Source organism: Eptesicus fuscus, chromosome 4 (genome assembly GCF_027574615.1).
Source record: "Eptesicus fuscus isolate TK198812 chromosome 4, DD_ASM_mEF_20220401, whole genome shotgun sequence".
Taxonomy (NCBI): domain Eukaryota; kingdom Metazoa; phylum Chordata; class Mammalia; order Chiroptera; family Vespertilionidae; genus Eptesicus; species Eptesicus fuscus.
The window spans coordinates 96,577,286-96,721,464 of NC_072476.1; the positions used below are offsets into that span (position 1 = coordinate 96,577,286).

Below are 144,179 nucleotides of genomic sequence, written 5' to 3' on the forward strand. Positions count from 1 at the left end.
GGCTGCGGGATGCGCGAAGGCGGCCCCGCGTGAGAAAGTTAAGATGTCCAATGGATGCCGCCCGGAGCCCTGACTCCCTTTTAGATAAGTAACCGGTAGGGGGTCCTCTCCGGCCCCTCCGCAGCTGGGAGTGAAAAGGGGGTCACGCTCCCTGGGTCCCGGGGACCCCGCCCAGCTCGCTCCCACGGCGCGAGGGAGGCTTCCCAGCCCCTCGGCGCCCGCCGCCCCGCCCCTGCGCGAACTTGGCCGCACCCACTTCCCCTGGAGGCGCCCCAGTCGCGGCCGGGCTGACGTCACAAGGCACCCAGCTCGGCGCCCCGCGGTGCGCGCCCCGTGTCGGACCCGCCGCCCTCTCGGCGCCCACACCCAGGCGCGCCCGCGCGTGCCCGTCCCCGCCTGCAAGCGCCGCTGAAGATGGCGAGTCCCGCGCCTCCGGAGCCCGCCGAGGAAGGATGCCCGGCTCGGGCTGCCGGGGAGCAGGAGCCGCCGCCCCGGGCTCCCCGCGGGGAGCGGGGGGAGGAAGCGCAGGAGGAAGGGGCGGCGGCGGCGGCCGCGGGGCGGCAGGTGACGGAGGCCGCGGGCGAGGTGGCCGCCGCGGTGACCTGGCTGCTGGGGGAGCCCGGGCTGTGGCTGGGCTGCTGCGCCAAGGAGCTCCTGAGCTGGGAGAGGCCGCTGCGCACCTTGCTCGGCTTCGCCGGGGCCAACCTGCTGTTCTGGTGAGATCTCGGGGTCAGGGCGGGTGTGGGTGTGGGTGTGGGGTGAGGGGACGTCCAGGAGGGCAGCCGACCTTAGGGCGCTTGGGGTGAGGGTGCTCGCTGGGCATTGCGGAATAAGAAGTGTCAGCCTTGCCCCACTTCCTTGGTCACCTTTCTGAGCAGGTAGACACCCACTGCAGCTCTGCTCCAGATGCACTGCCTGTAAACAGTTGTCATCGTGTGTGTGTGTGTGTGTGTGTGTGTGTGTGTGTGTGTGTGTATCCTGTCTCACAGGCCAGGTGGTTGGCTGACCCGCCTGCACCTGTACCTATAGGTGTACCCACCGTGCTCCGTAACTTGGGCTTCTGCTTTCTAAAACTCGCAGGTTTTGACCTGTTCCCCCAAAGCATGCCCGAGCAATCGTGCTTGAACTTGTATTCGTTCTTGCACCCCCAGCAGGCATCTCTGGACCAGCTGAGGTACATGCTCCAGACTGCCACCTGAGATGGGCACTGAATGATGTGTTTTTCCCTTCCCGGGAGGGTTGGGTATACTGTCTTTACTCCCTGATGAGCAAACAGGAGGCAGCCAGATGGATTATATACACCCCCAGCCCGGAGGTGTACTCAGTGTGGAAAACAGTCATATTTTTTTATGTGAAGTACAGAGAGGATACACAGGAATGGCTATGACAAGCCCCCAAGCAACAGGTGTGTCCCTCCATATAGACCCCATCCCCGGCAGGGACAGGGGCAGCGTCTGGCTCCTTCTTTGAAGGACAGCTCCGTCATCTGATGGAGGGCGGAGAAAAGCCGCCTTTGTTTGCAGCCCTGTCCTCATAACAAGCATGACCCACACCTCGCACATTAAGCCGGGCTTAGGTAACAGCTATCTTGTTAGAGAGCATTGATTTCTTAACCTTAAAGTTAGGAAATAAATGCACAAGACATACATACATAGCCGTCCATTTTCTATCTAGGTGAATCGAGCAACTCAAAGATTTTTTTCTTACAGATTCTGTGCTAGTCCTGGCTTTCCCTAAAAACTTGCTGTATCTTAATTAGGGCCCTTGCATGTGAATTAACTTGACTTTGGGTCTCTTTGCTATCAGCATTTCTAGAGTTTCCCCCCCCAAATTTCTTTATGCTGTTGTGAAGTTATGTGAGCACTCAAATAAGGAGACTATGTCATGTTATGCTAGATGGGTTGTGTCTCATTCATTTTTCCAATGTGGGACATATTTTTAAAATCATGTTTTCTTATTTTTAAATTTTATTTATTAAAAAAAAATAGCTAATAGCCTTATAGTTCAAAAGTTTGGAGGTACAAGAGGATAGACATTTTGAAAATCTCTTTCCCATGCCTGTCTCTAGTTACCCGGTTTCCTCCCAGAGGCAACCAATGTTACCTGTTTCCTTGTATCTTTCCAGAGAATGCATATTTCAGCAGATACACAATATTCGACCCACATTGAAGAATACTGCCTGTGCTATTCCCCTGCTTAGTGTATCTTGGTGATCACTTCCTTATTCTTTTTCAGCTGCACAGAATTCCATTGTAAGGATGTCACTAATTATTTAACCTGTGTGCTACTGATGAACTGAGTTTGTTTCTAAACTTTTGCTATCTCAGTGTTACATGTAATGGCTTTGTACATGCACTCTTTTGCATATATGCAAGTATTTCTGTAGGATAAATTCCCAGAAGTGGAATTGTTGGATCAGAGGGGACATGTACTTGTAATTTTGATGGATCTCACTAAATTATTAGGCTTCCTTGGACTTCTACCAATTTATACCTCAACCAGAAATGCGTATGACTGCTTGTTTCTCTATACCCTTGCCAACAGCATTTTATCAAACTTTTTGATCTTGCAAATCAGATAGGTGAAAAGGATATCCCACTATGGTCTTAATTTTTATTTCTCTGAGGTTGAGTATTTTTCCTATGTTCAAGGGTCATTATAATTTTCTTTTCTTTGAATTATCGGTTTATAAATAACTTTTAACCATATTTTTAGTTGGGCCATTGGGGTTTTTCCTATTGATTTGTAGGAACTCTTTTTATATTAAGGACTTTAGCCTAATTTCTGGAATATGAGTTGCAAACATTTTTTCCTATGATGTATTCTTAATAACCTCTATTGAAAAGAATGACTTCTGCATAAAATAATTGAAGGCATATTTGGCATTATTCTAGTGATATCTTCTATCCATTTGGTTTTATGAGTTCTTTGGAGAGGCAAACAATGACCAGGCCTTCAACCCATTTATATCTTTGATCATCTCTTTCATTTCTTTCCAGTTTGCAGTGTTTACATTGCATGCATGTATTTTCTTTGATAGAAAAATAATAGTATTGCTTTTTACATTCCAAAATATTTGTTAATTGGAATTTCTGACTCATTTATTAATTTCATTAAAATTTTGGACTTTTCCCCTTTGTTGTTTCTGGGGTTAAACACTTTTTGAGGACATCATTTCCTTTAAATAGTGTACTTTTTGTTGTTGTTAATTCTCACTTGAGAATATTTTTTCATTGATTTTTAGAGAGGATGTAAGGGAGGGGAAAGAGAGAAAGAGAGAGAGGGAGAGAGAGAAACATAGATGTGAGAGAGACACATTGATTGGTTGCCTCCCACCCAAGTCCCAACCAGCAGTAGCTTTCAGGATTTTGGGTTCGAGTTCAAAAGCTCTAACATACATTGCCTGCCCATTATCTGCAAGATTTTAGTACTATGAACTACAAAAACCAACATCGAGGTATGGCCTTAACAAACAGCTATAACTCAAGGCTGCGTGAAGCAAGTGTGTTAGAAGAGTCAGAGAAACGCCCAGCTGGTGTGGCTCAGTGGTTGAGCATCAACCTATGAACCAGGAGGTCACGGTTTGATTCCTGGTCAGGACACATGCCCGGGTTATGGGCTTGATCCCTAGTGTGGGGCATTAGGCAGCCAATCAATGATTCTCTCTCATCATTGATGTTTCTATCTCTCTCTCCCTCTCTCTCCTCTCTGAAATCAATACAAATACATATTTTTTTAAAAGAGTCAGAGAAAGGGTAGGTTATCCTGATGCAGTTTCAGGGGAGTGGTGGCATTGTGGACAGAGGAGGTTGTGGGGTCTTCCTGAGGAGATCATGCTTGGACCAGATCTTGATGGACAGGAATGTTTTGGGTAGATCTAGTACATGGTCAGCAGCCTTCCAACCCTTAGGAACTGTACCTGCTATTTCAATCAGTATTGCCAAACTGATGTAATGGCACACGGATTGGTAGAGAAAAGTGGGGAAAATGAGACTGGCTAGGTGTTTTGGAAACACATTTTGGGGCAATGGTTTCCTTGAATGTCATGTTATGTGTATGGACTTGTCTTTTCTTTAGGCAATGGGGATAAAACAAAAGCCACCTCATTAATGTATCGATGAATATTATAATGGGTAAGTACATCGTAGTCCATTTATTCCTGCCATCCCCCAAATACTGAATAACAAAGAAAGTAAGCTAAGCGATAGGCAACAACATGGATGAGTTTTAAAAATGTAATTTTGGGCAGAGAAAGCACACGGTAATATGTGCAGAATGATTCAGGTTTTTTTTTAAAGTTTCAAAATGTGCAAAGCTGAACAGTATTGATTGGGGACATACACATAGGAGATAAGAAAGACATTCTTATTCCTGAAATCAAGAGAGTGGTTGTTCCTGGGAGGAGTGAGAAGGTGTGATCACAGAGGGACATGTGGAAGGTTCTGGGGTACAGGCAGTGTTGTATTTTCTGACTTGGGTTGTGGTTACATAGTGTTCAAGTTATAAGTATTTTATAACTGTGTATGTATGTATTCTTATCTATTATCTATGTATTTTATGGAAAATACTAACGTATTAAATTATGCTAAGAAACAGTATTCACTCAGAGCTCCGAGGAGTTTGATAAAATGCAGACCACATACAGTGTTTGCTTCAAGAACAGCATTTCCACAATGGATGGGGTAGCACTTAATAGTAGTCCGAGGGCTGTGTCTCTCTTATTGTATCAATGAGGGACATGTTTTTAAGTTCTTTCTCTTAAAAAATTTAAATTTTATTTATTTTCAAAATAGCTGATACCGCCTCACAGTTCAAAAGTTTAAAAGTACAAAGGGGCCAACAGTTTGAAGGTCTCTTTCCCACGCCTGCCCCTGGCTACGGTTTCTTCCCAGAGGCAATCAGTGACACCCGATGGTAAACACAACATAAAATGGAATGAACCCAATGAAACGGAAAATGCCCATTTGGTTTTGATTTTAAAGAATTAACTGTTTGCAGTGTACCATCAGTAAAGTGCACCGATTCTTAAGTGTACAGTCCAGTGTCGCTCCTGTGTAACAAAGGCAACCACGATCCAGGCCATTCATTCCATCACCCCAAAAGATTTCCTGTCAGTACCCACCCTGGGGACTGACCTGCTTTCCATCACCATAGATTCTATTTGTCTCCCCTAAAGTTTCACATCAACGATACCATCTATTATGATGTCTTTTGTGTCTGCCTTTGTTTGCTCAGCATACAGTTGTGAGGTTCACCCCGTCGTGCGTATCAGTTATTTTTTAAAAATATATTTTATTGATTTTTACAGGGAGGAAGGGAGAGGGATAGAGAGCTAGAAACGTCTATGAGAGAGAAACATCGACCAGCTGCCTCCTGCACACCCCCCACCGGGGATGTGCCCGCAACCAAGGTACATGCCCTTGACCTGGAATGGAACCTGGGACCTTCCAGTCCGCAGGCCGACGCTCTATCCACTGAACCAAACCGGTTTCGGCCGTATCAGTTATTTTTTTTCCTTTTTGTTGTTGACCAGGATGCCACTTCAGGGGTATGCCACGATTTGTTTATTCACTTGTCAGTTGATGTTCATTGGGGTTGTTTTCAGGGTTGGCTATCATGAATAAAGTTATTGAAAAAAATTCCGACAGAAGTCTTTGTGTGCAACGTCTGGTTTTGGTGAGAGGAGTGGCAAGCTCTGACGCATGTTTTCTGCGGCCACATGACGGTTGCCTTGGACAGGCAAGGGATGGAGCAAAATGCCCCTATTCTCAGTCTCCTGGCGGGTCACAGTGCTGAAATTGGATGCCTTCCAGCGCAGCCTCCCTCGTGGGGCACGCTGTCTCTGCAGCCCAGAAAGTGCCCTGATGTGATTTAGTATTGAACCCACAGTTGGAGGCTTGGCATACAGGAAAGTCTATGCCTTGGGCTTTTTCCCTAGAGCATCTGGCATTGCATGACAACATTACCCTCCATGTGTGTGCATAGTAACACTGCAAGAACGTGATTTGCCTGAGGTGACCGCACCAGGGCAGGAGACCTTGGGTACTCTGCCTTTTGTGACGCCTCAGGCTGGGCACCTGTGTAATCTGGAATGCCCAGGACCCACTGGGAGTCCTTGGGGTGCTGTCCTATGGCGTTGGTTTGGAAGGTCGCAGGATCCAACTCGCCCTTGGTGTCAAGAGACCCTCTATACCATCACGGTTGGTTCCTGCAGCTTGTTAGAGGAAGGCTGAGAGGTCTGAGCTTAGAAGGACGTGGGGACGAGGGGGAAAGGTAGGCGTGCCTGTAGTGGACGTGGCCAGGAGTCATGGGACAGTGGTGACTAATATCTCTCTGAAGGAGGAACGGTCTACTGAGATTGAGAAGGTTGAGCGAGGACGAGGCTGGCTATGTCTTTCATGGGGAAGGATAGCAGGAAACCACAAATAATTGGGGGGAAACGCTGGATGACATTGTTTTCCTGGCTTTATTTATGTCTGGCCATTTCTATTAGTGAATACGTTTTTATCAGGTCCCTGTATTTTCATCTTTGTCCTCATAGACCAATTTTTTTCAAGCTGCATTTTTTTTTTTCATGGAATAGTGCTAAATTTAGTATTGTGGCCACCTCTATGCTGTATTGTATTAGTAGTCAGTATTGCTAAGGAAATTACAGAAGCGAGCTCAAAAGGGTCCGTAGTATCCACATCTCTTTACATACATGCTTTAGAAGCATAAAACTCTTAAGTGTTTTCAGAGACTCTTCAGGAAGATTTTCATTTTCTTTTCTTTTAAATAGAGTTGTATTGATTTCAGAGAGGAAGGGAGAGGGAGAAAGAGATAGAAACATCAATGATGAGAGAGAATCATCGATGGGCCGCCTCCTGCATGCCCCACACTGGGAACTGAGCCTGCAACCCAGGCATGTGCCCTGACCGGAAATTGAATCAGTGACCTCCTGGTTCATGGGCTGAAGCTCAAACACTGAGCCACGCCGGCTGGGCAAGATTTTCATTTTCTACATGCTTTCTTCTCTGCTCATTTCAGTTTATTAGGGAAGGAAATATTTTTCTCTTGGGGATGAAGGCAGCACTACCTAAATGAAAACACACTGGGTGAGGTGTGGCCACTTTCTTGCTCCAGACGGAGTCTTTGAACTGGGAGAAGGAGCTGCAGCCACCCATGGGCCAGCCGGCCTCCCATCTCTGCCCGGACACTGAGCGAACCTTTCATTGGAAAGACAAATAGATGACGCCAGCACTCACTCAAGTTGTGGCCACGCCTGGGTTACTGGATACACCGACTTGGCTGCTGTGTAACAAGCCATTGTTCTTTTGGCAAATTTGGGGGCACACTTTCTGTGGCCTTCCGTGACTTCACTTGGGGATACCTGCAGTGATCATTGGTTTTAACAATGACCATTGATTGGGCTCCTGCTTTGGGGCACTTGGCATAGTTATTATTTATTTCTCACACCACCCAGCAAGGGGTCATTGTCCCATTTTGCAGAGGGGAACGTTGAGGTTCAGGGCATTTAAGCCATATGCCCCCAGGTGACAGTATGTGGCAGAGCTTGGATTCCAACCAGGCGTTTGTACATTTTCCCCCCCTATCAACTAGAGCCTACTGCAAGGGGAGGCTGCAGCATGAAATGAGTGTGATGTTATATGGCTTATCCCATATGTCTTCTACAGGACCGAGTGAATTTACTTCTCAAAACATCGGCTGCCCTCCACTTAGCTGGTTGTCTCTTATCTGCTTTCAGGAAAGAAGCTGATTTATTTTTCCAAGTAAAATTTCATCACTAACCACAGCTCCACTCCATCACCTTTGTTTTCTGTTTTCCAGCGTTAATTGCAAAAACCCAGAGTGCATCTCTCTGAGTTGTCAGGTGGTCCAGCTTCATCTTGTTTGGGTGCCCTTTTCTGTTTGCCCTTTTGACAGGAGGATGGCCCTTTCTCTCCAGGTAAAAGGTCCTGGGGACCCCTGCGTCTTCCCAGGTGGCTGTGCCGCCTGATAGTGTCGAATAGCACCTGAAACATGTGTCCTGTGGGCTGTGAGCCTGGGTGCGTTTAGTGTTGGGGATGGCATCCAGTCTTTAAGGAGCACTTCTGCCATACCCTGGGGGAGGGGAGCTGGGCTGTTGGCCGGGCATTCACGGCGGTGTCTTTATTGACAGAGCAGGGGAGGATGTTCGGGGACTCAGATCCCCTGCTCCTCTGGCCCATCTGCAAAGCCTCCCTGCTCTGTCTGCAGCTCTTACTGGCCCCGAGCCTGCTCCTTTCGCCTCTGAGGCTCTGCCTGTGTTCACCGTGTCACCCACAGCCCCTTCATGGGCGTCAGTCCGTGGTCACCTCAGTGGGTCATCCCTGCCACCTTCTCTGGGTCTTGCCTGTTAATTTCGGTATTTAGATCTGCTTATATTTTTCATGGTACCTGGAACAATTTGAAGGTATTTTATTTTTCTGTGGGTTTGTTTTCTAGTTTTTAGAAACTTAGTAAAACTCTTTTGACAACCAATTACATAAAAAAGAAAAAATTAAAGCTACATTTACAGAAAATGTAGTAAATTATGTGGAAAGTACTGCATATGAAAGTCAATCACTTTCTCTTTACACATATATGCATGCTTTCTCTTTTTTGCTGCCTTTCAGATCGATTAATTCCAACTTGACTTTTAATAAAAGCAAGACATTCTCTTGTCCCGTCTCTTTCCACTTCCTGGTTGTTTCTCAGAGCAAATATTGTTAATGATTTGCTTTTAGCTCTCTTTAGGCTTTTCTAAATAATATCCTTAAAATGCCATTTTTTAATATTTATAATTTATTTTTAAAAATTGTTAGGCATAATTGACATATAACATTATTATATTAGGTATACAGTATAATAATTTCATATTTATATATATTGTGCAAAGGTCACCACAATAAGTCTAGTCAGTAGATTACTTTTTTTTAAAGATTTAAAAAAAATACATTTTTAATGATTTCAGAGAGGGAGAGGGAAAGAGAGAAATATCAATGATGAGAGAGAATCATTGATCAGCTGCCTCCTGCATGCCCTCTACTGGGGATTGAGCCTGCAACCTGGGCATGTGCCCTGACTGGGAATCGAACCTTGACCCCCTGATTCATAGGTTGACATTCAACCACTGAATTCAACCACTGGTGACATTCACACCAGCTGGGCTGTTAAAAATTTTTTTAATGCCATTTCTTGATTGAGCAGTCGGAGACATTATTTTGTTCCCTCCTACCCTAATTCACACACACACCCCCTTCCCTTCTTCCATCTACTGTAATGATATCACAATTTTCGGTTTGATCACTTATCATTGTGACTGTGTAAGCATTGTTTATACACGAACTAAGGAGAATGCCATGTTTACAGTACCGTGCTTATACAACTTCTTTTTGCTGTTACTCTTAGCAGTTTCTTCTACTTGATCTTTTTAATTTTCCAGCATTTCTGGAAAACTCCTTTTGATAATGGGTCAAGTGTATCAGGCTGCCAGTTTGAGTTCCTCTCTTTTTTCCCTTTCCCTTGAAGCCACCCCTCTCAGAGTCCTCTCCCTGCTATACTGGTCTAGTGTGATTGTCCCCAGGGCCTGCTGTCCTCTTAGGACATCCACATCCGTCACCCCGTTCCTTCTCTCCTCTGCAAGAGCCTCCATCGCTGGGCCCATGCTGCAGACGGGGTCAGGAGAAGTCGCAGCCTCGAGGGGGAGGCCCCTTTCCTTCCCCTTAAGAATGCTCACGATGGTTTAAGGTTTTCTTGTTTGTTCAGAGTCTCTCATTTCTGTTTGGTTTTCCCCTGTTACTGGACTCTTTCTTGGTGAACTCCTTCTGTACTGAGAGAGCACATTCTCCAGCTCTGAGGAAGTACAAAGGAAATGCATGTTGTGTGAATGCGTGTGCAGGAAATATCTCTGTCTCACCCTTCCAGCTGGTTGCTAGTCTGGTTTGCTTTAGAGTTCTGGGTTGGAAATAATTTGCTCTTAGATTTCTGAAGCATTGCCCTTCCGGTCTCCTCTCTTGCTTCCAGTGTTGCGTTTGAGCAGTCGGACGCCTTTCCAAGGCCTTTCCAAGCTCTTGTAGATGATCGGTAGCAGTCCAGCTATTGATTTCTGATGGCTGGTATTTAGGTAAACAGGGAATTGGCCAGACTGCTGTATTATCACTAGTGCTTTAGCGCTTAAGGGCAAGCTTAAAGCATTTCTTTTTGGCTTTCATACTTCCAAGACTCAACGTTGGCCATATAAAAGCTGCGTATGACTTTGTGGTCCATTGTAGTCCTGTGGACTTGAACACAGGGCTTCTGTGTGCCTCCAAGGGGTACTCACACAGAGCACAGCTTGCGTGGCACCCCCTGCAGTTGTGCAGGGAAGTTGCCCTGGCTGGGTGCTGTGGGCTTTGCTGAGTCTTGCCCTGGGAGGTGGGTGGCAGGCCTGGCTTTGCAGGAACACATACAGTCCTAGAATAGGCTTCATCTAATGAACCAAAAGGTGGATAGAATTCATGCTTTGACTTTGCATGTGCTCAAAACAGACATCCTAACTTGTCATAGGCCAGGATGTGCTGAGTTGGAAGAGTGTCCCTGCAATTTACATTTTAGGTTTGGTTGGGAGCTTCAGGCCACATAGGTGCCACTTTCTGCTGGTCAGCTCCCAAAAAAGCACCCTGGCACTTTTGCTCGTGTTTTGCGGGTCCAGGGTAGCAGAGTTCAGCCAAAGAACCATAAAATGAATCTATTAAAATCCTCTAGGACCCCGAGCTCCCCAGTACTTTGAAGGCACTGACCTGTTTTTTCCGTATTTCAAACAGCTGATGGAAGATTCTTATTTCTATGATCAAGTTACACCAGCTCTGACCTAGTAAACCAGGTTGTTTTGTTAGCAGCTAAACTCTTTCAAAAGAGGGCATCTGTATGAGGAAACAGAAGGTAGGGACTCCGCTCGGCTCCGTCATCACCTCATTGTAAAGATGAAGAAACCGAGGCCCAAGTCCCCACCGTGAGCTGGTGACAACGGGCCCCGCCTCGGGGCCTCCTGACCCCTTTTTAGAACTGCTGAGCGTTGAAACAAGCAATGATGAAACCTAGGACAGCAAAATAATAATTTCCCTGGTGCCAGGATCACTGCTCCGAGTTTTCAGGTCACTGTGGACAACTTACTCCATCGATCCAGCCACGTCTCGGGGGTTCTTGAGGGTCTGGGGCAGGAGTGTGGACAGCTCTCCCCCGGTTTGTCAGGATCCTCAGAAGCTTCTAGCTGTGAGCTTCAGACCACATCCTCCCTCCTTACCCCCGTCCACAGAGCCGAAGTTTGTTAAAAGTCAATTTTGACAAAAGGAGACAATTGAAGACTGTCTCGCTCTCAGTTGTAATGGCACAACTTGAGCACATCTACCTGAAACAAGGTGTTTCACATCCAGCGAGTGGCAATACCACCTTTTCTCACCCCATGAGGATAACTGCCTCCCGGAAACCTGTCGTAGGGAGGCATTCTTGTCACTTGAACATTCATTTACTATTCGAAGGAAACATTTTTCTGTATTCCTGAACTACAAACTGATACTTGTGTTTTCTAAAACACCCCCAGGACCCGTTAAAACAGGCATGGCCACTTCAATAGTTATATTGGTTACCAACTACAATTTAAGGGTTTTTTGTTGTTCTTAATAAAACCTCTTAAAATAGCTGTTGACTTCTTCTCATCAAGCTCTCCTGTAGCTAGCACATATAATAGAGGGTGTTCACAAACAAAAGCCAGGCACGCATTCAGTGTTTTAAAAAATTCAAGCTTTCATGGGAAGTAAAATGTAAAAGTCAGGACGAGAGAGTCCATCAGAAGAGTACAGTTTAGGGACCACGGTGCAGGAGACTGCACATCACCGGATCCCGGAGAGGGGTCTTCCACCCCGAGTCAGAAGGTGGCTTCGTGGCCTCTCGCCTGGGGCTCAGCATGAGTTGCATACAGTCCCGATCCATCTTTGTATGTGGAAGAAAGGGCGTAGGAGCTGGAGGAGGGACGTTAGATGAGCCTTCTCCTGCAGTGCTATCCCTGCACCCTCCCTGGGTATCTGCTGGGGTACTGACTGTAGTATGAAAACGTTCTTTCTATTAATTTTAGGAATGATTATATATTTTCTTATATATTTAAAAGTTCACCTTTTAAATTTAACTTCCCAAAACTTTCTGGGAAAATTCAAAACAGCAACTTGCACTGTTGTGTATAATATCAGAAAGTTTTAGTGAGAGACTTTAACCAGTTTATCATAGTTTATGCAGAATGGTACATGAAACTCTTAACCTTTTTAAAGTAAATGATATTTAAATATTTAAAAACACTTTACAATACAATTTCACTTTTGGCTCATGTTCTAAATTTATTAGAATCCATTTTTAAATATAATCCAGTGTAAATGGAAAATATGATTTAAAAATTGCTTTTCTGTGTGTGTGTGTGTTTAATTCACTAGTATTAGTGAACACCAGCTTTCATTCATCAAACTGGAAATTGGTTATTTCCATTAAAATTTTCACTTTTTAAAAATATATTTTATTGATTTTTTTACAGAGAGGAAGGGAGAGGGATAGAGAGTTAGAAACATCGATGGGAGAGAAACATAGATCAGCTGCCTCCTGCACACCTCCCTACTGGGGATGTGCCCACAACCAAGGTACATGCCCTTGACCAGAATTGAACCTGGGACCCTTCAGTCGGCAGGCCGACGCTCTATCCACTGAGCCAAACCAGTTAGGACTAAAATTTTCACTTTTAATAATGTCACTAAATACTAGATAGCTGAAAATTCAGCCTGTTTGTATATTAGTGCCTTGTATGTCTAAGACATTGAATCTGTGTCTATGCTTTTAGCTCTAATGTTGCCCATGAAATCTCTGATGTGCATGGAGTTTGCTTGGTGCAAACAGGTGCATGTTTTAAGGCTTAGGAGCCCATGATTGCCACATGTCTATGGCATTGAAGAGCATGGCTGAGGGTCGTCCCAATATGCCAAGGTTGTGGGTTTGATCCCCAGTTAGGGCACATACAAGAATCAACCAATGAATGCATAAATAAGTGGAACAACAAATCGATGTTTCTCTCTCTCTCTCAAATAAATAAATAAAATAAAAATAAAGAGCATGGCTGTTAGAAGAACTCCCAAACATATATTGTATATTGGTGTAGCTTTCCCTGTAAGCATGGCTTCTTAGACTTGAAGGGAGGTGCATCTGCTGCGCCTCCAGAGACGAGGATGCATGAGATAGCGAGGCACCATCCCTTTGATCTGACTGACCACATCCTTGCAACAGAGCTTTGGCCCGGTGGCAGTTAGGAGAGACAGACTGACTTCCAATAGCTAGTGAGAAGCCCGGTCTTCCCTTAAAGAGAAACATTAATCTAAGCCAAGGTCCAAGGGCCAGCCATGTTCTCAGTTGCTTCATGGAAGGTCATCAAAAAATTGTATGGAAGTTTTTATGCTCCTCCATCCATTTTTATTTTTTCATTTTGACAAACTGTTACTGTTATAATAGTGTGCTTTAGGGATTTAATGTTTGATGATTATGTCAGTTACATGCATGATTATTTGCATAAATTGATGCACAGTCATTTAACATATGTTGAATGAACAACAATACAAAATGTATTTATTGAGCACCTGCTATTGGCCAGTTAGTGACCTATTGCTGGGGTGACATCAGCCAACAGAGGAGATTAGACCCTTCCCTCATGAACTTTGCAGAGTGGTGTCAGGAAATGGTAAACAACGGACAGACAAATGGACAAGTAGGAATCAAGATGAGTACTAAGAAGGAAAAAGCATTACTCTGGGAAAGCAGTGGAGGGCTCTAATTTGATTGCCGTCTGCCAGGGAGACTGGTTTTCAGCATGTGTGGCTACCGAGTGTGACAGTTGTCCACGGGATGGTATCTTGACTCACTTTGGTGCCTTTGCCAGGCTTTTGAATTTTACCTCTCGTTCTCTTCTCATCTGATAGCAGTGCAGGCCTGTGATGGAAATGTGGATCCTGTTCTATTCCAGCCTCAGAGTCCTTGCTGACTGCATTTGTGGTTGAACTGAGGCGTTTTCTTTTATTGTCTGTGCTTAAGGGCAAATGTTATAAGCACAGACGCTAAGGCACTCATGTGGAGAACTTAATGGGAAACGGTCATCTTTCCTTATTACGTATTCTTTTCTTCTTCCCCGCCTTGTTTTTCACGGGCGTTGTCTGTCTTGTTTGGAGAGTTAATATGGGCCTGGAAATCTCAGGTGGAATGATCAGCAGAGACGTGTTTTCCGTTGGAGCTTGGTTAGGGCTGTGCTGAGGGACGGCTTTGTCTCCCTTGTTTAATTAGAGAAAGTTGTTAGGGTTGTTTCTACCCCTGGCACTGCCCCAGGTGGGCACACAGAGGGAGCGGGGACGGACAGACCTGCTGGGTAAAGGCAGCGCCTCTAACACACCCACGTGAGTTTGAACTCAGTGTGAGGAGGTGGCTTTGTTCCCTGCTGGAACACTTCCAATCAACACTCCTCTTTCTTCCTAGTTTACAGCTCCTCCTTGGCAAACAATGAAAAGACTGGAAAGCAAACATCCCCACAGCGTCACTTCTAACAAGTCAGGGTGGTGTTCGGTCCTTATTGTGGTTCCGGGCTCTCAGAGGGAGTCTGGGTGGCTGTCTGTGCACTGGCTGCTGTCCTTAGTCCTTTGCTGTGTTCCATATTAAGAAGATATGGAAATGATCTCTGTGTTAGTTTGTCTTCTCTTCTTGGGGTAAAAAAGGGGATTCTCATGATGAAGCATTAAGTCTTGGCCTGAAGAGGTCTTCTCGGATCCCAGTTTGTGGCTTTCTTCTTGCAGCTCAACTCATGGCTTGAATTCTTGTGGGCTAACCTCAGAATTGAGTAATCTTTTTTGTTTATTTTCCCGTTGCCAATTTTCTTATCTATTTGTACTTATTCTGTGGGATTGTAGATATTTTGGCTCTCTCCACTGCTTTTTGGACTAAAACATAGTGGAAATAAACACTCATGGAGATGGGCAAGTATATGCATGTGTGTGTGCATAGGTGCCTCTGTATGTGTGTGTGTCTTTGTGTGCGTGCCTCTGTGTGTGTGTGTGTGTGTGTGTGTGTGTATGTGTCTGTGGCTGGGGAATAGGGTTTCTGAAATGAGGTGTGAACTAGCTTCTAGCAAGGTGAACCCAGTTAAGTGACTCAGTCTGTCTGAGCTTCAGTTTCCTCATTTGTAAAAGGTGGGGACCTCACAGAATAACAGTGAGGATCAGGGAGACGGCAGCCTCGAGGGACGGGAAGCCACTCAGGCCAGTGCCTGGCCCCGTGCGGCCTTTCCAGAATCCCAGTTTCCCACTGAAAAATGTTCTGTTACATTTTGTGCTATTTACTGAAACTTATTTTAAAAATCACTAAATGTAAAAGAAGACATTGAAGTATTATTTTAAATAAAAATAACTTTACAGTGGAAAGGAGCCTGAGAGCAGTGTGCACACTCCCTCCATTGGTGTGTGTGTGTGTGTGTGTGTGTGTGTGGGGGTGGGGTGGGCAGAATAAGCTGCAGGAAACGGGTCTTTGCTTGCCCAGCTTCCTGAACCTGCTGAGGGATCCAGGAGGTCCCAGGATCAGGGGCTGAAGTTGGGGGACCCTGAAGAATTGACAGCCATCAGAAGAGATTCATTCGAATCCCAGGTTCACTCTCAGTTTGGAATGTTCTAGAAATAGAGTATAGGGTGTTGTAAGGACTGAGGCTGTGAGGCAGCCAGACCACTTTTGCTTGCAAACTCATCCACAGGCATTCCCTGTCTCTGGATCTCTGTATCTCTGCCTCTATCTCTGTCTCTGTCTCTATCTCTGTCTCTATCTCTGTCTCTATCTCTATCTCTCTATCTCTATCTCTGTCTCTATCTCTATCTCTATCTCTATCTCATTCTATCTTTCTGTTTGTTTCTGTCTCTGTGCTCCTTTTTAATTGGGCCCTTAGGAAAGAATGAGAAAGGGCTTTTCTGCTTGGGATGACATAGACTCTGGCCTTGAGGTTGTCCTGTCATCGAAATGCATCTGGACAGTGTCCATTGGCATGTGGGTCCACAGTGGACATTCTTGATACATATATTGGTGCTCAAATATTTGCAGCCACTTTTTCCCGTGCCTCAGGTTTGGCCACAGAGCAGCAAGGACTCGTAGCTCCCCAAGCACTGGGAATAACGGGTCACGATTCTCCCCTTCTTTGCCAGCAACTAGAAAGCCCGCCACTGGACACACCACAAACTCCCCCTTTTAAAAACAAACAAACATAGGTTTTGAAAACATTTCCCACCCTTGTTAGTCAGGGCAGTTGCACCAAGTAGGGTTATGATCCCTGGCTTTGGATCCCCTGTCCCAGTGTTGCCTCTCATAGGGACTGACCGAGAGTGTCGTCACTGTTCTGCCACTTAAATGCATCTTTGGAAACTACAGTGACGAGTCCACACCCAGCTCTGGGTAGTGTGTGATTTTTTTTTTCAACATTTCATCATTGAATAAGAAATACAAGTGAATGGTGTGTCCCTGGGACGACTTCAGGATATGGTGTCCCTGAAAGGGGCATGCCGTGTGGGGAGCTGTTGACCTGTGTTCCTAGACAGACTCACTTCAAGGTACTTGGCTAGCTCAATCTGTATTAGTCTCTCTGATGAGGAAGTAAGTCTCTAGAAGGCAGTGCTCATATGTTCTGTAGCTCTCTACAATCTCTACAATGCCTTGCAGTTAGCAGTACATGATGCATTTGTTAAGTTAATTTTCTATGAATTATGATTACATGAATGTTCATATCGTTACTAGCTTGGCCAATTAACTAGTGTGAAATGGGCTTCAACCTCCATAGGGAGCCTCAGAGCTCCTTGTGACTTTGCCATTCCATTCCTTGGTAAGTCCAATTTTTTAAAAAAATTGCTATAGGGTCTGTATGCTGTTCAAGATAAAGGATTCTTTGTTTTTCTCTGGAGAGGAGGTGGGCAAATGGACAAAAGGGTAGTGATTTTAAGGAGAAGTGGTTATTAGCAAATTGAATTCTTAATAACTGCTATTTTTGAGATTGGTGGGGGGGGGTATAGTGGTTAAAGAAATGAATATGGCATAAAAGTAAAACATAAAACGGAGGACAGGGCTTCTACTGTGGCTTCTCTGTTTGTATTAAGAGCCCTGTGGCTCTGCCGTTCCAGCCTATCATAATTCTCTTTCAGTCAATTCCATTCTCTATCTGTTAGCAGAGCGAAATTTGGGCCGCACCCAAGAGAGCAGAGTCTCTGCCCACATTAGAGGGCAGAGTAGAAAGCCTAGCACAAAAGCACACGTGGATCAAGCGCTTTTATTTTGCTGACATCGATGCCTATTAAATGACTTGGATGTGCTCACATTGGGGTGATATGAAAAGTGAAATTGTTGAGTGTGTGTCAGAAACTGAACCTAATTTTTTTAAAAAACATAAAAGATAAAAATCCTCAAACGGAAATGATTTGTCTGTTTTTGCTCTGATAGGTTCCTTGCATTGACTCCATGGAGAGTGTATCACCTGATTGCCGTCTCGATACTTGGGCGAGTTATTATGCAAATAATAAAGGATATGGTTTTGTCTAGAAAGAGAGGTAAGAAAGCTCAGAATTCACTATTGATGGGGTTTAGTTTTCTAGAGCCTGAATGTCTGATTTTTGTGCAGGCATCTGAACCAAGAAGTCCTTTGAAAAGGAGCAGGAAGCCAGGTGATACAGGCATTGACTTTGCTACTTTTAATGTTGATTAAATACTTATTTATTAAACATTTATTTACTATTTGTTTTTTATTTAACTGATGTTGTCCCTAGTCATAGCTACTGCTCTGGGCAAAAGGTTTATATTTGTTGGTTTCTCTTTTAGCTCTAAGCACTATTATTTAAGTACCATTTTTATATTTAAGGATATCAGTGATGATAACCGTTAAATATTTATCACATACTACATGATGAAAATGGGCCATTCAAAAATGGACTGGTTTATGTAAATTTTTTTCTACCTCAAAATGAACAAAAACTAATGCAGGGCTTAAAAAACAAGTAAGTAATGGTTAACATTTTTTTTTAAATTAGTTGGTGATGGAAAATGAATTTTAAACATTAAGTTTAAAAGTGAGAACGTACATTATTTTTTACTTTTTCTGAAGGTGTTTTCTGACTAGTTTATCATAAATCTGAGCCACACTTTTTCATACTCAGAGGAGGGTCCTCTTCTACCAGGGTTTGAGCTTGTTTTGTAAATGGGCAAAAATCCCTCCTTGGAAAAATTGAGCCCCGTGAATGTGGTTAGATTGAATTGATCAAAGATAGCTAAGAGAACGTTACATTTAAGTATTTGACTTCACTACACGTAATCCCAAATGGACAGACAATTTTGGTTGGCGCTCACGTGATGAACGTGCATAAGACCTGCCCAGAGTTCTAGCCCCGACAGGGACACTGAGGCCTCTTTGTGGGGTACACCCCTCTCCTGATGCCAACTCTGAGACCAGGGATATCAGGTATTACGCATTTACTATCATGGTGTGGACTGCAATCCAGTTTATATTTTAAGTCTTTATAGTTCTTAAACTACAATTTCTTCATTCCTGTGTTCTGGGAAGGGGAACAAACCTGCTTTTGTCCAGTTATTGCTTTTCATGAATCTGTAGATTTAGAGGAGGGGTGGGGAACCTTTTTTCTGCCAAGGGCAATTTGGATATTTATAACATCATACAAAATTATCAACTTAAAAATTAGCCTGCTATATTTAGTCAAACGTTTAGTTACCTCACCCCTAATGCCTTGGCAGGGCCAGATCAAATGATTTTGTGGGTCTTACAGGACCCGTAGGCCGGATGTGCCCCACCCCTGATTTAGATTATATTCTTGCATGTGTTCTTCCTTCTCACCCTCTCTTCTCCTCTCTCCTTCCCTAACCCCCTCTTCTGTGTCAGAGAACAGACTCCTAACTTTTAACCCTAACAGGCACCTGCCCTGATGCTCTCTGTTTTCCCAGATGTGTGAAGGCCGCCCCGAGGTGGAGCATCTCGGTACTATGGGATCTTGTACCAGGGTCGGCGGGATCAGTGCATGGTGGTCCCCATGTCTCTGCCTTGATTCATAACTGGTAGAGGAGAGCCTGTTTTTCTCAAATATACTTTGTCACATTTTCACCCTCCAGAACCTTCCTCTTGGAAATCTTAGTAGAAATAGCCACTGACAAATTTTATCCCTAGTCATTTTAGCTCAGTTGCAGAAGTGGACTCACAGAGCAAGCTGAGCGTCTCCATATTTTCAGTGGTGCATCAGATTGGGTCCCAGCACAAGTTACGAGGAACAGACAAATGTGGAAGGCCCAGGGTGAAGCTGAAAGACTTCGTAACTGCCCTTCTCTCACGCTCGGCCCCTTACACAGAGATTGTGTTCAGCAATGACTCATGGCTTGATGTACTTGCAAATATGGAACTTTCATATTCACGAATTACAAGGAACCTCTGCATTGCAAAGATTCGGTCCTTTAAAAAATTAAGGTGGCAGAGTTGGGAGACTTGTAGCCTAAAGGGTCTAGTTCTTGAGCTGATTCACTCCATTTCCTAGCTGTGGAGAGACCCCATCATAGGCTGCATTAGTGCCCAATGGCTGCTATAAGAAATGACCACAAACTTGGTGGCTCGAAACAACAGAAATTTCTTCTCTCATGGTTCTGGAGGTCAGCAGTCCAAAATCAGCATCACTGGGCCAACGTCAAGGTGTCAGCAGGGCTCTGTTCCCTTTGGAGGCTCTAGGGAAGGGTCTGATCTCTTCCTTTTGTACATGGGGTTGCTGGTGTCCTTGGCTTGTAGCCACATCACTCCAGTCTCTGCCTTCATGATCACAGTACTGTCTCCTGTCTGTGTCAAATCTCCCTCTGCCCTTCTCATACAAGAACACTGTGGCTGTATTGGGGGCCCCTCTGGATAATCCAGGATAATCTCCATCTCACTACCCTTAGCTTAATTACATCTGGTAAATCCCTTTGTTCATAAAAGTAACATTTTACAGGTCCCAGGGGTTAAAACCTGATGTCTTTGGGAGCCATGATTCAGCCTACTACACTCTCTGAACCTCTTTACCCTATGAAATTGTAGAAGCTAACCTCTACTCCAGGGCTACGTAAGGGTTGAATAAGAGGGTGAAACAGAAGTGCCTTGGGCACAGTAACAGTCTACTCTGTTCAACTCTGCCACTTAATGGGAGCAACGTGGGGCTGTTCCCTCATCAGTCAGTCTGTGAGGGCCTTTCTGTGCCAGGGCCTGTGTAGGTGCTGGGCTTCTGGTGCGATTCAGACACCCCCCTGGCCTCTCCACCCAAGTGGAGCTCTTATGCTCCATCCAGTGGGGCAGACATCTGTCAGTGGCCAATCTTCCTGTCAGGGTTTTCACCGGGCACATTGCTCTGAATTCAGCATTTCTGTTCAATGAAAAAAACAAACCCGAGAAACTGGATGAATGACTGTGCCTTCCCAGCACTACCCAGTCTATGACGGCAGAAACACTGGTGCCTGCTTCGTCTTCTTCGCCAAGCCTTTTAGGACAAAGACCCATCTGAGGCTGTAAATAGCTGGCAGGAGCCTGGCTTCGCAGGCCGTTCGACCCAGGCCCGGCTGTGATGAATTGGTCTCTGGGAGGCTCAGAATCGGCTTGAAATTAGATCCAGATGCAGTTATAGGAACACCATGGCCTCAAGCAGAACTGCCAGCCGCTCTCACTAGATACTTGGCTGACAGCAATCGCAACGAGGAAAGGAGGACCCAGTCATCAGGGCTCAGGGGGATGCTCCGTCTCCTGCTATCCTTCCACTTCTCCACTTGGCTAAAGATATTACTCGTCAACTGTTAAGAATTTGATTGTATTCATCCACTCCCTCCATTATTAATTTTAATACCGTTTTAGATGCTTACTCTGAAATAGGTGAGCAAAAGCATGGAGATCCTTCTAGTGTCTGTTACGAGTCACCAGCATGGGCAACCTCCATGACCACTTAGACTTCACTTCTCCTTGACCACCACCTCCTCTCTCTCATTGCTAAGAAACCGAATGCCCGTCCAGCTCTCTATAAGATGCTGTGGGCTCAGAAGGGCTTCCCACGGCCACCTGAGCAGCATTTCCACCCACTGTCTCTATTTCCGCCTTGCCTCCTGCAAAATCTGCACTCCTCATTTGAGCCACGTGTTGGTTGCTACAGAACACGGACCTACCAGGAATCCTGGCTATGCACTGTAGTCCTTTGTGCCCCTCCATTCCCTGTCATTCCTGCTTGTACCCTGATGGCTTGTATGACAATCTGGGTTCGGTCACTTATTAGTGGCCTCATCTTTTACCTTAGCCTTGGGAAGTGCAGTGTCTCCAACCCCTGCAGAGGCCGAAGGTCGGTTTTCAGTGGACTCCTTTGTCCAGGCTCCTGCCCCTCATTGCGGTTGGACCAGCTCTTGGTGTGTAGTTCAAGTGTTTTCCTGCTCAGCCTCTTACACTGCACTGTCCCTCAGCCCTGTGCAGCCCCAGCCTGGTCTCTGCTCTGTGATTGCAGTGCCACTGTCCTTACTATTCTCCATGCGAACAGCCATGCTCATTTTTCCAGTTTTTACTGGTAATAACAAAGCAACACCCAGTACTGTTATCTCTTTTCTCCACTCTTGGCTCCAGTGTTGTCAGAGAAATGTCATATGACAAGGGGAGTTGGTACTTCTAGGATTTAGCTTATCCAGCCTTCCAACGTTTGTTGAGACCTCACTAGTGCTCATAATTCCTTGTATTCTTTTGTGTCGTTTATTTTGATATTTCATCTAACTCCAGAATATTTGAGGCAGCCTATAAGGAACATAAGATTGCTGACAAGAGGTCTAGTAGAAGAACAGGAGTCTAATATGGTGACCATAATTGAGCAACAGATTTATGTCTGGGCTTACTGGCAGCCAAGGCAAAAAGGGAAACCAAATCAGACATACAGTTCTAATAATCTGATGAAAGGATGCAAGCAATTTTGAGAAACATTTTCCTGGGGTTAAATTTTAAGTAGAACTTGTCACATAGATCTTTGGTAGGGGACACTGAAGAACAGGAGACATCATCTTTGTCATTTGATGGTAAATGCTGAAACTGTCTTATAGCCATTTCATTGAAGCTGGTAGTTGAAAGTTTAATATTAAAGCATAATCTGATGAAGAAAGTTACTGGGGAATTAAGAAAGGAAATGAGATCTAGGTATATATTTTTTCTGTCAGTTTCATTTGAGCCTAGATATAAGCTCAAAATACCTAAAGAACGAATAAATAAAAAAAACCCTTTCTCAAATAAAATGTCTTAGTTCCCCGTTTGTCAGCACCATTTCAAAGATCACGTTAAATGCCGTCTCTTTTGCCCTGGCTGGTGTGGTTAAGTGGATAGAGCATCGGCCCATGCACCGAAGGGCACATACCTGGGTTGCAGGTTCAATCCGCGACCTGTTGGGGCGCATGCGGAAGGCGACCAATTAATGTGTCTCACATCCATGTTTCTCTCTCTCTTCCTCTCCCTCTCCCTCATTCCCTCCCTTCCACTCTCTCTAAAAATCAATGGTAAAAATATCCTCCGGTGAGGATTAACAACCACCACCAGAAGTACCACCGCTGTTACAGGTGCTCTGTCTTCCCAGGCCTCTCATGGTTTGTGCTGCTGGTGTAGTTTCTTCCTGGGTTCGCATTTACTTGAGGGCAAGTGTTGGCTGCACCGCTAGACGGTCAAGTCCTCAAGGCAGGACCATATGGTATATGGTTTTCCCTCTCCCCTGGTACCTATCCAAGTGTTTCGATTGTAGTAGTATCTCAATAAGTATGTGTGGATTAATTGCCTGAATTAGTTATGATATCAGAGGTGTACAAGGTATGATTGCAAAGTTCTAGAGTTTAAAGATGTAAGCATGGCATTTTAAAATAGGCCAGAGTATTTCTAAGATGAGAAATGCCTCCAGAGGAAAATGCCCTGGTTAAGTTTCACCTTTCCCTTCTCCTTATTGCAGGTGCACAGCTGTGGAGAAGCCTCAGTGAAAGGTAGGAGACTTCCTTTCAGTGTTGTGGCTAGTGGGGGACTGAGGGGAGAGGTGACTGAGCCGCCAAGATAGAGCTCTGAAATAACATTTTAGTGACAGGGACTTAAGTCCTATAGGAATTTACAAGAATGGGAAAAGAAATTTCAAGCAAATCCAGTGGGGACTCATTGAAGAAATAGCTCACATCTTGCTGTTATATTGGGCAACCTGACTATGTGCCAGTGACAATGCCTGAGGACTGGAAGTGAAGAAAGAAGGGTGGACTGGAAGCGAAAGAGGGGCGTTTTCATTGAGGATTTCCTTTCAGACTTTGTTTTGGGGCATGAACGGCACTGCTGGGGAGGACAGGGCGACCCTGGGCCCCGAAACTCTGCCGGAACATTCCTGAAGGGTTAACCATGCTGTCATTCAGAGGACTTTGGGGTGGGAGGAGCAGGTGCAAGGCTCTGACAGGTGATGGTGTAGCACATGTGGACTGACCTCTTGACTCCTTGCCCAGCCGGAGACAAGTCACTTCCCTTTTCATTGGGTGTCACCTCCCAGAAGTAGAAGTACATTTCCAAATGCAGAGAAAAGAGCCGGGCAGTTGACGAGGGGAGCATAATTCACTTGACCAGCTGAGCATATGAGAAGTGGAGAAATGAGGACAGTGGAAGGATTAATATTCGAGTACAATGAATTTTTATGGGCACTTCTGTGTTTTTCTAAATCCTGCCTTAAAGAAACATTCTTGTATTACTTAGAAGGAGGGGTTTGGGGTGCTCGATATATATAAAGTGGACAGCATGAAATGAATGCCCCAAAAGGACCAAACTGCTGTTCAAATCCTATAAAAACAAACAAACAACAATTTCGTATTTTATGTGCCTTGAAAGCTGTGCTCTTGGAAATATTGAGTACTTCAGGTGTAAAGGGTAATTTTATGACCAGTTGACTTCTGCCTGCTTATTCCTTCACTTTGGATCCCAAATTTCCATGGACAGAATGTTTGTGAACTTGATAGGAGACTCCACAGAGGGAGACACTGGATATAAGAAGAAAACTGACCCCCCCATCCCCCTGTGGTTCTCAGGGTGGAGGAAGGATGGGTGGGAGGGATGGCATGGCCCAGGGGGGAACCAGCAAGGTTCTGACAGTCATTTGTCTCGAGATACTTCCCGGGGCCCAGTGTTCCAGTCTGTGTGCACCTAAGGATGGGGAGCCAACCATGGGATTAGAGTGTTGGCATTTTCAGTCCTAACCCCTGACCTCTGGGGAGGGGAGAGGGGCTGGAGATTGAACCAGTCACCAATTGCCAATGATTGAATCCGTCATGCCCATGTAATGCAGCCTCCGTAAAACCCCAAAAGGACAGGGTAGGGAGAGCTTCTGGGTCGGTGGACATGTGGAGAGACCATGGAAGAAGCTCTGTGCCCTTTCCCCTACCTCGTGCTATGCATCGCTTCCATCTGGCTGTCCCCGAGTTAGATCCTCTGTGATAAATTGCTAATCTAGTCAGTAAAATGTTTCTGAGTTCTCGTAGCTGCTCTTGCAGATTAATCCAACTCAAGGAGGGGATCATTGGAGCCGACGACCTATAGCTGATGGGTCAGAAGCACCTGACAGTGGGACTTGTGATGGGTGTCTGAAGATGGGGATTGGAGCGGGGGAAGAGGGGAAGGGATATTTTCCCATATTTTTTTCACTGCAGTTTCCTTTGTATAATTTCACTCCTAATCTATTCATCTCATTGAAGATGTGAAATTAAAATACGTATTCCTCGAATTCTTTTTTTAAAAAAATATTTTTATTGATTTCCGAGAAGAAGGGAGAGGGAGAGAGATAGAAACACCAATGATGAGAGAATCATTGATAGACTGCCTCCTGCACGCCCCCCACTGGGGATCGAGCCTGCAACCCAGGCACATGCCCTGACTAGGAATCGAACCGTGACCTCCTGGTTCATAGGTTGATGCTCCACCACTGAGCCACGCCGGCTGAGCCCTCAGATTCTTTTTTTTTTTTTTAATATATGTTATTGATTTTTTACAGAGAGGAAGGGAGAGGAATAGAGAGCTAGAAACATCGATGAGAGAGAAACATCGACCAGCTGCCTCCTGCACACCCCCCACTAGGGATGTGCCCACAACCAATGCACATGCCCTTGACCGGAATCGAACCTGGGACCCCTCAGTCCGCAGACCGAGGCTCCATCCACTGAGCCAAACCGGTTTCGGCCCTCAGATTCTTTTGATGAAGATTTGTTATGTTGTTTACACTGATTCTTGGCATCTGCTACTGGGTAGTGCTTGTGTTTTTTAACACTGGAAAATGTAAAACCACTTTATTTTAAGGATAAAATACAGTGATGGATAAGAGGATCCTTGGAAGCAGAGAGCGCTTCCTTGTGGACCAGGGGCTTTCCGCTGCCAAGGTCTCAGGTGCTGAGCTCAGAACCTCGCTCTCACTGGGCCGTAGATAGAATCAACACCCACACCACGGCTGCACAGCTGATTCCCAGATTAGCAACCTAGGGTGAGTTTTAACTAGCACTGGGCAAGTAGTTTGTTCCACTTCAGAATGAGCCAGACCTTCTCTTCCTGGGGCTCTCGTTGGCTCGTTTAAGGACCATTAAATGCATTGTTAAAAGGTGAACCAAATAATGGAGCGCTCTCCCTTCCTAAAGCCATTGTCAAGTTTTTATATTAAAAAGGAGCTCCTCAAAAAGGGAACCCTGTGCACTGTCGGTAAGAATGCAAACTGGTGCCACCGCTATGGGAAACAGTATGAAGGTTCCTCAAAAAATTAAAAATAGAGCCACTGTATGATCTAGCAATTCCGTTTCTGGGTACATAGCCAAAGAAAATGAAAACAGGTTGAAGAGAGAGCTGCACCCTCATGTTCATTACAGCCTTATTCACAATAGCCAAGATGTGGAATCACCCTAAGAGTCGGCAGATAAATGGATAAAGAAAATTTATATGCACAGTGCACTAAAAAAGGAAGGAAATTCTAGTAAACGAATTTAAAAAAAAAGGAAATTCTGCCATTGTTGACAGATGGATGGACCTTGAGGGCCTTACATTAAGTGAAATAAGTCAGACAAAGACAAAATACAGTATGATCTCACTTGTGGAATCGGAAAAAAGCTGAACTCATAAAAACAGGGTAGATGGGTAATTGCCAGGGGCTGGGTGGGGGGGCGGGGGAATGGGGAGATGTTGGTCAAAGGGCACAAACTTTTAGTTAGAAGGGGATCTAATGTACAGCATGACTATAGTTAACAATGCAGTATTATATACTTGAAACTTGCTAATTGAGTAGATTTTAAATGTTCTTGCCAAAACAACAAAATGGTAACGGTGTGAGGTGAAGGGTTTGGTAAACATTTTGCAATATATAAGTGTACACATCATCATATTGTTCACCTAAACTTATACAATGTTTTATGTAAATTACACCTCAATTAAGTTGCGTTGGGGCGGGGGGTGGCTGGGAAGGAATGCCTCACGTGTTACATCTAGTGGCTTGTTATTTCACAGACTGTTGTTTACCCTTTGGGAACATTTGCTCTTGTCAGCTAAGCTCAGCTTAAAGAATTTCCTTCAAAATTGAGCAGGAGGATGGTAGTATACATGCACACCTATGCCTGTGTAGTTTTTCTGGACATTCTAAAGGTGTTTACAAAGTTGACTACGTAACAGTAAAGCCAGCACCTCATTTCCTGTATTGTCATCAGCAATCAAATTTGAATAATTTTAATCACAGGCCATTCACATTTGGTTTTTGTGCCTGGAAAATTCATTTTTGTACAAATGTGATTCTCGGTGGGTAAATTCCGGGAAGCGCTCAGGCTTGACCTATTTTTTTTTTTTTTTTTTAAATAACCAATAAGCACTAACTCTACAACCTGTGAACAGGATTTATGCGGAGCAGTCTGTCAGCCTAACCAAATTAACATCTTTTATGACTCATTCCTGGTATTGAAATGAAACCTGATTCATAGTGTAATAGCTTTTTATTTCTGCATGTGACTGTGGCCGCTGGCTGAACTAAACCCAATGTTAGCAAAGGAAAAATAGCGCACATCCCTTTTTAATAACCGAGTTGTTTCCAGTTAGGCCACGTGTTTCCAACCCTAGTTCTTTAATAGTGGTGTGCGTTATAACCCAGATGAAGGAGCTCTTCTATTCATAAATCTTGTTTCATTGTTCAGTGCCAATTTACCGAAAATACAGGTTTTTTTTTGTGGCAACTAACAATTTTGAAAATGGTGGCTGAGAGCTTTGGGATTTTCTGACTGACTCCCCCCAGAATCCCCGAGCTCCAGCCGGTCACCTTCATAGGAAGTGGGAGTGTAATGTAAGCCATGTAAGGAGTGCATTGGATCTACTCTGCCCAACCTTGAGCTGACTCTTTGTGGGCACAGTGGAGGGTTAACAGTCTTTCTAGAGCCAGCAGGGGTTAGCACCAGATGTGAGCTTTTTGCCTCTAGCTGAGTCTGATTGCCAGGTGAGGCCTCTCAGCTTGACTCTCTCACCTACTCTCGTTATGTGGCCCCACTTCATGGGATAAATGGGATAAATGCCCTTGGTATTGTCAGGGTTCAGGTAACTGCTAAAGTGTTGTAGCTGGATTCCCCCTCTGTCCTGCCCTGGGAAGAAGAACCAAGAATCTTTGGTTGTAAAACCCAAGTCCTGAGCTTGCCCCACCTTGTATGCCCAGAATGAACTGGAGCATTTAAGTAAGAAATGTCTGATTAAATCTTTGAGCCCAATATTATGTTAAAAGTGAAAAGTCATCTAGTGTTTGCTAAATTGTCTCCTCTGAGGAAGAGAATTTAGTGTGAGAACTGCTTCCTATATTTATGAGTCATCATTCCTCATCAAAATTGTGTAGACAGGGTGAATTATCAAGTAAACAGCATCAAATAGTCACGTGTGTTAAATAACAAAAATGCAACCAAGTACATTTAAAAAATTTTTTTTATTGATTTTTTACAGAGAGGAAGGGAGAAGGATAGAGAGTTAGAAACATCGATCAGCTGCCTCCTGCACACCCCCCACTGGGGATGTGCCCGCAACCAAGGTACATGCCCTTGACCGGAATTGAACCTGGGACCTTGCAGTCCACAGGCCGACACTCTATCCACTGAGCCAAACTGGTTTCGGCAACCAAGTACATTTTAAAGATCTAACTGACTTTGTTGAATAATTCATGAATCGGGCAGCATCCCATCTAGCAAATAGGAGTTACAAGGAGCTGTACAAGATGGAAGGCTTGTAAAGAGAGAAGGGAGAAGGGAGAAGGGATTGGAAAGAACTGACAGCCTCAGCATCCTTCCAGGATGGAAAGGGCCTGTATGGAAGATGAGCTCACCAGAAAATTCCAGACTGACTGGTTAAGATGATATTCCTGGGGAAAGTTGAAATTGCAGTTAGGTTAGGTAGGAAGCCTTGGTTTGGTGATGTGGGCATAGCCCAAGTGACTCCATTTTGGGCTTTCTCCACCACCCTCCCTGCCAACACATGGTAACTTGAAAAGTTTACTCTCTTTGCTGTTAGGTATGGCAGTAATTCTGACTCATGCATTGAAACTACTAGATTTTATAGGTTTAGGATTTTTGAATGTGTCTGATAAGTCACCTTGTAACTTGTATTTTGTAACCTTGTGCTTGTACCTTTCTAATAAGGCATAATATTTGGCAACTGTATTTAGTTTAATTGCAGCCAGAACGATAGACAGGGAGCCACATCTCCATGAGCTTTAAAAGAAAACCTTGCTATGAAGCATGCATTTGATTGGATTAAATGAAAAGAAAAATTTCCTCAAGAAAAGAAATTCACTTAAATTCAGAATATGCTAGATTTTAGCAGAAGCATATCGGTGCTTGGGTAAGCTTTTGGCTGAAGATGTCTGGGCTGGCCTGGTAGCTAAGCAGCACTATTAAAGTCTCTACCCTGCCAAAATAAAAATCCGAATAGGCCTTTTATTCCTTTCTAAAAAAATAATAATTGAGCACAATTCTGTAGTCATGTATTGCACAATGGGGAGTCAAAGCCCCTTTCTTCCTCCTCAGGAAAGAACAGATCCAGTCATTGATGGAGGGAGAGCAGCTCTTTTAGCCAGAGCTGCTGAGGTTGGGCCCGAAAGTTTCCCAAAGGTCTCCGTCCGGATTCCAATCTGTTGTGTTCATTTTTTGAAGTTATACTTTGAAAATTACCCAACTTGAATACAAGTATGGGTCAAAGGACCAAAAGCAGTTTTTAAAGCTGTTTTGGAGGACAGTGATACGGAGAATTCTGCTTAGTTTTTTACCATCAATAGTGAACCCATATAAAAAATTATTTTTGAGTTGGTTTTTAAAAAAATATTTTTTATTGATTTTAGAGATAGAGGAAGGGAGAGAAACATCAATCGGCTGCCTCCTGCATGCCCTGTCCTGGGGATTGAGCCTGCAACCCAGGCATGTGCCCTGATGGGGAATCAGTGAACTCTTAGTGCGTGAGATGATGCTCAACCAACTGAGCCACACCAGCCAGGGCTATTTAAGAGTTTTTAAAATGCCTCATGCTAGACATTAAGGGCCATTCTTTTCTCTCAAGAGTCTATCAAATTAAAATACATGCCTACAATGTGAGTTTGGGGGGAGAAAGCTCTTCATGAAATTGATGTGGATCTTCATAACAGTAGTTGATAAATTTCCCAGGGCATCTATATATATAAAAGCCTAAGCTACTGGAACAACCGGAATGACTGCTGGACCATTCACTATAACGCACACTGACCACCAGGGGGCAGACGCTCAACGCAGGAGCTGCCCCCTGGTGGTCAGTGGGCTCCCAAAGCCAACCTTCCGTGGTCCCTCCCTCCAGCTGGCCACCCCTCTCCCCCATAGGCCTCTATCGCCCTCCAGGCTGAGGGACCCCACCCACGCACAAATTCGTGCACTGGGCCTCTGGTTAAAAATAAAATGAAAGAGGAAGTACAATACATTTCAGAGCCCACTGTTTTCAATTGATAAGGGCAGTAAATTGCCAGACCTGTTCTTCCATGTACATTCCATTCATGAGTAACATATTCTCTATGTTCAAGCAGGTATTTTGAGTCAAAACATGGACAGAAACCTAGGGGTCAGGCTCCATGTGGGTCTCAGAGTAGTAGCCTTTATGTGAGCCTAAATACTTAATACTTAGAACTCCTTAAGTGAAAAGCACTCAATATTATATTTTATCATAATTTTTGTTTTTTGATAGTTTTTAACATTTCTTTAAATTAATGTAATTTCACAATAATCTGATTTAACATTAGTTCTAGCACCATCCCCTCTCCCCCCCCGCCCCCCCCCCCATTATTTTAGATCTGCTACATTTTTGCCTAATTAAGTGTCATTCCCAGTGGCAGCCCTTGGATCTCTATAGCTATTTGATAACAAATGAAAGTTCCTACTCTGATCATTTTCATCCATGTTTCATCCATCTTAACTCCATGCTTACTAGATTTGATTAGGTAGTAGATCTTGAATTATTAAGGATTTGAAAATGTAGTTCATTTATAAATATATAAAACTAGAGGCCCGGTGCACAAAATTTGTGCATGGGGGCATGTATCCCTCAGCCCAGCCTGCACCCTCTCCAATTTGGGACCCCTCGAGGGATGTCCGACTGCCCGTTTAGGCCCGATCCCGGTGCTAGACACAACCCAGGACTGCTGGCTTCCAACTGCTCGCCTGCCTGCCTTCCTGATTGCCCCTAACTGCTTCTGCCTGCCAGCCTGATCACCCCCTAACCACTCCCCTGCCAGACTGATTGATGCCTAACTGCTCCCCTGCCAGCCTGATTGCCCCTAACTGCCATCCCCTGCAGGCCTGGTCACCCCTAACTGCCCTCCCCTGCAGGCCCAGTCACCCCCAGCTGCCCTCCCTTGCAGGCCTAGTCCCTCCCAACTGCCCTCCCCTGCTGGCCTGATCACCCACAACTTCCCTCCCTTGCAGACCTGGTCCCTCCCAACTCCCCTCCCCTGCTGGCCATCTTGTGGCTGCCATCTTGTGTGTTGGAGTGATGGTCAATTTGCATATTATTCTTTTATTAGATAGGATAGAGGCCTGGTGCACGGGTAGGGGCCAGCTGGTTTGCCCTGAAGGGTGTCCTGGATCAGGGTGGGAGTTCCCTTGGGGCGTGGGGTGGCCTGGGCAAGGGGCCTGTGGTGGTTTGCAGGCCAGACACGCCCCTCAGCAACCCAAGTGGAGGCCTTGGTATATGGGATTTATTTATCTTCTATAATTGAAACTTTGTAGCCTTGAGCAGAGGCCTGGGCCAGCCAGGATGTGCAGGAAGCTTGGCTTTCTCCATCGCCAGGGAAATCCAAGCCTCCTGCTCGCTCTATGGCCACAACCATCTTGGTTGGGTTAATTTGCATATTCGCTCCTGATTGGCTGGTGGGCGTGTCTTGTGGGTGTAGTAGAGGTACAGTCAATTTGCATATTACTCTTTTATTAGTATAATTAAACTAGAGTAATTGCTAACTAGTAGCATTCTTTCTCTGCTTCAGTAAATTTAAATTACCAGAGAAAGAAGACTGGTAGCTGAAATTTCTCTTAACTTGCCCTAACCTATGTTACAATTATTTGAATATATAGACTTCACAGGTAGTTAAAAGTTCCTTCCTTCCCTCCTGCCCTTCCTACCTTCCTTCCTTCCACATCCAAACCTGTAGAGAATTTTTATAAGAGTTTATTTGTGTCAAAATTGACAAAAATGCTGAGAAACAAGATCTCAAATGCTTTGAGAATGAGTTTTCAGTTTCTTATGTGCATTTGGAATAAAGGAGGGAACATAAGGAAAATTACATGCAGGTGGGAGAAAAACCAGGCAGGGATTGGATTACAGGATAGTTAATAAGATTATATGTTCTCCTGAGGGTGGTTACTCTTCCCAGGGGTCTGAAAAAGGCATTTTAAAGCATAAGGCAAAGATAAAACTTTACTAGGGAAGTTACAAGCCTGGTAATGACTAACCATGACCTGCCCAGTTAGGAATTTATTTACTTTCACTTAGATTTATTACAGTGCCTGCCTTTGGTCCCCACTTTCTCTCTCTCTCTCTCTCTCTCTCTCTCTCTCTCTCTCTCTCTCCCCCCCCCCCCTCTCTGGCTATCTCTTTCTCTGTCTGTCTCTTTCTGTTGTTCCCAAACATTTTTATTTGTAGTCACATTTCCCTACCAGCATTTAAAATATATTTTTTCTCATTTTAAAAATAATACATGCTAACTTAAAAAACTGAAAATATAGGAAACAGTAAGATGAAAACCCATATCCCTAATAACCCCATCACCTAGAAATTAAACTCACTTTCAGTTTTATTTCCTTCCAGTCTTTTTGTAAAATTACACACACACACACACTAGTGGCCCGGTGCATGAATTCATGCACATTGAAAGGAAATTAATTAGAAGAAATATTTTAATATCGCTATTCGCCCTTTTTCTATAATGGAAGTGTCAACCAAATTCACGATCAACAATGACAGATCGAAACATACATGTGTGATTGATGCCAGCAAGAGCTTTATATGTATTGTGCATGCGTGAGTCAACTTAGCCATATATAAATCAGAAAGCAGGTCTAATTAAGCAATTTTATTTTATATATATATATATATATATATATATATATATATATATAATTTTATAATTTTATATATAAAATAAAATTGCTTAATTAGACCTGCTTTCTGATTTAGCTAAACTTTTTCCAGCCCAGTGAAGCACCCCAACTTCTCTTTCAGGTAATTGTCAGCAACACAGCAGTAAATATCAACACAAAGCAGATTATTATTGTAGATCACCCAGTGAGAACAAAGGGTAAAATATTTAACTACAGCAGTGTTTGACTATATTCTACACAGTGAGAAAACTTGAAGTCATTTTCAGGGTCTACCATTTCTTCTTTTCAGTCGAGTCAAGTTTCTAAGCTTTCTAAATCTCCATTTTCTGACTAATGAAAAGAAAATAGGATTCTACTGAGTCTCCTATCTACCTACTCCAGGACTTTTATGAGGATCAAATGAGATAAGGCATGGGAAAACGCTTCACAGACATTTGGTTAAAATATTTGCACCTGGTTATAAAGCAAGTCGTGTTCCTGGGCTGCAGAAACTGCAAGGAGGGTAGTTGTTGCTAGGGAAAGGAAGCCAGGCGTTGCTACGTGACATCATTACCCGGACTGACACTTAGCATATTAGCCTTTTATATGTATAGATGGCCTGTCGCTAGGAAGAGGAAGCTGGGCATTGCTACATGACATCATTACCCGGTGCCCACAGCAGCCGTTTCTAGGCTGGCCATGGAGTCTCAGCAGCATTGGCTGTGATTTGATGGGCTGTCACTCCGGGGTGGTGGCGGGGCCTGTGTCCACTTGGGGGAAGCCGAGTGTTGCTTTATCAGCCAGGTCCATGGTGCTGTTTCTCTGTGCGCATCACGGCAGCTCCTGCATTGAGCGTCTGCCCCCGGGTGGTCAGAGCACATCATAGTGACTGGTCGGAATGTGGAAAGGACACTTAGCATATTAGCCTTTTATATAGATAGATGTTCATTCGTTTATCCATCCTTTTAACAAATGCTTATCGAATGCCTTATTGCCAGGCATTTGTGGAAGAAAAAAAAACAACAACAGACACACAACCAGGTCCTTGTGGAGTTCACAGTAGAGTGAGTGAGCAGAAAATAAATGTTACTACAATAGATAATGTTAGATGGCATTTAAGAGAAACTAAAGTAGTAGAGGGGATTAGGGAGTGCGAGGGTGGGCAGGGAGGGTCAAGTTGTAATAAAGTGCTCAGGAAAGACCTTCCTTAAAAAGATTTTGAGCACAGACTTGAAGGAGGTGAGGTTGGGAATCATGTCTGGAGGACATGCAAATGTAGATGGACTAGCAAGTGCAAAGGCCCTGAAGCAGAGGCTGTGTTTGAGGGTGGTTTTTCTTTAATACCAGTAAGTTTTTATTTTCTAATGCAGCTATAGTAACTGGAATAAATGGAATATTGTGTAGCTAATTCAGATCATGTTGTACAAGAATATTTAAGGCTGTGAAATCTACCCCTTATTACTCATTGTAGATTTAAAGCAAGTACAGAGAGAGAGATAATGCATCATCCAATATAATTAATTACGAGAGGCTCAATGCACGAAATTCGTCCAAGAGTAGGCCTTCCTTCCCCCAGCTGCCGGCACCGGCTTCCCTCTGGTACCCGGGACCTGGCCTTCCATCCAGCAACTGGGACCCGGTTTTCCCTCTGGCTGCCAGCAGGCACCTGGGACCCGGGCTTCGCTCACAGTCCCGGCTTCGTCTGGAAGGTCGTCTGGTCTAATTAGCATGTTATGCTTTTATTATTATAGATATGTTGGTACATAAATGTGGTCTCTCTGTGTGAAGGGAATATAGGTAGTTTTAATTTTCTTGATTTTGTTTACCCCGTTTATTACTTTTATTCTATAATGGACATGCATAGCCTTTATCATGAGGGGGAGACAAGATATTCAGTGAAGGGGGGTGTCCCGTTGGGCAGGGCGGGGCCTCTGACAGCAGATGTGGGAGGTAGAATGGAACTCCACAGGCAGCACCGCTTTGGGCATTCAGCTCACTTAAGTGCCAAAGAGCTGCGGTCCAGAGACAGGGCTCTGGTTACGAGGAGAGAGCCTGGCTGGGCTCCGTCATTGGAAACAAGGTCAGGGCCCAGGTCCAGAGAAGCCACTGGGCCCAATGGAGGGGATGGAGCCTCAGAAATCAGTCTGAGGACCATGTGTCACTGGACACTAAGTCTCACAGGATAGGGATATAGAAAAATTATTAATGTATTATTAAGTAAGATGTTGAAATCATTAATTTCCAAGGTCAAGTGGTATCTGAAGGATGGGATTACATTTCTGAAATTCTCCCTTTCTGTGGCTTAGTCACAAGCCCCAGACTGAGCCTCCAGGTACATGTGAAGGGGCTGAAGTGCATATTCTCATGATTTAGGTGTCTATCTTACAAGTAAGTTTTACTAACATAAAATGTGGAACTTCTGTGTCATCCAGAGTAAGGTAGATATTTCTAGTATTATGCTCAAACTATAGGCTTTGGGCAATTCAAACAAGAATGAATCTGAGAATCGGGCACGTGTTCTCTTCAGAACAACTCACCCCTGGGTTCTATTGGCCCGTCCACCTGTCTGTCCATCTATCAGATATCAGCTGTCAATCTATCAGTCTATCAATCTACCTACCTATACTTATTTCTTAATTATATTTTAATGATCACATTTGTTATGTTGAAGAACATGTGGGATATACACATAGGTTATAAAACATTATAATGAAATGAATACACACGAGCCTTTCCCCCAACCAGGACTGGCGCTGTTGTGTCTCCCTACCCCCTTCTGCTGCCTCCCCACACCAAAGGCAAGCATGGTCCTGAATTTTGTGCTCCCTGTTTCTTTGCTTTTAAAATTATATACATATTTGTGTATGTATACATATAAATATCTATAAATACACACATATATTTAAATTACATTGTATGTATTTATAAACCAACGTTTTGTTTTTGAAGTCGATGAAAATGGGACCATATTTATGTTGTCTTCTAGAACTAGTGCCTTGGCGTTAAACATTCTTCAAGAAGATGACTTCCATGTTGCTGTGTATAGCTTTAGTTCATTCCTTTTTGTTGCTGTATCATATTCCATCATGTGCCTATACCACAGTTTATTCAGACCTCTGTCTTCACTGGACTTTGGATTTTTTTAAAAACCAGGCTGTCCATTGCTTCTTGAGTTTGAGTATACTATATGGCCATACCAAAGATCACAAAAAGAAAATGCCCAACACATAAGTGAATGGTTTCCTGAGCCGGCATGCTGTTGTCAGCATAAGAAACGTCCAAACCTATAGGAATGTTTATGAGTTTATTTGAGCAAACTGATGACAATTGCCAGGAAGCAAAATCTCAAAGGATTGAGAAAATGCTCTAGAAAATGGCAGTTATACCACTTATTTTACATATCAGAATCAAAGGGGAAGACTTAAGGGGTGCATGAAATTCATTGGTGGTAGACTAGGGAGCCAGGAGAAAGCAAAGTGGGAAAGTCTCTGGGATTGGATAAAGAGTAAAACAAATAGACACATACTTCTTTTACATAGGTGCGTGCAGGATCGTTAACAGTTAGCAGTGAACACAACAACAATAACAATGAGGGACTCCGTGGTCTCCTGCTCTGGTGGGAGTCTGGAGAAAGGAAATTACCTTGACATTCCAAAGGTATGTTATCCTAGATGCAAAAAGATAGTAGACAGGCTCAGTGAAAATGAAGATTGACGTTTGTCGGAAGATACCGGCCTAGGACATGACTACCCACTATGACTTACTTCGTTGAATGTTTTAATGTCAGACCATCCTGTGTGGTTACTTTAGGTCTCTGCGTTTTAAGGCCCACCATGCAGGCTGCCCCTGAGCTTGTCAGATTAGTATGTGGCCCCTTTTCGCCTACACTGTACATTTGACAGCTTGTGCAAAATCTGCACCATATTCTTGGGCTCTGACACCTATTTTACAGATATTTCCTTGTAAGACTGCTCTAGTGTTGGCTGCCACTAGAGGGTGCATAAGAGAAGCTAAGAATAACTTGGCTATGGTGAAACCTAGCAGCTGGCTCCAAAGTGTTATTAGTATTGCATATTTCAACAGTATTGCTCTTAAAATAGTATTGCTCCTAAAGTTACAAGAAGAAAATACAATTAAAGGTTATGTCAATAGCCATAGACATATGCACATGGGTACACATCTATTTTCATGTAGTAGTGGGAGTGAAGAAAAGGAACAGGGAGTAAGATAAGGGATGGAAGGGTGCATCAGTGGAGAATAAGACAGACCGAGTGGGGAGGAAATCCACAAATCAGTGACAGATGACTGTGCTTCTTAAGCAGATGGTTTGGGAGGCCTCCAGGAACTCAATGGTCCTCTGAGTGCACCCCCATTCTATCCACTGTCGTAGGAAATCTTTTGGAGGTTGTTTATTATGTGCTCCAAAGTCTGTCCTTCCCTAACTGGGCCCTGACTTAGTACTTACTTCTTCCTCTCTTGGAAATGAATGGAAACATGGATTTTTCAGAGCTCTAAATATTCTTGAATCTTGAATCCCAGAGCATGGCCTAATTTGCAGTTGTGTGGAGAAAGGGCCTCTGCATGAATTGACCCATGAAATACTGAAGGCAAAGGTCTCTGCTTGTTGAAAAGTGAACAAAAGAAAAGGCTGCAGGATTGCGTAGTGTTTGTGGTAGACTGAACACCCCTCCCACCCCCAGGAAAGGTGTCTACCTCCTAATGCCCAGGCCGATTTCGTGTTCCTCCCATGATATAGGGACTTCGCAGATGTGATTAAGTTAAGTATCTTAAGGTGGGGGATGATCCTGGATGATCCTGATGGCCCGTGTCATCATGAGAGGGAGGCAGGCAGGCAGGGAGAGAAGATGCTCAGCTGCCAGCTTTGATGATGGACCATGTGCCCTTCGCTTGTTATTTTAGTCATGTCTCCTTTCTAATTGTTTTTTGAAAGAGGAAGGAATATGTAGGAAGGGGGGACAATGAGGGGGAAAACGTTATTGAGAGGTATTTGGTCAAAGGAGGAAAAGAGGCATATGATGTTGTACCCTTACTGAGTAGATTACATTACTACTCATGTGCTGTTTGTTAGTTTTGTTTGTTGTTGTTGTTGGTTTTTTTTTTTTTTTGAAGGCTATTCTTACTTGTGCTTGTTTTTAATACCTGAACAACTGGGAGAGAGAACTTATAATCCTGCAGTCATTTGGCTTGTCTTCTTGGGGAGTATTTTTAAACTATAATTTCAGAGCCATCTAATGCCGTTACAGCACCAGCAGTGTTTTCGGCATTCAGTCCTGCTGAACTGCACGCTTTAGATTTAGAGACGTCTCATTGCTTCCCCTGACAACACTTTTTAAAAAGATCTTTTCCTTGATGTTTGCCTTGATTGGGAGTGGGAGGGGGTCAGTTGTTTATTAAAATGAGTGATGATATTTTCAGTCATGACTCAGGAGTCATCTGCCTGGGAAAGAAAACTGTCTAAATTCCAACACTTATCAAGCTAAACATCCTCAAGTCAGAAATGGATATTTATTTTGAATACATTGCACATTTAAATACTTCTTTTCCCCCAGTGACTAAGTTGGAATGAAATCATCTGGCTTTAAAGGGCTTTTGATGGATGCATCATGCTTGGAATAGAACATGAAGACTCAGTAATCAAGAGAAGTACGAAAAGGAAGAGAAACTTGTAATTTTAAGTTGAGCAACAAATCTGAAACTGATTTGGGGTCCAAACAGGACTGTCCAAATCTGGGGCTTCATTAAGGTGGAATGGAAAAGGCTGCCCTCCTTCACAGTCTGGTTCATATGCGAGGTGTTCAGTAAATACCTGGTGACTGAATCCGGCCACTACTACTCGCCTCATGGAGGGGAGAAGGGTTCCTGGTTTGAGGAATTTGTTTTTTTTGTGTGTGGGGGTGGGGGTGGGGGTGGGGGTAGGGAAACACATTGAAATTTAGAGGTCAGCTTATAAGTTTGTCTTTGTTCCTTGTTTCCCAACAGTGAAAGAATACACACCTGGTAATAAATGAATTTTCTCCCGCTGGTTAGAAAATGGGATCAATAATGTAATCAATAGCCAGAAGTAGTTAGCTAAAATTCTAGAAAAAGTTTTCCTCTTGATACTGGTAACTGATTTCTGGAATGGAAAACAAGTGATTCTCTGGTAAGCAGGGGATTTCGAGAAGCAGAGGGAGGCCAGTGAAGGAGTGGATGAGGCTGCTGTGACCGGGTTGACACCCCAATATTGCATCAGTGATGTTGTGCAGTGATGTTGCCCAAGCTCACTGCCTAGACTTTGCCTGACTTCTTGGCCTGGGGTTCTCTTCCTGCCCATACCCCCAATTGGATTTTAATAATGAGTGTAAGTAGAGGAAATTAATTGGTTGACACAAGTCCTAGGAATATAGACTTGAAAGTACAGGTAGGATGAAAGTACAGGTAATCTGAGCCTCTGGAAAAGATTTTAAAGGATAGTCATAAAAATAATCTGTCCAGCACTCTGATTCCCGGAGAAGGGATTGCTTGCTAGTCCCCTTGGTTAAATAGTTCTAGCATCTTAGGACCCGCTTAGACACAAAGAAGAAATGCCCCCTTTCTTATTCGTTTGGATACTCTTTCCTACCTATTACTATTGAGCTCTGGGTGTGGAGTCCTGAATTACAAGAGTTATTTCAAGCTCTTTGTTACTTTGGTGTGGACCATTTTCTTTTTTTAAAAAAAAATATTTTTTTATTGATTTCAGAGAGGAAGGGAGAGGGAGAGATAGAAACATTAATGATGAGAGAATCATTGATAGACTGCTTCCTATATGTCCCTCAATGGGGATTGAGCCCACAACCAGGACATGAGCCCTGACAGGGAACTGAACTGTGACTTCATAGGACAAAGTTCAACCATTGAGCCACACCATCCAGGCAGTGTGGACCATTTTTAATCATATACTACCTTTGCCATTTTATATTCTGATATCTTTGGGAAATAGCCACTAACATGGGTCTGACTTTGTGGTCAGAGCTGGGGGTGTGGGTCATGTGGCAGAATCACCTGACATCAAGACACCATCAAGGGCAGAGCCATTAACCAATGCTGATCACCCTCTCCTCCCCCAGCCCTGGAACCTGCTAGATCCTGGCTCCTCATTCATGTTACAGGATGAGAGAATCCAGACAAAATGCAAAAGTGGCTCTCCATAAATTTTTTTGGTCAAAAAGGCTATAATTGTGTTCTCAAGATTCCTTAAAATATTTAAGCAGCAGTTCATGTGAAAACAAATAGAAACAGGATTGATAACGAATGCATGATGACTCTCTGATTCGCCATTCTTTTCTCTTCATTGCATAAGGACTTATCATGGTCAGGTTTTGCTGCATAACAAGAATAACAATCACAGTGGCAGACAGTCAGGATGTATTTCTCGCTCATGACGCTGTAGGTCAGCTGGGATGCATCAGGTATAGGCTGAATATGGCTCCGAGTTCTGGGTTGCATCCAGGTTGCCCCTCACTCTTTCAGCCCTGTTGGCCCCACGGCCATCTAAGGCATATTGTGATACTGGTTTTTAGTCTCTGTTTAGAACATCTTTGATATATGCATATATATATATTCACTTAAGGGATAAACGCTTATTAAGTCCAGTCTCCCCATTTATTTTTGAAGATGGCTACTTTAACTACCTTTTCCTAATCCGTGGTATTTTGTAGGTGCTTCTTGAATTTTTGGCCATAATTATTAGTTTTATCCAGAATTAATGTTCAGGAATATATTCAATATGGTATTCTTCTCTTTTTCAAAATCAGAAGTTTTACCCAGTAATGATTTCAGGATGTGACATTGTTGGCAAATTTGACGTCGTGACGACATATTTGTGTGTTTTCATTATATTCAGAGCGAAAGGACCTTATAAAACCTGTGGTTACAGGATTGAGCATACTGTGTGCCTTTATATTTATAGAAGGACCTCTATATACACATTGAAAGGAGAACATGGAAGAATCAGATATACAGGGGTGGGCTAAAGTAGGTATACTTGTGAGTACACGTGCAGCAGAGCTAACAAAGCTATTGTAATAATCATATCCTGCGTGTCTTTTTCCATACAAACAACTGTAGAGCTACTTTTGCCCACCCCTGTATGTATTTATCCACCTGCTTCTGTAGCCTAAATGAGTGCTGCTGAAACAAGAGTTAAAGTTTTTGTATTATAGATTAAATTCCCATTGTTGGAAACACTCATGGTGGTTCAGCAAAAGTCAACAGAGAGCCAACTATGAACGAGGCTCTGTGAGAGTCTGTTGCAAAGTGAAAGTAGAGTGTTTTAAAAATGTTATTTTTATTCTGAAGAAACCAAATTTTCTGATTATCTTTACAGGAGTTCATTAGCCATCTATTCTTTCCCTCCATAAAATATCTTTTATGTTGAGCCTGACTCTGAAGTTCTGCACTTGAACCTCTGGCAATGTTTGTAAAGGGATGAAGCACTTCCTAAATGTCAACCTCTTTGTTTGAGACTAGAGAAAGGGAGGTGACCATTTCCCTGGGCCCCCTCTAGGTCTCTAATGGCTGCTATTTTGGGTTCCTGATTAAACTCTGGGGCCATGGCCCCTGTTGGTGTCTTGAGCTTGATCAGTGGCCCCATTCTTCCAACACTTAGTAGACGCCTGCTGTGTATCTGCTGGAGATCTGGCCGAGTACCCATCTCATGCCAGGATCTTGTTGTAGTTCCCTTGATGTCAGAACAAGGGGAGGAGGTTTCAGTGTCAGAGAGGTGGGAGAAATAACAAGAATGGTACATTGTTAGGCAGAGCCTAAGCTGTGTCATTTCACTTTTCAAGTGATTCTAAAGAGATTCCATTGCTGTTTGTTCTACATAAAGTGAGGGAGCCTGTGGCCCAGAATAAAAATAGCTGTAAGTATTACATCATCAGAAAAGGTTTTCATTGGTACGTCATGCCTTAAGGGAAAGAAGTCCATGATTGTACTTAGATTGATTCCGTTTTGCTTATGGAAATGATCATTTTAAGACAAAATAAGAAAAAGAAGGGGAAGAGATACTTGAAGAAGGCCACAAAATTTATTTTGTACACATTGATCAATATTTCAAAATTGTGGTTTAGTGTTAACACTTATGTATATTGAATCAGCACCCTATTTATTCCTGTTTTCCAATCACTTATTAGAATTATGTCTTCTCTTTCAACTATAACAGCCACTTTGGGGTAGCATGTTGCTTCTAACAATGTTGAATGTTTCTTTGTTAAGAATAGGACATTTCAGGATCTGTGCCGTGGAGAAGCAGAGGCACCAAAGGAAATTTTTTATTTTACTGTTGTTTTTTCTTGGGATTGTGGTTATTGAACCTCATAGCTTTACTTTTTATGACCCGTGAAGACTGGACTTGCTTAGATTTTCTCACTGAGGGGTAAAGGGCTTTAACTTGCCACCCCATATGCACAGGACGTATTAGCCAACCATGAAAAATGTCTTCGCGATCACTTCACATCCCCTTTTCTGTGCTCAGAAAGGTCTTTCTGTTTGGCTCCTCACAGCCCAGGCGAGCTGATGGCTGTGGGGTGCCCAGCACCCCCGATTGTCTGGAACAGGCACCTGTTTCCCTCACCTTCCTTTCCCTTGTATGTAATCAGCCATCAGTTCCAAATTACTCATTAACAAGCCAGATTTGATTTTCCTACAGACCGGAGTGAATCATTCACCGGTATGTGTGATGTTCCTGGAGGCTCAGAATCTAAGGGGTTCCTATTCTCAATACTTAAGATCCTTTCAGTAAGCCTTGAATTCATGGTAGAAAGGAATCCATTAGTTAGCCGTGGCTCGTGTCTGCGGAGGACGGCTCCTGTGTGACAGTGACATCAGTCCTGAGCTCCAAGTCAAGCCTCATTAGTTTCCTCCCTCCTTCCCACTTAGCAGGCACACTCTGTGCTCTCAAGTTTTATCAATTATTGACTATTAATGACTCTGCTCGGTAAACAAGCGTAATTAAGGTAATGGACCTGCTCTTAAGAAGTTTACAAGTGCTTAAAATGCATCAATAGGATAGAGGTCACGGCCATAGGAAAACCTATTGTGTTGGTAATTTTTAGTTGGTCTAGGTCCGTGGTTGGCAAACTGCGGCTCGAGAGCCACGTGCGGCTCTCTGGCCCCTTGAGTGTGGCTCTTCCACAAAATACCACGGCCTGGGCGAGTCTATATTGAAGAAGTGGCGTTAGAAGAAGTTTAAGTTTAAAAAATTTGGCTCTCAGAAGAAATTTCAGTTGTTGTACCGTTGATATTTGGCTCTGTTGACTAATGAGTTTGCCGACCACTGGTCTAGGTTGAAAGGGGAAAGCTGTTGGTGTTGGATGCTCAGGTCCCGATCCAGAAGGGGTTCGATTTTGGTAAATCTGTTCATTGAATGTCTATTGTTATCAGCAGGCAAATCCTTTGTCCTAAACAAAAAGCAGTCAAGAATATAACTAAGTCCAGCTGGTGTGGCTCAGTGGATTGAGTGTTGTCCCTTGCACCGGAAGGTCGCTGGTTTGATTCCCAGTCACATGCCCGGGTTTTGGGTTCAATCCCCAGTAGGGGCCTTGTAGGAGGCAGCTGATCGATGTTCCTCTCTCATCGATGTTTCTCTCTCTCTCCCTCCCCCCCCTCTCTCTAAAATCAATAAAAACATACTAAGAATATTAAAAAAAATAATAAAAGAATATAAATAAAATAATCATAAGTTTTACATTTAAAAACATTATTTGCATGTGCATTTCCCTCACGTAGGATTCTGTTCGTTTAAAAGTGCCATTCGCATTTTCTACTCCCAGCAAACATTACTTTAAAAAGAGAAGTTATTTTAAAACATGTCATTCAGCTTAGTCACATTTAATAAGTGGAGAATCTGGCACCAGTAATTATTTGACATCTACATGTCTGGTGAATAAACTACTCCTTCATTTTGACAATTAACTCAAAACATGTTCAAGGCAAGTCAAGGAAGCAGCGCGATCTGCCGTCAGTGACGGTGAGGTGGGGAGGCAGGGTGTCCCCCCTGGGGGCACTGGCTTTCCCGTGGTGGTTGGGAAGGGACTGGGGGCTCAGGGACAGGGCGGCAGCAGGCAGGCTGGGTGCAGCAGGACCAGGGGCTGTGTTGTGACCTTTCCTGTCTGGCTCACTAAGTCCCAGCCCCACATTGCGAAACATGTTCTGGAAATTATATCCAGAGGGCACACGTCCCTTCGGTGACAGGTGACAGCTTATTTCTGGATCCCTGGACTCTGATGACATTCAGAGGTGTGTTTCCCGGCCCCTCATCTGATTAGTCACTGAATTGTAAGGACTCTCCCGCTGGCTCTGGGTCAGAGCACGTGAGGACGGCAGCAAAATAACTTGTTTATTTCCTCCAGGCTCATTGTAACAGACCGTGAAGTCAGGGCCGCCGTCTTCCCTCAGCTGTCCCAACTGTTTGGGAATGAAGTGCTGGGGCTCTTCCTGGGGAAATGGTCTCCAATTCAGAGCTCTTGGAGGCTCCTTGCAGTGACCCGAGAGCTTTATGTCTGCAGAGGTGATTTCAACCCCTCTGAAAAATCCTGGGGTACAGCGTGTGTCTGTGTAGATCAGTGGTTCTCAACCTTTCTAATGCCGCGACCCTTTCATACAGTTCCTCACGTTGTGGTGACCCCCAACCATAAAATTATTTTCGTTGCTACTTCATAACAGTAATTTTGCTACTGTTATGAATCATAATATAAATATCTGTGTTTTCTGATGGTCTTAGGTGACCCTGCTAGCGGTTCTCATCCTGTGGGTCGCTAGCAGTTCTCAACCCTCAGGTTGAGAACCACTGCTGTATAGCCTAAGACCATCGGAAAACACAGATATTTACATTACGATTCATTAACAGTAGCAAAATTATAGTTATGAAGTAGCAACGAAAATAATTTTATGGTTGGGGGTCACCACAACATGAGGAACTGTATTAAAGGGTCGCGGCATTAGAAAGGTTGAGAACCACTGGTGTAGATTCTTACAAGCGATCAAGTCCTTTTGTTCCTCTTTGATTCTAAGGCGAGGTCCATGATGATGTCACTGGCCAGCTGTCTCAGCAGGTCTCGTGGTTGTACTGAGAGGCAGGTCATTGTGGTTAAGACAGACTTGAGTTCAGACCTCTCTCTGTCCTTAGTGTGCTCATCTTTAAAATGGGTGCAATAATAGAAACCCCGTATGGAGCTTCGGCGATGCTTGCACGAGATCACGTAGGTACAGCATCTAATATAGAACGGCGTGCATTCAGTTCATCTTAGCTGTCTGTCATCGTTATTATTTATCTTCATTGTATGTGACAAGAGCCCTTGATTGAAAGCCACTTCCATGCTCAGAACAAGACTCCCAGGGGGACCTAAAGGGCACCCTAATCATCCAGCTGCCCAAGGCTCCTCATCCAAAGCAGTGTCTTCCCCTCCCCCTTGAGGTTGGCGGCTTGGCTTGGTCTTTGCTCCCCCTGAGGTTGGTGGCTTGGTTTTCCGAGTGGAATCTGGGCTCCATCTGCTGTGTGTTTTGGTGACGGGGGGTGGGGTGGGGGCTGTGCTGCGGCTCAGAAATCTTGTTCTGATTGGAGGCCCTCCCCGAACTCACTGTGTGAGCTCACAGACATCAGTCAGCTGATCCCAGGTGCCTTCCCGGGAATATCCCGGAGAGCTGAGTTCCTCTGTATGGGGTAGGGCAAAAGTAGGTTTACAGTTGTGAGTACCCGAAACACAGTTTCTTTTTGTATTATTCTTTATTAATTGTTGTATTATTTTCCCTATGAACACCTATAAACCTACTTTTGCCCCACCCTCTATTCTGTGCACATACCTGAGGCTGAGAATTCCTGCCCGTTATCTGTCCGATATTTGCTCCAAAAGCAGTGGCCCCTGCCTGCAGCCTGAGAGCAGGCCCAGGCTGGGCTGTCACTCTCTCCTTAGTGGATAAAAGGCCCGGCGGATGTGAAGGCACCTGCCACCCCACATCCATGCCTCACACTGTCCTTTGCCTTTTAAAGAACTAAAGCCTTCCTTTGATCTGTGGTTATATCCACACCCATCACCCATCACCCACTCCCATGCCCCATCTTGGAGCTGCTGCAGATGTTGGCAGCTGGCAGCCTTGGAGACCCGGAGGCCCTGGCCTGCAGCTTCAGGCGAATTGTGGAGCCATTTACAGAATGTGCCCACCTCGTTCTCAATAGGTATGTGGCCTGGGCAAGTTTCAAAGCCTCAAAGCCTCATTATTTCATTTTTAATATGTGGAAAACGCTACGTAATTCAGGAGGTCCTGGTGAGGATTAAAGCACACGAAAGCCTGCAAAGTGCCTGGCCCCTTATAAGCGATCTGTGAACAAGTGGATCTTGTTCACAGCTGTTTGGGACCAGGTGGAATGGCCCAGCCCTGGAGCGTACACTCTCACCCTCCGGCACCAGACGGGCAGAGTGGGATTGGCGTGGGCTGGTCAGAGGCGAGTAGGGAAGAGTCTGCAGGGTGAGAGGTTGAAGTGGGACCTTTTGCCATCTTGGGACTCCTGAGGTGTGAGGTGCAGTGAAGAGCCCAGCCCTTCCTTCAGCCACACATACACCCTCCCCCAAAGAGAGCTCAGTGTGGGGGACCTTTCAGCAAACCTGTATCTGAAAGGACATTCTTTTAGTCTGCCAGCATGCTCCTCAAAAAGAAGAGTCTGAGATGACCTTGGAAGCCCATGAGTTTCTAAAACATTTCAACTCTTATTTCAATTTATGAGAAAACACGATCTGGGGCATCCTTTTGCTTTGGTGCCACCAACACTGCGCAGTGATCTCCAGGCTCCTGGCAGGCGGCTGTGCCACGCCACGATGACTCATGGGTTTTCCATCCAGCGTCTCTGGCACATCAGTGGCGTTAGCGTTTCCTGTTGGGTGGGATGAGGGAAAAATGAAATGAGAGACACATGTTTGTCCTGAGACCTATGTGTCTTGATGGTGAAGTTAAAATGTGTTGAAGTGTTGACATATCCAGGTCCCGGGGCTGACCCAGGTTGGCCATTTTATGTTTTGTGAGGTGATCCACTTATGCTGACTCATAAGCTTTGTCACTGTCATTGCCACTGTGAGCCGTCGGATTCTTCCTAGTTGAAGCCTAAGGAGGGAGTTTGGGCTTTAATCAACACTGTCTAGCTTCAGGGCATTGTGTGAGGGGCTCTCCCTGGGAATGAGCGAGAGGGTCCCCATATGTTTCTCATCTCAGCATTTGGGTGGTCCATTTCGGACAAGAGCAGTGAAATGGGTAGGAGGAGAAGACGGGCTCCCAAGGAGATAAAGGGCGTGTAAAACTCTTGCTTCGTATGCTCCCTGTGACTTAGTTGTGGAAGATACACATGGCACTGAGCTCTCTGTCCACCCCAATGTAGCGTGCATCTAAAGACCATAGTGCCCACTGGGCACCTGGCCGTCTCTGCCCTGGGCATCATTGAGATCACTCAAATCGCATAAGGACTGATGCTGCCTGAAAATAGATTTGCCCTGGCCTGTGTGGCTCAGTTAGTTGGGCATCATCCCATGCACCAAAAGGTTGCTGGTTCAATTCCCAGTCAGGGCACATGCCTGGGTTGAGGGCTCGATCCTTAGTAGGGGGCATGCAGGAGGCAGCTGATCGATATTTCACTCTCACATTGATGTTTTTCTCTCTCCCTCTCTTTTCCTCTCTCTCTAAACAAAAAGAAAAAAAAAGAAGAAGGAAATATATTTGTATGTATTTGAGAGTAGGGATGGGAGGAGAGAGGGAGAAAGACAAGAAAACCAATATAGACATTCTGGTTTTAAATTTAGCTCATTAGGGCCCAGCTTCTCATAGCTCTTAACAAAATGCGCCTTTATGTGTTTGTTTATGCTTCACTGGTTTAATATCCAGCTTCTCCACCACCCTGGGAGCTCCATGAAGCAGAGAACGTGCCTCCCATATTCATCCATGTCTCTCTGGGACTTAGCACAGAGCCGGCACTTAATAAGTACTCATTAGAAATGGTTGATGAATGAGTGTGTGATCCTGTGCCCATAGGAGACCATCATTTCCCGAGAAGAAAATGGTAGCAGAAGACACTGCCCTTCGGAAGTGTGGTGGGGATATTTTATCGATGTAGCAACCCTTGGTACAGAGTCTGTTTCTGAGGGGGCTTCTACTCTTAGCAAATCGATGAGATGGAGGTTCCAAGTCTCATGTGAAAAGTGGCCAGTGAAGTCTCAGAAAAGGAAAATGAGAGCTGGCTGGTACTGAAGTGTGAATGTTGATATGAGGACAGAAATACCCGGGCTACCCCTTCTGATTCATTCACACATTATCACATGATGGCCTTGGCCTTGATAAGGTTGGCTGAAACAGGCAGGGTAATCTCTCCTCTCCACACGCTCTATACGTCCTCGCCGCCCAGCGGAGGATGGGTGAGTGTGGAGCGCTCTGCACTCCAGACGATAACCTTGGGAAGCAGCTCTTCACGGCTCCAAACCAGTGGAAAACTCGGTATCTCGGTTCTTAGAGTACATGTAGACGGTGTTGTTCTCACACAGAATTAGAATGGGGACTAGGTGATGTCATAAACATGAGTCTCCCAACCCTAAACACCCTCCGACGCTCAGCTTTTTGGTTGATAAAATGTTCATTATTGTGAATCCGTGGGAGTAAGGAAAAGGGTGTCCTTCTTTCTGGTTGTCTTGGCCATGGGAGGGACTCGCCCATGAAGGGGATTTCCTGCCTCATGGGTCCGCACTTTTCCAGCGTAGAAGCTGGCCTTCACTTTCCCGGACGCGCTCGGAGCAAGGGTGTAGGCATGCGACCCGGGCTCCGCAGCCAGATGCATGGACGTCAGACTTGGAATTAGAAGCCGGTCATGAAAGAAGCAGGCTTCAAGGAACCCATTCTGGTGAGGTTGCGGTCTGCACGCCCATTTTCCAAGGTGGCCAAGATGAAGGCTCCAGAGTGACCAGCACTCTGTGAGCTGCCGGATGTTTCCACTGTGATTTCTGGTGGAGCCATTCTGTGCTGGCATTTGGGCGCGATTTGATCTGTTCAACCAGAGTAAGCCCATCTTGGTTTGCCACCAGGAACCCTGGACACTGTGGGTCATTCTAAGCACCTGTGAGGGTGTGAAATATCCCCATAACCACCATGGGGACACTGTTGGACCTCTGCTGGTTGCCATGGGAAGTCCTCCTTCCTTCCTGAGCATCCGTCAAGAAAGGCTTGGCTCTGGAGACCTCTACGTTGGTCTGCCTTGGACAGAGTGTCCCCCTCCACACACACACACTTGAAATTTGGCATTTGTCTTGGGAAGTGGGGAGGAATGGACTGAGTCCAAAGTATCTATCTTCAGAGTTGACATTGTTTTAAATTTCATCCCAGTCTTTCACATGCATTGTATCGGCTCTAACGGTTTACAAAACAAAGATACTAATAACCATGGAGGGGACCTGGCTTGCTCGCCCAAGGCCGACGTACACCATAGTCACCCCAGCTATAACTTTGTGCAGGGAATGCATGCCGTTAGCTCCATGTTTGCTCATTTGTAAAAGTTTCTTCAGAAATATGTAGGTAATACAGGCATTCGTTGTAAAAAATAAAAATTAAATGGCAGTTAGATAATTGCTTTACTCTTTCTCTTTATTGTTTGCATGAGAAAACTACAGGAGGAAACAAAAAGGAAAAAGCAAAAGCATTTGAACACTAAAACGTAGATTGAGAGGAAACCTGTGATGTTCTAGAAAGTTCTAAACAGCCAAAGATTCAAGTGACAAATAAGCTCCTAACATTCAATGCCTTTGGGTCTCCAGTGGATGTCAGGACACGTTTGATCTCCATGTGTCTGTTTTTTAAGGATGATTTTTCTGAGGCTGAGGAGGACATGGGTCCATTTCCCCCCACCCCAGCAGTCTGAGGTGGGCCAGCCCTGGAAGCTTTGACATGTTCCCCAATGTTCTCCTAATGAATGCCACTTCCTCTGGTGTAAAGGAACCTTACATTTGCCAGAAGGGCGCATACAAGCCTAATTTGGTAATAGAAATCCAGGCTTAGTGGAACCTCATATTCCTCCTAACATTCTTTCTAACCACTCCCCCTTCTCTGTCCTCAGATGGGCCATGATTTGTCTTGCTTACACCCTCTCTCAACGCCAGCCACAGCACATCCTTTACCATCACTGACACATCACCCGGAAACTTTTTCGCCCACCGCAGCCCCCCAAGCCTGTGACTCTCCATATCTGTCCTTTCCCTGTCGTAATTGAGCCCATCACATTGCTTTGTAATTGCCTGTTGACTTATCTGTGTTCTTCACAGACTTAAACTTGGTGATGACAAGGACCCTTTCTAACATTTGCCCCCTTAGTGCCTGGCCTGTGGTTGGCATCAGTAAGCAGTTATTAAACGAATCAGTCATTTAACAAAACTGTTAAGTTAATAAACATCTAGGTTAATAAACATCTAGATGTTTATTCCAAAACTGTGCTCTCTATGAGCAGTGGGTGATTCAAGAGAGGAAAAACGTATCCCTGGCTCAGCCATTTGCAAGCTCCTGTGGCCTTGGGGAAGACACTTTGCCTCTCAGCCTCAGTCTCCTTATCTGTGAAATGGGATAAGAACATCACCTTCTTTAAGACTTTTTAAGGATTCTATGAAACAGTTAACATAAAGCTGTTCACACATGTAAATACTCCTGTGCTGCTGCATTATTACCTGTCACCAAGGGATGAGCTGGCCAGCAGTAATGAGGCACCACAAATGAAAGAATGGGAAATCTAAAAAGTAGGTTTGTTCATTCATTCTTTCCTTATGTTGATATCCTGATGAAAGTCAGAGAAGGGAAAGATCATTGCAATTGGAGAGAACCACATGGAAAATGTGAGATTGAATCTCTTTATTTCTTGAGCATTTTTTAAAGCAAACACTTAAGTAGGAAAGTCCAAATGCCAGCACTGCTCTCAGAATTTTGCCTGTTTACATTCTCATGCAGTTTTATATACTTAATTCAGTCCAGTCCACTTTACATCATTTACAAATGCATTGTCTTCACATCTCTATGAAGTACTGTTGTTAACCCACTTTACAGTTGAGGAAATAAGCACAGAGAGGCTAAGTTACCTGCCTGAGATCACACAGCTAGGAGGTAGTAGAGCCAGCATCAGAATCCAGGCAGGCTAGCTCCAGGGGTTACTTGGCAAAATTGCCTCTCGGATCACATGTGCTGTGCCCAATGCAATGAGGGGCCTGGATGCCGGAGACTCTGTCCTTCAGTGGTTCACTGCTCAGGCCAGGAGTTGCAGTCCCATTGAGAAGTAAACAAAATTTGGCACACAGAGTTGAGGACGAGAGCCAGGCGGGTTTCCTGGAAACAGTATGTAAAGTAGAGATGAGCATAGAGCCCCTTTATTAGGCTCTGCACCTGGGAAGGGAGGAAGAGGAGGAGCGGGGCAGAGGGGAAATGGAGCTGTCCTGCGGCCTGGCCTTCTGGGGCAGGGAGGATGGGATCAAATGATGGAGAGAGTACAGGGCACAGCTCTCTGAATGCAGGTCAAGCTACATTAGGCTTCACTTAGACTTGACACTGACTGAAACAGAGAGGTTGAATATGAACCTGACCATGATGCAAGATAAATGCAAATAGTGTCTTGAGGCTAGTGTCTGTGCACCTGAAGGACACTCAAGGTTAAAGTCACTTTCTACCCTGTTCCATATATCCAGGTGAACTAACAAAATGCACAGCAATACAATTAGAAGCGTGGAAGGAAATGAGCTAAAGTTGCTGAACTACCTGTGCATTACTCATCAAGACATCTGATTTACTCTGAGGTTTACAGCTTGCTGTTGAACAATGCCCCAAAATGACCCTGTGGCTGCCTTCAAGGGGATGGTGAGAATATTCAATCAGATATGTTGGTACATTGAAAGAAGTGTTTCTGGTTTATTCAATTACCACATTAACAGCAAGTGCTGCTGGTTTGATTTGCACCTGATCTGATAAGAAGCTAATTATACGACAGGGTGACCCACGTGGCAGGACGATTTCAGTCATAGCAACACAATATTTATCTGGGCAGCAAACAGTCAAGCTGCTAATTCAAGATGCAACCTTTTCCAGAGGCTCAGCCAATGCAGTAAAAACACATCCTCTCTCCATCCCTCATATAGACAGACACGCTCCAGTTCTAAGGAACACCTCCACAGGTGATTGTCAACTTCCAGGTTAGACTTTATTTCCTGATGAAATATTAAATGATATAGTAAGTATTTATATTAAATAATCTCCATTAAAAAGTATGATCAATTACAGGGCAGCAAAACACAGGATAGCAGACTTTGTTTTTATTTGTCGAAATTTAAAGTTAGAATTCCAGACTTTTATCTTTTTTTTTTTTTTGTAGAGTTTATTTGATTACAAAAGGAATATGTATGTGGGGAAAATTTCAAAAATATTTAAAGCACACAAAAGAAAGGAAGAGTCATAGAGCTAGTCACTATTACTATTGGGGTACATAATTCCTTCCAGATGTTTTTCTCTAATCAATTACAGATGGACACATACTCTATTTTGTGTTGGGTATGTGTATATTATACAGCAGTTGCCCGACTATGGCTCAAACTCATTCGTTTACATTTTGTCTACATTACAACCGTGGAGTTGAGTAGTTCTGACAGATATTGATTTTGTGGCCGTTTACAGAAAAGGTTTCCAGCCTGTTTTAATATGTAAAGCATCCTGTCAAAAATGTGCTTTTAGGAACTTTATGGTATTCAGACGAGTGGACTGAAGTCATACTTGATTTCACCACGTCCCTATTCTATACATTTAGTCCATCAGTGAACCTGCTTGGCTCCATCGCCATAAGGTATCCTAGACCCCACTCTGTCATCACCTTGGACCTGCTTGGGATCTCACTCCCAACTGGCCCTCAGGCCTTCTCTTGACCCAGAAGAGCTAGCTGGCTTCCACACACCAGCCAGAGCTATTCCGAAGACTTCCCGTTCTGCATGGGAGTGCAGTGTGTGCCTGACAAGAGGGGGCCACGAGTGAAGGCAGTGACTCTCCTCTCCAGCACGATCCAGGAAAGGCCCGTGGCCATCTGAGTATACAGCTTCCTGCACGTAATTCAGAGGGTGCGATTTCCTACTCATGCTATTGCAGTCGCTGTCAAAAATCACTATTTGATAATTTAGTTATGTTGATATATATAAAATCTTACTAACATGTTAGTTTAAAAATGCTGCTTTTCCTATTCTCTCTTCATGTCAGTTTTATTGAAACGGGCCACTTTTTGAGCCTAACACATTTTCCAGAACAAGTCATCTTCATTCCTGAGTTGTGTTAGAGAACGTTATAAAAGTAGTCACTGGAAATTGTTTCAATCAATCCTTTTTTCCCCTAGTTTTATGTTTTTTTGTCCAGTTTTGTTAAGGTATAATTGACATAAAAAGTGTATAAGTTTCAGGTTTACAGTATAATGATTTTATATAAGTATATGTTGGGAAATGGTTACCCAACAAGTCTAATTAACATCCATCAATCTCACAGAGTTAAAATTTCAGGGGGGCACATTTTAAAATCTTCTGTCTTAGCAAGTTTCAAATATCACAGTACAGTATTGTTAACTATAGGCACCATGCTCTACATTACATTTCCAGAGCTTATTTATCTTATAACTGGAAGTTTGTACCTTTTGACCACCTTCACCCAAGTCCTCACCTCCCAACCCCCAATCTGTTGCTCAATCTTCATCACATGACCACTCACTATATTACTGTTTGAAGAAATTTTGAAACACTTATTTATAACAACACTTAGCCCCTTCAATTATGAGGTTACCCCCACAAATAATGAAATCAGTGATAAATGTCTGTCTTTAATTATATTATTATTGTTATTAACATTGTTAATATATAATACCATAATAATATGCCACTTCTGCCAGGTAACCTCTGTGACATATAAAAGCTTCCTAAACTAGCACTGATGGATGTCATTTCAGACATTCTTCCTCCCCCAGTGCTTTTCCATTCTAAAGGAAGAAATTAAATGTGCGGCCCTGGTATATCTCAGATTTGGTTACATCACAAACTTGTGGCCACCTCCTCTGCCTGAGGGATAATTTTAAATAAAACAAAGCAAAGCATGTTTTTAGAGACAGGTAGTAAATGGACAATTATTACCCCGTGGACTCTGTGAGGCACCGCTAGGTTTTGGGGTGGAATCCTGACTAGTATAACTAGGGACCCAAGGTCTGCTTTTCCTCCATCCCCTGCTTTGCCTAAAGGGCTCCATGAATATTTGGGGGCCGTGGACACACAGAGCCAAGAAAGGCACCATCTCGTCCGCTGAAGCCTGTTTCTCAGGCTGAAGTCCCAGGAGGAGCCTTACTCTGCCTTTAAGGTTTGTACGTCTATGTTCTTGTGAAGCCCTTAGAAAGAGCCATTTCTCATTGTTGGTGAGACTCCCTGTTTATCTCCTCACCTGAAAACAGTTGCACTTCCATGGCGAGAAGGGGACCCCATCATCCTCGAAGACATATGTAAGCACAGTGCCCCCCCTTGCACGTCCATCCACAGATGGTGTGGAAAACACGTTGTTTCCTGGCCGAGGTCACAGCTCTGACACAGCGTGGCCCTTACTCTTCGCTTATATTTAGGACTGAGGTGACGTTTCCATTTTAAGCTGGATCAAGAGGAGTCTTAAATAGGTCATTGACCCCCACAGATTTTATTGTCTTACTAAAAAATATACAGTCAAGTTTGAGATAAAAACTTCACCTTGGTTGTAAGTGAGCAGACTGAGGGCAGCGCCTGGCGGCGTGAATCCGCGGAGAGAACCCGTGATGAAGTGTGTGTGTGGCATTGCCATGGTTTGATGCTAAAAGTGGGTACAGCTAAAGAAGCCAAGTCTCGTTTCCATTTTTAAACTGCGGACTTCCTCTAATTCTCAAAATAGGAAAGAAACATGAAAGGCAAGGTGACTAGCACACATGGAAAGGAAATCTGAACTTGGTTTCAATCCTGGAAATTTTATCAGAGGGAGGGAAAAGATGGCAAGTTGCCAAGGCTTTCAGACGGACACTGCCGGTAGCTCACGTGTGCCCACAGCTCACCTCCGAGGACCCGGCTCTCAGCATCTGGCGCCCCGCAGAGGAGGGAGCACATGCAGCGAGTGCCCTGTCTCATGTGTGTCCTTAGCGATGAATGCATGTGTGTGGGTTCAGCCTTTTGTTCCTCTGTGTCGGGCCACCTTCCTTCTGGGTTCAGACCTGGTGTCGCCTGGTGGCTGGTGCTGACGTAGGGTGGAAAGGAAGTCAGATAGTCTTAGAGGGGACTGGGTGCATTGTGGTTAACACCGAGCTCAGTGCATAGTTGGGCAGGTCTAGTGGAGTGTTGTCAACAGGGCCAAGAGGTGGCCTCTCCTGGTCTCTTAAGGGGTTAGAGGAGGAGTCATTGGTGAGGGCACGGTGGACAGAAACAAGCTTGTGGCTGGAACAGTTTGAGCAACAATATCAATAACATGAGCCCGTGATGTGATGTGATGTGATGTGATGTGATGTGATGTGATGTGATGTGATGTGATGTGATGTGATGAAAGGGCTCCTTCAGCTCGGAGTCTTCTTCCCCCAAACCCATAACCTCAGTCTACTTGGAAGAAACAAAACAAATTCAAACTGAGGGGCATAGTGCAGAATACCTGATGTCTACAAAATACTCAGAAACTGTCAAGGTCATAAAACCAAGAGAAGACTGAGCAAATCTCAGACCACAGTACGATGTCTGATTGCATCTGGTGCCCTGCAGGGGGTCCTAGAAGAGAAGAAGGAACTTAGTGAAACACAAAGTCCAGAGTTTTGTTCATACGAATGTACCAATGTTGGTTTTTAGTTTCCACAAACATACTGTGGAAGTGAGAGATGCTGACCCAAGGGAAGTTGGATGAGCGGTACATGGGAGTTAGTTCCCTGTGCTTCCTCTGCAACTGTTCTAGAAAGCTAAAATGCTACCCAAACAAAAAGTTCATTAACATCAAGCAAGTTTGTTCTGCTTATAGGAGAGAGGTGCTGGGGGAAACCCCTCATGAGGACTGATTGTGGAGACAGGAAACTGAGGATCAACCCCATCAGAGTCTCACTGGGCCCAGGTTCTCTTCTAAGGCTCTTCAGCGTTCAGGTGTGGGATTTCTTCCTTTTTGCTGTTCATTGAAGGGGTTTTACTCAGACCTGGTGGGAATGAAGTCACTTCAGAGACACCTTCAGGTTGTATCATTTGGAACCCTGAGGTGGCCTGAAGGAGATACACCATGTTTCTGAGAGGCCAGACTTATTGTCAGACAGTCAGACGGAGAGTGGTTGAGGCAACAAGGAGACCTGGCCCAAGAAGTTGTTGGAGGGATCTGCCCTTCTACAAGAAGCAGTTATGAGGTCTCTTTAGTCAAGGCCGTCTTCTTTCCCATTTACCAGGATTTGCAGATGCTCAGCTTTTCTTAAAGCAAAAGCTTCTAAAAGGGCTGCTTCCTCTTCAAAAATGCCTCCAGGCTGTAGGATATTGGCCCGGGAGCACATTTCCTCAAACACCATTGCCCGGAGTAGAGGTTCTTTCAATGTCTGAAGAGATTTCTCATCCCCAGCCAAGGCTGGGTCAGCAGGGGGCGCTCAGCCAGCCAAGACCACAATGGTGTCACATGGTGCAAAGGAAAAGGGAGAGAAGGAGGCTTTCTGGCCACCCAACCCATCACCTCAAAACTAATCTGGGAATAACGATTCCCCGTTGTAGACCTGGTCAGGTGGAAAGTCTCCAATGCAGTTTGGCTTCTCCACAAAGTACTGGGTAAAAGTTAGCCAAGCAGCATCCTATCAGGTGCTATGTAGGAATGAAAAGTAATTTTTAACATTGATCTGCACAACATATGATAAGGAAGATCAACATATAACAAACGTGTTATGTAATTCATAGTTAAACTGAAGGTTATCACTGCCCCTCTATCTTGCATTGTGTTTTTAAGCTCAAGAGGTAAGATTTGTTTTGGGCTGTGTGCCACCCTGGTTCAGTCACTCCAGATTTTTACGGTCCACAAAGACCTCTGTTTCTGGGATTCGTGATCTTAGAAATGTTCCATTTCCTTATGCTTGCTAAAAGCAGCGACGTCTGCCAGACTTCTTTTTCTCCTCTGGTTATTTGTTCTAAATTTCTTGGAACCAAAGACCTTTGCCCCTGAAGTACTAGTATACATAGAGCCTTTGAAGAGAGCTTTACATTAGCAAGCAAAACTATTCAGGCACAGGTGTGTGCTGTGGCGGTAAGCCTGAACCAATGTTATCATTTGGTCCCCTAGGGAATTTGATTTCTACCAGTGTCTGTACTTCTGCTGGAGTTTTATAGAAGATTTTTTTTTGGACCGGGTAGGAGTTGGGGAAGGATGAGAAGAAGAGGAGATAAAGAAATTGGCTTGATACAGACACATATCAACTATGTTCTAAGGATAGAAGGAGTGAGTAAGTAGGTAGGAAGAAAACCAGTCTCAGGTGACGACAGCGCCTCAGAGAGGGGGCATCACAAACGAGTTGGTAGGGACCGTGTTTAGTGCAATGAAATGGGTCTCAGTAACCACAGGATATAATAAAAAGCAAACCAGTGACGTAGGGTGATGACACATGAGGTCTGAGCACCAGCCTCGTTTCATTGGTCCTTCCTTGAGCAGTTGCTGAAGGGCCTCTTTTCCTTCCATGTTTCCCGAGGCTACTCCTGTGCTCACTTCACTGTCACTTCCTGCTCTTCCCCACCCTTCCTGCTGGGAACTGGCTGAATGAGTGGGCAGATGTGTTATTTGTGGAGTTTATATCTCCCCCCCACTTAGATTAAAAAAAAAATTTTAAAGGATCAGATGACCCTGTATGTACATGGTGTCAATGATGCATTTGGTAATGACGGGTAATCACGACGTGCCACACCACTGAGACGCTCCCCTCTCTCTTCTTTTTACTTGGTGGAGTCCTACTGAGACTTGTCCTACATTGGTGGCTTTCAGAGCAGTAAAAGCGTCCCCACCCCAAATGCTGCGTTATACCAATAATCAAAAAGAGTTCCTCGGATATGTAATACTCTCAGCAGCAGGTCACCTCACGTTGCTGAGCCTCAGTTTCAGTGTCTGTAGCCCTCAGGGTCTCTCCCTGTCCCTGTCCAGGATGCCCAGTGGACTTCAGGTCAGCAGTGATGAGGGAATCCTTGGCACCCCAACCCCCACAGGGCTGAAGGCGGCATTGATGCCAGGAAGCCACACACTTGTGTCAGTCTGTCTGTGCTATCCGTGTTTTCTCTTCTTGTCTTTTGATTTCAGTAATTAACACACATATACCAAAGGGGAATTCATGGTTGAAGCAAGTAATTTATTTTTTATATTAAATGTATTGGGGGTGACATAAGTTAATAAGATTATATAGATTTCAAGTGTACATGATCTGTATATTGCATTGTGTGCCCATCACCCAAAGTCAGATCATCTTCTGTCACCATATATTTGGCCCCCTTTACTCCCTCCTTACTCCCTTCTCCCCCTTTCCTCTGGGCACCACCATACTGTTGTGTATGTCTATTGGTTTGCTTGTTTTTCTTGTTGGAAACAAGTGAGTAAAAAAATGCATGAAGGAGTGCTTAAAGGAAATGTTTTAGTCCCTATTTCATGGTAGTAATGGGCAGTTCATCTGTTACCGCACCGATCAGTTATCGGCCCTTTAAAACTGAGGGGCAGCTTTCAGGGACATATTCAGTCTGTAGTAACCAGCCGCTAAGTTCAGCAGCAGCTGGGCTCAGATCGTGAAGAAATAGTACAATAGACACTTAGGAGAACGAAAGGTAAAATCAATGGGAAAGAGTGGTCAGAACTGAGAGTGAGATCAGAGAATTAGCCCTTTTTGTTAAGATAAAATAAAAGTACAGCAGTATTCTCACTGATCATATTTTCAGTGCTTCACCTTTAAGTTCCTTAATCCTGACATTTATAACAACTCAGCCCATTGCTTCAGGCCGAGAGGCTCCTGCACAGCCTCTGCTCTTCAGAGCTCTGCTGATGGCTGTTTTCTTTCAAGGTCAATGGTATTTGAGTTATGTGTGCAGGTATCTGCACCAATGTAACCTTCGACTTTGAGGTCAACAACTGTAGATCTTGTATGAAATACTGAAGAAATGTCTTGAATTGTGACATGCATGTATCACAAAATAGTTAACACTACTAAAGGAAAGCAGGTAATGTGATTTGTTTTGACTTTCCAGTTCTTTAATGCCCTAGAAGTCACTTTGACACATAAATGTGAAATACGCATTAGCTATAGATGTATTGCTAGGATCATCTATAATGTGACAATGGAGTACAGGCATTAAAAAAAAAAAGAATGGTATATTGTTTCTTAATAATTAGACTTTGCTTATTGTCTTACTTAATGTTACCAATAGGGAAATCAAAGTAGTTTCAAGTTTTTATGCAAAAAGCATTTAGAATATATTCCTAAAGGAATCTCAATAATATTTCTCTAGCCGTTTTGCCCCCTTTTAATGAGGCTGGAGCTATACTTTCTACTTTTAAATTGAAGTATTTCTTTTAATTGACATGTAACATTATATTGGTTTTGGGTGTATAGCATACTGAGTCAATATTTGCATGTATTATGAAATGACCATCACAAATCTAGTTACCATCTGTCACCACACAGTTACACATTTTTTTTCTTGTGATGAGAACTTTTAAGATCTACTCTCAGCAAATTTCAAATATACAATACAACATTAATTATTAACTATAGTCCCCAGGCTGTCCATGACATCTGCATGACTTATTTTGTAAAGGGAAATTTGTACCTTTTGACCACGTTGGTACAAACTTTTCTCTTAGCCTTTTGGTAAAAGAGTTGAAGTGATGTTTGTCCTGGTCTGAGAAGTGGCAGCAAATGAGGGTGCCTAGTGATTGATGCCTCCGAGGTAGTGATGAGCCGAGCTGTGTGCCCATGTCAGGCTGCTCCCTGATGACAGAGGGGAGTCCTGCGGGAGAGACCATGCTGCCCAGAGGAGCACAGGGACTCCTATTTGTGTGCAAACGTGTTCTGAGTCGAGAAGTCTAAATGACCTAAGGAAAGATTTTCATGCAACTCACTGTCCCTCCAAACATAATTGTTTATGGGCATTTTTTTTTTTCCTAAGTAAGAGCTCTTTTGCTGAGTGGCAAAAGTGTTCTCAGAACAAACAAACCTCTCAGCGCTGGCAGGTTCAGCCCATTTTGCTCTCCACCCTCCAGCTCCCTCCTGGGGGTTGGAGACCTGATAGCCCGGCTGAAGTTCCAAGCTCCCTGTGGCCACGCTGTCCTTTCGGTGGGGTGCCCGGCCATGCCAGGGGGAAAAAAAAAAAAAGAAAAAGAAAGGGTAGGCAGGCCTAGGTGAAGTCATCCCAACAAAGGTTAATAGTTGGGTGGTGACACGGTCTCACACGACTGGACAGAAAATGCGGGGCAGCTGGGCCGAGCTTGCTCCCAGCTGCCTGTCACGGTGCTGGGAGTAAGAGGTGACCTATTTATTTTTAGAAGGGGACAGTCATCATAACTCAGCTCTTAGCTTCATTCAAGGCAGGCAGGCGCGTTGGAAGTTTGTAAACACCTACTTTCTGAGTAAGGGAGGAGTGCCTTTTTTTTCCAAAAAGGAAAGAACTTGACTACTGGGATTTTCCCTCCTGTGGTCGCGGTAGAGTGGAGAAGAAACGTTGGGCACGGACGTGCTGCAGCCTTCTCCCCTGTCTTAGCATTTTTAAAGGGCAGACATGCCTGAAGGTGAGGACCTGGGACCAGACAAAAGGTAATTACATTATATATTTACTTCTTCTTGAGTCTATTTCATGTGCTAGTTCTCTTTAAAAAAACAGCATGACTACTTTTAAATGAAAATTTTTTAAAAAATTGGAATGTAATCCCTTAACTCCAGACACTGAATTTTCTTCGGCATGAAAGAGACATAAAATTAACTTAATATACCCTTAGACACATATGTAAATAAGTGTTTTTCTTCAATGAGGAAGTGATGGTGTGAAAATTTAAAAAGTATTTCTTCCTACAATGTAAAGTCTATTTGAATGTTTTGATGTTTGATTTTTAACTTTAGAAAATAGTTCTTGGAAATCTAAGCTAGTGAACATTTTGTAAAATATTTCCATTTTAAAGACTTGTTGAATATTTTATAAAGGTTAAGTATTAGACCAATATACCAGTTGTGATAATACAACACTTTTTTTAAAAAAAAACCACAGTTCTTATCTTTTAAAATGTAGTCAGTTGAAGCCCATATGCAAAACATTAATTGTATCAATGTTTTTATTGATATCTACCTCTAAGAAGAGGGGAGAGAGATGGTAAAGAAAACAGGCAATTATTCCTACATCACATGTGCCCATATCGAAGGTCTCATTTCTAGCCCCATTGCTGTAGTAACAAAATTTGTATGAATCAGTTTCATTGGAATTCTAATTAGGGTCATGGAAATTCCGATATGAAGAAATAGAAAGAAAACGAAGCAGAAACAAACTCACAGATACAGAGAACAAACTGATGGTGGCCAAATGGGAGGGGGTTGAGGGGCTGGGTGAAAAAGGTGAAGGGCTTAAGAAGTGCAAATTGGCAGTTACAAAATAGTCACAAGATGTAAAGGACAGCCCTAGGGAATATAGTCAGTCAATAGTATTGTGGTGACTAGGTATGGTGCCAGTGGGTGCTGGATTTGTGGGATGACTACTTCATAAGTGACATAAATGTCTAACCATTATGCTGTGTACCTGAAACTAACATAATATGGAATTGCAATGGGAAAATAAATAAATTTAAAGCTGTTTAAAAAGGAAAAGGGGCTGTTGACAATTTTATTGTCAAAGAAGGTGGAAACTGGTAGCTCTGTATGAACAGGGGTGCCAGTATTTTTGTTGTTATTTTCTTTAAGGTAAGCCCTTTTCCGCCATGGTTATATGATGTAGTGTGTGTATGTTGCTTGTGTATGTGTGTTGTGTGTGCTGATGATAATGAGTTGTCCTTGTGTCCTTAAAAGCTACCTTTCTCTTTAGCTTTCTAGTTTTTATTTTCATCCAGATTTCTTCCCAGGACAACAAATGGGGACATTAAGTTGATATTTAATTGGATAATAAAACAACTTTCTATGTAAAATGAGACATGAAATCAAGTCCTTGAGGATAGCATTTATAAAAGTGCCTAGATTTAGGCCAGGGACTAGCTAACTAGTTTAGAAAACATTTTCAGAGAAATGGTTCTGAGATGATGGGCTTGATCTACCTGTATTGTGTGTATCACCTCCCACCCCGCCCCAACCGCCCCTTCCCCCCATGATATTCAACATTTCTGAAGGCAGCACTTTCTCCTTTTCTCTTAGCATCTTGGCATTCCAACCAGCTCTCTGCATAGAAATTCGCACAGAATAGGCATTTTGAATAAATACCTGTTGAATGGGATTTTTCATAGACCACTACAACAAATATCTAGGGTGCCTGATTATTTTAGACATTGAAGGGAGAGATTTGGCAGAAATTTAATAAGGGTTGCCTTAATGAAATGGAACATCATCACAATTAAATAATAATTAATTGTGGATAATTACAAATATTTTGAACTAATAGTTTGTGATGTTTAACAACAAACAGATTGTTTTAGAAGAATTTGTTTTACTGGTTACAAAGGATATACAGACAAGAGGGAGAAAAATCTAATAATTATTATTATTACCAAGGACTGGTAATATATTTGCTGAAAATGGGAAACTCCCTCTCACTCCTTTGAAGTAATATACCCCCACTTCCCACTGTTTTATTTTGATGAGCTAACTCCCTGCTCTGAACAGTTTATGGTTTTCTATACAATAAGCTTTGCTTTGTATGTTTGTTTTCCTCCATCTATGCAGAAAGTTAGAAAGGGTACCCTGGACAGGGTGAACGTTGAGAGCCAGGCTAGAAATAAAACATTCCTCTTGAGAGGGAATTTTACTCTTGCTAAATTGGAGATTAAGTGCCACTGGAAGACTCCTTGGATGCCACGGGTAGAAGAGAAATAACTATAAGTGGCGGGTTGCTGACCACACTTGCTATTAGGGCCTGAGAGCTGCAGGCCATGGTGGAGTCTCACACGCAGCTTCTTCATGTTACCTCGGTCCCGTTTGGGACTTTGGTGAGCTGAATTGCTCTGGACCTGTCAGGGAGCTAACTCTGAATGCAGTGCTTTCAAATACGTGGAAACCAAATGACATGAAGCTTCATTCGTGTGCCGGGGGCACCCTGTGCCTGCCGCTCTGTGCACTCACGGCCAGCCTTTTCCACTCACCACGCGTGTCTGAGAGCATGCCTGCTGGGACCTTCTCCTCCTTGTTAGCTTGTCCCCAGTGATAAACACTCTGGGTAACAACCTCCAAAGGCTCTGTCCCAGTTTCAAGGTCAGGGGATGCAGGGAGAGGGTGTGAAAGAATGCCATTCTGTAGCAGACTAAGGAAGGCAGAAACCCAAGCAGGAAGCTGAAGAAGAAGGAAAAAAGTGGGGGCAGGCCCTGGGGAATCCCCCAGGATCAAGAAATACGAGGAAAATTAGACCCTGGCCAGCGGCCTGGCTCTACGTGGTCCCTTGTTCCAGCAGATTTGGAGCTTCACCATGGAGGCAGCGGTGCACACCCTCGATGTGGTTAGTACCTGGATGTGGTTGGTTAGTGCCTAGATGTGGTTAGTACCTGGATGTGGTTAGTACTTGGGTATGGTTAGTGCCTGGGTATGGTTAGTGCCTGGGTATGGTTAGTACCAGGATGTGGTTAGTAACTGGGTGGAGGGATGTGGACAGGTGAAACATTCCCTATTCCAGCTGCCAGCAAGGGGGATGGACCCCAGCTACCACGACTGAGTCCTGAACGTGTCTTATAGAACGTGTCTTATATGACTTGTAGAAGTCATCACATGCACACACTCGCTCTGTATGTGTTTATCAAGTGTGGGATCTAAGCCAGTGGCTACGCCAGGTGGTGGGGTGCGGGGTTTGGCCCCTGCTCTCATGGAGCATACAGTCTGAATGGGGGAGACAGACACTTAACGCGTTGAAAAGTAAGGGCTAAGATCTTTTCAAAGGGTACTGTGGGAGACTCCCTGGCGCGTGTGTGGTATGAAAGAGTAGTTCACAGGCCTCTCTGAGGAGGTGCCCTGGGCGCTGGGATGTGAGGAGCCAGCCATGAGAGGGTGTGAGGAGGAGGGGGTGCTCTGGAAGAGGCCCAGCGGCGTGAGCTCAGACCCTGAGAGGGGGATAAATTGCCGCCTGTGGGAACAGAAAGGCAGGCGTGGAGAGCAATGAGCAGGAAAAGGCCTGTCCGGGCCCACGGCATCTCATAGGCCAGAGTGGGAGGGTAGATGCTAGTCAAGGTGGTGAGGCGTCATTAGAGGGTTTGAAGGAAGGGGTTGGGGTGGGGCCACCTAAATCCTTCAGAGACCATTATGAGGTAACATGCTTTTGTGAGTCAGACCGAGAACTTGAGCACCATTGATCACTTCTCATGGAAATGTGGAATCTGAAGTGTAAAAGTGCTAAGTTTGGGAACATAACTAAGTCCACAGTTGGAAATTAGGTGGATGTGCATTTCAGAAATCAGTACAAATTACGCATCAAAAAAACCTAAGCATTGAGGCTGATACAGTGGAAGTTCAAAGACAGCACTGTTTATTACAGAGTAGTATGGGGTCACCCATTGGGTGACAGATATCTGGGTCCTCTATATGGCCTTTAATAGGTGCTTGGAATCATGACAGAAAGAGAACCATTTTATACAGCGAGTCTGACCATTGGGTGATCTGGGGGGTGGGCTCTGAGTGTGTGACAGGCTCCGCTGTCGTTCTTTTTGGACAGGTTTCTCAGATCCACAGTGAGGGAGGGCGATTTGGAGTCTTCTAACCATGGAACAGGGAACGGGCACTGCTGGGTGCCCCTGGGAAGATCACAGAGAGCAGCTGGTCTTTAGATTGTTCAAAGTACCTGCTTATGTTCTACGCTAATCTAATATTTAACCAATCAGTGGAATATCATCGAAAGGACAATATGCAGTTTTAGCGATTAAGAAGCAAAATATTGGCTGTCACTGTAGGATTCTCTAAAGCATGGTTATTTGACTTGTCACATAACCTCTATTGGAAAAGGCCACTGAGCTTCTAAAGCTGTAATTCCACAGTGGTGGTCTCGTTTGCTCACAGATCTTTCTGCTCTGCTCTGGAGTGGCGAGCTTCCATCTGGGCTCTGGATATTCCAAAGGGCCATTTTATTTAAGAAAACCAAAGCCCTTTGAAGGCGCATGGCCTAGTTAGTATTTGAAAAATGGCATTAGCAGTTGCATTGAATTTTGTTCTTGGAGGATTTAAAAGGAATTGATTTAAATATAGTTTTGAATCCAGATGTTTTAATAATTCAGGTTGGCCTGATGAGAGGCTTAATTTTACATTGTTGATAAAGCTTATCTTTTGATGATACTATTTCTTTAATAATATGAGATGAGGCTAAGAGAACCCTCACCAAGAAACCCGACCAGCACGCCCCACCTCATGCTTTAGGTGAGATGGGTTTCCATAAGCAAGCCTACTTCAGCTTTTGTATGTCTGAAAAAGTCCTTATGCTGCTGTTGGCTTTGAAGAAGGCACAGAGAGGTGAAGTTCACACAGCCATGGAGTGAAAGGCTTGCTCTTCGAAGGCAGGCGGCTGACTCCTGAGCCTGCGCAGTTAGACACATGCATAGTCATATGGTGGTGACGCACGGGGTGAGTCTGAGGCTCAGACAGGTCAGTATGGCTGGCACAAAGGAGAAAGGAGAGCGTGGCTGGCGATGAGTGGAGAGGAATAGAGGAGCCCGTGGTTGGGCCTTCTTGGTAGTGGTGTGCTGGTCTCTGGGGGAGGGGAAGCCCTTATCTTAGCTTTCATTGATTCCTTTTCAAGACACCCCCAGGAGGTCGCTGAAAGTGGAGCTGGGAAAGGTGCACAGAACTGGCTCTGGAAAGCCTGTGGGGGTCAGCTCCAGCTCACCAAGGACTGTGCCTCCAGCTCACAAAGACTGTGCTTTGATACGAGCTAACGTTTCCTTCCAGCATTGCTGCGGCTTCTTCATGGACACGTCCTGAGGGCATACGAGCCATTCAGGAAAGGCTTGTTGAAGGAACGAAGTGCCATATTTTTCTTCCACCCTCCAGCACAGTCTTGGAAAATGTCTCTCAAGCATAGGAACTGTTTACCACTTTTGAAATCCTCTTTTGACCCAGCTGGGCTAATATTTGAAATTGATTAAGAACCCTAATCTGTCCTTCTGCGGGAGGTTGTTTGTGTCCGATACTTTAATCTCCAGCTAACAAGCAGCATGCTTCCCAAACCCTTGCGGCTCCCCAAGCCCCTGTTCAAGCTGATTTCTAGTTTATAAAACTGGTGACTGATTTTTGTCACCCCTGAAATGTGATGGAGGTCTCTCTAGTTTCCAACACCAAAGGAGGCCGACAGCTGCTGTGCGTCGGGCCCTGGGAAGAGCTGTCCCCGGCCTGTCCCAGGGCTGCCAACAGAAGCTGTCCCTGAGGAAAAGTCCATTGTGTGGGCTTTCCTTACTCCCAGCCCTTTGTCCCTTCATGGGCAACTCAGTGTCTACATCCAGCCGGTTGTCTTGCTGCTGCTTCTCACTGTGTAAATCTGGGTCCTACAGAAGGTATGTGAGCTCAAGGGCTTGCCCGAGGGGCAGATCTCATACACAATGTTGTTTTCCCACTGGAGAAATAAAATAGTACCTAGAGGGGAAAATGAATATAAAGAAGAAAGGATCGCAGTGGCCGGTGTGGCTCAGTTGATTGAGCGTAGTCTGATGCACCGAAAGGTCTCCGGTTCATTCCCGGTCAGGGCACAATTCCCAGGTTGCATATGCAATTCCCAATCGGAGTGCATATGGGAGGCAACCAATCTATGTTCCTCTCTCACATCAATTTTTTTCTCTCTCCATCTCCCTTCCTCTTTCTCTCTCTCTCAAAAAATAATAATAATAATAATAATATTTTTTTTTAAAATAAGAAAGGATCAACTGGTATCTTACTGCCCTAAAATAATATTTATTTTCAAGTATTTCCTTGGACAGATGTTTTTTGGCAAAGTTATAATGATTATATATGATATATATAGTTTTTTAAATTCTCACCTGAGGATATGTTTATTGATTTTTACACACACACACACACACACACACACACACATATATATATACATATATATATATATATATATATATATATATATATGTGAGAGAGAGAGAGAGAGAGAGAGAGAGAGAGATTGATGTTAGAGAGAAACATTGATCAGTTGCCTCCTATATACACACCCAACTGGGGATTGAACCTGCAACCTTTTTTTTTTTCTTTTTGGTGTACAGGACATTGCATCAACCAGCTGAGCCATGTGGCCAGGGCTAATGTATACAATTTTGTATGCTGCTTTATTTTTCTCTGGAGCATTTCCCAATGGCCTCTAACATTTGGAAGCATTTTTTTAATGTCTGCAAAATATTCTACCCTTTGGGTTTTTTCATATATAGTATTACTATATTATTGAAAATGGTTTTGCCATATTGCCCAGCTGGCGTGGCTCAATGGTTGAGCATTGACCTATGAACCAGGAGGTCATGGTTTGATTCCCAGTTCAGAGTACATGCCTGGGTTGCGGGCTCGATCCTCAGTGTAGGGCATGCAAGAGGCAGCCAATCAGTGATTCTCATTATTAATTCAGTTTTATCTCTCTCTCCCTCTCCCTTCCTTTCTGAAATCTGTCTACCTATCTATCTATATGAAAATATATTTTTGGTAAAACTTTCTATCTGGCTTCTTTTTCTAAAAAAATTGCTGACCATATATGGTGACAGGAGAAGATTTGACTTTGGGTGCTGGGCACACAGTGCAATATACAGATCTTATAACATAGAAACGCACACCTGAAACCTATATGATCATGTTGATCAATGTCACCCCAATAAATTTAATAAGAAACAATTGCTGACCAATGACATCTCTTCCTAATGGAGAAATGTATAGTTTATTGATGAATATACTTACTTATATAGAATAACTTTCCATTTCTTTGAAGTTCACATCTTAAGGCATAAACACTTATCTATTTCATCCATTGTGTAGAGTGACTCTAGGCATGGCCTTTGGAATTAAGCAAAGCTATTTCCAATCCTGGCTGCAGGTCCCAGCCTGACCATTTACTAGCTGGTGCCCTTAGGAAAGTTTCTTAATCTTGCTTCATCTTGCATTTTATTTACCAGTAAAATGGGGTTAATAATACTTACTTTATAGACTTATTTTATAGATTAAATATAGTCTTCCACATTAAATATTTACTTTATTGAATACCTCATTGTAAGTCCTCAAGAAGTAGTTAATAGTAATAATATTTATGTAAGTTATACATTGCCTTAAACACTACTCAGTAGGTCACTTTGAGTGAAAACACCTTACCATCTGTGGCCTAATCCTTGTGAATATCCTGATTATACATAATGTATGTGGAAGGTACTCTGTATGTACCATCCATTCTCTCTCACTAGATCGTGTTCTCAACTAGGGTCGATGCAGAATTGCCCAGTGCATGCTGGGTGGTCTGATCTGGATGGTCTGCGTGTTCTTCATGTTTGGAATACGGCCACGAGGGGCATGTATTTGGTTCACATTGTTTTTACCCTTCATAGGACTGCTTTGTGTTGTGCCACAGACCCGTGTTAAGTGAATGTACCTCTTGTAGCCAGAAGCGAGGATGTCTGCCCGATGCAGCTGACAGTGAGCCGAGTAGCCACAGGAGGAAGTTCCGGTGCAGGGCATGTGTGTATCTCTTGTCCAGTTGGTTTGTTTTAATCTTATGAGCACTGTGAATCTTCTAAATGATCCTATTTCCATCTCTGATATGGTCACTGGGAGGTAAAATGGCAGCTCACTTCTAGCAAGTGTATGGAATCCTTTGGAATGCATTTTTGTATACTCTTCTTCCCCTGGGTTTATGTTCTTTCCCATCAGGCCCTTCAGCGCCATTCCCTGTGGGGCCACTCCCTCCCCCCATGGCTGTAATAGCTGTGTGCTAAGGCACCCAGCGAAGAGACCCAGTGCGAGGGTGACACCCGTCCCAGGCTCTGCCCCCAAGCTCTGGGCCCTGGGTGGGCTGCATTTGCTGGATGAAGGTGCTCCATTTATGCGGGTGCACCTTGCAGGCCAACAGGCTCTGCTCCCTTTGGTGTTTATTTTATTCCTTGTTTTCTGTGAACTTTTATAAGCCACCTAAAGTTCTTTATGGAAGGGAATGAAATAAAATAATTACCAGGAAATAGCCTTGGCCACTCACAAGTTAAATATATACCTATATGTGGAGAAACCGAAAATGAAGTCTTCCATTCACCTAGTTTCTAACTCAGGACAAGGGGACAGAAGCGATTCTGTTCTAGAGAAGGTCAGTTACGGTGTGATAGGGTGAGAGGAAGACAATGCTTGATGTTGTGCTTGAGAAGCATCAGCTTGCAATGCCCACAGAAAGGTTGCTTTGAAAATCAGTAATTGTCTTCAGCAGTCAAACTTCTCCTTCGGCTCAAATCCAGGGATTTCAGTTTGTCTCTGGGGCTGTTTGGCCACGTTGGAGCCCAAACTCAGAGGAAGGACCTTCAGGCAGAAGTGAGTTAAAACTCTGTTTATGTTTTTTCAGCTGTTCTTGTGAAATCACCAGTAAACTCTGAATGGGAAAATAAAAATGACCTCCTGCAGGAATATTGGCTTCTGGGTCTTTGGCCGGAGTAATATGACCTCATCCAGTGTCTCCTCTGAGTGAGATGCAATCAGGCAGAAACAGTTCCAATCCTGATCTGCTCTTAACCTGTATTTCTTCTGATTTTTCTCTCATACTCCCATTCATCTGTTCTAACCTCTTTGTTCCTCCTGTACCTTCACCCCACGGACCTCCACCACCTGCTGTCTGTGAATCCACATTGGCAAAGGCTGGAGGCAAAACCTAGATGTAGTAATGCATGGCAGTCCATCTAGGTCACAAAGTGTCCTGATGCAGAAATTGGGAAACAGCGGGAGGGGCCCAGCTGTCCCTGGGAGACCCACACAAGTTTAGGTGGTGGTCAAGAGGGCAGTGTTGTTGCCCGTCTTCAAAAGAGGTTCCTGTCAGTCTGCCAGGCCCCTCCACCTCCCCAGCTATAGCCTCATTTTTGCGGGATCGGCCTGCCCTGGGCGTGATTTGTCACCCTGCTGGGTAAATGCCACCTCGGGCTCTTAAGGATGTTGCTGTGTAGTTTCTGCAATTTCTGGGGAGGAATCCAGATTCTGGGTTCTGTGTCTTGGATGGGGGACTGCAATTGTGAATGCACATGTGGGAAGAGGTGAGGGAAAGGCTCGAACCCCCAAAAGCCCCCTCTCCATGCTAACTGATGTATGAGGGGTGCTGTGTTTCAAGGGTGGAGGCCGGTGCTCAGACACCCACATGGGGTGGTGCCTGAGGAGGAGGGAGTGTCGCCCAGTAATTACCGTCGTGATGTGGCCTCTGGCTGGCTGTAAACAGAACAAGCAGCTGAGCACAAACACTGCTCGGTGACTCAGGGAGTGCCATCTCAGGGTGCTGTTCTAGTTGAACTATAGGCAAGTGCTTTATTGTGAGAAGGAAACAAACCCATCTATTACCTTCAAATTATGCCTATAAAAATTAAAACGTATAAATTCCATCTTGAGACAAGGTGATGGGATTACAAAGGTGTTTGTATGTTTTGGAAATGACTAGTGTCTATGTCTTAAGAGTGTTCTAGGCAGGACCACAAATTATGTGGCATTTGTATGTTTAGACGTGGCTCTTTTTTTCTAAGAAGTTAACAAAAATGTTTCTGGAGTAGCTTATAATGTGAGTGGTGGATAACCTTCCTTCCAAAGTAATTAAACTGAACATGAATTCTAAATAGCTATAATTTCTCATAGTTTTCAACATGTGGAAGACTTGCTTTTAGAAGTATATTTGTTTTGCGAAGGAAGGCTTTGAGGTGTGGACTTTGTTATAAAAGGAATACATACGTAGATTAGTTATAAACCTAGAATGAATCCACTTGCCTGCTGAAACAAGAAGAGATTTGCTCAGCAAACTAAAATACAACAGACATTGACGTAGACGATAAAGGAAGTAGCTGATAATCTGATAATCCCTTTTTTGGGCACAGCACAGGGGAAAATGGGAAGCTGTTGTGTTCCATAAGTCAGGTGTGACGGTTTGATGGCAAATGGCTTCATTCTTTTGTGCCAACTCCTATAAACTGGAAATGGCGCCTGGGGTTCTGATAAGGATTATGGGGCCTCCTTGAGAAGGTTCTGGAAAGAATGTTATGACAAATTAGTGTGACCTGCCATGCTTGGAGATGGTTATGTGAGTGAATCACACTGTGCCAAGGTGAGGATGGGGGGTGGGGGTGGGGAGCAGTGGGAGAAGAATCTGTTTTATTTTGAAAGACCCTAAAAGTTTTCAACGATATTAATGGCACCTTGACTCCCCCCCCCAACCCCATTAGTTACCAGTATCCTGAAGCTTGAGAGGGTAGAAACTTTACCTAGGGAAAATCTGAAGGTTAGATGCCTCTTTGCTAAATCCTGGATAAACTTCTAGGGCAAGGATTATTTTAAGATCAGAAGGAAACCTTTCTCCTTGTACTACTTTACAAGTCAAAGCTGGCATTTAACATTTTTACCAGTGATCTGACAAGAAGTTGTATGCTTCTGTTTCATTTATTATTAGCAGTAGGACTGTTTTTCAGCCCACTACTGTTAAACAGGTGTGGGAGGTTGATGGGCTGGGGGCTGGAAAGACCTGAAAAGGTCTGATCGGGTGCTACCCCATCTTGGCTGTGTCTGCTTTCTCACCTGGAAAATGGGGGCATTTGCCCACATTGTCAGTTTGTAGTGAGGATTACAGATACTACAGTGAAGCTCCTGATATAGTTCCCAGCACTGGGTATATACACAATACATGGGAGGTGTCGTTGTAGGAGAAACTCTGAGAAAGGTTCTCAGTCAGCTTGTTGGGATAATATCTCCATCACTGCTGTACAGGACATGGCTGAAGCCCATGACACCCTGAACCTAGCAGACCAGTGCAGCCTGGAGGCCAAATCCAGCCTTCAGCCTGTTTTTGAAAATTAAATTTTATTGGAACACCGCTGTGCTCTTTCATTTGCATATTGCCTGTGGCTGCCCTTGTGCTGAAATGGCTAAGTTGAGTACAGACTGGATGGTCAACACAGCTGAAAATATTTGCTATCTGGCCCTTTCTAGAAAGTGTTTGTCTACCCTGACTGTAGTATATATCTGCTTCCATATTTGAGTTGTGTGCTTACCAAGTCAGATTTATTCACAAATCTCATTATGCCTATTGTTGTTGCTATTGTAATTGCATCATTCTAATTATAAATTATGTAAACTGCTGAAATAGGAGATCAAAAAGAGAATTGTTGTGGGAGATTCTGCTGTTTGTTCCCGAATACCCACTTTCCCTTCCTGTGGTAATAGAATCTCAAGTTTCAGCTGGATGATGGCCACTGGTAATTGATTTACATTTCCTAGGCTCTCTTGCAGCTAGGCCATGTGACCGTGTTCCAGCCAGTGGGAAGTAGGGCCGAAGCTTTGCATGCAACTTACAGGCCATGACTTTCAGGGAAACCAGAGTGCCCTCCTGATCCCTGTTCCCCTTCCTGCTGGCTGTGACCAAGGATGGGGGTGGCAGGAGCTGAGTAACTATCTTGCACTGTGGGATGGAAGTATGATGGCGAGGGTATCTGGGCAACAAAATAAAACCAGCCTGGATCTCCAACATTATGGAGAGCCCATATAACCCAGGACCGCTCTGCTCTACTATAGATGAGAGAAAAATGAAGTGGTGTCTTGTTTAAAACATTGCCACTTTGACATTTAAAACAATAGGTCAACTTCTATCTTAGTACATAACAGCTGTTGACCTCTATGAAAACTAATTGAATGCATTGGAGAGAGCCAGTAATGGCAAGTTGCTAATAAATCTTGCTTTTTTAAAAAAGTAGACAAAACAACTAAAAATGTTGGTGGAGGGGTAAACATAAGAGTGATCCTTATGTGGGTTGTTAGACTTATTCAATTCTTTCTTCTCTTTAAATAAACTAGAGAGCATAGATAATTCATGGGGGGTTTGTTTATTTTACGCAACACCAGCAATCTCTGTTCCACATCCTAAATCAGTTGGCAATTTTTTATAACTCCCACATATACGTAAGGTAACATTTATTGGATTGAATTGAATGCCCAGTTTTTTGTTAGTCCCCAGTCAGCATTCAAGTTATTCCCCAAATATAAGAATATCCACACTTATTTCTTGTTAATATGGTTTGGAACTAATGGATAATCTGTATATTCTAGATAAAAGAAGGGAGAAATTATCTAATATTGGAAAAGCAGCTTAAAATTGACCATTGTTGGCAATATATAAGGATACGGTAGCCTTTTTATTTTATTTTATTTTATTATTTTATTATTATTATTTTTTTTACGGTAGCCTTTTTAAACCCCATGGTGAAAATCTGAAAAAGGGGATTTAACTACTCCCAGGTAATGAGGCCTTGATGCTTAGCAGTCCCCCCATTTTTGGTAAAGTTACCTTTGTATTCTAACCCCCATCTCTGGAATCTTCAGCTCATGTTTCCAGTGAAATCATAGGTCTCCATTTTGTCCCAACGCAGAATTTGTAGTTGCATGTTTTGCTGAAAGGGAATAATTCAATGAAGGTTGTAGCCTTGAGACCACCCTCACAGATCAAGCTGACCGAGCCTGCAGAAGGGGCAGCAGGACACCTGCCCTGGCCTTGCAGTCACCAGGCCTGGAAATCAGCAGTCCATTGTAAAGGAAAGACGAAATTCTTATATGGTTCTGCGTTTCTGTTACAGGACTGCAAGCCTTGTCATAACCTGGGTTTCACACTTTACATTTTCAGTACCCTCACAGCCTCAGAAAATGGAAGTTCCTGGGCTTTTCTCAGCTTATTGGGAAGCCTGTTTGTGGGGAACGTCTGTCAATCTGAGATCTGACACCTGGCCATCAGGACTTGAAGTGTCACCGATAGCTACTGTCTAAGATCCTCTTTTCCATCAGTATCTCTGGGATGTTTTAAGGGATATTGCTAGCTTTAGATATTTCTCTTTCAAATGAATATCAATTTCTAAATCCATTCTTTATATGAGAAAGTAAATGTGGTTTATTTCATAAAAGTAGAGGACTTAGTTAGTGTTTTCCTAAATTCAGCTTTTTAAGCAAGCATGTGAATGGATTACTGATGACAAAAATCCTTGAGGAGAAGGTGTTGATTAGCCCATCCAGCAGTATGCAACCTGGGGCCCACAGACCTGGTTTGCTGAGATATTTCAAAGGGTGGGTGGCATGATTCAGAAATGGTCACTGCCAGTCTGGTCCTGCTCCTTATTGTACAGACCTGGAAACCCAGTGTTCTCCTGGGGACGAGAAAGAACTCTGAATGGAGTGACTTCTTTGGTCACAGGGCTGCTCCTCTGCATATTATTATATCTCCACATTCTTTAGCATAATTTGTTAAAAGAACATTACTTGTATTTGCTCTTATAATTCAAAAGAGTCCATTCATGACAGAATTGATTCATTCCTGACCTCTTTGGTTACCTATTCCAAATGAACTTCATTTTTAAGTGAACCTAATTATACTTAGTGCCTGGGGTGCCTGCTGGCTGTGGTATGTACAGGGATCATTCAAACCATGTTAGAAGTGGATAGTTTAGTTAAAGACTACATAGATTAGAAGGCATAAGGCTTTTGTTTATGACAAGAGAAGCAATGGCATATATCTTACTTTAAAAACAATTGCCTTTTATAATAAAGAATCCAATATTTTTTCCATTTCTTGAAAATGCATTATGCTTACATGAGCTAGAAAAAAAAAAAAGAGAGAAATAGGCATAATAGATTGGGTTCTGATCAAAATATAACTCTTAAGCATAGAATGTACTGGAAGATAACGATTAAAGGATGTGTCTCTATCTGTCTTTCATTGTGTGTTTGTTTAAAATAGTCATTGTGTTGCTTAATAGTAGATGCTTTGTTTGGCCATCTGGCTCTGAGGTTCCATTTTGGTTGTGCTCGGTTCCCTGAAGACTCACCGAGGGTTGTGAGCTCCCCCAAATAGCTCAGGATAAGATGTTTAGCACCACTTAACTGACCTACTTAGCTGGGTGGAGACACCCTTAGAATGTCCAGGCCCAGTTAAAACACTATTTTGCAGTAGTTTTGTCTTTGTGGTTCTGGATGGTTCTCTTCTAGGAAAACTAAATGAGGTTGATCAAAAAGCTGTTTCATCTCACCAGAGGATCTTACCAAGTCTTTTTCATGCAACTGAATTATAGAGCACAAGCAGAAAATGAAGCAATCATAAACTGTGTAATAAACAAGAAGACATTTGAATTTTTACTAACTAGCAAGTCCAGTAAATAATGACTGAGGTGAAAGGAGTAAGGAATATGGAGCTAACATTGTGCCCAAGGGAGGTGTAGGTGTGAACAACATGCATTGCTTTCCTGTGATATCTGATTTAGTGAAGGTGACTTCCAAGAAATGGCTAGAATATTGGGCAAGCAGGTCTCTGGTATGTCCAATATTGGCAGTTTTCTCACACATAAAGCACACCTGGCAGCTGATAGGTTCTCCTGAACACCAGTGACAGGAACTTGAGCTCTAGAGGCAGAGAGGAATACCTGCCACAAGTAAGAGTAAAGGAGGTATAGATGGGCAGACTCTCCACTGGCACAACAGTGAGCCAAGATCATTCAGGTCACATTTATATCCACTGAATGGCATTCATTTCACAAAGGAATAGTAATTTTTGTGCCCTCTCTGAGGCAAGGAATACTAACTTTGAAGAATAAGGTTTTCTGAGAAAATCAGTAATGTGAACAGAAATGAAATGTTGGAGGAACTCTTTAAATAATTGTTTTCAGAAACTCAATCTCCATATATAAAACACACAATGACTGTTACCATGGTGATTAGAAATACAATGAAGGCCGGCTGATTCCTTTTCAGTTCATTATGAGACACATTCCTGTTTTCATTCTGTGAATATGACAAAGTGGGGGAAATGCATTTCTATAGAAATTCTCTCTAAATCAAACAGGCTGTATTAATTAGTTTTTATAATATTATTTTCCTAACGAACCTATTACTAGGAGAAATAACTTCTTTTGAAATTTGACCTCACTCTATAGTAATATCAACCTCTGCACACCTTCCCTAAGCAAGACTTCTTCACAGCCACACATTTCACAGACCTGCATCCATTTCTACCCAGACTGTCACATATCCCTTTCTCGTTTGTGCCCTCCACAACCCCAGATACATACCCATCATCCCTGCATGCTGTTATGGAGTATTGTGTTGTAGTAATTTACCACTAACACGCAACATCCACACAATAGCTTATTCTTAAAATCTGCTTTTGAGGGAGGCTGATGGCGAGTTTGGGAAGCATTGACTCATCCTAAGGAGATTCTCATTTCTTTTGACTGAAAAGGATGATCCTCTTGGTAAGGTGTGTTCCTTTAAATGCCACATTCCGTGGCTGGCTTGAAAATGAAGAAAAATGAGAGATGCGTTCTTAAAATAACTAAAGTGGGAATGTAGCCTATAATTGAACAGTCCAGCATCTTGAATGACTACCTCAATAACTGATGGTCATTGACTCTATATCTGCCATATTCTAGGGCATCCTCTTATCAACAAAGACTGATGACAGAGTCTTCAGACAAAAGACATTTTAATAGACATTTATAATAAAAACACTTTGGAGGAACTTGACCATTCAGTCTCTGGGTTGTATGTACCTGTACAGACCCATGAAATGGGTAAGGTCTCTGAGAAACAAAATTCGGAGCCTTATTGTTGATGAAATTTACTATGTGAGAAATATGCCCTTTAGTATTGTCACAGAAGTGTGCGTTTCACATAACTAGGCCAAAGGTGTGAAAAGGGGACAATTACTTTTGACTCCAATTACAGTAAATCCCGGATTGCACTTCATTGGAAATTGTGGTCCCAAGTAGAATGCAAAGAAAGGCTTATGTCCAAATTAGTCAACTTGCTTCACAATAATAATATCTGATTTCCTGAAGAAATGTTTCCTGACTCTCAGATATTATCCGTCCTTCAGGGATAAGGTGGAAACCTTTTCTTCCATCGGGGAGAGTGATTGAAGCAAATCTTGGCATTCAAAAACGAAAGAGTGTTTAATCTGCAGGTCAAGTGGGCGCTTGTTCTGAGCTAGTAATGGAATTTAAATTGTTCTTGCCCTGACTTTATGACAGTCTAGTTGTGGAAAAATTAACAAAATTGAAAAGTCTGGAAAATAACTTCTAACTGGCATCTGTTCATAGAAACCAGAATAACATAAGAAGTAACGTGATGGCGGTTGAGTGCCAACCTTCCAAATCATCTAGGTGGATAAGTGATGGTCTGTGCTCCTGGGAAGTGGCAGTGCACAGACTGAGATGGAGGGGACACAGGGGCAGTTTCACAAAGTGACTGCTCTCTGATTCGTTTAAAACTGTATGAAAAGAGAGAGAGGGGGCAAAGAGAGAGAGAGGGGGCAAAGAGAGAGAGAGGGAGAGAGAGAGGCACCTACATAGAACCCCAAGTTTCCCTGAGGGAGATGGGGCTCAACTGCTGGGAGTAGAAAAAGCCAGCACTTAGCTGGTGCCTCCTGGTCCCTGGCCTTGGGAAGAGTTGCTCACGAGGTCTGAGAAAGTGACAGCTTCAAGTGGAGGGCTATGTAATTTCTTAATCTTGCGTTTGCTTATTTTAATCTCCAGTTGACACATCTTATTTGCTTTGTCATGGTTCTAATGCTGTGTTTGTGCAGAGACACATACCTGTTTTTATTTTGTTCTTGCCTACACACACACACACACACACACACACACACACACACAGAAGGAAGAACATATTATGTGTCCACAGGATTAAAAGAAATTCTAACACATTGTGCTAAGAAATGTTAAAATCTGTAACTGGATACTGACTGACCTTTCTAAGAAAAATTCGGCAGGACTTAACCATCAACAGATGTTCGCTACCAACAGAGAGCATGAGACCATTAGTCACTCATGGAGAATGACAGGGCTGTGAGGCACCAGGCCAAAGCATATTTATAGGTGATGGTAGAAGCAGCTGCTTGTCGTGGTTGCTAGGTGAAAACTTAGGTTATAACAGATCCCCTTTTTAAAGAGTTTGTCCACATGGGATGTTGACATAATTCACTTAATCAAAAATATTATTTGGCTTCAATTTTCAATTCCTATAGATGAAAAATGAAATCAAATAGTGTAAAATAATGTGCATTCTCTGGAGGTGGTATGACAGAGCTCTTCTAAACATCTTTGGAATGATTATCGCCATATGAGTTCTTAGGGTTATGAAACATCTAAAAAGTGACTAGCACTGATCATCAGAGAGATGTAAATTCAAACAACAATGAGGTATCACCTCACACCTGTCAGAATGGCTACCATCAACAAATCATGACAAATGCTGGCAAGGATGTGGAGAAAAGGGAAACCTAGGACACTGAGGGTGGGAATGCAGAATGGTGCAGCCTGGAGTTTCCTCAGGAAATTAAGTATGGAACTGCCATTTGACCCAGTGATCCCACTTCTAGGAATATATCCTAAGAAACTAGAAACACAAATCAGAAAGAATGTATGCACCCCTCTGTTTATAGCAGCACAATTTACAAAGCTAAGATCTGGAAACAGCCCAAGTGCCCATCAGTAGATGAGTGGATAAAAAAACTGTGGTACATTTATACCATGGAATACTATGCAGCAGTAAAAAAGAAGCGTTTTCTAGTCTTTGAGACAGCATGGAGGGACCTGGAGAGTATTATGCTAAGTGAAATAAGCCAGTCAGAGAAAGACAAGTATCACATGATCTCACTCATATATGGAATTTAATGATCAAAATAAATTGATGAACAAAATAGTTCCAGAGACATAGCAGCATGAAACAGACTGTGGAATCTCGGAGGGAAGGTGGGGGAGGGTGGGTGGGTGGGAGATGATTAACCAAAGACCTTGTATGGTGGGTGAAGGCCTGGGGCGGGGGGTGGCGGCAGGCTAGAAGGGGCCAATGGGGGGAAAAGGAGGACATATGTAATACTTTCAACAATAAACATATTTTAAAAAACTGACTAGAAAGGTATGTGTGTGTGTGTGTGTGTGTGTGTGTGTGTGTGTGTGTGTGTGTGTTTAAGAGGAGACAACAGTATCTGAAAATGCTCTCCAGTGGGTTGAAGTGGCTCAGCAAACAAAAAGGGGACTCATTTTCTCTATCGCATGGGAAGGCTGGGGACTGGCTGACTTTCACAGTCTGGCCTATGCAGCTTCACAGGCCCCAGTCCTGTGCTACCCGGATCACACATCCATGTGGGTCGTGTGTGAGTGTTGTCTGCCTAGGGTGCTCCTGATTCCCATGGAGAAGTCAAGCATTTGGACCCACATTTTGCCAGAAGGAATTCCACACACACAAAATACTGATTTCTAGTTATTTTGGAATAAATGAGGCATATTTCCTTATTACTTAATTTTTAAGGCAATTTAACTCTTCCTTTCTACGGGAATCATTTAAAAAAACCCCACATTCCACATAAATGAAAGCGAGTTTCCAAATTTTGGGGGCCTTTTGCCCATTATTAGATATATATTTATACATAGAAAGGAATACATGCTCACTATTGTCAATATTTAATGTGTAGAAACATTCAGATAAGTGAATAAAAATCATACATAATGTCACTAAATAACCAGTAATTTTTTTTTGTATTTTCTTCTTGGATATTCATCCATTGTTTACATTTCTTCATCTATTCACTCTTTCATGTGCTTCATAGACATCATGCTCTGTTAGTTGCTGAAGCCAGAGCCACATCTATGAATTATTTCATGGAATTTAAAATCTAACAGGGAGTCAACATTGCAAACATAAATTAACTACAGTCAATAATTGCTACAAAAGAGAATGGTATGCCGGTGGGATGGGGAGGGGTTCAGGTGGAGGAGATTCAGTGGGGAGATGCACAGTGTTACACACAGCGCTTGGCCCTGTGGAGAGCTCGGCCAATGGCAGCTGTAAGCATGGTTATCATTGGCACGTGCTTTGGAATCATGGTGTGGGTCCTGACTTAGAAACAGCTGAAGTGGTGGAGAGAGAAAATAGGAATCTAACTCTTTGGTCCTTAGTCACACCTGGGAACCAAAGCTGCGTTTTAGATATTTCTGTTTCTGTAGCTCAGCATGTAAGGATTCTGTATTCCTTCCCATTTGACTGCTCTAGTGTACTTTCTCATCTTTGAAACCATCCCCCTGTTCCCCTCCGGAGAGGTCTTCCTGTGTCTCCCCTTCTGAGCAGCCTCAGTTCCATTCCCTACAGCCCTAGTCCATTGTGTATTCGTTCTGTGACCTTGAGCAAGATGGCTAATGTATCTGGGCCTCAATTTCCTCATCTGTAAGACAGGAATAACACATAGCACTTCACTCCTGGGTTGGTTGTAAGGATTGAATGTGAGATTACATTTACAGCATAGAGAACAGTGCCTAGCCCCTGGTGTTAGCTACTATTCTTATTTTTTTGCTGCCTGAAACTTCCTTAGCTTGAATTGTTAACCAACTGCCTCGACTTCAATTATTCACCCTATTTCCATTCTTCCATTCTACTAAAGATGTCACTGAAATAAAACTGTGATACTAATCCCTGTGTGTAATCTTCCTCTTTTTAAAAGTTGCTTTTGCCTCCGACTTTAAAATATATGATACAACACTTCATTGATCCCATTGAAAATGTAGCACTTGATTTTGTGCTGCAAATGCCAGAAACCAAGCAGAAACCAACTCAAGTCCCAAGGGAGACTCGGCTCCCACAGAGGGGATGTCTGTGGCTGGCTCTGCCTCCCAGGGCTTTTAGGACCCCAGAGCTCCAACCAGACCATCAGGATTCACTCATATTCTCACACCTCACTCACACACTGCTTCCTCTTCTCTTTCCCCATCCACCACAGCTTACCTGTCTCTTGATGGCAATTGTCTCCTCAAACCTAAAGCTCAAGAAATATGTGAAAGGACTTGAGCTTTGATATATTAAATCTCTAATTTTTTTGCTTTAAAAAATAACTTTCCACAATAAAAATGCTTTTTGAATTTTAGGTTCACTAGCATATTCTAAAAAGATGTATGAGCCTGTGAAATGTACTATAATGAAAAGATGGCATCTTATATTTAACAGGTTCTCCTCCCATACTCAATTCCCAACTCAGTTTTTTTATATTTTTTCTTCAATAGCCCTAATTAAATGTCATTTTATAAAGGTGAGCTTCATGTATAATGAAAAAAAGGGATGGGGGGAGAGATGGGAGGAGGGGGGATGGAGAGAGAGAGAAAGAGAGAGAGGAGAGAGAGAGAGAGAGAGAGAGAGAGAGAGAGAGAGAATCAGTTTGACTTACTGGTTGGAGAGGGTGCCTTAGCCATCCATCCTTCCTGATCCTTGGCCTGTATATAGAAATGATAACTGACAGTCATCAACTGCCTTCAATGCATGTTTATTGAAATGAATGGAAGGAAAATGGTACTGACAGACATCATTTGTCCTATGCCAAGATTCATTTGTTTCTGCATTATTTTTTGTGGAGCTCAAAGGCACTGGGGGCAAAAGAGATGAAACAGGTTGCTAGCAGGTGTTCTCTTTTAGGAATTAGTCTATTTTTAAAGAGCAGAGGAGTGTCGCATTTATTAGCCTTATAGCACCCCCTAATGGAGGATACTGTGTGCTGCATCCTGAAACTAAAGTGCATTGGAATTTCATGTCACCCATTAAACTGTACAAAGACTAACTTGTCTTTTAAAATAAAATTTAAACCATGTTTTTGTTAAGTACATTCTAAAGAAAAAAGGTACACAATAATTTAAAGGGCAAGCATGAAAGAAAATGAAATCCTTCAGATCCCAGTTAGCTATTTGGATCATACCACGTGAGCTATTTGGATCATACCAAACTCACCACTTTTTTATTCCTAGGTCTGCCAGTTAAATAACTTCCAATCCTTTTGATCCTTTTGGAGCTTGCTTTTAAGACTTGTTAGAACCAGAGCAGCATTTAGCCTAGGATTAATTATTCTCTGCAACTGAGGCAAAGCCCTTCTGAGGACCCAATACCCATGAACTTGAGGTTTTCCAGTATGGTTGGTGGGACCAGGTGTCATTCTGGCCTTGTGTGAGCACAGGACTCTGTTCCCGCTTGTCCTTTCTATGGCTGGTTCCTGGTCTGGGGTTCCTCATGCATGCCCCGGTGGCCCTCAGCTGGAGAATCCAGGGGTCCTCTGATGGTCAGCATTCTCTCTGCAAGCTCTAGTCCCCCCACTCAGTCCTGCCAACTTAGGCCTCTTTGGTCTTCTGGTTGGACTCTGAATTCTATCTCCTCAACTCAGGTAAGTCACCAGGATCCATCCTTCCTGCTCCTCGGCCTAGAAACTCAAGGCAGTGAGCGGACATCACAGCACTCACCCATCTCTCAGGGATTGCCGACCTGCCTTGAGTAATGCCCAAGTGTCTTGAAAATCAGTGTTTGATATATTTTGTCTGTTCTCCCCCTCCCACTTTTTTTTTGTTTGTTTGTTTCAAATGGGAGGGCAAATTGGATTCCTGAGCAAATTCTTGCCCCAAAGAAAAAATTCCTCTTGTCTTTATTTTTGAAATGGGAATTCTTCGTAACTTTCTCATGGAGTGTTTCTCGCACTCACTCTTAGTGTAAGAAACACCTGTCTCAGAAACACCTGGGACACTTATTAAAAATGCAGATTTCTGAGCTTCTGCCCAGGATCTGCTCCACCACACTCTCTGGAGGGATGCCCAGACGGCTGCTGTTTAAACAGTGCCTTGGAGGCTCACAGCCAACTAGAGAACTTTCTAGAATAGCAATTTTCAACTGATGTGCCTTGGCACACTGATGTGCTGCAAGAATTTGTAAAATATACAATACCTGACATCTTTTCCGTTAGATTGTCAAATAAAAAAATGACATAGCCAACACAACAATAGCCATCTGGTGTGAATGAATCAAAATTGTACCTAGTTTTTTGTCAGGTTGGCAAAAAATATATTTTCTGGTCTGTCGCAGAATTTTAGTAGCTTATGTGTGCCATGAGATGAAAAAGGTTGGAAGGATTACTTCGGCTTGACCACCTAATGTATGTACCTAAGTGTATTCTAACAGGAACATGGAGGCAGAGAGAAAGGACTTTGGGTTAAAGTTCTGCTGGGAAGCCAAGCTCCCTTCATGATAAGGTGAGGCTGCTTGTCTGAGGAACCATCCTCCTAATTTCTGTTCCCTTAGAGTTTCTCAGGCAGGTGAAACCATCAATTAGTTCTTTGGCAAATAAATGCTTATCTTGACCACGCAGAATGTCTTTTGTCAAAAATCTGCCCTTGAGTTTTGTTTTTAAGAAGGAGAACATAGCTAAATGAATCTGCCAGGGCCATAGTTTTGATACCTTTTTTTAATTGACAACACTACACAGCTGCAATCCGTGGGGGAAAGCCCATTTGAAAGATGGTGTGGCCATGGGGGAGTTGTGGCTTCTCGCTCAGAACCACTTCAGCTGGACTCACCAAGCATGCGCGAGGTTGGGGATGATGACCACCAGGGAGGCACTCTTGAGGGGTCCTTATCTCTTGGCTGGAGTGTGTAGGAGGTTTACTCAGTGACGGCATGAATGAGAGAGAAAGCCGAAGGAAGCAAGCACGTGGGTGAGGGAGGAAAGAAGAACGGACAGAATGAAGAATGGACCGATGAACCAAAGAACCTTCCCTTTGAAGCTGGCAAGTGCATGTTCTCTCGGAAACTAAGGAGGGGAAAAATAAACCCTGGACTATTAATACTGAAGCCATTAGTTTTCTCCACTGGATGACCTTCAGACATAGAAGAGTTATACTCTTGGTTTAGAACTTGGGAAAGCTTCACACTGTTTTTAAGGCTCCTTTTATGTTAGTTGGATCTTACGTTGCAGGTTGATCAGCGCCAAGGATAGCGTAAAAGATCTCTTTCCCATCATCCAGTATTCACAGGAGATCATTTCTCTGGTCATATGTTTTCCAGATAAGGCTCTCTAGGAAAACCTAGAATTTCATTATGCAGTCTCTCTCTCTCTCTCTCTCTCTCTCTCTCTCTCTCTCTCTCTCTCTCTCTCTCTCTCTCTCCCCTTCCTCCCTCCCTCCCTCTCTCTGTCTCTCTCTCTCTCTCTCTCCCTCCCTCTCTAAATGCCACCTGTATTAAATTCCAACCAGCCACAAAGCATGAATCTTAGTTTCCACTGAGTGTTTGCATTCTGCACACGAAGAGCTCTTTATTGCCTAGATAGGCAGTTCCTAAATGAGGCCACGTGTTTTTGGGTTAGTCACACCTCCTCCTCCTGACTCTAGAAAGGAGTGAGGAGGAACATTGAATGCTCCTTCTCACTCTAAATTACAATATTGGGTTTCTTTGAAGGATGTTGTTGAATTTATTCATCCTTTGAAGAGGGTACATGTTTAAAGGAAATAGAACTGCATGGAAAATTAGGAGTCTTGGCATCAGGTCGTGGCTCTGCCCTAAGCTAGCTGAGGAAACTTAGGTTTCACTTTCTGCATCTATAATAATAAGGGAATTTGAAAAGGTGACATCAAATGTTCCATGTCATCCTATATTATATAACTATATTAAATACAGTATATGTTACATACCTCCTTATATTACCTACATTGAATTGTGGTGACATAGCGAATGGTAGATTATGTATAATGGAAGACTATAGAAATGTATATTCCAGTGGAATTCAGAATTAATCACTGGACAGTTTAAAACTATTAGGAAAGTCCCAGAGGTTGAGTTGTCTGGGTCCATCTTTCATTTAGAGGAATGTAGAGTAACATCTCTTCTTTGGCCTTGAATTCAGATTTCCTTTTCAAATTATATGTATTTCCATTAAATTGTATTCAGCACCATTTATACATTTATTGTTATCTCAAACATTTACTACTCTTTCCAAACCCATTGGTTAGAAAATATTTTCAACTTGTACACAGTGAATTTCTCATTTCTGTTGCTGATTGTAATAGTAATTCATATATAAATTAGAATTATTTACAGTTCTTACGGTAATATAAGTGTTAGTAACAATGGAATTTATTGTCCCAAAATACTGTTGCAGGAGGCTTTTTCTAAAGGGGAGAAATCCTATATAATAAAAGGCTAATATGCAAATAGATCGAACAGTGGAAAGACTGGTTGCTATGATGCACACTGACCACTAGAGGGCAGATGCTCAATGCAGGAGCTGCCCCCTGGTGGTCAGTGTGCTCCCGCAATGAGAGCGCTGCTCAGCCAGAAGCCCGGCTCACAGCTGGCGAGCACAGCAGTGGTAGCAGGAGACGAAGCGGCAGTCAGACATCCCCCAAGGGCTCCCGGACTACGAGAGGGTGCAGGCTGGGCTGAAGGACACCCCCTCCCCCCCAGTGCACGAATTTAGTGCACAGGGCCTCTAGTTTAATATAAATGAGTGTCTTCTTATGGCTGTGGAAAATATTTATATGTTGAATATTCTCTTATCTCCTTCCCACCAAGTAGTGGTCTCTGTAGACAGAGAAAGGAACAGTGCTACAGGTATTCGGTTTTTGTTGGTTTGAAATAACAATGCTACACACACTGAGCATAATGTAAGACACAGTGGGGGAACTTGATAACTTTTTATTGAATAAGGGAATAAGGTAATGGATAGATGGATACTAAAGCTTCTTCATATTCATTTGAAGCCCACTATGAAAATAGGTAAGATCTTTAAGAGCAAAACAGAATTTTTAGTTATTTTATTGTACTAAACACCTTAAGTTGTATGAAGACTTTGCTATAACAAATCTCTATGCAGATAATATAGGTAATTTTAAGAATTTATTATTAGACTAGGCTCCTTTTCAATTTTAGGCCATTTACTTATTGGAGTAATAAAACATGTATACAAATGTGTTGTTACTTCTGAGACATGAATCCTAAGGTGGTATTATCAGAAGGTTCCAGAATCTATATAAAATACCATCTTTTCAAAAAGTTTTTTTCATGGCTCTCATCAGAAATATTTTTACTTCACAAGTACATACATTGAGGCAAAAACTTAAGTGACATTTATATTTTGACTATAGGATATGAAGTGAGATATACTCATGTAAGAATGTTATCTATACTAATAAAAGAGTAGTATGCTAATTAGACCAGACATCCTTCCTGACAAAGCCAGGCCCAGGCAAAGCCGCGTGCCCATGGTCCTAGGCACCAGCGCCTGTGGCTGCGGCCTGGGAGATGAAGAAAAGCCACCCACCCTGTGGTCCCAGGCACCTGCGGCTGGTCCTGGTTGCATGGGGCTGACCAGAGGGAGGGAAGCCTGGGTCCCAGGTGCAGGGCTGAGGCAGAGGCAGTTGGGGCAATCAGGCAGGCAGGCAGAGGTGGTTAGGGGTGATCAGGCAGGCAGAGGTGGTTAGGGCCTATCAGGCAGGTTGGCAGAGGGGTGAGGGGTGATCAGGCAGGCAGGCAGGCTAGCGGTTAAGAGCCAGCAGTCCCAGATTGCTAGAGGCATGTCGACTGCCGGTTTAGGCCAGATCCCTGTGGACATCCCCTGAAGGGTCCCAGATTGGAGAGGGTACAAGCTGGGCTGAGAGACCCCCCCCCTCCCATGCATGAATTTCGTTCACCGGGCCTCTAGTTCATTAAATAAAAAGCATGATTATACATTTAAATAACAACACAATTTTAAATAGAGGCCATATATGTACATGTGTATATATAGGTGTAGCTTTAAGAACAGTAAGTTGATTCTCATGTATCCATCACCTAAGTTAAGTGACCAGTACACCTGAAACTAATGTAATATTGTATGTCAACTGTAACTGAAAAATAAAATTTAAAAACAGACATGATCAATACCCAGGAAGCTCTCCTGTGCCTTGCTCTAATTACATTCCCTACTGATCCAGACCCCACTCCATAACTCCTCTCTTGAATCTTCTTTTTTGTCCTTTCCTTGCTTACACAATTTGTTAGTTTAGTGTGATAGTGTGATATTAAGCTTTACATAAATGAAATCATACTGTATATATTCTGTTGATTTTTTTTCTTTCAATATTATGACTTCAATTTTTTTTTTTTTTTAGTTCAATCTTAAGACCAGTTTTGACTTGTCTTAGGGCTACTGGAGTTGAATCCAGAGATCAGCCTCACCCTTATAACCCTGTAATCATAGCTCAGATGATATAGCTCACTCATAATCCTTTTCTTCTACTAGGAACATGTGTTTAGTTTATGGCCATACCCTTAGCTCTATAGCAGTGCCTTCATCATGGGAGGCACTAATAATTATTTATTAAATGAATGAATTTGAAGGCCCTAAGCAGAATTTGTTGGAACTGATATTTTTGCATGAGTTGGGATCTCAAGAGTGGGATTTGTCATTGTAAGGAATGCCCTGTATTTGCTTGTTTTTTTGTTTTTGTTTTTTCCTGTAGTGATTGTTACTAATTTTTAGCTCACTGAAGTTCCTGGGGGCAAATGAGGGCAGGGACCCAGTGCATGCTTGGGTCATGCATTGCATTCAACAAATTCTGTGATGAGTATCTGAAATATATGAGTTTCTGTTGAGTTGAACAATTTTCTGTAGAGTTGACCGATTATAGTACATACTGAAAATGCACTGTTGGTGTTGTTGATGATGATGGTGATGACGATGGCCATAAGATTGTTGCCAAGGTTTCTTTTAAGGTACTGTGGCTTCCCCATCCTTAAGCTTTGAAGTATTTCTAACAAGTCCCACAGGGCCCTGTATGACCCAGTCCACTTGCTACTTTCCCAGCTTCATGCAATGAATAGCACTTTTGCGTATGTTGTACATTGTTCTTTCTGGTACTCTCTGAGCCCTTATGATAAAGATAAACTCCTGCTAATCCAGATTTTAGTTTCAAGTGACCTCTTTTTAAAAAAAAAAAAAAAATATATATATATATATATATATATATATATATATATATATTATTATTGATTTCAGAGAGGAAGGGAGAGGGTGAGAGAGATAGAATGATGAGAGATCAATGACATCATTGATGAGGGAGAATCATTGATTTGCTGCCTCCTGCACCCCCCCCCCCAATAGGGATTGAGCCTGCAACCTGGGCATGTGCCCTGACCAGGAATCGAGGAGCAACCTCCTGGTTCATAGGTCAACGCTCAACCACTGAGCCACAACCATTGGGCTCAAGTGACTTCTTCAAAGAAAATGTCACAACGCCCCCACCCTGTACATCTCCCTCTGCCGCCCCTATTGTAACTGGGTAATTGTGTAGCTGGTGGTTTAGTCTGTCTGTCTTCTCTTGGCACTTGAGCTTTGTTATGCAGATGTCTGGCTTGGGAGTTTCCAGAGAGTGTTGCCAACAGTATGTGCTCAATAAATATGTGCTTCTGAAGCAATGAATGTTGAATTATCCAAAGGTCTGTTAAATTTTTTTGTTTTCTTTCTTCTCTCTTTAGCTGGGAAGTTATCAATTCCAAACCAGATGAAAGACCCAGGCTCAGCCACTGTATTGCAGAATCCTGGATGAATTTCAGCATATTTCTTCAAGAAATGTCTCTTTTCAAACAGCAGAGCCCTGGCAAGGCAAGTTTTCCAGTGTGGGAGAATGGCTGTGTGTGCTTTAAATGGTGCAGTAAACTTAGAAACAAATGAGTTAACTTATTTTACCAGCTTGGAAGTGGTCTCCAGTTCAGAAGATGAACTACTAGCAACACATCCCATAAGAGCTGGCATCAGCAAGGTTCAGAATCATTCATGTGTCAGCATTAGACAAACTTCAACATCATTGTTTGAAATTGGATTGGTTTCCTATTTTTATACCTATTTATCTAGTTCCTTAACAAAACGAATGGTGATTGGTCTTGTCATCCAGACCAAGAAGAAAAAATACCGTATTTTCTGGCATATAAGATGACTTTTTAACCCAGGAAAATCTTCTATACACCCAGTCGTCTTATACACCGGAAAAATACAGTTTATAGTGTTCTTATACACCGGAATTTCAGTTTATAGTGTTCAGCCTGGTTCTGAAGTCAAAGGAAGATAAAATGAACTCTTAGTCATTTGAAGGGTTTTGGGGAGATAATTGGGTCTCTCTTTTAATCTAAAAAGTGGATTTTCTTATGTTATTTATTTAAAAAACCTTTGACAGAAACATTCGTAGTGACTATATGCGTGGAATGAGTATTTTTAAAAGTAAGATGAAAACCTATGAGAAGAGTCGTAAGCGGTCTGAAGGGATTGCATGGAGAAGTGCACACACCTGCGTTATTTGTGTGTGCAGAGGCAGCTTCAGCTGTGATCCTGATGGCAAGGGTGAGGTGCAGAACCACCACGGTCCCTTTCCCTCCCAGTGTCATGTTCGGGTTGCTCCAGCGCCCACCTGTAGTTGGAAGGAAGAGCCTAGGAATGTCGGCATTTGCAATCCCTCTCGTTGTACCATGTACAGGCACTCTCTTAACTTCAATGCCTAGTACTAAATAGTACAGCTTCGCTTGGACACATTTTGAGCATATTAAAGTAGCAAGGTTGTATATGGATGGGTTTTTAAAAAATCACTGAAGGTGATTTTTAGAATAGATGTCTATATGATGATGGTGGGGTGCATTTTTATGCGTATTTTACCATCATGATTAAACATTTTTAGGAGATTCTGAACTTAAAGCTTCATTGGGCCCCAAGTCACTTAGCTTAAGAGGACGGTCCTACAGATTTAGAGGATAATATGAAATCCCTTCCCCAAACTGAATTCTGAATATACTAATGCTCTCGACTCATTCGTTCTTTCAAATTTTAAGGTTTTTCCTCTTCCATTTTAGTACTAGAATGTCATATTCTTCAAGGGCCCCTGCTATTCCAGAAATAACTGTTAATTTAGTTCTGAAAGTTCATTGATTCTCCTTTTGACTTAATAAATTAACCCTTTGCCCACGAACAAGAAATCAAAGATAATCTAATAAGAAAACCCCCTTGCTCTTCCACTTAACCAGTTACAAATACCATTTTCACATGTCTTTTAAAATTTCCTTATTTTCCTTGCTTATCAGTTTAATGCCATAATTTAAAGATAAAGCAAAAGAAGTAAGATATTTTATTTTTAAAATATATTTTTATTGATTTCAGAGAAGAAGGAAGAGGGAGAGAAACATCAATGATGAGAGAGAATTATCGATCGGTTGCCTTCTGCACACCCCATACTGGGGATTGAGCTGGCAACCCCAGGCATGTACCCTAATTGGGAATCGAACCTATGACCTTCTGGTTCATAGGTCGACACTCAACCATTGAGCCACACCAGCCGGGCAAGATAATTTATTTTTAAGATTAGAGTGTGGAAAATATGTGAGACAAATTATGGGATAATTTTTCTATCTTTATATTACATTTTTTAAAACAACCAAGATTTTTTGGTGGAGTTATGACTGATGGAAGGAAAATAATCATGTTTCACTGTGGGGATTTCATTTCATTCACAGCTGGTTTCTAGGTGATGTAGAAGTGAATCAATTTGATATAGTTACAGAGGATGATGATAATGGCCAGTAGAGTTATCCCAGCAGCTTATCAGCGGTGCAAATTCCTGTTATGTTTAAAGAAATGCCTCTAATTTCTATAACATGTTTTGCTTATAGAAGTGGTTTGAACTTTCAGATTTAGCTCCTAGGCTGCTTTATATCCAGTGGGTGATCCTGAGTAAGAGAAGTTTCTGGAAGCATATAAATCTTCAGTTCTCTGGCATCTGGCAGTACTAAAAGCCACAGGCATGATTAATGGGAGACATTGTGCCCTGTGCCAGAAATTAGCTTCTGGAACGTCAGAATGATTATTACCAAGTGTGAAAATGGAGTAAGGCTGGTTGAATGCTGCAGTCATTAGTCAGAACTAAGGGCAAAAGAACACTGAAAAGGCTTTACCGTAATTAATAGATCAGATATAGAAAAATAATTGTGTGTGTATCCTGCACTCTGAAATGTCCTGGTATTATGCATAACTGGCATGTGTTATTTTTCTGATTTCTAGTTTTGTCTCCTGGTCTGCAGTGTGTGCACATTTTTTATGATCTTGGGAAGTTACATTCCTGGGGTTATACTCAGCTATCTACTCTGTAAGTATAGCAGAACATTTGGCTAGTTTATGTGATGCACGTGGTATCATTTAACGGTCAACAAGACCATCCTTTGGAAGAGGAGGGATGAGTTCTTAATTATAAAGAAAGTTGATTGTTCTTTAATTTCATCTGTCCAAAGTTTCTCCTTTTCCTCAAGATTGGTTTATATTTTAAAATTGGAAGAATAGTTGCCAAAAGGCAGGATTATAAGTAATTAATGTTACTTTAAATTATGTCTTAAAGCTATAAATAAGTATACTCCCTACCCCCACAGACACACGAATACCTTTGCCCTTGAGCATGTTCTGTGGCTCAAAAAATAGTTAAACCACAGTGAGATACCATTACACCAGAATGGCTAAAATTAAAAATGCTGATCATATCAAGCATTAGCAAGGATATGGAGCAACTGGAATTCTCACATACTGTTGGTGGGTAAGTAGAATAGTACAACCACTTTGGATAACAGTTTGGCAGTTTCTTAAAAACTACTTTATATCCCATTTCATAGCTAGGTGTTTACCCAAGAAAAATGAAAGCATTTTTCCACAAAAGACTCATGAATGAATGTTCATAGCAGCTTTATATGTAGTAGCCAAAAACGGAACACAATTCATATGTGACCATCAATAGATGCACGGAAAAACAAATTGTGGTATGTCCATACAATGGATTTTTACTCAGCATGAAAAACATAAATATGTGCAGCAATCTGGATAAATCTCAAAATAATTAATTGAGTGGGAGAAGCCAGATTTTTTTTAAAAAAGAGTATATAATGTATGATTTTATTTATGTACCATTCAAACTAATTTTTAGTGATAAAGCTGACCAATGGTTGCCTGAGGGTGAGGTAGGAGAGGTCAGGGATAGGCAGGAGGAAAGGATTAATAGACACATGTGGAAACTGGAGGATGGTAGATATGGTAGATATGTTCACTGTCTTGATTGTGGTGATGGTTCCTTAGTTGTATGCCTGGCTCAAAACTTATCAAATTGTACACTTTAAATATGTGTAATTTACTGTACATCAATTATAATTAGAAAATGCTGCAAAAAAAAATGTAGATTTCCTGCTTCTCCTGAAAAAATCTGACTTAGTGCTGCCACCTTTAGGTGGTGTGGGCATGCTCCACTTAATTAACCCTCATACTTGCCTATTTTTCTCACACCAGCTTTTAAAATTTTTACATACCACCTTGGCTGCTAGAGGTATTTGAGTTTGCATGTCCTATTTAAAAGGTAAATAGGCACGTTTCCTAACAACAACAAAGAAATAAACATTAGGGAAGACGATACAACCTTCATTTCTTTTTGTTTTCCCAATGCATACCACAGATGGCACATGGTCTGAGCTCAAATCCATTCTCCCAAATAGAATTCATGTAGAGTGTCAGCCTCTGATCTGCCTTGTTCAGCAGGTAGAGGAGAAGAGAGCGGAGAGGGGAGTCTGATATGGGCCAGGCATTATTCAGACGGTTTGCATTCATCTCATTTACCCTTCACAACAGCCCTGAAATAACATTATTATCCCAATATGACTGATGAGAGGCAAGTAGATAATAATTTTCCCATGGTGCAGCTGCATTTTATAAATAAGTAGAGATTTTTTAACCCAGGACTGTTGTCTGGAAAGCATGGAATCTTTGTATAAATTTTGAGGGTCAAGGATTGAAGGGAGGGAGTTGATCTAATTGTTAAGTCTTTGAAAACAATGACTATAAACGTGTGTGTGTGTGTGTGTGTGTGTGTGTGTTGTGTGTGCGCACACACATGCATGTAGGAATGAATGTTGTTATTACAAGGAGAAGAATTGAAATTATAAACTTATTTCACAGAAGCATTTCCTTAAGAAAAAAGACCTTCTGTTTGTCAGTAAGGGGAATTGAAATATTTTTGTGAAATACAAAGATGTAGCCTTTTGAAATAAAGATAATTTTACCCACACTCTCTTCCTTCTTATATTTCAGTACTGTGTGCATTTTTGTGTCCACTGTTTAAGTGTAATGATATGGGACAAAAACTATACAGCAAAATCAAGTCAGTTCTGCTGAAACTAGATTTTGGAATTGGAGAATATATTAACCAGAAAAAACGTGAGAGATCTGGTAGGTAAAGTTTGACTTTCAGATTCCACACGTGAAATGAGACATCAGCGGGCTATTGATTATGAAATCACCTTCCGTACATTTCAGGGTGTTTGCCTTTTACAGCATATTATTACAGAAGTTCACCCCCCTTTCCAAAGTAACATAGCCTTTCCTATTTAGTTAGATTTTTATTATCTTCTGAAACATACAATAAATGGACTTTTTAATTAAATTTTAGAGAGGGAGAAAAGAATCCAACCATTCCATATTTGCTGTTTACGATTTACTTTCTTTAATTTGCTTTGTTTTGGGGTGGGCCATTGCAAATAAAAAATGACACAGGTAGGACTAAGAACGTGGGAACCATAGAAGAGGCATCAAAAGAATGGGAAGGGAAATAAAATGCATAGAGGGAAAATCAGTGTCATCAATTTTCCCTTTTTAACTTGTCCTGTGACCTTATACGTTCTCAAACTATAGCACGCATCACAACTGCCTTTTCATAAAAAGGCTTATTGAAGCAGAGATTGCTGGGCCCGGCGCCAGAGTTTCTGATTCAGTTGGTCTAGGGTAGGGCCTGAGAACTTGCATTTTTAACAAGTTCCCAGCGGTGCTGATGCTGCTGGTTCAGAGACCACACTGTGAGAACACTGATACGGACCATTCCCCTTGGAAATCAGACCTCTGCAAATAAGTGAAGCTTGTTACGTGCAAACACTTAATTCTGTGCAAGTGTTGGAGAAAATGAGGAATGTGGGTAAGGATATGTATTGGATAAAATACACTATGTCTAAGCTGGCCAGGAAACTCAAAGCTCCCCAATTTTTTCTCAACAGAAGCAGACAAAGAAAAAAGTCACAAAGATGACAGTGAATTAGACTTTTCAGCTCTTTGTCCTAAGGTATTTTTTTGTCTAGTTTTTCCATTTGTTCCTGTGTAGTTTGACTGTAAATTGATTTAAAGCCAGAATGATTTTCCCAATCGACTCCTCCTATTTCTCTAAGATGATTGAACAATTCTGTAAGGAAAAATACTCACCTGGTTTATATTAGTCTGACATTTTTGGTGGTAGTATGGAGTTTTCCAAAGATTTGCCACAGAAGTTTAGAATGTGCCACTGGTATTTATATTAACACAGATTAGCCTCACGGTGGCTGCCAAAGAGTTGTCTGTGTCCGACACAGACGTATCCGAGGTCTCCTGGACTGACAATGGGACCTTCAACCTTTCAGAAGGATACACTCCACAGACAGACACTTCTGACGGTATGCTCACATTTCTCTCTCTCTTTTTTATTTTTCTGAGTGCATGCAGAAATATTTAACTCTGTCTACTGCTGAATGGCTAGCCAAAATGGGGTATATCTATACAATGGCCTGTCACTTGGCTATCGAAATGAGGTATTAGTACTTGCTACAACATGGATGAACCTTGAACACTTTGGGTAAATTGAAAGAAGCCAGACACACAAGTCTAGATATATTGAATAACTCCATTTATGTGACAAAGCCATATAAATGGAAAGTAGATATGAGGGAATGGTGAGTGACTGTTAATTATATGGGTTTCTTCCTTCTTGTTTTTTTTTTTTTGTTTTTTTTTTAGTATGAGTTTCTTTTTGGAGTGATGAAATGTTTTAGTATTAGATAGTGGTGATGGCTGTACAGCTTTGTGAATATATTAAAAACCACTGAGTTGTATACTTTAAAGGGGTAAATTTGGTAATAGCTGAATTATATGTCAAGAGCTATTATTTTTTGATTATGAGAATCAAATCTAAAGTCAGTGTCCAAATCTGCCTTTATTTAGAAAATATAAATATTGACAGTGAACAAAATTAACTTCTCGAATGTCTGGTGACCTTGTTTATAGCGGTAATGGGAGGAGGGGAACAAGAGCTATTATTTTTTGATTATGAGAATCAAATCTAAAGTCAGTGTCCAAATCTGCCTTTATTTAGAAAATATAAATATTGACAGTGAACAAAATTAACTTCTCGAATGTCTGGTGACCTTGTTTATAGCGGTAATGGGAGGAGGGGAAGAGAAAAACCAATCCCACGTATCTGAGGCTAGCCCTCGTTCACAGGGACTGAGCAGGGAGGGCAAGTTCCCCAAATCCAAAGCTGACTCCAGGGTTTCTCTTCAAAGTCAGTTTAAAAATAAACAAACCAAAAAATGCTCTTATTTTAATAATTAGGTTAAGTACAATTTAAAATAGAGAGACGACTCTTGTGTAATAACTTAACTTTAGCTAGTCTTATTGGATTATTTCAAGTCATCTTAGCCATATACTGAAAATATGAGCAGGTTATAATGGAGGATTCTGAATAAATTGTCTCCTATGTACTTTTACAAGCAAGAATACACTTTCTTTTCTTGAGGAAGGAGGGAGGCTGTGCAGGGTTGGAAAGGAGACAGGTTTGGGGACTGGGAGACCCAAGTATTGGCTTGCCTTTGTAATTAGCTAACTGTGTGACCTTATATTTATGGGGACCTTAATTTCCTCATCTTTAAAATGCATTAGAACAAGAGGGTCACTGACATCCACTGAAGCTCTGTAAGCGCTAAATACCCACAAGACCTAGATAACAAACACTTTGTTTTTCAGCATCCCACCTCAGATTTACACAAGGGAAGGACGATAACCCAACCCACACATGAGACTTTTCGCTAGTTAAACCGAAGAGTTCAAATCACTGTTGTAAAGAGTTAAGCATTATACTAAAAGATTTTCTCTGAAAAGTGAAAATAAAATCACTGTCTGCCTATGAACCTGGCATTGCTTTCAAATGTACCAAATTTTACAAGTGTTCCTACATGTATTCAGGACACTAGTTTGGTTAAAATGGTATGAACTATTTTTAAAATATATATTTTCATTGATTTTTAGAGATAGAGGAAGGGAGAGGGAGAGAGAAACATCAATGTGAGAGTGAAACATGGATCAGCGGCCTCCTGCACGCCCCCCTACCAGGGATCAAGCCTGCAGCTATTTTTATGTAAAGCCAAATGTTTCCATATGCTCTGAGGTTGAATGTGGAATAGAAGGAGCAATAGCTTCTTCTAATTAATTGCTTTAAACAAACACAGGCTACAGATACTCCGATCTTCCTGGATGAAAATGCTGAGGTTGGGTAATATTCCCTATCTGCTATATCAGATACCATGAAAACTCCAATTGAAATATTTCTTATTCTGTGATCATACATATCCACAATGGCTTAAGCTAATTTCCTCCCCAGGGGCAGGATGAAATATTTGTTTAGGGTGAACATTTAAATTTTAGTCAAAGCCTCAAGCTAATGTTAGGTTGCATAGTAAGTCATTATGTGCACTGCTTTGTGCTTACGAGGCAAGTTAAAGACATAGGGGGGACATGCAGTATTTGTGTACTTGTGGAGAGATGGTGCCCCAGATTTGGGAGGGGTCCAATATGTGTGGTTAAGTTTATTTAAACTGAACCAGGTGGCTAGATGAATGCCAAGGTTGCCCAGAGGGTTTAGATTAAAACCAGTATCTTTTAGACAGCTCTTTCATTTCAAATTTATCATGGTGCTTCAGCATGAACTTCTGTTGTACACTTCACAGATCTTGACCGACCTAGTGAGGAAGTTTTCTCTCGGGGCCTTTCAGATTTTCCATCTCTAGAAAATGGCATGGGAACAAACGATGAAGATGAATTAAGCCTCGGCTTGCCCACGGAGCTCAAGAGAAAAAAGGAACAGCTGGACAGCGGTCTCAGACCCAGCAAAGAGAGGCAGTCACCAGCTGGTCTCACCCTTCCTCTGAGCAGCGACCAAACCTTTCACCTGATGAGCAACCTGGCTGGGGACGTCATCACAGCTGCAGTGACTGCTGCTATCAAAGACCAGTTAGAGGGCGCGCAGCAAGCCCTTTCTCAGGCTGCACCCAGCCCGGGAGAGGACACAGACACTGAAGAAGGTGATGACTTTGAACTCCTTGACCAGTCAGAGCTCGATCAAATTGAGAGTGAATTGGGACTTTCACAAGACCAGGAAGCAGAATCACAGCAAAATAAGAAGTCTTCAGGCTTCCTTTCAAATCTACTCGGAGGCCATTAGTCTGGAATCAGCTTGTATGACAGAGCACAGATAAACTACCAAATATTTCAATCAAGCAAAAAAAAAAAAAAAAGGAAAAAAATGTTTTTGAACTGTGAGCTTTACTCATTGCTTTAGATTATTTTGTCTTATTTTTCCCTTCTGCAGTGAATTAATTGGATATATATCAGCTGACACTGATAGATTGGTATATCTGATAGTTATTTTTATGTAATAAGCATGGAAATGAAAAATATATATATACAATTGGCCCTTGAACAAATGGGTTTGAACTGTGCGGGATTATTTCAATAAATACTATAAATGTATTTTCTCTTCCTTATGATTTTCTTAGACATTTTGTCTTTCTAGCCGACTTTCTTGTAAGAATACAGTATATAATACATAAACCGTGTTATCTGTTTGTGTTATCAGTAAGGCTTCTGATCAGTGGTAGACTATTAGTAGTTACGTTTTTGGGCGAGTCAAAGATATACACAGATTTTTGACTGTGCAGTGGGTTGGTGCCCCTAACCCCCGCATTGTTCAAGGGTCAACTTGATGTGTGTGTGTGTGTGTGTGTGTGTGTATACATACATATATACACACATATACATTCATATTGTGTTTTCAGAGAGATGAATATTAGGGGTTATTTTTAAAGCAAAAAGAAAACATGAAATTATTGCGATCCTTCCATAAGTATTTACTTTTTCTTTACAATTATTTTTTCTTTACAATTAATTTTTCAAGCATGCAAGAACAGTTTATTGTAATTCACTGAAACATTAATAACTAATTGGGAATACATGTTATATCAGCCCCTTTGTTCCTAACACTAGGAAACAGATAAATATTTTTGGTGGATTTTGTTGTAAAAAGATAAAAATTATCGAGGCATCTTTAGTTGAAGACTTGGAAAATAATATCAAAATTAATTTCCTAGGAAAAAATCTTAAAATGTATTTAATTCCTTTGGATAGGCTGGTACATTTCCATTGTTATTTCTGCAGTTGTAGATTTAGGCTTACTTGTAAATGGCATGCTCCATTGACTGTCAGCTCTAGTCCCGCAATGGGTGGTATTAACCTATAGAAAGCAAGTGATTATATATCACGTATACCGTTGTCAACAGATATTAGGCTGTGTTTTGTGGTTCAATTATCATATATTTGTAATAGGGATATATTGAGTGCAGAGCTATTTTGCCTGCTCAGATCAAAGTTAAGCCCTCATCTTTGATATTGTGTCATGGAAAACAAAACAAAACAGTCTCTCAAAATCATGAAACTAGTTCCTGGTTTGTTCTGTGAGTGATGTGGTCATAAGCAGTAGAGAAAAATAACTGTTTTTATAGTCTGTACAAATTCTCCTACAGGAGAAAAACTTGCTTGGCTTTAATATGTATTTATTTGCCAATGAAGTCCAAATATTTAATGTTTTTCATTTGGAAGCTAGAATATGTTTTCCCATTATTTTAAACTTTTTTGATCACCTTTAAAAACCAGATTTGTCGGAGGTTTCTAACAAAGGACTAAAGAACAGAAATCAAGCTAATTGTGTTTTTGCGATGGAGCGTTTAATAGTGTTGAGGGACCATGCCAGCAATACCAACAGTCTCTTCAATCTTCAGTACTGCTGGCATTTCTACAAATGCATACAGACATCTGAGACCCTCAGGAAGGAAGGATAATCCAAGAATATAGGAAATCTGTGCTCCCCTCCTTTCATTTTATTTTCTAAGGGCTAGGCTAATCATAGGTAATCTGACATTTTAATGTAGCAGCTCTTATTTATTTTTTCCTTCTGAGATATTAAAATATCTAGACTGAATTTTGCCAAATGTTAAAGGGAGAGAATTTACTGAAGACTTTGAACACCTGCTTTTTGTGACTGACTATGCTTATATGTCATTAGTGCCTCATGACTGTGTTTGATGTCCTTTATTGATACACAGTGAGCCTGTGCCTTCATTATCTTGCCCATTTTGGTACAAATGAAAACTTGGTGTTAGATCTATGAACTGTGTGTGTTTGGGAGAAATATACCTGAATCCTATTCAATAAGAGTTTCTAGACATGAAGAAAAATACAGTCACATATTTATAGTGGCGACTAGGATTCCCCCCCCCCTTTTTTTTAACGTGTATGTTTCTTCATTTAAAAAATATTTTTGGCCATAAAGTCAAAAAGTTTGAAAGTCATTTCAATTTCTTCATTGAGGGGAAAATAAGAAGTTAAATAATCCAAATAATTAAAGAATGTGTTACAATTCAGTGGACAAGCTTACACGAGAAGATAAACTCAGAGTTGATGGTATGAACAATGCACTAGAATCAAATGTTGTTAACTATAAATCAAAAGGGTCTTTGGGATGGGGAGGGGATGAGGACAGGGAGGGTAGAAAAATGTGTTACCAGCACTATGGAGGAGACATGCCAGCTCTCTATCGACTGGCTTTATCACCTTATATCTTCACTGTCTGCCTATGAACCTGGCACTTCAATGTTATTTGTTTGAGAATATGATCACAAATTTACACATACAATAATGGTATTCTTAATTCAAACTAACAGAGGGGTTTTGTTTTGTGTGTGTCTATGATTTTTTGTTTGTTTGTCTTTTGGTGGGGAGCATTATATATAAGCTTGTTTCTGATTTTAAGATATAGTAACAGTAAACCCTGTGGTTGATCTGGTACGGGGGGGACTCTATATCCCTTACCATCAGGATTGATGCAGTCATTAAAATTTGAAGCATGGATTTATTTTTTAATCATAGAGGAGTTGTAGAAAAATGTTTTGCTCATTTCCAGTAGAAAATGTTGAGCAAAACAATGAGAATAGTATACATTGATCATGCATATTGATCTGAAACAATAAAGCAGAGTCCAAGAAGGTCAAGTTTGCTTTGGAAGGTCAACCCAGGGTTAAAGTAGTATTTATATTCTCATTCTGAAACATCTTTGCTTTTTCCTACCCTAAAAATCTTCAAAAGTGATTTTTAAAAAACTGCCCCTCTCCAGCTTAGTATTCTTTTAAGAAAAGAAACTTGTATAAAATTTTGCAATTGGCAAACATCCTCAACAGCTTTAGGCATCTCCCTCCAATATTTGAAAAAAAGGGCAACTTTCTTTTAAACAAGTGGCAAATGCCAGCATACTACTGATTTTAGGTCAGAAGCAAATCTATATTTAAGAAAAATATAATTTAGTTGATGGAGAGTTTACACTGCTCCAGCTATATTAGTTATAAGGTAGAAATTATTCTGAAAACATTAAACTTTTGTCATAGGTCATTTGTGATCATGATGAAATTAAAAAGTCCCAGAACTATTTTTGTGTGTATTGTTCCTCCATTTCCACCAAAGCATTTCAGCTGGGATGGAATGTCAGAAGTAGGAGTTCTGGTTCTGATATTAATATTATGGCCCTAATTCACAATGTCAAAGTCACATAACATCCCAAGACCACCACCTCAATTTCCCCAACATAAAATTAGGAAGCTAATTTTTATTTTCTCACAGGGATGTTTTGAAAATGAATGGGAGGAAAAAAAGCATCTAAAACACGTTCAGGGGATAAAAAAGCTGTATAAAACCAAGATAGTGATTTTTCCCCTAGCCTGTGTTTCAACGAAACCATCTTTTTAAAAATGAAAACAAAGTCAGTCAACAAGTACCTGCTTACAAGAAAACTCTGTTTCTTTTGATGGGCCTACCACTTTATTGGCCTCATAACCCAATAAATGCTGTGGAATAAAGGATGAAAAGTTTTGCAAAAATGTCTATTATTTCAGCTGACTCTGGACTATGTGTGAGATTCTTCACTAATCATTTTTAATGGTTCTAACACTTACTGGCTGTGGGACTCTAGTCACCTAACATCTCTGTACCTGTTTCCTTTATCTATAAAATTAACATATAACACCCACCTCCTAATATGTTATGAGGATAAAGTGTCTAAGACTGGGGTTGGAAAACTATGGCCTGTGGGCCAAAGCTGGCCTGCAACCTTTTTGTATGGAATACCAGCTAAGGTATTTTTTTTTTTTTTACATTTTTAAATAGTTAAAAAAATCAGAAGAATATTTCATGACATATGAAAAATATGAAATTCAAAATTCAACATTCATAAATAAAGTTTTATTAGAACATGCCACACTCATTCATGTACTGCCTATGGCTGCGTTCATGCTATAACAGAAAAGATGAATAGTTGTGACAGAGCACATAGGGCTACAAAGCCTAAAATATTTACTATCTGGCCCTTTATAGGAAGTTAGCCAACCTTTGACGTAATACACAGAAAACAATGACACTTGGGATTGTGTGTAATCTTTGTGATTACCATTAAGAGGTGTTTTTTTTTTTTTTCAGAAGAACAGGGTTAAATATGTTGCTCAGTTACACAGCACATGCTTGCATATAACGGGGGCACAAAGCTCCTAGCCTGTGGACCCTTTAACTGCGAGATACATGGGATGGGGTGGGGGGAATTGTTTACTGAAAATCACAATACTTAACATTTTTTCTTATGACCACAGAATTCATAGAAATTGTAAACCACTTATTAAATGTTCGTTTTATATTCTATATTTGTTACCCCTGAAAGGTAACCTCAACCAACCCTGTGTCCTTTACAGTTTTCCTATTGAAACCCAATTGCCACTGCAGTATAGGAATGTGAAAAGTAGTAAACTGGAACCAGCAAATATTGTGATCACTACTATACCAATTGACTTGAAGGTGACCTTACTAACTTTTTTAATTACCGAAAATCAACATCGCAGCATCTAGCCTGGAAAGGAGCCACTCGTTATGGTGCCGTCACTGTTACAGTGTGCACCGGAACACCAGCACTTTGGTCATGAAGTGAACTAACTGAAGGGCTATGTCACAGTATCCAGAAGGAATTTTCAGTATTTTCAAGTCTACATTTTTTTTTTGTCATGGGCGGACTCAGTTTAAATTCTTCAGTAGGATGATTAATTGGTAATAAGCTTTTTTAATAATTTGATAGCAGAGATTAGACACATTAACATAGTACCTGGATATGCTGTGGAAAATTGAACTCAAAGGTCCTTTAGTCATTTGGCTTGCATTTATCAAAGAGCTATTGGCTGCAGACCTGCTCTTTTCTGGTATTTTTCTAATCCAGCTCCTGCTGCTGGATCTACTGGAGGCCCAGTTCTATTCCTGATGCCCATATAAACAGACACTTTTGCCCCCCTGCTGTTTACCAATGAAGAATGAGCAAAAAATTCTACAGAGTTCAACACTTTACCCAATGATAATTTGGTACTTTCTGGTCTTATTTTCCCTTCTTTCACTGTATCCTATGCTTAGCCCAAACTGGACATATTCTAAATATGTCACTTATTTTCCTTCTTCTACAGTTTTTTTTTTCTTTTTCTATTTGCAGATGAAGTCCCCTCTTTCAGTACCCATCTGGAATGGGTCAACTCCTTAATGTAAACTTTCCTGATCTCCCTAATTGATGAACTTTCTCTATTCTAAAGACCCCATTGCCTCTTTCTTTATATTTCATTGTGCTTGACCCCATCTTTATGGTATTAGTTAATTGTGTATTTCTTACCATTCATAACAAATCCCAAAATGAAAGTAGGGCTGTCTTCCTTTAGAACTAGCTGAATAGCATAAAGGATAGGTGATGTGATTTATAATAAGAAATGTACATTCCAGGCACAGAGCTCCTAAAACCTTTGGAATTTCCTAAGTGATGAGAGCTATAAAGGTGTCTTTTGTTATGTTAATGAGGTGCCTTTTGGAAAGCACCTAGATATTCTGCCAAGAGTGTAGGACACCCCAAACTCCACAGGGACAAAACCTTCTATGTTTGGGACCCTTCCAGACATGACTCCATGTATCTCTTCATCTGGCTGTCCATTTGTATCCTTTACTGTCCTTTGTAATAAACTGGTAACCTAGTAAGTAAAGTGGTTTCCTGAGTTCTGTGAGCTGTTCTAACAAATTAATCAGATCTGAGAAGGGGGCCATGGGAACCTGTGGGGTGTGGTGGTATCTCCAAGTAGAGAGTGACCGGAGTGAGTTGAGATATAGGACACTCAGTTGGTGTTGGAGAATTGCTTGGTGGCATGGAAAAAACACAGTGGAGATAGGTAGAATGGGAGAAAGGTTTTGAAAACCAGGCAAAGGAATTTTCATTTCAGCCTAAGGGCAACAAATAACCATTCTTGAACAGAAGGAATGACATAAAAGGAACAATGGTTTAGGAAAATCTGACTTAATTTTGCACTATAAAAAATTTATTTGAAAATACTGAACAGTCTCTGTATTGCTCTAGCATGATTATAGTATACAGCAATGAAAGGTGTCCTTATCTCAACAGAGCTTATAGGCTAGTGTGGGTGACGAAACTATAATGCCATCCTGGTTTGCCCAGATGGAGAGGTGTCCTGGGATACTAGACTTTCAATGCTAAAACTGGGAAACAGTCAAACAGCAAGTGCTAGTGGTAGCCAATTTCCCAAAATGGTCCCCAAAACACCCCACTCCTGCCCTTATGTAGCCCCCTCCCACATTAAATAAGGTCGATCTTTGTAAATACAGTCATGGACACAATAAGCACGTTTTGGCCAATGATGGACCACCGATATGAGGGTGGTCCCATAAGATTATAATGGAGCTCAAAAATTCTTATCACCTAGTGACATACAACACATTACTCACATGTTTGTGGTGACGCTGATGCAAACCTGCTAGTCATATAGAAAGTACATACAGTACGTACAGTACATACTTGATATAATAAAAGCCTATGCCACTGGTTTTTGTGTTTACTATACTTTTTATTGGTGTGTACTCTTTCTAATTATAAAAAAGTTTGCTGTGAAACAGTATGCTGTGTTCTGCCAGCAGCAGCCTCATGAATCTCCTGTTGACCACATCTTGGTTGTATCGTTTTTTCTTTAAAAAATGTTTTTCTTTTATTTCTTTTCTTTTTTTCCCATTTTCTCTTGTACTTGATTTAATCTTGTGTTGTTTTGTACAGGAACCTGCTGTACAGGCTTGTAAACCAGCAGCAACAGGTTATACCACACAGTCTAGGTGTGTAGTAGGCCATACCATCTAGATTTGTGTATGATGTTCACATAACAAAACGGACTATGTATTTTTCAGAACTTTTCCCCTTCAATAAACAGCACATGACAGTGACAGCACATTGTGGAAATAACTGTGTGACTTCCCAGACCAGGTCATAAAAGACATTATGGCTTCCATTTTGCTCTCTTTGGAGGCAGCCAGTTGCCATGATATGAGGACACTCAGCTCAGTGAGGAACCCAAACCTCTTGCTATCAGCCTGTAAACAAGCCATCTTTCAGGGTGTCCTTCAGCCACAGTGAAACCTTCACATGACATCAGCCCTGGCCCACATGTTCACTGCAATGTTTGACATCCTAAGCCACCCACATTCCTGATTTACACATGCTCAGTTAATCAAAGTTTATTGTTTTAAGCTGCTAAATTTTTGGGTAATTTCATAGAGTAATAAATAACTAATACAGTGCTATAGAGAAAAGTTATGCTTGAGAGTTGGGGGTAGGCACTATCTATACTAATAATAGCCTAGGTGGTCGTCAAGCCCTCATGCTGGGATGCCCTCATGCCATCACAATCCCACAATCCATCACCAGGAGGCTGCGTGTGCAGCGGGCGCGCACAGGTGGGTGGGGACTTGACGCTGCACGTGCACCACAGAGGTGGGGCCTGGCAGCCGCTCTGCACAACAAGGTCTGGGGGTCCTGCGGCCCCACGCAGCATGGAGGTGGGACCCCCAGCCCCGGCCTACTTCTTTGGGGCAATCCACCAAGGAGCCCTGAATGGGTGGGCAAGGCCTACCTCTTTGGGGTGATTGATCACGGGGCTCTCGCACTGTGAGAGGGCACAGGCCAGGCTGGGGGACCTCCCCCCTACCCCGAGTGCACGAATTTCATGCACCGGGCCTCTAGTATTTGATAAAAGGGTATGGATAGACCTCTCTTGTAAAGGTATTTGGGCAGAAACCTTGAAGGAAGTAATCTAGTAAAAGAATGTTCCAAGCAGAACTTAAAGGATTACCGTATTTTCCAGCGTATAAGACAGCTGGGCGTATAGAAGACTTTCCTGGGTTAAAAAGTTGTCTTATATGCTGGAAAATACGGTACGAAGACTTAATACCAACAAAAGATGTTGGTTTAGCCTTGTTAGAAGAACAGCAACAGTTTCAGTATGACTGAGGAAGTGAACTGAGTGGGAAAGGCGGTGTGGCAGGAGGTCAGAGGTAGGGGGTCAGGGTGGTGGCAGATCATATAGGGCCTCCTAGGACAAAAAGTAGCTTAGTCTGTTCAAGCTGCTATAACAAAATGCCATAGGCTGGGTGCCTTATAAACAACAAATTTATTTCTCACAGTTCTGAAAGATGGAAGTCCATGATCAGGGTGCCAGCATGGTGTGGTGAGGGACCTCTTCCTTGTCACAGATTCTTATTGTATCCTCTCCTGGATATCTTTGAAAAAAGCACTAACCCTATCTATGAGGGCTCTGCCCTCATGAACTACTCACCTCCTGAAGACCCCTCCCCAACTCCCCCCTACACCACCATCTTGGGCATTAGGTTTTCTTTTGACATATGAATTTGCGGATGGGGGGTGGGGCACAAAAGTTCAGATCATAGTAGAAAGATGGCTTGAATTTTATTCTGAATCAAGGGAAGCCCCTGGAGGGTTCTGAGTAACACGGACAACGTTGCCTTGATCTAGATTTTTTAAAAAACATCTCTTATCTTCTTTGGTGATAAGAGCCACTTGGATTCTGAAGATGTGAGGTTCAGTAGGTAACTGAACCTTACATCTTACAGCAGAGGAGGGAAGGAAGGCTGTGCAGACGAGAGTCTAAGAACTCTCTTAACATCCATGTTTCCTATAAACTGCGAGGCTACATCTGAGGCCATAGATGTTAACTAAGCACATGAAACGCGGCCAGTACGAATGGAGATGTGCTGTTCATTGTACAATACACTCGAGTTCCATATTTAGTACCAACACACGAATGTAAAATTTCATTAAATCTTTTGGATGATTACATGTTGAAATGATAATATTGTGGATATACTACGGGGTTAACTAAAATATATCAATCTTAACCTCTTTTTTTTTTTCTTCTTTTTAAAATCGTAGCTACTACTCGATTTAAGATGGCATGTGTGGCTTGGGTTAGATTTCTACTGGGCAGGGACTTGGCTGGCTCTTTATTCCTAGCTGGTATGTTTTCAATCAGGACTTCCCTTGAAGGTTCGCCCTATACACCCGGCTCAGGCCTGGACTCTCCGGTTTTTCCTGTGAATTCCCTCAGCCTCGGGTCTGAGTGTCCAGTGTCCCTCACTGGACTCCAGCCGAGCCGGCGAGAGCTCGGGTGGGCGGACACCACGCTTTCGTGGCACCGATTCACCAGGCGGCAGGGGCGGCCCGCGCGATCCTCCTAAAAGCCCGGACCGTCGCGTGGACACAGGACCACCCTTGGGGTCCTCCCAGGCCCGGGAGCCGCCCAGGGCGCCCCACTCTCCCTTCCGTCCAGCGATCGCCTGAACCACGTCACATCTCTCTCAAAACCACAAGGGAAAGTAAATAAAGGAAGGTCTAGGTCTCGGAGGCTTAGGCTCACCACCCACCGCGGTGGACTCAATCAAAACACACCTCTGCGCCTACAATCAACACCAGGCTGGTCCAATCAACGTCCGCCTCAGGCGACTGGGCGTGGCTCGGTTAGCCAATGACATCTCTCGCCTTCCTGGCTTCTCATTGGAAGAGGCCCGGTCGATAGGCGGGACTTCCTGTCCATCCCGGAATAACTTCCTTTCTGTTGCATCTTTTCCCTCAGATACAGTCGGGGAAGTCGGTGCTCACTCCACCTCTTCGCGGACCGTGAGGCGGGTTAAGGTTTGAGCGCGTCGTGGGGTCGGGTCGCCGATCGCTCGATTTCTGCCTCTGTCGCCTCTTATTTCCCGCCTGGGGATGGCGACATACACCTGCATCACCTGCCGGGTGGCGTTCGACGACCCCGAGCTGCAGCGGGCCCACTACAAGACGGATTGGCACCGCTACAACCTGAAGCGGAAGGTGGCCGACATGGCCCCCGTCACCGCCGAGGGCTTCCAGGAGCGCGTGCGGGCGCAGCGGGCCGTGGCGGAGCAGGAGAGCAAGGGCACGGCCACCTACTGCACCGTCTGCAGCAAGAAGTTCGCCTGCTTGAACGCCTACGAAAACCACCTCAAGTCCCGGCGGCACGTGGAGCTGGAGAGGAAGGCGGTGAATCGCAGGGTGGAGATGATGAATGAAAAGAACTTGGAGAAAGGGCTGGGCGGGGACAGTGTTGACAAGGATGCCATGAACGCGGCCATCCAGCAGGTCATCAAGGCCCAGCCGTCTCCCAAGAAGGCCCCTCCAGCGCCTAGGAAGGAGTCCGGGGGTCCCGGGGCGGTGGCCGAAGGAGGACGGGAGGCAGACGACCGAGACCCGGCCGAGAAACCTCCCCGGTTACAGTGGTTTGAACGGCAGGCGAAGAAGCTGGCAAAGCAGCAGGGCGAGGAAGAGAGTGAGGAGGGGGACCTGGATGGAGACGGTGAGGGCCCGGGGTGTGTGTGTGTGTGCGCGGGCGGTTTCCAGATTGGTTAGGCGGAGGGGGCGTGGGGGCGTCTTTCAAGGAAAGTGATGGGAGCGGTTTCGATGCTTTCTGAAGTCGCTTGTCTGTCCATTAGCCCCGCGGGGAGAGCGGTCTGTTTCGTTCACTGTTGTGGATTCAGGGCCTGAAACCTTGCCTCGGGGGAAAAAAATATGTCCCTAATAAACTCCTGCTGAACGGATTGATGGCTTCTCTGTTTTGAATGAGGAGGCTTTTGCATAGAAGGACAAAATTCTCTTGGGTTTCTAGTTACGATGGATTTACACTTAATTTAGTTGATTGACACAATAAAATGAGAGGTTCAAAAGCAGCTAGCTAACCTGAAATGAGGAGCTGGAGCCAGCAACCTGGCCCCTTGACTTTGAGTTATTTATTCCTTCTTTCCTTCCTCACACATCCTGTTAACACCGATTGTATGTGTACGTAGTAGAGACACAGGGAAGACCCAAAGACTCCTTCAAGGAGTTTACTGTGGGCTGGAAAAGAAAGGTTAAGGTATTTCTTAGCCTTTACAAATTGGTCTGTGGTAAAGGAATAGTTAAAATTGAGATCTTGAAAGAGGAGTTGTCCTGGGAGGTAAGTCAGCACTACCACCTCATGCTTGTCCATTTGTATATTTGTGTGGTTTCTTACATTGTGGTCACCACTTTTCTGAAACTAACCTTGTTTTTCAAATCTCTGGCTTGAAGATTGGGAAGACATTGATTCTGATGAAGAAATGGAATGTGAAGATGCTGATTCGATGGACGAGTTGGAGGAGCAGGATGCAGAGGAGGAGGAGGCCGGGGGAGGCGCTCCTCTTGGTGCCATCTCTATAAAGGACTGCTTATTTTGTTCCCATCATTCAAGCTCCCTTATGAAGAATGTGGCTCATATGACTAAAATCCATAGCTTCTTTATTCCTGATATAGAATATCTTTCTGACCTGAAGGGACTGATTCAGTATTTGGGTGAGTACAATAGCTTTCCTTTTAACAAGGAAATAGCACGTAATTGGGGGGGGCAGGTCTTAAGGAAACATTAGTTTTATGTTTTTCATCAATCTTTGATTTAATTACTAGTACTTGTTTATTTTGTGAAAATCAGAAATTTGGTGCATGTTGGTTTTTTTTGAGTTGTGCAGATACATGGTGAGATTGCATCTGGCCACAAAAGCTTTTTTTTCATATTTTTCCCCCTCAAATTATTTTGTCAGGAGAGAAAGTTGGTGTTGGGAAGATTTGCTTATGGTGCAATGAGAAAGGGAAGTCCTTTTACTCCACGGAAGCTGTGCAAGCACACATGAATGACAAAAGCCACTGTAAGCTCTTCACAGATGGTGATGCTGCTTTGGAATTTGCAGACTTCTATGACTTTAGGTAGGTCTGTGGTTTGTAATGTGAAGCAAAGTGAAGTCATTGTCTTTGCATTGAAGTGGTATTAGAAGTGCCAGTGCCTGATATGTGTATGGCACCGTACAATATAGTCTTTATAACTCTTACAACATCTCTATATGGCAGGTTATTCGCTCTTGTTTGGTAGGTAAGAAACTGAGTGTAACAAAGTTAAACACATACATATGATAAAGAGAAGTTCTCAGGCCCCAAACTGAAATTTGTTTGACTTGAAAACTCAGGGGCTTTTGGTGGTTTAATGATCAGGTGTTCAGCTTTGCCAGTTAACCTCATGAACAGAAGCACAGGAATTAGGTTTTGGTTTCCCTGAGAGTCCTTCAGGCTCAAGCTGTCTCCTAAGGGGGTTGAGGCGGTTGCTGAAATAGGCCAGTCGTGTGCATTTGATGGTGAGATGATCCCATAGGTGGCTCACCCTTTACCAGAAACTTGTATAATCGATATACTATGCACTGAATCTATGGTAGATGTCTATTGGACAGCTTTGTTCTAGAATTTAAAGAAAATCTTTTTTCAATTACTGTTGACATACAATATTATATTAGTTTCAGGTGTGCAACATAGTGATTAGACATTTATATAACTTAGAAAGTGATTACCCCAATAAGTCTAGTACCTATCAGACACCATACATAGTTATAATACTAGTGGCCTGGTGCACATTGAAAGGAAATTAATTAGAAGAAAAATTTTAATATTGCTATTCACCCTTTCTCTATATAGAAGTGTCAACCAAATTCAAGATCGACAATGACAGATCAAAACACACGTGTGTGATTGGCACCAGTGAGAGCTTTATATGTATTGTGCATGCGCGAGTCAGCGTTTATTTTTAAATTTCCAGTGCACGTCATAGGATGGATGGTTGGTCACCTATCCTTTTATATATGGAGATGGTTAAATTGATGAGAGCTGCATTTCCAGCTCTACATTCTCTCCCTCTCTGGCTACCTTCCTAGGGAGAAACAAATAGGTAAAAAAATTCAATTATAGGTAATTTGCTCATTGTTTTTTATGTACAATTTTAGGTTCATAGCAAAACTGAGCAGCAGGTACAGAGATTTTCCATATACCTCCTGCCCCCACACGTGCATGGCCTCCCTGGTTATCAACATCTTCCACTTATTGTACATTTGTTAAAATTGATGAACCTACACTGACTCATCATTATTCAAGTCCATAGTTTGCGTTAGAGTTCACTCTGGTATTCTATACTGAACATATGTATGATGACAGATAGCCACCATTATAGTATCATCCAGAGTAGTTTCATTGCCCTAAAAATCCTGTATGTTCCCTTCCTCTACCCCTAACCCTGGAAACCACTGATCTTTACGTACTCCATAGATTTGCTATTTCCATAACTTCATGTAGTTTGAATTATTCAGTAGCCTTTTCAGACTGGCTTGTTTCACTTACTAATAGGCATTTAAGGTTCCTCCATGTCTTTATGGCATGACAGCTCATTTCTTTTTGGTCTCGAATAGTATTCCATTGTCTGGATGTACCACAGTTTATCCATTCACCTAATGAAGGACATTTTAGTTACTTCCAAGTTTTAGCAATTATGAATAAAGCTGCTAAAAATATCCATGTGTAGATTTTTGTGTTGACAGTAGTTTTTTAGCTCTTTTGCAGATATACCAAGTAGCAAGATTTCTGGACCATATGGTAGAGAATTACCGTATGTCAGTGAATTACCATATGCCAGTAGTTTTGTAAAAAGCTGCCAAGCTGTCTTCCAAAGTGGCTATACCATACCATTTTTCATTCCCCACAGCAATGAATGAGAATTTCTGTTGCTCCACAATCTCAACAACATTGGTATTGTCAGCATTTGGATTGTGGCCAAATTTAAGCTTCTCATTGTTTGAATTTTCACTTCCCTGATAATATGATTTGGCACATCTTTTTACACGCTTATTTGCCAGCTGTATATCCTCTTAGTGAGGTGTCTGTAGGATCTTTGGCCCATTTTTTAATTGGGTGTTTGTTTTCTTATTGTTGAGTTTTAAAAGTTTTTTTAAAAAAATATTTTGGGTAAAAGTATTTTTTTCAGATGTATCTTCTGAAAATATTTTCTTTTGTCTGTGGCTTATATTTTAATTCTCTTGACATTTTCTTTTCACAGAATAGATGTTTTTAATTTTAATGTAGTCCAGTTTATCAATTTTTTTTCCTTCATGGATCATGCCTTTGTTGTGATACCTAAAAGTCATCACAAAACCCCAAGTTACCTAGATTTTTCCTGTGTTATCTTCTAGGAGTTATATAGTTTTGTGCTTTCTAGTTAGTTCTATGATCTGTTTTGAGTTCATAAGTCATTTGTGCACTTTTACTTCACAGAAAATGTTAAAAAGTTGTTTTCTGTCTATAAACCCTACAACTCTGTACCTTTTGGGTAGCTTAGTGGATTTGCCACATTTGCAAATGCAGTTTATGTCTTTAGTTAAATTTGAGGTATTAATCTATTTATTAATACCTTTCACTGTTTCCAGGAGTAGCTACCCAGATCATAAGGAAAGGGAGGAGCCTGATGAGACCGAGGAGTTGCCCTCAGAAAAGACCTTGGATTATGATGATGAAACCATGGAGCTGATTCTACCATCTGGTATGTGCATTTGTCAAAAATAAATAGCTTAGCCTGGCTGGTTTGGCTAAGTGGATAGAATGTCAGCCTGCGGACTGAAGGATCCCAGGTTCAATTCCAGTCAAGGGCACATGCCCGGGTTGCAGGCTGATCCCCCAGTGTGGGGCATGCAGGAGGCAGCCAATCCATGATTCTCTCATCATTGATGTTTCTATCTCTCTCTCCCTCTTCCTTCCTCTCTGAAATCAATAAAAATATATATATTAAAAAAATAAAAATAAAAAATAAATAAATAGCTTAATGCCAGCGAGACTATTGGAGCTGCATGTTTTCACCCATTCTTTTCTGTATTGATGGGAAAAGAACATAAAACTTAAAATGCATATTTGTGTTCTCAGGTTTGTGGTACTCTCTAAAGGTTGCCAGTGAGCTCTGTGTTGGCTGTTTTGTTTAAATTGGATCGCTGTTTTTGCTCGCTTCTCTTCTGTCTGGTCAGAATGCTTTGTCAGGCATTTCTTTTCTTTTCAAATATGTAGACTTGTTCTATTGATCAACACTTTGGGCCCAATCTAAGTTTTTCTTGTTAATCTTGACCTTACTCTTACTTTTTGAACTGATTCCTGTTTCCTTATATTGCTCAGACTTCCAAATGGTAGTCTGACATGGGTGTATCTGATGGACAGCGACCAGTTTGTTTCTGTTGTAGGGAGAAGTTTAGAATTTGGATTCTGTCTTGTACTGTGGGGAACAATATTCTTAATGCCAGTAATGTAGTTGCTGCAGATCAAGTAGCTGTGACAAAGAGCAGCCAGTAGAGGGCACTGTGGGCATAATTCTGAAAACTGGTTTGTCTCCTCTGCTTGAGGTCTTTGCTCTTCAGTTTCTGTGGAGTAAGTTGCTATGAAAAACATATCTAGTGAACTGCTGACTAGCCAGATGAAACTGTTGGTGGGTCCACAAGAGGTAACTAGATAATCTTAAGAAAATTACTGTTGGAGATACTTTCCCCCCCCACAATCTAATGTCGCTGGTTGTTGGGCTACTTGTTAGGCAGGAGTGGACAGTATTGTAAGTGGTTATTGCTGTGGTGATGGATAGATGGACAGATTGTGACTTCACATAACTCAGACATAACCCATCTGGTTATATTGAGCAGTCAGTATGTTCTAAAAATAATTTTCCTTGATGAGGCCTTCAAATTGAGCTGTTCTCAGCATGTTATACTTGGTGCTTAAGGTCAGGTGCTCACTGTCATTGACACAGGGCAGGGTGGCTCTAAACATTGCATGTTTTTATTCATTCTGCTAGCTGTTGGAAATGAAACCCTTTCAAGGATGTTTTTAAAAGGCAAACTTCAATAAAAATGTATTTCCAAATGTTGATTAAGAATATAAATATAAAAAAAGAATATAAATATATTGACTTATTATATCCTAATGACCAACATAATGATTTTGAGGAAGTCATCATTACAAACCTGGAGCATTCCGACCTAACATTACAAATAGAAAATCACAATGAGCAATGCTAGGTTTCCTGCTAGAGTCTCCATTTAAGTTGAGTTCATATCCATCAGCTGCACCTCACTTATTTTTTTGTGGTCTAGGAGCTTCGTTAACTCTTAAGCTGCCTGAACAGTCAGGTTCGGAAACATGTTTCTGTCCATATCGGTATTTAAAGACCGTATTGTCTTTGATTTAGATGTTTCCTTTTGTCATCTCTTGAGTCTGGAAGTAATTGTTTTTCCATTCCTGTGTAGCAAAAAAAAAAAAATAATAATTTTCTGGTAGCTTCCCAGGTAGAGGGACTAAAATAATAGACCTGACAGAATTTTCATGTAAATTAAAGATCGAGGTCTTAAAAGCAAATATAAGTGTGTGCCATACTTATAGTATCCTTTATGTATAGTATCCTTACAGTATCTTTCTACACAGGATTATGAAAGAAATGGCTTTATATATGTAGGTGTCAAACTTTCCTGGAAGTTGTCCACATGGGTCTACCTAGCCATATATCTTTTACTTATCAGCAGGAGTATCTATTTTTTATCTTTTGTATATGCTGTTGTTAAATTTCTACACATTTATATCTGTCTGAAAGGTGTTTGCTTATTTCCTAATTAATATTCTTGTGAAAACACAACTTGTATTGAGTAAGTTCCCAGGTGATGCTGATGCCATTGGCACAGGATCACGTTTTGAGAGCCTGTGCCCTGATGGAGTCAGGAGTTAGTCTTCACAGAGGCCTGCCCCCTTCCCTTTCACCTGCTGTGAAGCTAAAATATAGGGGTCAGCACACTTTTCTGTAATGAATCAGATAGTCTATAGAAATTCACTTCTGAAAGCATGATTTCATAATCTTACCAGATCCTTCTAAATAGGCAAAAGCTATAGAGAGAATTCAACTTAATCATCTTTTAAAATCCTAGTTCACCAGGTAATTTCCATCATTTAGAGAGCAATAGGGCGGAACCAGAACCATCTGCATCTACACCAGCACTCTGCGTGGCCCACCGCAGCATGGCCACCCTCAAGCGCTTTCCGAAGCTCCTGCAACTGGAGCAGCGGGGAGGGGCGCCATTCCAGGTGCTGAGTGACATCACGAAGCAGCCCTGCTGGTTCCACACTGAGTACCTCAAGAGTCTGAAGACACTTCACCTCAAGGCGTGGCTGGCGGAAGCGATCTTTGGCCCCGGTGAAGAGCACATTCCGCACGTTGTGTGTCACAGACCCTGCTTCGCATTATAATCAGTGGGACCCTGAAGGCAAGGCTGAGATCTTGATATTTGATCGGCCTTCTTACCAAAAGGATGTGTCCAAGATGATCATGAACTCGGCTCATTATCACCGCCAACTCCGGGTGCAAGGCTTGGGGAAGAACACTGCCCAGGAGGCCAAGCCTCGGAGCTTCTCCGCTGTAAAAAAAAAAAAAAAAAAAAAAAAAAGGAAAGCAATAGGGCAGTGTTTCTGAACCCAGGCACTATTGACATTTTGGGCCAGATAATTCTTTGATGCAGAGGGTTATCCTGTGCATTGCAGGATGTTTAACTATATCCCTGACTTCTGTCCACTAGATGCCTTATCCACTCTCTAGCTGTAACAACCAAAAATATGTCCAATCATTGCCAAGTGTCCTGAGGTAAAGTCGCCTCTTTCTGAGAACCACTGCTGTAGAGAATTTAAGCAAAGGAAAGGTGGATTGATTTCTGTTCTAGCCCAACTGTGGCTTGTAGGCCTAAACATCAAGACTGTTCTCTGTGCTCAATCTTCTATATAAAGAATAAAGTTAAAATCCCCTAGCTCCTAGGGCTGTGGTCGGCAAACTGCGGCTCACAAGCCACATGTGGCTCTTTGGCCCCTTGAGTGTGGCTCTTCCACAAAATACCATGGCCTGGGCGAGTCTATTTTGAAGAAGTGGCGTTAGAAGAAGTTTAAGTTTAAAAAATTTGGCTCTCAGAAGAAATTTCAATTGTTGTACTGTTGATATTTGGCTCTGTTGACTAATGAGTTTGCCGACCACTGTGACCTAGGGTCCTATTATCTGTATTAGTAGGTATTGCTATGTGAATTTCTAGGTAGGAATATTGTACATAAATACAAGATACTGAACGCTTCAGTTAAAAATTACCATTCTCTAAAAAAATCTCACTGCTTTTTTGTTTTCTTTCATTTTTCAATATGCTGCTTCATATTTTTTCAACAACTAGAGCACTGTCTCCTCCGGCACGCCCATTTTCCACCTTGATACCCTGTAGAATCTGATTTGGAAAGCCCTTGCTTTATAGCTGTGTCTTTAAAACTATCCACCTCAGTGTTTAAATATTGCTCCTCTGAAAAACAGGTGCCAGAGTGGGCCATCGCTCCTTGATGAGATACTACAAACAGCGATTTGGCTTGTCAAGAGCTGTGACAGTTGCCAAGAACCAGAAGGCCGTGGGCCGGGTCCTCCAGCAATACAGAGCCCTGGGATGGACTGGCAGCACAGGTATGTCGGTGTGGACAGCCACAGACCAGCCCACGCACTCGTTTTCCAGCAGGGCTGGGGAGAGGTCGCTTCCATTTATGTCGTCTTTGCGGATCCTCTCGAGGGGAAACTTAGCCTCTTGGCTCTTTGGCTCCCTTTACCACCTGGTTTGTTTATGTAATAAACCCCAAGTTCTGTGACTTCAAAACTTCATATTCCTGTAACTTTCTAAAACTGCATCAACACCATTAACTTTCAGAAGATAATAATTACCAAAAAATATTTAGTAATCACCAAATGTTGAAAAAACCCTGGAGATTACACAGAAGAACTAAGTAGTATCTTTGTGGCAAAAGTGGAGTCCTATCTGATGTACTTGTAGGTTCTTATATGATGAGCATGAGTAATTTAATTCACTTACACCTCCTTTTTCTCATTTATGAAATGGGGATGATAATAATAGGACCTACCTTGTAGAGTTGTGCGGGTTGATTATCATAATGCATGAGTGCTATAGTATATGCGCATAATCAAGACTAGCCATCACTCCTTTATGTAACTTTCCCATTGAAAACTTAGTAATACTGAGTCAAGCAATAAAGCAGGCCACTGAAATTGTTGGTCTTGGATGCATCATCATTATGAAATTATTTAAGGGTATTATGATGTGTCTGCTGTATGAGCTCTGTCCTTAGCTCTTCTGGGAAAACATCAATCCACTAGAGGACTATGGAGATGATAAGAGGAGAGCTCTTTTTTAATGGCCTGGAAAGCTATGCCAACCAAAATCCATTTTCAAGGTCACTGTGTTTATATACACTCGGTTTCCTTTACTGTGGCCACCTGTGAGCTTTTTAGGTCAGAACAGATGAAGTATAGGGAAAAGTAGCAGCGGGAAGGCTCTGTCATCCAATCAGCTTCCTCTGGTTTCAGGCAAGGAGGACACCTGTGCAGGAGACTGTGACTCGGTCTGAGGCGACCCTTAGAACATCAGTTGGGCCCTAAAGTGCATCTACTTGGTAGCATGGTGACCTGGGCCACTTAAATCTAGCAGACACTGAATTTATCTCATACTTCTCAATTGTCTGACTCGATTTATAGTTTCTGCTTTTCTCTGTCCCCTTAGATCAATGGCGCTTTGGCTTATGGGCTTATAGACCCTTTTCAGATTATGAAAACTAAAGTGGTTCATCCCAGAGAGAAGCATATATATATATATATATATATAGAAGTTCTGATATGAAGTGTGTGTGTATGTGTGTATATGAATTCTGGGGTACACATAAACCCCTGGCCCACTGCATGGAGATCCCAAGTTAGCAACTTTTCTTTAAATATAAGAACCCCAAACTAAGCTTGAGATTCTCTGCAAAGATTGGGTTTTCTCTGATCACAACAGACATTTGCTTCATTCTTATCTCCTTTCCAACCACAGGAGCAGCTCTTATGAACAAACGGGACATGCAGTATGTCCAGAGGATGAAGTCTAAATGGCTGCTGAAGACGGGAATGAAGAACAATGCCACCAAGCAGATGCACTTTAGGGCCCAAGTGATGTTCTAAGGGTCTGCTGTGGATTGAGGCATCGTCTCCTGCATAGGGGTCCTTGCCTGAGAACCAGCAGAAGCTGATTGTATGACAGTCCTTTTGCTGCTACTTCTCCCTGTACTTTATCTGTTCTGACCTAATAATAAAAGGCAGAATCATATTGGCTCTTGAATATTATTTCTGGTCAGAGTTTAAAAGTTTATCTTTTCACAAAGTGTCTACTGGACTCAGGACTTGCACTACTGCTGGGAAGTGTCTTTCCTTAGCCTTTATCGGATTTATGGCTGTCAGAATAATATGGGAAACTCACTAGTGACTTGTCTGTTCCAAAGTTTAACTTTCAGAAGAAGGACTTAGCAGATTATGGCACTGGAACCTAGTAAGAGGGCTTAGTTGAATGTACCCATTTGAATGTACATTTCTAAATATGAACACAAGAATGACGGGGCTGTGCACTCAGTTTTCAGTGCTGCTTTTATTTGAGCAGTTAGTTCAGGAAGGAAATAAATGTAGTGTTTACATCTCATTTTAGAAACAAGTTACCTGGGGGTGAAGAAACTTACAAATCCATTGAGCTACCTTTGTGCCTAGAAAATTGACTTGGTTTTTCAATCTGTAAAATGGGGTGTTTACTACCTCACAGGTTGGGGTTAAATAAATTTGCTAGAGGACCCATCACTCATTCAGTCCCCAGCATAAAGTAAATGTCAAAAGTCTCTGCTACTATTTTGTTCTTTCATAGCCACATGCAATTTTTTTAAAGGTTTTAAATGGACCAATTACTCTTTTTTAAAGCAGTTAGTTTTTATTTTTAAAAAATATATTTTTATTGATTTCAGAGAGGAAGGGAGAGGGAGAGAGAGAGAGAAGAAACATCAATGATGAGAGAGAATCATTGATTGGCTGCCTCCCGTAAGCCCCACATTGGGATCGAGCCAGCAACTTGGGCATGTGCTGTGACCGGAAGTTGAACCATGACCTTCTGGTTCATAGGTCGATGCTCAACCACTGAGCCATGCCGGCCACATGTTCTTTTCTTGATATCTCATAGCCATTGCATTGGAGAAGTGGGTAGAGAACCTGCTTAAGACCTAGGGAATGCTCCTATCCCTAACTTCATGCTTGACCATTTTTAATTTCCCTACTTAACATATTGTTGTCATTGGTCTTTGGTCTCTCCAATTTTTTATTATTCACAATTCCTTTTAATTAAATTTAAAATTAATCCAAATTAACCCCAAAGTTGATCATTTTGCTAAATCCAAATTTGTAATCCAACCCCTATGGATATTTCCACTCATTGCCTGTTGTCTTTAAGACAGCCAGTTGTCTACATTTACAGTGGCTACAGAGTAATGGTATTACAGGTTCTTCATTAGTACGAAGTTGGCACTGGCTGCTGCAGCTGGCTGCCCATGACTGTGGAATCTTCTCTCCTGGGAGTAATCTCAGGACCACATGGCCCTTGCAAATTTATGTGTCTGTCTTTAGTTTGAGACATCAAGACTGGGATCAACACTGATTGTAGTGATGGCGACACAACTCCGAATCTTCTAAAAGCCAATGAATTGTACGCTCTAAATGTGTGCAGTATCTGGTGTGTGAATTATACTGCAATAAGATGTTTATTTTTAAAAGACTGGGGTTAAAAGTCAGAGAATATAATCTATCCCCTCTCCATAGGTGTTACCTGTGGCTGTGCTGGTTGTTTGCACTGCATGTCTACAGAATGGATGCAGGCTTGACCTATTCTTCCTGCTTTGCTGAATGTGAATTTGTGGTTTAGTGAGCATAACATACTTTTATGCACCATTTTTCCCCCCTCCACTGTGAGGTGTAGGTAGCATTCTTATTTTACAGATGAGGAAATAGACTCAGGGAAGGTCTTAATATTATAACGCACTGATGCAGAATCCTGGGCCTCATTTATTCTACAGTGCACATTTGCACACTCAGTGCACTGTAAACATTTACTCACGACCATGAGGTTTGCAGCAGCTCTGGAAGAAGCTTGTTCTACATCTAGAAATACATGGAATCTAATGTTTACATTATTGTTACTTACATGATACACACATGAGTAACAAATGTTACAGGCATGAAAGGAGACACCACCTTTTCTTGCCTAGAACGTGAATGAATTTGAATTTTGCCCCCCACCAATTTTGGTCACTTGTGGATTCATAATTGTTAAGCTGCTCTTCTCCACCTTAGTTATTTCTAAACTCTTTTAAGATCCCATTGGACATTATTAATTTGGAATTCACAATAATTTGTATGCAGGAGACCAGCTGGTTGCTAACTCAGTGTGAAGACTTTTTTGCAAGATAATCTGTCAGTCTAGAGAAATTTATAAATGCTTTGAAGAATACACATTTCATTTAGCCTCATTTGTAATCAGCACATTATTTATGACATAAAAATTGATGGAGATTAGGAAGATTTGGTTAGCTTGTTAATACTGCTGCAAACATTTGAATGTTCGCGTAATAATTTATTGATCACTTGTGGGCTGAACCTGGGTGCTCAGGTTTGTATGTTGAGGTTCATCTGTGATACAAACATATCAGTAACTGACAGGCCAGGAAAAACCTATTTCTCCTCCCAGTAGTATATACTGGTCACGACTACTCTGCAAAGTCAAAACTTTTTCAGCTCCTTCAGAAAACCTTTTAGTATAAGCTATTTGCTGAGTAAACATGATGCATTTCTTTTGAGGAAAGAATGCCTTTATATTTAGCATATACCTAAAACTACAGGCAGAGCATTAAAACTATATTAAAAACATCAATTCTGTTTCCTAAATCTTTAATGTTTATTTCATTGAGTACAACCTCCAAATCCTGAATTCATGGCATTCGTTATATTACTCCCTAATATTTTATTATTATTGACCACATTTGCTATTTCATCCTCAAGTACCACTTTCACCTGGAGTGATGTGTCTCCCACATGTTGCCCTGCCCAAGCTTACCTATTTTCTAACACAGCATCTGCAAATGTGGACAATGAGACTCTACTTATAAAGGCGAGGGATTTGAATTCTTTCTGAAGAGCGTTTTAGAAAGCTTAGTGCCAGATAATGAGAATATTAAATTGACGATAAAGGCAAACTATTATAACATTTATGCCTGAAGCATGACTCTCCTTCCAAGAGGTCTTCGCTATTTCTAATTCAAGCGAATAAGCTGTATTTGGACAAGTTGTTAGTATATATTTTTTATTCATCTTAAGACTTGGGGGAATTCTTCCTGGAAATAAACACAAAAATATATACTATGTGAAAATCAGTAACTATAAAGCAAAAACAAAATAGCTTATGTGCCAGATATTGTGGTAGGCACATAGCATGTATCCGTTAATTTAGTCCTCAGAACAACTGTGAAGGAGGTAATATTTTCATTTATCCAGGTGGGAAAAGTGAGGCATAAAGAAGGCTCTAGTAAGTGGCAATGTTGGGGTATAAATCTAGGTAGCCACCTCCAGAGTCCACACTCTTAAACACTACACGAGTTCTTCAATCTTTCCATCTTGGAACCCCTTTACAAAAAGGTCCTGAGGACCCTGAAGAGCCTTTGTTCTTGTTAGTTGAATCTGTCAATATATACCAGGTTAGAAATGAAGATTGAGAAAATTTTTAAATGTTAACTTAAAAATAATACAATCATGTTAATATATTTTTATGAAAAATAGCTATAATTTCTTTTAAAATCTGTAGTGAGAAGAATGAATTAGTTTTATAGTTTTGCAATTACCTTTCACATCCCGCTTCACAAAAGATGACTGGGTTGGTATATCTGCTTCCTCAGCTCTGACACACATCACATAGACTCTGGAAACACCGCTGGAACTTAATGGGAGGGAGGACAAGGGTGAAAAGTATAGATACCATCTTTAGTGTAGTAACATTTGTTGATGTTTTTCTCCCTTCCTCTCTTAAAAAAAAAAAAGAAAAAAAGAAAAAAGCTTTGTCTTGACAAACCCCTGAAAGGATCTCTGGACCCCCAGGGGTTCCCAGATCACACTTTGAGAACCTCTCAGTACACAGGGTAAGTGTCTTGGCTGAATACTAAGTGCTCCTTTAAAAATAGTATTTCTTCAAGTACAGCCCAGCCTCGTGTATGGAAGGAGCAGCAGCTGTGACTAGAGACTGGGGTGCCACCATGTTCAGCCCTGGTAGTTCTTTACCTTTGCTAAGTTGTATTGTTTCTCTCAGTCTCAGATTCCTCATCTAAAATAGGGCTAGTTACAAATCCTTGCAGAGACACTGTAGGAATTCCAAACACTAGGAGGCCAGGTGCCTAACAGGTGCTGACACACTGAGGATGGGGTGCCTGATCAAGGGCAGCTCTTATTCCAGATTGACCAGTGATAGCCAGGGAAGGAAGGAGGGGGGTCATGTTGGCAAAAAGGGAAGGAGAAGAGAGCCAACAGGGCCAGTCCACAAACCCTTATCTGAGAACTAGATAGGTGTTGCAAGTCAGATGTGTCCAGAGATTCATTAATTTGGAATTTTAAAAAGTTAAAACTGTTCCCATCCTATATAATAAAGACGTAATATGAAAATTGACCATCACACCCTCACACAAGATGGCTATCCCCATGTGGTCACAAGATGGTCGCTACAAGATGGCCGGCAGGGGAGGACAGTTGTGGGTGATCAGGCCAGCAGGGTAGGGCAGTTGGGGTGACCAGGCCAGCAGGGAAGAGCAGTTGTGGGTGATCAAGCCAGCAGGGGAGGGCATTTGGGGGCGACCAGGCCTTCAGGGGAGGGCAGTTGGGGGCGACCAGGTCAGCAGGGGTGGGCAGTTAGGACTGACCAGGCCAGCAGGAGAGGGCATTTGGGGGCAGTTGAGCCGGCAGGGGAGGGCAGTTGGGGGCAATTGGGCTGGCAGGGGAGCAATTAGGTGTCGATCAGGCTGGCAGGGGAGTGGGTAGGGGGCGAGGAGGCTGGTAGGCAGAAGCAGTTAGGGGCAATTAGGCAGGCAGGCAAGCGGTTGGGAGCCGGCAGTCCTGGATTGTGAGAGGGATGTCTGACTGCCAGTTTAGGCCAGATCCCACAAGGCCGGCAGGGGAGGGCAGTTGGGGGTGACCAGGCCAGCAGGGGAGGGGAGTTGGACATCTCCCGAGGGGTCCCAGATTGGAGAGGCTGCAGGCTGGACTGAGGGACACCTCCCCCTCCCCCCCCAGTGCACAAACTTCATGCACTGGGCCTCTAGTCTATATTATAAAACCCTAATATGCAAATAGACCAAACAGCAGAACAACCGAACAACTGGTCACTATGATTTGCGCTGACCACCAGGGAGTGCGCGCGGAACATGGCGGGCATTGGCCGCCACAGGATGGTGGAGTAGGTGAGCAGGGGTGCCAGAACAAGGCAGGGTGCCCGTCGCTGTCATCAGGGCAAGCCTCTGGTAGTTACTGAAAATTCTGTTTCCGTGCACCACGGTCCTGCCCGGCGCTTGCACCTGCTGCCAGCACCGGCCCCATTTGCACCCGCTGCTGGTGCCGGAGCCACTGCTCACACTCACTGCTGACGCCCAGCACCAGCCCTGATCGCTCAGCGCCATCAGCAGGTGCGAGTGGCAGCTGCTGGCCCTGATCTCCCCTGAGGGCTTCTCCACCTCCTCCTGCTCCTGAGGGGTGATTGGGGCAGCAGCTGCTGCTTGCACCCGCTGACTAAAACCATTGGTGCCAGGTTGGTTCAAGGAAGGAGGCTCTAAAACGAGGACACCATCACTCAGGGTGGGTGGAGTACTGGTAGCCTTGGGCATGCTGTAGCCCTGTAATTGTTAAAAGTTTCACTGTGCTGAGACACCTGGGAGGCAGTGCATTGGTGGGTGTAAGGTCTTGAGGCGTTCAAGGAAAATGGTATTTTTAACCCTTTGCACTCGCTTGCTTTTTTCTCGATTCCTTTATTCTACTCGGGATTTAATTTTTAAATACCCCAGATTTTACAAAGCGCGGCAGTAGAATAAAAAACTGGAGTTTCTCTTCATACAAACTTATTTATTTGGATTTTTTTATATTTCAAATTATTGATACATTCAAAGAGTATAAAAAGAGCTGCTTACCGATGCTAACCGTGTCGAGTCACACTCGACATCCGAGTGCAAAAGGTTAAGTACAGTAAGTCCTCAATGTTGTCAATTGTTTCTTAGAAACTGCAACTTTAAGCAAAACAACATATAATGAACTGAACCTGATTTTACCATAGGCTAATTGAGAGAAACAAGAGTTAAATTCCTATGTCGCCTTATGGTCACACAAACATCACCAAAAATCCAAAAAAGACCCCAAACACTTCTAATATTAAACAATGAAATAAATGTGAGCTAAACATACATTTAAGGAAGATTGATAAAAACAAGTAAGTTTATTATTTTCCAACCTGCTGATTCCAGTTAGGTTTGCCCACCTTTAATACACTCAATACTGCAAGTCCTCATTTAATTCCCATCTGTCCCCCTCCCCCATCAAAACCAGTGATCCTGATCATTGTGAGCAGACTGCCATAAAAGTCAACTAATTCCTAACGTGTCTATGACCACTACTGAATATCCAACCTGCCAGCAACAGAAGCCAACACTGAGGCCCCAAGGCAACATCCTTTCCTAAGGAGAGCAGCCAGTTACTTGTGAGCCACTGGACTGCATTTGATCCCTTTCAATCTGGAAGTGGCACATTCCAGAAGTGGCTTTGCTTTTTTCTGCCCCGGGAACTCAGCCACCTCCAGCATCCATGAGCTTGCATATTACTTGATAAACTGACATAGGACCCTACATGATGTAACCCAGGACCACAGATCCCATTATAATAGCAGAGGAAGAGCAACAATGGGCATAGATGACTGGTTCCCACCCACACCATACTAGCCACCCAGAGCTGCCTGCCCAGTAGAGCCTTTTGAAACCACAGCTCAGGTGACAGCCTGGCGATGATACCCTGTGAGGATGCGGTGGCATTGAATCAATGTCCATTATATGGTGCTGTGCTCCCAATAGGTGCATTAAACAAGAATTGGAAGCAGGCCTGACCCCACTTACCATTACTCCCCATGACATGCTGGGGGATTTGTGCTTCCTGGTGACTGCACATTAAGTCTCTGGGGTCCTGGTCCCCAGACAGGAATGCTTCCGTCAGAGTATACAGCAAGGATTCCATGAAACTTTAAGGTACAACTGCTGCCTGGTTGCAGCCACATCTACCCAGGAGGTTCACTGGGTTGTTTTTGGCACTCCCTTATCAAACGTAACGGTAAGTGAGCAAGTACAGTAGCAATGGCTGCATTTGGCCATTTACCACCACAGCCATGTCTTCATGCTGACCTAGGGCTCAGAGCACTCAGGAACGAGAACCTGGGTCACCCTACCAAGTTAGCAACCCAGTCTAGCAGGAGTGGTATGTGCCTAGAAAGGGCAATAGAAGAGGGAGATAATGATATCAGCTATAGTGGCAAGAATTGCAGTTTATCCAAAAAACTTTCTCTTACACGCTTCCCTGGAAAAACCGATAATTCAGAATCATATGGAGCTAGTTTCAAATAAGATGAGAGTATAAGAAGGTATGAGAACTGAGAGGCTCAAGGGGTGGACTGTACTGGATGAACAGTTTTACTCCCTAGACCTCCCAGTTGGGACCAAAGAATTCATTTCCCAAGCAGTGAGAAGAGCTGGCCATGACTCCTGCACAGGGACTCATCAGTGAGTCCTACTCAGGAATGGCCCACGGTTACAGTCCATTACCAGAGATGGACTTAGGTGAAGACAGGAAGGCTTGGCACCCTTGCCTCAATGAGGACAACTCTGAAAGGCCACTCCCATTTCCCTGTGGTATTGGCTAAGAACTCTTTGCACTTGCGTCACAGCTCAGCTTCTCCCTGTGCCCATCTGCTCCTCTCACCCTCACAGGTGTGTTTCTTAGCGCACGTCCCAAGAGAGCCCCTGCATGTGACCTTCTATCTCAGAGTCTGGTTCCCAGGAACCTGACCGCAGTGCGTACTCCGGTTTGGTTTAAGCATCTTATAAATGCCTTTATTGTCCCAGTTGCTTTAATACTGAGGTTAGAAACAAACTAGTGAATAAGAGTAAATACTTTCTCCTTCACAAACTGAAAATTAAAATATTCAGTAGTTTCATTCAGCAGGAAACTTTTGGACACAAAGGGCTTTGCTTCTATGGGAAGGCTCCCCACAGAGCATCGTTCCTTCAGTGAACGTTTGGTGTTTCAATTATTTATTTGCCAATCAAGTCCTAATCCATTGTTTAGATAGATGTTTCTGAAGTATTTTGAAAATGTAGTGTGTTTTTAAAATTAGATCCCCAGCTGTCATTATGCGGAATGTGTGTGGGCATATGGTGAATGGTCTTATTTTTAACCCCTGAATGCTGTTGGCTTGCTTCATTGTATCCCTGGAAAAGCAAGGCTGTCAAGAGTGTTATTTTTCTCACTCCTAGCACAATTTTGTTTCACTTTGTTACCCATAGCATCAGATTTTTTTTTTTTTTGCGGGGGAAGGGGGGGGGCGAAAATCAGCACCTTCACCTCTTTAAAGAAGATCGCAGACAATTGATCTGTGGGATTTATGTTCTCTTTCGGTCTCCAAATTATTTCTTTGCGACAGGAAAGACATGTTCACTGAGCATATCATAGATCTTTTAATTCACTTAATTTATTTCTGAAATTGATAGTTCTCATGCTCTTTCTATTTAAAGTTTCGGCAGTGGGTAACAAAAGAACATAGTTTATCTTTTTTACATCATCAGTTTCAAAACTAGTCAGATAATACGTGCAGTGTTCCATTTCAAACATAGATAAGAAATCAGCAAGAAGCATATGGAGCAGGTTTTTCTGCCAGTTTTTCCTCAGATTATTTATGGAATATACCAAAACCACAAAGATAGACAGACTAGTGTAATGAACCTTCATGTACTCATCACTCAGCTTCGACAATTATTAACACTTTATAAATCTTGTTTCATTTACCCATCTCTACCTCCTGCTCCTTCCCATCACACTTACACACTCATATTCTCTCTCTCTCTCTCTCTCTCTCTCTCTCTCTCTCTCACTCTCTCTCTCACTCTCACACACACACACACACACACACACACACACACACACACACACTTTTTTCCCCTGGAATAATTGAAAAAATACCAGATGTTGTGTCATTTTCCTCATAAAGTACTTTATGCATTTAAGCAATAAGACTTTAAAAAGGTAACCACCTGGCTATTATATACCCAACAAAAATGTCTTAAATTCTAATACCTAATGCATATTCAGATGTCCCCAACTGTCTCAGATTTGTTCTTCTACAGTTGGTTATTCAAATAATAAGAACCAATAAAGTCCATAGTATTCAGATTACATAGTTCCTCCTTCGTCCCATGTCATTGAATTTGTTGGTGAAATTGAATTATTTATCCTCTATGTTTCATATTCTAGAATTGCACCATTGTTTTTCTGGGATGTCTTTGACTTGTGCCTCTTTTCTCTGTATTTCACATAAACATAGTTAGGTCTGAGGCGTAATTTGACTAAAGTTCAAATGTTTTTTTTAGGTCATGATATTCCTTATCCTGTGAACTTTCTGTTGAGTCACATCAGGAGCTCATGCTGTCAGTGGCCTCACTTTCAGTCACGTCAGTAAGTAGTCCAGGTGGAGTCAGCATGCCCCGTCCTCTGCGAGTTTCTTATACGCATTGCACCTGGAGCTGCAGCGTTCCCTGACAACTGTGGCCTAGATCCAGGGCCTCATTAAGGATTGAAATGGCACTTCCCCCCTGTCATTCCTTCCGCATTAATTAGCCATAATTCTTCTATTAAAAAGAATTTATCCTCATCAACTATTAGGCTGCTCTGAAATACAATTTGTATAGGAAAAGCAGGATAAATTCTTGATTCTTTCTACATGTTTATAAATTTTCAGAGTAATGAGTTTGTAAACTTGTAACAACCCACACTTTTTAAAAAAAGCATTAGTATGAATGCATGAGTTTTTATGTATTTAACATTTTAATTGAGTCTGATTATTATTCTTTTTGATAGTCATATTGTGCCATGTTGACTGAAGTTGGCTGTCTTTTGACATGACCTATTTAGTCTTTAATAGTTCCTTACTTTTCTGCATTTCAAGATGTCCCATACTTGTCTTGTACATTTCAGATTCCATATGGATTCCTAGAAGGTGATTTACTAGGCCAAAAGGAATGACTGGTTTTAAGAAGTGGGACATAGTGGGAAGAGTATGGTTTTTGGAGGTGGATTAGAGTCTTAGCTCTATTGCTTACTAGCTCTGGGGCCTTAGAAAAAGCATTGTGTAAAAAATGAGGATAATATGAGTCCCTATAAGGAAGAGGATGTTATAATAACATAGCCAATTATTTTATTATAGTGTTAAGTGGAAAAGCAAGATTCACAATTATATAAAAAAACACAGAGATAAATTATTGTGATCAAATATACTAACATGTTAATAGTTGTGTCTTTTGGTGATGGGACTCACAGATCTTCTTTATGCTTTATACTGTATTTTTCCACAGAGTGGAAATAAGATAACTGTATTAAAAGAAAATGAAATCTGCACCACAAAACCTATAGTGTTGATTAGAATTCATTTGGGATATGATTCATCATATATATTTTTGTATCTCTCATGGCCCATTTAATCCTCTTGTCTTGTAACAGAATTTAATGCAAATTATATAATAAAGAAAAATATTGATGTAACTGTACTCCACCACCTGCTTCCTTTCTCTATGTCACGTCATATTGATTTCAATAGACCAGGTCAAAGCTGAGTGTTTCCTGCTTTCAAGGATGACCTCTGAAGGCCTCAGACTATTCTGCCTCCTCGCTCTCAGGGGACAGCCTCTAAGTTCTGGGTTGGCAGCTGAAGACAGAACAGTAAAATCAGGAAGTAAAAGAAAATCTCCATTTGACATGGTTACAAATCAGTTTTCTCAGGGGACAGAACTGCTGGTGTTGGTGCTCACTGAAAAGAATCTTATTGATCAGAAAACTAAACCATAGGATTCAGATGACTTGTCAAAGATGAATTAATTTTATAATCTTGCAATCCTTTAATCCTTGCAAATGATAAAAAACTTTTGTGAAAAATGTCTGTGGAGGTTTTTAACATAGGATTTAGTGTGATTTTCAGGAATGGTATTTTGATCCTGGAGTTGAGGGTCATAATTTCCTCTTTTAAAATGGACAATGAGCCCTGGCTGGTGTGGCTCAGTTTGTTGGAGTGTCGTCCCATACACTGAAAGGTCTCGGGTTTGATTCCTGGTCAGGGCACATACCCAGGTTGCAGTTCAATCCCTGGTCAGGACATGTAAGGGAGGCAACTGATGGAAGTTTTTCTCTCTCTTTCTCCTTTCCCCTTCCTCTCTCTCTAAAATCAATAAAAACATATCCTAGGGTGAGGATTAAAAACATTTAAAAAGCCCTGACTGGTTTGGCTCAGTGGATAGAGCGTCGGCCTGCAGAGTGAATGGTCCCGGGTTCAATTCCAGTGAAGGGCATGTACCTTGGTTGTGGGCACAACTCCAATAGGGCGTGTGCAGGAGGCAGCTAATCAATGTTTCTATCTCATCAATGTTTCTAGCTCTCTGTCCCTCTCCCTTCCACTATGTAAAAAAAAATCAATAAAATATATTTTTAAAAAATCATTAAAAAACAAACAAACAAACAAACAAACAAACAAACAAACAAAGGATAACGAGCCCGGCCATAGTGGCTCAGTGTTTGAGTGTCAACCTATGAACCAGGAGATTATGGTTTCATTCCTGGTTGGGGTATGTGTCTGGGTTGCGGGCTCAATCCCCTGTGTGGGGCATGCAGGAGACAATCAATGATTCTCTCTCATCATTGATGTTTCTATTGCTCTCTCTCCCTCTCCCTTTCTCTCTGGGAAAAAAAAAAAAAAAAGGACAATGAAACTCTACAGACATCTGAGATCTAATGGAGAGTGATAATCACAGATAACATTTTTCTTTATATTTTATTCTATTTAGATATATTTTATTTTAAAAGGAAATTCTTGATTTTAATTTTAAAACAGTGTAAACTAAGTCTTACGTTGTGGAAACTTCACTACGGTGGCCTGCTCAATTAAATGTGAACAATGACTTGCCTTTGACAGTCTCTAGGTGGCTGTGCTCGCAGAAACATGTAAAATAAAGCATCCTAGTAACTGAACATGACTGGTAAGGGTTGTTTTTCCTCTTTATTTTTCTTTGCCTTCATGTTCCTCCTCTTCGATGAGCTGATTTGGATGCTGATCTGTGGATGAACCAAACCCAAGCATTTAGCATCAGGACTGTGGTCACTAAAAGTGCTGCTTCATTCAACAGCACATCTTTAGTGGGCTCTCGTTCCTGGTGTAGGTTCTCTGTTGGATGTCGGAGGCATGTTGATGATGGAGACAAGGTGCCTGTTCACAAAGACCTGGTAGCCTAGCTAGCTGGACTGGACATACACACACCGATAAATAAGAGGTTAGCAGAGGCTATACCAAGAGTGTTGTGTGCTATGTGATGTCTGCTGACAGGAGCCATCCCTATGATAGCGGGAGAGGGGTTCTCCAGACAAACTGAACCAATGCGTCTCTTTCTCTATCATCTCTATCTCTAGCTCCCTCACTATTTTAAGGAACTGACTCGTAATTGTAGGCTGGTAGTATGAAATCAAAGGGTAGGTGAGCTGGAGACGCAGGGAAGAGTTGATGTTGTAGTCTTGAGAGTCAGAAGGCATTTCTGAGGCAGAATTATCTCTTCCTTGGGGAGATCTCAATCTTTTTCTCTTAAGGCCTTCAACTGATCGAATGAGACCCACCTTCAACTGGTTGGACGTGGTCCATCTAATTCATTCCTATGGCACAAGTTTAATGTTAAAAAAGGTATTTATACAGAGAAAATAAATACTGCACTCATTCCTGACCTCAGGCCACCTTAAGTCCTTACCCAGAGGCAGTAACTATTACTAGATTGTTGAATTTCTTGTAAACATATTCTATGCATATATGAGCAGATGAGTATAGATGCTTCTTAAAAAATATACCAGTAACACTTTGCTTTTTTTTTTTTCCAGTTAACAAAATACCTTGGAAATAATTCCCTTTAAATTTAGTTAAAGCTGCCTTTATTTTTTTTAATTTTATTTTATTTATTTTTTTACAGGGAGGAAGGGAGAGGGATAGAGAGCTAGAAACGTCGATGAGAGAGAAACATCGACCAGCTGCCTCCTGCACACCCCCCAGGGGGGATGTGCCCGCAACCAAGGTATATGCCCTTGACCGGAATCGAACCCGGGACCTTCCAGTCCGCAGGCCGACGCTCTATCCACTGAGCCAAACCGGTTTTGGCTGCCTTTATTTTTTTAACAACATAATATTCCATTGTACAAATATACCATAATTTGTTTAGTCAATTCCCCATCTAGAGTGTTTCCAATCTTATGTTTATACAGACATAATGGCCATAAATATCCTTGTACACACATTTCTCCCCATTCTTTTTTTTTTTTTTTTTATGGAACACTTCACGAATTTGCGTGTCATCCTTGCGCAGGGGCCATGCTAATCTTCTCTGTATTGTTCCAATTTTAGTATATGTGCTGCTGAAGTGAGCACTTCCCCCATTCTTTAGGATATATCCCTAGAAGTAGAATTACTAGGTCAACGGGTATGGGCATTTGAAATTTTGACATATTAGTGAATTGTCCTCCATAAAGGACTTCCAGTTAACACCCCTACAATTGGTCATTTTCAGCTCCAAATTACAGATGTAGAAACGTGACATCACTGGTGTTATTTTCAAGGATGGTGATGGATTTGGGCTGATCCACTTTCTTTTTTTTTTTTCTTTTCCATTTTTCTCAAGCCACTGGTGACCAATTATCAGCATTTGGGAGTGGTTGCCTGGGTGCAATGTGAGGAAAGAGAACCAAGTGAAGGGAACTCCCCCATGGAGGCATCTACCCCAGAGCTGTACCTTATTACTATTGGGCTTTGATCAGGTACCAACATATCTCATAGATAGTGTGGGTTTGATTCCAAACCACCACAATAAAGCAAGTCCTTGGTGTTTTTTTTTTTTTTTTTTTTTTTTTTTTTTTGCTGGTGGTGTGTCTTGCCTTCAATTTGTAAAAAAACACAACATCTGTGCAGTGCAATGAAGCAAAGTACAGTGAAATGCGGTATGCCCATGCAAGAATGTGGTCTCTTCTTGCGACTTGCCCAAGGTCACACAGCTCATAGGTTTCAGGAGTAGGCTTGAACCCATACTCAAGTTTTTGTTGGTTATTGTGACACTCAGGATCATAGATTTGTGTCCATGCCTAAATTAGTTGACTTATCAGCGTCATTTATCAGCTAGTTCATGCTCATCCTTAAAGAGCTGGTTCACATACATGTTCAGGGCAGTGCCTGGTACGGAGTCGGTATGGGTTGAGTGGGGTGGGGGAACTGGCCATGGTTAGGCTGGGGACTGAAGCACCAAAGTTGGCAAGGACGACCTCCCTGGTCCTTCCAGCCTGTGATTCAGAGAGTCGGGAGCAGCGTTTGAGTCATGGGGGCGGATGAGCATTTTTCTTAATTGAGCAGGAGCTAATGGGAGCTGTATTTCTTTGAGTCTGCCCGTTGGATGAGAACAAACATTAATTATCTCTGGGCTGGAAAGGCCAGATACAATTTACCGAACGAAAGGGCATCTTCCCCCGTCAGTTATAAAACAGTGTGCAGAGGAGCGGTGCGCGCTTTCCCGCCACGCAAGTCCATCACGGGCTGCAGAGCTAAATACAGACGGAAGGCCCCATTAACCGGCCTCCACGCGTGAAGCAATTAAATGTGGCCCTGCCCCCTCAGCATCGCTCCAGCAGCTGCCCGATGGGTCTTTCAAGGCTCAGCAACTTGTAGGGTGACAGAGGAATAATGATGCGTTGGTTTTCTCTGGGGACACAAAGAAGGCACAGCGGGAGCTGGTCTCTCCTAATGAGAGCAGGGTTCCAAAGGTGTTGTCCACGAGGCGCATTGGCCACATCTGGTGGGAAACCCAGGCTCCGGGGGAAGGAATGGTTGATTTGGCTGCTGCTTTCTCATAGTTAAATGCAACCTACCATTTCACGCAATCCGTCTCCCCTTCCACCGAATGCCCACTTTCCTACTTCAGTTTGGGAGCCCAGAGAGTCCTTCTAAGTCTTTGGGGCTCAGTGAGGTTGGTGGCTATTCTGAGGATGTTGCTGAGATGATGCAGTTAGCTCACTTTATAATAACTAAGACTCTGAAGCGGAGGCCGGTCCAGGACACAAAGCTGAACCCAAGTCAGCCTGCGCTTACGGAAAACACCTGTCAAGGAAGGGCAACACACCAGCTGCAGTCCTCCACCCCAGCTCTGGCCGGCTCACCTTGCCTTAGGAAACTGGCCCTGCAGACCTCCTAAGGAGACCCCGACCTCCCAGCCAATCCTGCCCTATTTCCGTGTTGCCTCTTCTAACACTTTATACAACTCACTGTTGCCCAGAATCCCACAGGGAGCTCCACTGCTTATGAGGTACTGTGTCCCACCTTCCCCCAATCCATCGATTATTCTTCCTTGAATGCAGGACATCAAACTCACTATTAAATCATTTTAGTTTTGTTGTTTGACAGTTTGGAGGAATAGTAAAGGAGAGCACTGTATGGGGTTTCTCTTTCTCCTGTTTTTGACCTTTTTGTTCAAGAGCTGGGAACCTGAGTCCCATTGACAGCAACACATGTCTTCAGAGCACGCTGTGAATGGAAATTGTCAAGAGCTGTGTATGTCAAGAGAACTGAAATTGGAGCTGGGTGACCATAAAGAAGTTTGCCTGTGCGCATCCCACTCATGAACTCTTGAACTTCCAACACCTCCCAGAATTTCCTTGTCTACCCACCTCCCATCTTCTCAATGCAGTAAGAAAACAATCTTTTTTTAATTATGATGTTCCTTCTCCTTTTACATTAAAATATTTATTGAGCATTCATTTGATAGGATTTTTTCTTCTAGTATTGTTAAAAACCATAGACTGAGACATATTTAAAGTGTTAAGAGTTTATTTGAGCAAAAATCTATTGGAATCCTGCAGCTCCAAAGTGGAAGTGGTTAGGAGCACTTGGCTGACAGGAGCTGAGAGAGAGACAGAGAAAAGGCTGAAGCAAAGTAGGAAATGATTGATTGGCTGTAGCTTAAAGCCTAGTTGACTGTGATTGGTTGTCCTTCAGTTTTAGTTTTGTAACTTGAGGCATTTACAGGCTTAGACTTCAGTTTGCTTATGTAGGTGCCAGGTGAATTGGGTCCACCTGGGTTTGAAGGCCTCCGTGTTTAATTCATTTAACAGTATCAATTGAATGGTAAATAATTTAATCCTCTACATTTCTTTAAAGAATAATATATATTTTTTAAAAGTAGAAGTTCATCGAGGGGCTACATTTATTATTAACTGAGCACAATCTCCACTTTAAGGGGGTGAGTCCACCGCTGGAAACCAATGATTAAAAACTCCCACTCCTTACCTCTGTTTCTGAGTCAGTCAGCCTGCCTCTCTCTCTCTCTCTCTCTCTCTCTCTCTCTCTCTCTCTCTCTCTCTCACACACACACACAGAATAATTGATGGACTGTTGTTACTCTGTGATTTTTTTCCAGTTGAACTGGGGTTCTAGGGTAGAGATCCCCATATTGCGTCTGAATGCACTCACTAGCAATATCCCCCTGAGGAATTTACCGGGTCACTCTGAGCCCTAGTTTCCTCATCTTTAAAATGAAGTCTCCTTATTCTATAAGGTCACGTTCTGTCCTTATATCCCACAATCCCACAACTCCCTGGATTTAGAAAGAGCTACAATTTATAGTGGCGATTAATACACAAGCAAGGAAGGCAAGTCCTTATTTGCATATAAATAGAATGCTAATCAAGAGGTGCAGACAAAGCTCCTCAGAATCAAGATGGGCTGTCAGGACACCATCCTTCTGGAGGTGCCCAGACAGGGCGAGCGGAGGCAGGAGAACTTAGATTTAACAGGAGCAGTAGCGTGCTGTGGGTTATCCACCGCCACAGGCACACTGAATGGCTTCTGGCTCCTAATGCACAGCTTGGGGGAAGCCTTATCACGCTAGTCCTGGAATTTGGAACCATTATCTACCAGAGCAGAGGGATTAAAAATAATGTTTGGGCCCGATGGGCAGTGGCTAGCAGTCAGCCACATGGGGACATTTATTGTTTGATGAAAGGGGCTTTGGCAGAGAGGAAGTCAGGAGGCCACAGTAAGTGATTTAGGACCACTAGCAGATTACCAGGGTCACCTCTGCAAAGTTCATTCAATTTCTCTGCAACTAAGGTTTAGTGTTCATTTTGTAAATAGTTATTTGATTCCTTCTCATGAAGAATTAAATTCCTTCTTATCTCACTGTGTTGTTATATATATTTCACTTATTTGAAATAATATAATCTTGACATATATTTTAGTTAATATTATGTAAGCACATTCCCATGTCTTTAAAAACTATTCCTAGACATAATTAAAGGGTACATATCATTATACAGGGCTTGGCAAAAGTAGGCTTATAGTTGTGAGTACATAAACAGTTTATGTGTGTTAATTATTGTATTATTTTTCATACAAACAACTGTAAACCTACTTTTGCCCCCTATTTTGAAAGAAATTATGATAATCTATTTAACCTGTATTTCAGCATTTAGTTTCCTACCATTATAAGTAATCTTAAGGTAAACATCTTGCCTGGGTAGGGGTGGCTCAGTGGTTGAGTGTCGACCTATGCACCAGGAGTTCACAGTTCAATTCCTGTTCAGGGTACATGCCCAAATTATGGGCTCGATCCCCAGTGTGGGGTGTGCAGGAGGAAGCTAATCAATGATTCTCTCTCATCATTGATGTTTCTCTTTCCCTCTCCCTTTCTCTCTGAAATCAATAAAAATATATGTAAAAAACCCATATTTTTAAATAATTTGTATCATGTCTCAACAATTGAATTATTGTGTAAAAAAGTATAGGTGTAATTTTATTTAAAAAATGTTAATGCAAAATTTCAAGTATATCTAAAAGTAAGGAGATCTTATGTACCCAACATGCCCATCACCAGCTTCAACAGTTATCAACACTCAGCCAATCTTGTTCCATCTCTTCCCTCCTCGTCCCACAATTATTGAAGCAAGTCCTAGATGTTATTTTATATGTAGAGTTTCAGTATGAATTTCTGAAGTTATTAATATTGTCAAATACCCTGTCAGTTTATACTCCTTGGTTGTGTTTTTCTATTTGATTCAGCATTCAAATAAATTTTATACACTGTGATTGATTAATAGGTTTTTAAATATCTCTTTATAGATTCTCTCTCTCTCTCTTTCTATCCCTCTCTTTCTCTCTCTCCTGTTTTCTTCTGGAAAACTAGGTCATTTTTTCCTATAGAGTCTCACAATTGCTAATTGTATCCTCAAAGTAGTTAGTATGTTCTTTTCTCCCTCATATTTCTCATAGATTGATAATTAGCTCTAGAAATTTGATCAGACTCCAATTCTCCCAGATTGAAGTCTTCTTCCCAGTTCTTTTCTCAAGTTGAAAGATTCATTCTGCTTGAACAAAACAAAGTTAAGTGGTGGCCAAAAACAAAAACAAAAACAAAAAAAAAAAACCACGATGAAATTATTCTGATTGATTTGCAGAGGGTGGGGCATTCATGCAAACCACCTGGACTGCTAATGAGATATTGCAGGGGCAGGGAGGTCCTCAAACAAAATTGGGGCTTTTAAATAGAGATTATTGAACATAGTGTGAATGAAGGCTGTGATGGTTAATTTTATGTGTCAACTTGACTGAACTAAGGGATGCCCAGATAGCAGGTATGTGTCTGTGAGGGAGTTTCTGGAAGAGATTAGCATTTGAATCAGTAGACTGAGTAGAAAAGATGGCCCTTACCAAAGAAGATGGACATAGTTGTTTTTTTAAAAATATTTTTATTGATTTGAAAGAGGAAGGGACAGAGACAGAAACAGATTGAGCCCACAACCCAGGAATGTGCCCTGACCAGGAATCAAACCCTGACTTCCTGGTTCATAGGTTGATGCTCAACTACTGAGCTATGCCGGCCAGGCTTGAAATGGTTTCTTTCTTTATTCTTTGGTATCTCCCAGGATTTCTCATTGATATGAGCACAAGGCAAACAAGTCTCTCTGGTAACTCTCAGGTATCTCTGGGTGGGGTAGGCTGCGGTGGAGAAGGTGAGGGAAGTGAGAGAGACCTTGTGAGGAAGGTATTTTACATGAATATTTATTCAACTTATTCACAGAAGCATCAGGATGTATTGAGGCACTCTGAGGGGGTGGGTGTTGATTTAAGGATTTGTTTCAAAATGCATGTTTTTAAGGGAGGTGAGAGGATGAAAAGCAGCTGCTGTCATCCAGGAGCTGTCCCTATTGTTCTGCTCACGTAAACAAGCTCACAGAACACAACATCAGACAAGGTCGCTCTGAGACCTTGATGAAGTGAGACCAAACAAGGCCGCACTGTGCAGCCCATAAAACACCAAAATCCTCTCTCTCAGCTGCAATGAGTGAGTGACTGCTGCTTCTTTACCAATTACAGCTTTATCCTTGCTCTAGTCTGCTCTCCCTATAGGTAAGTTTTATTAATACACCCAACCACAGACTTTCCCCCACTTTCTGACAGCATCCAGTCTAGACCAAACCCCTGCTTCCTTAGCACTGGCTTCCCACCCGTCCCCACCTCCCCCATCTGCCAATTACCCAGCCGAAGCCCAAACCCTAGAATAGGTTCCTTCTGACACCCTCTTACTGAGGTGCTTCAAGGTTCCTCTTGGCCAGCCTACCCCTCCCTGCTGTGAATAATAAACCCAGCTTGTTCCAGGATGGTGTGTTCCTGATGGTCTTTGGCTAGAGGGCATTGACAGTGGATAAATGTATAAAACTTATCACTTACTTGTCATTAAATCATTGACCAGTGACATTGAAAGGAAGATTTGAGACCATCCTTCCATCATTTGTTTTGTTTTTCTTTGCTTCATTTTATTATCAAGCACAGAGCTCTTTATTTAGACAAATATCTTAGGTGATGTCCTCATATATAAAAGAGATCACAAGGGAACTTCTCCAGCCTGCAGAGGGGCTCCTGAGCCCCATCAGGTTACACCATGACGCACAGAGAAGATTGGACTCAAATCCAGGTTCTGACCAGGAAGCCCCTGCTTCAGCCATTACCTGTTGACGTTCTTCCTATGGTAATTCTCCTTATCCATAAATTTTCAGGCTTCACCAGCTCTAGAGTGAAATTAACTTTGGTAATAGGGCCTTTATCCATTCCTTTCCGTCCCAGCGATTATTCAGTGTGCTCGGTGGACTCCGCCCACCATTAACTAGAAGTTGAGCTGTGAGTCCAGGCACTGGAACCCGCTCTTTCTCCTCTTTTCCCTTTGGCCTTGCTATGTTCTGAATGTTTGCCCGCTCCCTTCCACATACAGTAATTCACCTGTTGAAATCCTAACCCTCGGTGAGGAGATGGGGTCTTTGGAGGGTGATTAGGCCACGAGGGTGGAGCCCATAGGAATGGGATTAGTGCTCTGCTAAGAAAAGACACCAGGAGCTTGCTTTCCCTCTTTCTGCTCTCTGCCCTGTGAGGACAAAGCAAGAAGAGGGCCACCTGCAAACCTGGAAAAGGGCTCACAGCCTGACTATGCTGGCACCCCAAACTTGGACTGCCCAGTCCCCAGAACTGTGAAAAATAAATGTATGTGGCTTAAGCCACTGGGGCTATGACATTTTTGTTCTAGAAGCCTGAGCTAAGACAGGCCTTTAGAGAATTTGTGGTTTTATGTGTCTGCCCCTAGGAATGTAATGCATTTCAGGTTTCTCCTGGTGTCTAGAAAAGTACAAAAGAGTTTTTATGTCCTTAAGTAGTGACCACAAATGGCAATGCCTGAGTATTTGGCCATTGCCCTCTAAGGTATGCCTAGATATGTGGAGATGGTAATTTCCAAAGTGGTACGAAGAGGAACCATCACACATTCAGGCAGGAGACATTTTCTATCCCTCTGCCCATCCAGTCCTGAGTCCCTGGGACAGTCAGTGACGGCTGTTTACTTACCAGTCCTTCTACCCCTGCCACTGCCCCTGGCTTCATGTTTCCTGGTAGATCCAGCTTCCCACCATGGTACACAAATCCCAGATATGTTCCTAGATTCCCTTCAAGCCAGTCCTGGCTAATGGGACCTATGAGGAAAGGATGCTATTTGTCTGTGCATATGTAGCAGATCTTAAGGAACGGTGGATTCCATAATAAAAAGAGACTCGCAGGAGGAAAATACCGATATTTTCACTGGATGCCGTCATGTCTGTGGTGGTGTCTGGATCTGTGGCAGCTAAATCTTGCAGCACCGAGGGTGGTCATTACAACACCGTGCAGGGTAAACAGATGGAAGAGCCTTGGATGTTCTCATTGAACTGTTGCAGCAATCGGGGAATCACCTTTCCCAGAGCAATAACATCTTCTTGCTTTATGAGATAAATGTCCTGATTGTCTGAACTAATTATAATTGAATACTTAGGGGCCTGTAGCCGAAAACATCTGGTGAAACACTTTTCACCCCAACTTCCCTTGTACACTCATTCTTGGAGCTGTGCCCAAGGCAGCTCCCTCCTCACAAACACTGGCATAGTACATAGTTCCAGGCACATTCCTTTCAGCACCAGGCTTAAGACTGAACACACACACACACACACACACACACACACACACACACACACACACACTGAACCTTGATTCACTTCCTTCTAGTTCATTGCATGTGTGATGTATTTTCAGGTCCCAGGGACCGCTGATGAAAGGAACAAAATGCACAGATGTGAAGTGGCAGTGGCAAGGACGGGCTCTGAGTCGTAGCCAGGTCTGGGTAATGAATGAGATGTTCCACAGCTGTGTGAGCGGACGCCTGTCGTCTTTATTCAGAGATTGCTCAAGCTTTTCTCCGGGCTCTTGCCAAGAAAACATTTGCATTCCGTTGATTCAGCACTAGCAGGAAAATCCCAACCCAGCTAGATTTGCTTTTCAGGGCTAAAGATGCCCAAGTAGTGGGCTCCTGATAAGGGGTGAAGGGCATTTATAGTGGGGTCCGGAATGAGAAACTGCTGTGTGGGATTTGCATGACTAATTAGAAGAACTGTTTGACATGGTGCAAAGGATAAGGGCTTGGGAGAAAGTAGTCATGTGACCGAGGAGTAAGAGCTAAGCATGGGTCAGGTATGTACTCTGGATGTGAGGAAATCAGGTATCTAGGTTCCAGGGGAAAGAATATGTAGGAGGCAAAGGTCATCCTGGCTTATGGGAAAGCTGGGCTTGGCACAGTCAGTGCAGAGGATGGGACTGTCTATAAGGGCAGGGCTAGGAGCAGGTGTGAGACAGTGATGGGTGGAGAAGGATGCAGTCAACTCCAGGGGGAGGAAAACCACCCAGTGGACATCTGGAACATTATTGGTCACCAGAAAGTATGGCCATAGAGAGCAGGCATTGGTTGGGGTCAGTCAGTGCTCCTCCCAAGGAAATTGACTTTGACTGGGGCCCAAGGCTGATAACACATAAGAATTATTAAATGGAGAGGTTTTATAAAAAATGCATGCAGAGCCTCTGAGTCCCATCTGCTGGAGAAGGTCATGGAAAGGACATGAACTCAGTTGACCCTTGAGCTGGACAGGCGATATTGGTGGCTCCTCCCCTCCTCCCCTGTCCTTGGAATGTACATTCTGCCCTCTGTTCCCATAGGGGGAGCCATTTCATGATGCAGCCTTGAGAGAGGAAAGTGCTGCTGAGACCATCTGGATGGTACATGTGAGTAAACCCTGTCAAGACCTCTACATAAACTCTTAAGATTCTGGTGGGCAGAGCGGAGACTTACTTGATTTGCAGCCACTGAAGTCAAGCTTCGTAGATAAGTTCCTTGCTTGTTAAACCTGTCACCTACCAATCTGAATGGTCTGCCCTCAGGTATGGGGGTCATTTATGAGCCATCACTGCCCTACTTCCACCCCTGGGATTCTGATTCAGTCGTTTCAGAGAATCTGATGTAATGGTCCCTGGAATTTATATTCTGAGAAAGATTTTCAGGTGATTCTGATGATCAGTCAGGTTTGGGAACTTCAGGAATTGGCGGTAATAGTGTTGACGTGAGGGTTTGGAGCAGATGGTGGATACAGTGAGTGAGCCGACGGTCAAACCTCAGGGATCAGAGGTCAAGGATATAAATTCCCTTTTCTAGAGAAATTATCAAATTGTACAATAGTGGGCTTGACATCAGCAATCCTGGCGAAAGTCTTCCATGTACGCGTCGTGCGAGGTATGCTGTAATTAATGTCCCATTTTATCTCTGATGAAACTGAGGTTCAGAAAAGATAATAGATTTGCCCAAGACACCTAGTTCAGCCCATGGTGGACATGGTAAGTGGATCGGGTTTTTCTCTCGGCCAGTGACTGTGAAAGGGTGACTTCAAATCAGAGCGGGGACTGGCCAGGTGCACACAAAAGACACAGAAACTGGAGAGGAGAAAAGAAAGGAACAAGAAATATGCTGGAGTTGATTAGAATGAGAGCAAGGCAGGGGAAGAAGAGAAAGGTATTAAAAATGAGAGAGAGAACCCTTATTTCCTGAATTTGGCTTTGTGTTTTTTTTGTATTATTATTTCCATAATTACAGTTTACTTCCTTAACTCTCAGTTCTAGCTAGCTTCCTGGTTGTATGAAATTCTTCTCCCTGTCCCAAACCCAGTGATTTCTTCTTTTTATGCCCTATTATGCAAAGCATTTCCTTATTTATAACATACCAATTTATTCTAAAGCAGCTTACTTTCTTCTGTGGTTGAGTTTAATGAGTTTCTTTTCAAAAGAACCATAAAAGCATGCTTGGAGAAAGGAGATTGTTTTGTGTTTTTAATAAGCAATGCAGCTGTCACCAGATGTTATAAAGATTGATTACTAATGCATTTTAATGCCGATAATTTATTAGATAATAGGATATTTTCCTCTCCAAATTTCCAGTAGGAGGAAATCATTGAGTTTTTCCATTTTAAATTAAAGGCTTTCTACAATTGGTTTTTCACTAACCTTAAAATGGATGATCAAATTCAATTATGTAACAGCACACTTAGGATGAAACCCACTGCTGATGCTTCTTCTCCTTCAGCCTTTTATGTGTGCCTGATTCCCCACAAACCTCTTGAAAGCAACCAAATACAAGCCATACCCTAACCAACGTGCCTAGCAGAGTGCTATTAGTATATAGTACGTGCTCCATAAGTATTTGTTGGATGAATAAATGTCTTATGCTGTTGTTTTATTGGAAACACTAATTCAAAATTCCTTCTGCCGAATACTCTGTCCTAAGCTTGTTTATTAGTGATGGATTGCTATATAGAATTCACACTTCTTTTTAAAAATATATATATTTTATTGATTTTTTACAGAGAGGAAGGGAGAGGGATAGAGAGTTAGAAACATCGATCAGCTGCCTCCTGCACACCCCCTACTGGGGATGTGCCTGCAACTAAGGTACATGCCCTTGACCAGAATCGAACCTGGAACCCTTCAGTCCACAGGCCGACGCTCTATCCACTGAGCCAAACCAGTTATGGCAGATTCACACTTGTTCATGTTTCTCTCCATCGTCTTCCAGTGGCCAGGATGGTAGCAGGGTGCTGAGCCAACCTTGGACTCAGGCCTCTGTACTCAGCAGACATGGTTAACTCCTTTGCCTACTTGGGTTAATAATTACTAAGCCCAACTGTGTCCTATTGACTTTGCTAAGGGAAGCTGAAAGTGTTCTATCCTAGCAATACCAAGTGGTCAGGCTGTGGGTCAGCTTCGTTGAAACAGCCAATGGAAAATTTCCCATTCGAGGGGGCCAAGAGCTTAAGATGACCGAAGTGAAGCCCCCACAGCAATTCTTCTTCCATTTTTATATCTAATGGCAAGAAATGTGAGTTTAAAAAGAATTATCTCTGGGAGAGACTAGGGCACACAGCCCATAAAGGTGTATGGAAAGAAAAATTTTTCCTTAAGGTATCGTTTATTTTTAAAGTGAGTGCAAGTTTACATCATAAACCATAATATAGCTGTTTGTTGCAATAAAATAAAGCAAAGTAAACAAAGCAGAAGTTTCCCCTCATCTTTGGTTAATATGGACTTGAGTATCGTTTCTGGAGAAGTAGACTGATTTAAAAAGAATTGACAAAGTTATCACCGAGGACAGATGTCCAGGATGCAGCCACCAAGCCCTCATGAGACCACATTTGTAGGCAGTTTGTGACACCTTGGTGAGTGTCCCTTACTGAGAGGTCAAGCCACTTGCATCATGTGAGGGTTGATGTTCTGTGTTAACTTGGCTAGGCCATGGTGCTCAGGTATGTCATCAAACATTGTTCTAGGTATTTCTGTGAAGTTATTTTTTTTTAGAAGAGATTAACATTTTAATCAGTAGACATTAAGTAAAGCCTATAGCCTTCCATAATGTGAATGGGTAGGCCCCATACAATCAATTGAAAGCCTTCTCCCTGGGGAAGAAGAAATTCTGCCAGGAAACAGCCTTCAGAATCACATTGCAACCACTCTTCCCTGAGCCTCCAGCCAGCCGCTTACATTAGAGTGTGGTCTTGCCAGTCTCCACAATCACAAAAGCCAGTTCCTTAAAATCAATCTCTCTCTATATAGCCACATGTCCCATTGGTTCTGTTTCTCAGGAGAACTCTGACTCATATAGGTGGACTGAAAGGGTAACTTAGTCAATGGTCATCAGTCAAGGGATTAGTCACCAAAATTTTTTTCAGAGACAGTAAGTGACCGATGATGCTGTTCTCTACCAATGCTGAAATTGCAACACGTGTGTGTGAACTGTCACAAAAGCCTCATTACCTCCCCTGTGATGAGTTCCTTGTCAAACTTCCAAACCACATTTTCTTTTTTTTAAAAATATATTTTATTGATTTTTTACAGAGAGGAAGAGAGAGGGATAGAGAGTTAGAAACATCGATGAGAGAGAAACATCGATCAGCTGCCTCCTGCACACCCCCTACTGGGGATGTGCCTGCAACCAAGGTACATGCCCTTGACCGGAATCGAACCTGGGACCCTTGAGTCCACAGGCCAACGCTCTATTCACTGAGCCACACCGGTTTCGGCCACATTTTCTTTTTAAAAAAAAAAAAATACATTTTATTGATTTTTTTACAGAGAGGAAGGGAGAGGGATAGAGAGAAACATCGATGAGAGAGAAACATTGATCAGCTATTGGGGATGTGCCCGCAAGGGATCTAACCTGGGACCCTTGAGTCTGTAGGCCGATGCTCTATCCACTGAGCCAAACTGGTTAGGGCCCAAACCACATTTTCATTGTGGTGGCTTCATCATAGGTGGTATGACACAGCTTTGCCTTGATAAGATGTGTGAGAGAAGTCATTCTAGATTTACTAAGAAAGCCAATGAATGAACACTGAATTCATTGAACGAATTCAGTTTTGTGACCTTTTATAAAGATACCCTTTGTTCTTACTTTTTTTTTAGTTGCACACTTTTGTTTTAGTTGGCACATTTCCATTTTTGTTGTTGACACTGGCTACCATTAATGATGTCTCACTTTTTTTCTGTGACCGAATACTAAGAAATAAAAGGGACTGATTATTTTACCAAGTGACATAATTGTGAGCCCCTGCATGCTAAGACAGGCATGCCAGATCCTGCTTC

The 144,179-nt window shown here is 42.5% G+C and overlaps 2 protein-coding genes and 1 non-coding gene across 6 annotated transcripts; 2 read left to right on the forward strand and 1 right to left on the reverse strand.

The window, feature by feature from the left end:
* Nucleotides 1-308: 308 nt before the first annotated feature.
* RETREG1 (reticulophagy regulator 1) lies at nucleotides 309-97,538 on the forward strand. 4 transcript variants are annotated; one of them, XM_054715260.1, is made up of 9 exons: nucleotides 309-716; nucleotides 17,515-17,621; nucleotides 23,040-23,070; nucleotides 88,406-88,532; nucleotides 90,969-91,053; nucleotides 93,027-93,164; nucleotides 93,983-94,047; nucleotides 94,285-94,411; nucleotides 96,782-97,538. In XM_054715260.1, exons 1-9 carry the CDS (start codon nucleotides 415-417, stop codon nucleotides 97,228-97,230), a joined length of 1,431 nt encoding a protein of 476 aa, XP_054571235.1. In that variant the 5' UTR covers nucleotides 309-414; the 3' UTR covers nucleotides 97,231-97,538. The 4 variants fall into 4 exon arrangements, with proteins under 4 accessions (XP_054571235.1, XP_008149890.2, XP_054571236.1 ...); XM_008151668.3 differs by having other exon boundaries at nucleotides 311-716; nucleotides 96,737-97,538; XM_054715261.1 differs by lacking the exons at nucleotides 17,515-17,621; nucleotides 23,040-23,070 and having other exon boundaries at nucleotides 313-716; nucleotides 96,737-97,538.
* A 9,541-nt stretch (nucleotides 97,539-107,079) lies between these two features.
* Nucleotides 107,080-117,560, forward strand: ZNF622 (zinc finger protein 622). The gene is made up of 6 exons (XM_008151667.3): nucleotides 107,080-107,848; nucleotides 108,598-108,858; nucleotides 109,104-109,266; nucleotides 111,798-111,910; nucleotides 115,730-115,873; nucleotides 117,288-117,560. Exons 1-6 carry the CDS (start codon nucleotides 107,242-107,244, stop codon nucleotides 117,413-117,415), a joined length of 1,416 nt encoding a protein of 471 aa, XP_008149889.1. The 5' UTR covers nucleotides 107,080-107,241; the 3' UTR covers nucleotides 117,416-117,560.
* Nucleotides 117,561-130,938: 13,378 nt separating this feature from the next.
* Nucleotides 130,939-131,045, reverse strand: LOC129148912 (U6 spliceosomal RNA). Its single transcript, XR_008555939.1, has one exon. It is a non-coding gene; the product is annotated as a U6 spliceosomal RNA (small nuclear RNA).
* Nucleotides 131,046-144,179: the final 13,134 nt, after the last annotated feature.

What these genes read in the sequence shown, in the direction of transcription:
- RETREG1 (XM_008151668.3), top strand. Translation starts at nt 415, where the DNA reads ATGGCGAGTCCCGCGCCTCCGGAGCCCGCCGAGGAAGGATGCCCGGCT. An exon ending in GGGGCCAACCTGCTGTTCTG is followed by an intron (nt 717 to 17,514) that starts GTGAGATCTCGG and finishes TTGCTCTGATAG; the next exon opens with GTTCCTTGCATTGACTCCAT. An exon ending in TGGAGAAGCCTCAGTGAAAG is followed by an intron (nt 23,071 to 88,405) that starts GTAGGAGACTTC and finishes TTCTCTCTTTAG; the next exon opens with CTGGGAAGTTATCAATTCCA.
- ZNF622 (XM_008151667.3), top strand. Translation starts at nt 107,242, where the DNA reads ATGGCGACATACACCTGCATCACCTGCCGGGTGGCGTTCGACGACCCC. An exon ending in GGGGGACCTGGATGGAGACG is followed by an intron (nt 107,849 to 108,597) that starts GTGAGGGCCCGG and finishes TCTGGCTTGAAG; the next exon opens with ATTGGGAAGACATTGATTCT. An exon ending in GCAGACTTCTATGACTTTAG is followed by an intron (nt 109,267 to 111,797) that starts GTAGGTCTGTGG and finishes CACTGTTTCCAG; the next exon opens with GAGTAGCTACCCAGATCATA.